The sequence below is a fragment of the Thunnus albacares genome, chromosome 6, assembly GCF_914725855.1.
Source record: "Thunnus albacares chromosome 6, fThuAlb1.1, whole genome shotgun sequence".
NCBI classification, from domain to species: domain Eukaryota; kingdom Metazoa; phylum Chordata; class Actinopteri; order Scombriformes; family Scombridae; genus Thunnus; species Thunnus albacares.
The window spans coordinates 558198-700000 of NC_058111.1; the positions used below are offsets into that span (position 1 = coordinate 558198).

At 38.4% G+C, this 141803-nt stretch overlaps 17 protein-coding genes across 17 annotated transcripts in view; 5 read left to right on the forward strand and 12 right to left on the reverse strand.

Annotated features, from left to right (window-relative positions):
- The window catches only part of or55e1 (odorant receptor, family 55, subfamily E, member 1), a 1117-nt gene extending 368 nt beyond the window's left edge, over positions 1 to 749 (reverse strand). Inside the window, exon 1 of the mRNA XM_044353878.1 lies at positions 1 to 749. This exon is cut by the window's left edge and continues 368 nt beyond it. Within this exon, the coding sequence (XP_044209813.1) occupies positions 1 to 707 (707 nt within the window). The 5' untranslated portion in view covers positions 708 to 749.
- Positions 750 to 10174: 9425 nt separating this feature from the next.
- Positions 10175 to 11134, reverse strand: LOC122984146 (olfactory receptor 52K1-like). Its single transcript, XM_044354474.1, has one exon. It carries the CDS (start codon positions 11132 to 11134, stop codon positions 10175 to 10177), a length of 960 nt encoding a protein of 319 aa, XP_044210409.1.
- Positions 11135 to 19700: 8566 nt separating this feature from the next.
- On the forward strand, positions 19701 to 24776 carry LOC122983797 (olfactory receptor 11A1-like; the record flags this gene model as incomplete). The annotated part of the gene is made up of 2 exons (XM_044353921.1): positions 19701 to 20616; positions 24760 to 24776. Coding segments are annotated over exons 1-2 (921 nt in total), but the record flags the coding sequence as incomplete, so codon positions are not given.
- A 965-nt stretch (positions 24777 to 25741) lies between these two features.
- LOC122984147 (olfactory receptor 142-like) lies at positions 25742 to 26668 on the reverse strand. The gene has a single exon (XM_044354475.1). It carries the CDS (start codon positions 26666 to 26668, stop codon positions 25742 to 25744), a length of 927 nt encoding a protein of 308 aa, XP_044210410.1.
- A 3172-nt stretch (positions 26669 to 29840) lies between these two features.
- Positions 29841 to 30770, reverse strand: LOC122984148 (olfactory receptor 11A1-like). Its single transcript, XM_044354476.1, has one exon. It carries the CDS (start codon positions 30768 to 30770, stop codon positions 29841 to 29843), a length of 930 nt encoding a protein of 309 aa, XP_044210411.1.
- A 3485-nt stretch (positions 30771 to 34255) lies between these two features.
- Positions 34256 to 35182, reverse strand: LOC122984150 (olfactory receptor 11A1-like). Its single transcript, XM_044354477.1, has one exon. The coding sequence runs from the start codon at positions 35180 to 35182 to the stop codon at positions 34256 to 34258; it is 927 nt and encodes a 308-aa protein (XP_044210412.1).
- Positions 35183 to 38428: 3246 nt separating this feature from the next.
- On the reverse strand, positions 38429 to 39358 carry LOC122984151 (olfactory receptor 142-like). The gene has a single exon (XM_044354478.1). It carries the CDS (start codon positions 39356 to 39358, stop codon positions 38429 to 38431), a length of 930 nt encoding a protein of 309 aa, XP_044210413.1.
- Positions 39359 to 42955: 3597 nt separating this feature from the next.
- On the reverse strand, positions 42956 to 43885 carry LOC122984152 (olfactory receptor 11A1-like). Its single transcript, XM_044354479.1, has one exon. The coding sequence runs from the start codon at positions 43883 to 43885 to the stop codon at positions 42956 to 42958; it is 930 nt and encodes a 309-aa protein (XP_044210414.1).
- Positions 43886 to 48340: 4455 nt separating this feature from the next.
- On the reverse strand, positions 48341 to 49270 carry LOC122984154 (olfactory receptor 142-like). Its single transcript, XM_044354480.1, has one exon. It carries the CDS (start codon positions 49268 to 49270, stop codon positions 48341 to 48343), a length of 930 nt encoding a protein of 309 aa, XP_044210415.1.
- Positions 49271 to 52190: 2920 nt separating this feature from the next.
- Positions 52191 to 53120, reverse strand: LOC122984155 (olfactory receptor 11A1-like). Its single transcript, XM_044354481.1, has one exon. The coding sequence runs from the start codon at positions 53118 to 53120 to the stop codon at positions 52191 to 52193; it is 930 nt and encodes a 309-aa protein (XP_044210416.1).
- A 5619-nt stretch (positions 53121 to 58739) lies between these two features.
- On the reverse strand, positions 58740 to 59669 carry LOC122984156 (olfactory receptor 1509-like). Its single transcript, XM_044354482.1, has one exon. It carries the CDS (start codon positions 59667 to 59669, stop codon positions 58740 to 58742), a length of 930 nt encoding a protein of 309 aa, XP_044210417.1.
- A 3195-nt stretch (positions 59670 to 62864) lies between these two features.
- LOC122983793 (olfactory receptor 52D1-like) lies at positions 62865 to 63815 on the forward strand. Its single transcript, XM_044353916.1, has one exon. The coding sequence runs from the start codon at positions 62895 to 62897 to the stop codon at positions 63813 to 63815; it is 921 nt and encodes a 306-aa protein (XP_044209851.1). The 5' UTR covers positions 62865 to 62894.
- Positions 63816 to 68331: 4516 nt separating this feature from the next.
- Positions 68332 to 69252, forward strand: LOC122984157 (olfactory receptor 142-like). Its single transcript, XM_044354484.1, has one exon. It carries the CDS (start codon positions 68332 to 68334, stop codon positions 69250 to 69252), a length of 921 nt encoding a protein of 306 aa, XP_044210419.1.
- Positions 69253 to 74060: 4808 nt separating this feature from the next.
- Positions 74061 to 74987, forward strand: LOC122983780 (olfactory receptor 11A1-like). The gene has a single exon (XM_044353891.1). It carries the CDS (start codon positions 74061 to 74063, stop codon positions 74985 to 74987), a length of 927 nt encoding a protein of 308 aa, XP_044209826.1.
- A 3999-nt stretch (positions 74988 to 78986) lies between these two features.
- On the reverse strand, positions 78987 to 79982 carry LOC122984158 (olfactory receptor 10A6-like). Its single transcript, XM_044354485.1, is given in 1 exon segment — positions 78987 to 79982. A coding segment is annotated over 1 exon segment (969 nt). The 5' UTR covers positions 79956 to 79982.
- A 4640-nt stretch (positions 79983 to 84622) lies between these two features.
- On the reverse strand, positions 84623 to 113552 carry abcg1 (ATP-binding cassette, sub-family G (WHITE), member 1). Its single transcript, XM_044353853.1, has 15 exons — positions 113460 to 113552; positions 110848 to 111094; positions 99562 to 99679; positions 97097 to 97229; positions 96714 to 96764; positions 96483 to 96628; positions 96256 to 96379; positions 94095 to 94209; positions 93602 to 93747; positions 91759 to 91857; positions 91507 to 91675; positions 88525 to 88625; positions 86988 to 87146; positions 86780 to 86898; positions 84623 to 86030 (listed from the first exon to the last, which is right to left on the reverse strand). The coding sequence occupies exons 1-15, from the start codon at positions 113520 to 113522 to the stop codon at positions 85802 to 85804; spliced, it is 2019 nt and encodes a 672-aa protein (XP_044209788.1). The 5' UTR covers positions 113523 to 113552; the 3' UTR covers positions 84623 to 85801.
- A 4336-nt stretch (positions 113553 to 117888) lies between these two features.
- On the forward strand, positions 117889 to 121651 carry spcs2 (signal peptidase complex subunit 2). Its single transcript, XM_044353907.1, has 5 exons — positions 117889 to 117996; positions 119513 to 119596; positions 119709 to 119869; positions 120858 to 120992; positions 121190 to 121651. Exons 1-5 carry the CDS (start codon positions 117955 to 117957, stop codon positions 121374 to 121376), a joined length of 609 nt encoding a protein of 202 aa, XP_044209842.1. The 5' UTR covers positions 117889 to 117954; the 3' UTR covers positions 121377 to 121651.
- The last annotated feature ends 20152 nt before the right edge of the window (positions 121652 to 141803 follow it).

A 141803-nucleotide genomic window follows, 5' to 3' on the forward strand; every position in this document is an offset into this window, starting at 1 on the left:
TCGCCAGCTGCGACGGATTGCAGGACAACACTCAGGATCTTCATGTAGGAGAAGAAGATGAGGGGTATGTCCACACCTACGAAGCAGACAATCACGGCAAGGCCGACTGCGCTATTTCTGTCGGTGTTGCCACAGGCCAGGCTGACCAGCGCCATGTGGTCACAGTAGCAGTGCTGGATGGTGTTCAAGTAACAGAACTGCAAAGAACCCACCAGACCCACCAGCGTTGCCATGATGGAGCCACTGCGCACCAGAGTGAAGAGTAGCAGCTTCACAAACATGGAGGAGTCAATGATTTCAGTGTAGCGTAGCGGCTGGCTGATGGCCACATAGCGGTCCAGTGCCATAGCCAGCAGCAAAGTCGACTCCACCGAGGACAGGAAGTGAGTGACAAACATCTGAGTCAAGCAGCCGGCCAATGAGATCTCGTCCCAGTCAAACAGGAGGCCGAGGAGCATGTTGGGGATGATTGCAGTCACCACGACGACGTCAACGATGCAGAGCATGCAGATGAGGAAGTACATGGGGCTGTGCAGACTCTTCATGCTGCAGATCACGTACACCAGTAGAGAGTTTCCCAGCAGCGCCGACAGGTAGGAGATGGAGAACGGCAGCGCCAGCAGCCGGCGGTGTTTCTGCAGCTTGGGGAAGCCTTGGAACACAAAGGTGCTGTGGGAGAAGTTCCTGCCTTGCAATACCTCCAACATGCTGCTGACTTCACCTGAACAGAGAAGGTTCAGACAGAAACAGCAATTTCTACTGGAAGTTAAACACTTCTGAATTAAATTTTAACATAAATTCTATCACAAAAACAAAAAGTCTTTTTTCACCTCAAGAATATTATGAGAGTTTGATAAATAAAATAAAAAACACGCAGAAAAACTCATTCACATCTTCATCTCTAGTTGAATTCACTACTGTAATGCACTTTTTACCAGATTCTCAAAAAAAAATCAGTTAAACAACTACAACTCATTCAAAACTCAGCTGCCCAGCTCTTAACCAGAACCAGGAGAAGTTGAGCACATTACATCGATACTTTATAAACTTTTAGAATTGATTTTAAATGAATTTAATGGTCTACGAAGCACTAAATGGCTGAGCAGAGCTATTAAACCACATGTCCCAGCCTTGAGGTCATCTGACACCCTGCTGCTGCTCTCACAGCAATGCACCCATCAGGACATCAAGGACGCAGCTTTATGTGCCTGAAATCTGGAGAAATTAAAGAGTCAACCTCAGTGAGCACTTTTAAAAGCCAAGTAAAAAACTTAACTCTACAACCTGGCCTTCTTTTAACTTCCTCCTCAACACGTATGTTGTTTATTCCACTTTGTGCACTTTAATGTCTTATTTTTAATGTACTCTCACATTCTATTCTCTAATTTTTAATGTATTTTAATACATTTTCTTATCTTTAATGTTTTTCTTGTTTTTTTTCTTACGGCACCTGAGTTACAAACATTGTAACAAATGAATGAACTTAAACTGAAACTGAAACTTCTGTGGTGCTACAAAAAGAGGAACCATTTATTTATGGCCTGCACATTTATTATTACATTATTATACTCCTCTACCTTTCTGTGTTCATCAGTAACTCCAAAACCATTTATGTTTCATATACTGTTCATTGGGACTTATCTCCTCTTACAGTTTTCTTGCTACTAACGCAATGTATTTGTCAAATCTTGTGTAATTCTTTATAAACAGGTGTTATAACTTTTTTATTTAGAAAGTTTATACTTTGTAAATTAATTAGTTACCAACTTCAACAGAACAATCACATAACATCCATTGTACATCTTAACCGTGTATACAGTAAAGTTTATAATACAATATACATACAAAATACTCAGTATTGCACACTGATGAACTATACGTGACATAAAGTTTATGATTTATATACTGCAGTGCTCTAAATTTAAATGCTCACACACATTTTCTTCACAAAATACTTCTCTATTTATTTTTACTTGATCAGAAACAAGAGCGATTTCCCCATTCATAATGATTTAAATAGTGTTTTTTTTATTGGTATTTAAGGTGACAGTTGATAGATTAGGTAATTGATTATAATAAAGGATAAGGATCGGTTCACCAAAATTGCAAAAAAACATGTTGTGACTTACCTCTACAGGTATTCAGCCATGCAGGGAGCTTTGCTTTGGTCACCATGTGTCACCAGGAAATACATGAAAAAAATACGTCATTGTGGTTTTGGGGAGTCAATTTTTAAGGGAAAACCCCCATTAGAACGATACCCTCTGAACAGCTGAACGGCAAATGACAAAACAGCTAATTAGAACAAATGCAATTAAGAAGTGAGTGAAAACGTATTAGTGTTGAAGAGAGAAAGTGAAATGATAATATATAATAGACAATACACTGAATTTATCAAGACAACAGTCATACTAAAACATGATGATGCCATTCATACAAGAAATCCAACTCAAAGTAAAATTCCTGCATAAAAGTACTTAAATTATCAAAAGTAAAATGTTATTTTTCTGGATTTTTATTGTTGATGCAATCATGTGTAGTCTGCATTTTAATGTGGTTGGTGGAGGTAAAGTGTAGTAATGTGTAATAGAATACACAGTGTATTACTTGAGTAAATGTACAATTAGTAAAATAAAGTAAATTACTTTTTGACAATTACTTTATTTACATTTAAGGCTTTAAAATACTGAATTATGATCTAATATACATTTTTAATTTAACAACATACATTATTTTTAATAGTAAACATATGAAACTGAATGAGTGCAGTTGAAAAACACAATTCATAATTTTAGCATTTAATTGATTGATCATTGAAGAGATTCCTACCTGCCGCTGTCTGCTGCGGTCATCAGGAGCGACTCTGTCCTCTCTCACTTCCTCTTATAGCCGAAGTCCAGACGTCCCTCGAGAAGTTGTTTGCAAATGCTGCTGCACTTAAACTGGTTCAAATCGACACGTTTATGCAAATGTAAACTCATTTAAACATCACCGAGCCTGTTAGAGGAGAAGAATAAACAATAGTTTATTATAATCATCCCGTGTTAGTTTTGTTATAAACAAGATATAATCTGATCTTGTTTTATCACTAAATGCTCTCATCATTACACAAAATCTACAAATGTCATAAAAAGAAGTATTTTTACATTCTTATTGTTGTAATCTAGACTATTACCATACAATAATATAAAAATAGAAAATAATCAGAAGTTAGGCAGATATTTGTTGTTTCAAACTTGTTTTATTAGCTTGGCAGTTTATTGTTAATTGCACCACTCTGGTATTTTTCTTCGTTCTGTGCTGATGTCGCCAGAGATTGTTGAGGTTTATCTGTGAGTTGAACTCTGATACATTGCAAGAGTAGAAAAGGGAAAACTCACACTAATATTTCCTCTTAAAACACGTAACAGCGATCAAACAAATATTGCAGCCTGATATTATTTCATATTGAAACAGTAAATCAGAGGAAGGAAGATGTCTCCTCGGCGGTTTAATCTGTAAAATCTAATTTGTCTGCAGTTCGTCCTCTCAGGAATCTCAGCTGGCGGTTTGTTGTTGGTGCTTTTCAGAGCTAATTGGCCCAAAGGTCAAAACAACAGAGTTCAGTTTCCTCTGAGAGGGACGCTGGGATTAATTATCTGCTCTGGTTAATTAGTCTTTTCAGTCAGACTGGTGGGACTCAGAGCTGCGGATGTAATGAGGTTTTTGCCCTGGTGACTCTGAGCTAAAACTCCAGTAAAAACTGCTGAGAGCTGAAACAACTGATCCGATCTGAAAACCTGATGTTTGTTTCAGTGCAGTACATCTGTTGACCTTCGGTAGAAACAGCTGATATAATTTAGTTTTGAGTATTGAGAAGTTGCTTAATTAATCCTCCTCATCCCTGGTAAGACGTTCCCTCCATCTTGGCAATTAAAATAAATTTAAAGGTATCTCACTGAGAACTTGTGTTGTCAGATTTGACTGACACAAAGAGGCACAATCAGCATAAACACAGGAGCCTTTTTATTTCTAATGTTCAATGAACAAAAAACCCATCCAACATCTGGTATTTTATAGATATATACTATATATTTACACCACTGGTCAAATGCTTTAGAACACCTATTTTTCCAGTTTCTATTGATATTTACATAGTTTCTGTCTCAATGTTCTCTGAAAATAAAGCACAGAACAAATAAACAAGAAATCATGGAATCTTTTTATATAACAAAATTTTATCTAAATTCATTAAAGTAGACACGTTATGCAGATTTAACAGCTCAACACATTCTTCCTACAATAGAAATCAAATTTTTTTAAAAATCGTAAAAAAATGGTAAAAAGTCTGGCAGCAAAAGTTGCCAAATACTTACCATCAAATAACAGTAAAAAACCTTTAGTTATTCTACAGAGATTTAGTTTAAAAATACGGATATTTACTTTGGACATTTTGGAGGCTGCTGCTCTTAAGGAGTGCAGTTTGCCGCTTGAACAGAAATTGAGCATGATCAAACTTTGCCTCTTTTAGTGCAGGGACATTAAGTTAAGAGGTTTAAGATTGTCTGAAATTAAGGTTGGGGCCAGAACAAGCTGTTCTTTAAATGTGATCAACAAAATCTTAAAACCATTTGTAAAACTGACTGGTATCCTGTGTTGGGATGCTTAATTTGGAGTGATGTAGTAGTCTCTACATTTGGCACCAGTTAAAACTCGGGTGCAGTATTTTGCACAAGCTTTAGGCAAGAGAGTGATTTTCAGTTTTTGACTTGCAATATAATGATTGAATTATGCAGAATATACAGTTTAAAATAAAAAACAAACAACAAATATACACATTAATCAATCAATACAGTGAAAATTCTCTAAATCATTGATCATCTAGCCTATCAATAGAAACTGAAATCCTGGTGCAGATGGCCAAAATTAGTTTAACATAATTATGTATGGATTTCTTTATTGTGAATATATAATTTATTTACAAAGCAGTCAAAGTATGTATATCCATGCTTCACTGACGCCCAGGGTTGGGAAAAAATAGACTTGAAGCTTAAACGAACAGAGCAGCTGAAAAGCAGGTCCATCTCCCGCGCAGCATACGCGCTACGGCTGTCACTTTGAATGAATTCACAGTGCTATGGAATTCATTCAAATTATATAGAACATTAGCATTTTGTAATTTATAGGCAAAAAATAGGCAGTTAGGCGAGGTTGTGTAGCTACTGGTGCTCTGATTCTTTAGCCTCGCTTGAGTGAGAAGCTAACAGGTGACTCCATTTGTTGTTGTGCTGACGTTACTGTAAAGTAGTTGCTTCATACAAAGTCGGCAAACAGCCTTATCTTTATCAATAATTTTGCCATTGATAGAGTAAAATCCAAAATGCTTACACACAGCGCTTCTTAGGTGCGTTAGTGTTGACATGATCCAAGTTTCCTCCAGTTTTCATCACGCTCTCTCTACCTAGCCCTACGTCATGCAATAATTCCAACATGACAGTGCGGTTTAGCCACTGATCTATACAGTGAGTGAGCTAGTGCACACACCTGGTAAACAGATAGTAGGCCTGGGTCATGCAGTGTAGCACCCAGAAGCAGTTCCTTAAGCTCCACTTGGCTTTCCCCTGGCTGAGAGCGCCCTCCTGCAGGGTGGTGAGGCTGGGTATGACCATGGGGATGTTGAGGCCCTGAACCTTCCAATAACCATGCAGGCCGTATGTGAAGGCTGTGCCTGGGAAAACCATGCCAGCAATGCAAAACAACTCAGGAAGAGGCTGGGGGATGCAAAGTTCAAATAATTATCATGATTAAAATACTTATTTTATCAATAAATTAGTGACACATATACTAACATTACATTAAAACATACATATTTTGAGGTGTTCTATTATTTTCCAAGTATATTACAACTGTATTTCTAACCACAACTACGGATTGTTTCACCTTCTGCCATCTGGTAAACGGTACTGCAGCCTCAAAACCAGAGCCAGCAGGCTCCGAGACGGGTTTTTCCACCAGACTACCAGCTTATGAAAAATGAACACAAATTACCTGTCTGCACATTACACACACAGCACTTTACACACACCACACTCATTTCACTACCACACTGTAAATCTTACTGCATTGTGTTTCATTGTGTGTTCTTCACACCAACACTAACTTAGTCGGTAGACAGCAGGTTACTGGTAACGTATTTACTAGCAGCAAATAGAAGCAGCTGGGCGGTCTGATGCTTCTTTAATAAATAATATTAGTAACTTATCAAGCTAACTGGCTAAACTTATTAACACTAGCATACTAGCTGTCACTTAAATGAAATTACTTATCTTTTTTAAAATAAGCATGTGTTGCACATGTCAGTATGTATGATAACAAAAAACACTGTCATGGCAGCATCTCACAAAAAAAACAAATTAAGTCGCCCTCACAAATAAGTGTAAATCACTTTTTTAATGATGCACAGCAGCAAAAAAGGGTTTCAGCCCTAGTCTTTCCTCAGCATTAGGATGGAACATGGGATACAACAAACATACATTTTTATCACCATTTGATTTGATATGTAGCCTCAACACCAATATGTTGTGCATCAAGACCTAAATACAATAACTCTCTTTAGCCTCAAGCACCCTATAAGTGGCAGGTTCTGAAGAATGAAGGCAGTGTACACACAATATATAAGAAATCTATTGGATAGTTGCTTGTAATTACTTTCAGATAATGTTTGTTTAAGGTAATGATTATTAAAATTATGTTTTTGTAAGCCATTTTCGCATGATCCTATTTTTTTGTGCAGTATCAAACCAATATTTTTACCAGGAATTTACTGTAAATAGATGAGATAATCACATACAATTAAAGCCTAAAGCTCTCAAGATACTATTAATGGGTGTTAAAGGAGGATAACTTGAATATAATTTTACATATTTTTTTTGTGTTTTACATCCAGAAATTTGTGTTTTGATGGGGCAGTCTTAAGGATAAATTAGATAATTCTATGAATTTACAGAAGAATACTGTATAGAACAAGACATTATTTAAATTAGGTACTTTTAAGGTATTTCTGCAGTGTTTTTCATTTTTTTGTGCACATTTATACATTTATTTAGCATTCTAGCAATATTTTATATTTTTTTTGTTTTTATTTAACAACAGTTGGACTGTAAAAATGCAGATAATGTCTACAGTAAAGATCTGTATTTAAAAAAAAAAATTCTTTGTAGAATAACTAAAGGTTTGTTTTTTTTTTTACCAAAAAAATCAAACCTATCTGACAGTGTTTTTTTTTTTACTTTTTAAACTTTTTTTTTAAAAACTTTTTTTTAACATTACATTTAAAGTAAAAAAACAGAAAGTTGCTTTAATTTTACATTCAGTAATAGGATGTGTATTATTTGTATTTTTACATAGAATTCAATGTAACGTAACATTCAAGACCATTAGGTAATTGAAAAATCCTGTTAAAAAAATATAATATTCCATTATATTAATTTACAGATTACAGCCTTTATTTTATGAATTTTATGTGAATATTTTTAATAAAAATAATTTACTGTGTTTTTTATGACATTTACACGTAATGTAGAAAAACAAAAAAAAAAACTGTAAAATAATACAGTAAATTTCTGAAAATTCTTTTCATTAGTGGAAACCACTCAAATGGTACAAAAAGTAGTTGTTGTTGGGACACTGTTCACTTTGTAAACACTGATGTTACATGGTTTGAATGTTTCATGTTCGTAGGTGGTTCTGGTTTTTGGCTCCAGTAGATTTTTGTTCACATCTCTGACTTCCAGAAGGATTTCACTACTGGGAGTCATCCGGTCATTCAAGACTTCTCTGCTGAAGGTTGAAGATTTCTTACACAATGTTCAACTCTCTAAACTGGAGGGTCAGTGTGTTGTCTTTCATCAGGCCTCTCAGCTGAGACGAGTCAGGCTTTGTTAAGCCTGCAGAGAGCTAAAACCTTCAGCTTCTCCACCATGATAAGCTAACAGCAGCGTGAGTGTTGTTCTTTCAGACTGAACATGAAGAAAACATTTGCCTGACTCAAAAATTCTGCAAAATTTTATAAATACTGCAAAAACGACCCATAGGTACGTTTATGCAGTAATTATGACCCAGAGAAGTGACGAAGTTCAGATGACGTCAATATAAGGTGACAATTTTCCATATTAGGAGGAGGTTCTGTTCCTCTGTTCACTTCCTGTTTCCAGCTGAGTTGTGACATTTTTTTAAAAAACTGTAATGATTGTTGTGGTGTTTACTGTTGCCATGACGACGAAGGTTCCATAGCTTTAAGGAAGTAAAAAACACATTTCAAGTGATCATTATAACCCAAGCAATGATCTTTCCCTAAACCCAACCAGACCTCGACTACTAATAGAAAACGCTGCTATGAGTCTGTCTGGTTGCAGGTACGATCGACCTGTCAGGTTGTTTAATTATGAGGGTGTGTTGGTTTGTGCTATGTCCTTCGATTTTCAACTTGAGCAGATGTGTCTTGACGCTTTATCAGAGACATACATGGACATAATGATCATAAAATTTTAAATCATTTACATTTTCAGTTTCTTTGTGATCCAAAATCCACAGATACATAAAGTCAGATTAGGTTGAGGCCCTGTAGAGTAGCAACATAATCATCTTTAACCAGAAATCACAGCTCTGTACAATGAGTGATGTGAACAGCAGGGTGATTACTGTGTTAAAGCAGCTGGGATGTAGAGTTTCTCTGTGTGGTGAGTGAACAGTAGCACAGAGAAGAACGAGACACACTGACATCTAGTGGCGGCTCTGATTATCACTTATTTACTGTTTATTCATGTTTACATTATGTAACTGCCAGCTGATAGTCTGTGGTACAAACCTCCTTTACTAGATTAACTTGTAATAAGTTAACAGGCGAAGCAGCTCAGATGTATCAGGAGATGTTTGAACAAAGTCTCTAGAGATGAATCCAGTCTGCTGCTTGTTGTAAGTGAGGAACGTTTAAAATCTACAATCATGAGAGTTTCAAATCAAAACAGATTTTTGTGGAAATTTCTTTTTATTATATAATATTATTCATGTAAGCATATGCAGTAAATATATTTCTATCATATAAATTGTTTGAATATACATGCACTATGTAAAATATGCCTTTATAAACATCATGAAAAACACGTTTAATATATGTGGTTATTAAACACCCATGCCTTGTTATGAAAATATAGCTGTGCATTATTAAATAACAGTATGTACAATATGAATTACAAATACAACATGTAGCTCACAAGGATATGGAAGTATCGAATGTAATTCTCAGTTTCAATAAATACATTTTATCCAGCTATGTTTTCTGTTAAATAGAAAATCTGTTTTTCAGGAAGTTTCAGAATTTAAATTATGGTTTAATACAATATTATATCTCTTGTGTATCAGCATTTAAAAACTAAAAATATATGTTTATATTATATTTGACTCACTATCTTAAATGTATGACTTAGTATTTGACTTAACATTTTGACTATCTCATAAATTTAAATTGTTTTATCATAATTGTGAATCACAAAGTGAGAATGTTAATAATTTTTATCTATTTTTTTTATTTGAAAATAAAAACTTGAGTCTAAAAAGTCAAAACAGTCTGAAGTTTGACTTTTTATTCACAATCTTATAAAAAGTCAAAACATTGACTTTGTAATTATTAACTTTTACTTAATAAATCTACATTTTGACTCACTGCTTCACAATTATGACTTAAAACACAAGATTTTTAAATTAAATTTTGATTGAAAAAAGTCAAAACCTTCACTAAGTATGATACATTTTACTTAAAATGATTATTATTTCTTATAATTTGACACAGTAAAATGTATCTAATAATTCTGACTTATAACCTTGGCTTGTTCTCATAATTATGACTTTAAGGCAAACTTTTGTCTCATCTCATAATTTTGCATTTAAAAAAGTCAAAACTTATTATTTTGACTTAAACTTTTAAAAACTTGACTCTTCTGATTTAGTTCATCAGTTCTGACAAAGTCTCATGTTTTGATTTGATCTCTTACTTTTGAATAAAAGTCAAAATCTTGACTTAATATATAATAATTTACTGTGTCGTTCTTTACTTTAATCTATTTTTTCTTTTTCTGGTGGAAATGACATTTAACTTCTATTAATAGTATTCAAGTATAATATAAATACAATTATTTTTTTAGGAATAGGGCTCCGTTTGGACAGAGTGACAGCAGCTCAGCGTCTTCAGGATGTGCTGTCGTATGTTCGTGGTTCTGATGCCGTAGATGATCGGGTTGAAACAGCTCGGGAACAGCAGGTACATGGTGCTGAAGAAAACCCGAACAGCTGCAGGAAGACCACTTCTGATTCGATACGACAGAAAAGCAACAAGTATGATGGTCAGGCTGACAGTCATGACCATGATGTGGGTGACGCAGGTGTGGAGCGCTTTGATGCCTGACTTGCCGGACCCAAGCACAGAGCTGAATATGACCACATAGGAGGCGGTGATGAAGAAGAAATCGACCACAGCGATGAAGAACACGGAGATCAACCCCACCAGGCTGTTGACAGCAGTGCTTCCACATGCCAGCTCCACCAAGGCCATGTGCTCACAGAAACAGTGGTTTATCACGTTTGTAGCACAGAACGACAGCGGTCCTACCAGACTCACAACCAGCGTGACCATGAGGACATTTCTGACCACAAGTGGGATCACAAACTTGAGGAATCTTGGTAACGCCATGCATTCATTGTAGTAGAGTGGCGTGCAGATGGCAAAGTAGCGGTCCAGAGCCATCCACAGCAGCAGCGTGGACTGAAAAGCTCCCAACAAGTGGACAATGTAAATCTGAACCAGGCAGCCAATCAGAGAGATTCCCCTCCAGTCAAACAAGAAGCTCAACAGCATGTTGGGGACAAAGAAGAGCGGCGGGCTTAGGTCCACGCATGCCATGCCGGCGATGAGGATGCACATCGGAGAGTGGAGGCTTCTCTGAGAAATGATGACGTACAGCAGCAGGGAGTTGGCCGACAGCGACACAACAAACATGATGAAGAACGGGATGAAGAGGACGGGCCTCAGAGCTCCGAGTTCACTGAAACCATCAAGGATGAAGTGTTCGTGTGAGGAGAAGTTCTCCCTCAGCGGCTCCATCCTCCCCCTCCTCCTAAAACCTCCTTGTCCAGAGTTTCTGTCTGATCACCCTGAACACACAAATAACATCTGAACAGTTCATTCACTTCTCCACAACTGCAAATTATGTTTCCGTTTGGTGCTTTCTAGTTGCACAAACCCACTTTGGAAATGATTGTTTGCTGTGGTAACACATTATCTCTGATGCTTAAAGGCTGTAATCCAAATGTTAACAGAAGAGCAGCCCCCCCCACCAATAATCAACAGTTAAACAGATGAGCACTATAGAGGTTTAATTTAAGCCTCGACTGTTGTCTTTACTGACCAGAGATTGTTTGTTAGAGACAGACGTGCCACTCTTTGGTGAAACGATTGGCTGATCGGAATCTCACAGTTCAACTCTAATTGATGTCAGATCAATAACAAGCTGATCAGCTTGAACATGAGCTCCAGTATTTGGTGAACAATAAGGTGTAACAGTCAGTTGGCAGCAGCTGTTTATCAGACTGACTTCTTATACAACAAAACAGAGACACAAACTTTTCAGATGTGGTCATTTATAACTATAGTTATGTGCAAATGTTGAAAGCTAAAAAAACAAAAAAAACAATTAGAAGTTAAGCAACATTGTTCAAAAAATTTATGAAATTACACAGTGACAATAATATTTACTTAATATTGTAATATTGTTGTGATTTTGTAATTCTTCTTGTTAAGTTTTCTATTTTGTGACACGTGTAACATGAAGACATCTCCTCTGTTGCTCTGACTGTTTTTCCCTCTTTGAATCCAGGATCTACAGACACTGTCAAAAGTTGCACATGCAGTAAAAATCTAACAAGTGATTTTCAGCTACATACATAAATAAATCTGATTTGTCTTGACTTTTAAAAAAGAAAGAAAGAATGTTCCACTTATCACCGTCCTTGTAGCTCCACTTATTTTGTCTCCAATGACAGAAGGCCAAACATTTTGCAAGCTTTTGATCAAAAACATATATTAGCAGGAAACATTTGGTGACTCCAGAGGAAGAAATCATGTCGACCAGAAATGCAGCAATTATATTTAGCAGTTAGTGTCTGCATGAATCTCTGAAAGGTTTCTGTCAGGAGAAAAACAACACATCAACACCATTTTAGTTAACAAACCTCGAAAAGAGCAGAGGTGGCTCATCTCTCCTCACGCTGTTGGTTTCACACTGAGGAAAGAGCTGAAAACAACAAGATTCATCCAGGAAATTTCTAGACATCAACATCAGTATAGAGAAAGAAATGATACAATAGATCACAACACTAGAGTCAAGCTATATGACAATGAAAAATTAGGTGAACTATTGTCACACAACTGTCAGTTCTTGACTCCAACATGAAGAGTTAAACCTGAAGAGCTGCTGACAGTTCAGCTCTGCAGAAAACTAATCAACAGTTGTTACTTGTTGTTAGTGTTTGTGAGTTTGTCCCTAAACTCGTCCTGTCTGCAGTGTGATGAGGTCAGAAGCTGACTCTCCTCCGTCCACCTGTCCCTACTGAACACTGGATCAGCACTTTAATATCCTCCTTCTGATGCTGCTATTGGCTGTAGAGACATACAGAAAATCCCGGACAGTAGCAGCATCATGCAGCCAAAATAATAGCATGTTTGGAAAACTTTGTTTTTCAAGCACCTTTAAATAAAGTGCTTCCCAATAAGGTAAGAAGAACAGAATTTTCCCCTTTGGTTTAATTATTTCCCTTTAATGTACAGTGTTAAATTATTGTAGCTGTGTCACCCGGAGTTACAGGTTATTGTTGCTACTGCGGTCAGTCAGCAGGTGTTAGCGGCAGGTGTTAGCAGCAGGCTAACACCTGTGTTTTAGTGTTTTACTGGATTCATTCTCTTAAATTTGTGCTTGTCACATTATTGTTTAAATCCATTTGTTCTCAGACAGTGTATGAGGGTGACAGTATGTCGGGTTTAATATGTTTATTGATAACAAACCTGTAGTGGATCCTGACATAGCAAATTCAGTGCCAGTGGAGCTGAGGTGGGTCAGGGGTCAGCAGTCAGATTGCAGGTTACTTGTGATGAACGCCAGGGAATGTAGGGTTGGCTGTTGTTCAGAGTTGTTCCCCCAGGTACAACTTACCTTGTCTTCCAGGTTTGGAAGTGCTTATCTGCTGCTGATGAGGCACATCCAGGAACCGACACCGGTACTTGCTGCACAAGTATTACCAGTGCTACCTGATTTGGGCACTGGTGCAGAACCTCAAGACCACCTACTCACTGGGACCACAACCCTTTGATTTTGTTTGTCAATCACTTGCTGTCCACTCTACCACCGCCAGCGTCTGTACTCCAGGGAGATCCTGTCTCATATCTCCACAAGGGCCTTTGCCTTATGAAGATACCTCACGCCATTGGAGTCCAATCGCCAAAAATCTATCTGGCGCTAACATCAATAAATATTGTCATACACTTCCAATTGATCTCTCCTTATTGATCTGCTACTGTTACACTTCACCTTTCAGAAGTATGACAGCTCACCTGGCAGATTTAAATAGACAGGTCTTCCTGTGACTGTTTCTAAAAGTTACACAAAAACACAGGCAAGCGACACCGAGCAGTGATGTCTCATATTATCAATAAAGAACCATTAACACACAAAGTGACCACAGGACATGTGCAGGGCAGGTAAAAATGATCTGTCGACATCCTCACACACAGGTACCCCTAACACACCGTATGCCTACAATGCAAAAAAAGAAAGCTTAACACTTGTTGTTGATGCAGGGCTCCTCTCAACAACGAGACCTCGAGGTCAGGTAAATATTCAGCAACCGCTCATCCTCATAAATACAGTTTTCATTGTGTTTTGACATATAGCCTACAGTCTCTGAACTCTTCATCATTGTTCATAAAGATCTTCCTCACGTGGTGTTGTGATGATGATGATGATGGAGAGCGCTGTCTAACACGTCAGCTGGGTTGAGATCTGGTGACTGTGAAGGTCATAACATATGATTCACATCATTTAATACTCATCAAACCATTCATTGTCATCCTGGAAGAGACCACTCCCATCAGGATAGACATGTTTCATCACAGGATAAAGCTGATCACTCACAACTACTTTGTATTGATTAGCAGTGACCCTTCCCTCTGAGGGGACAAGTGGACCCAAACCATGCCAGTATAACAGAGCCCCCAGACCCCCTCACTGTAGGGGTCCAGAAGAGTTGCTCTTCTGTTTTTCCTCACATATCGCACTAATGCACGAATATCACGGTCATCAAATGTGTGCTGTCAACCACAGTTTCCACCCCTGTTTACTGATACTATCTCCTCTCATAGATCTAAATGCAGATGTCACTTTAGTCGCTGTTCCTGCTGAAACATGAGCCAGCTGAGCGTTTTTGTGACTAAAGCTCCTGCCATCCGTTGCCCCAACAATCAACCCTCTTTCAAAGTCACTTAGATCTTTCCCTCTCGCCATCTTGATACAAAATCAGAATCAACTGGGCCTGCTCAGCATTTTTATACAAGCCACAGAGCATAATCGGATGTTAATTGCTAATTGTAGCATGCAGCTTTGTGGAAGCATCTGTATTTGTTATGTTCCTCCACTCATTTATTCAGGTTATATATATATATGTATATATTTGACGATCATAGTGACCATAAATAAGATTTTCTTGAACTCTCAAATATCAAAAATCCAGCATTAGTCAGACTTTGTTTATTGTGTGTTGGAGGTTTAAGCTTCATCCAACAGTCCTAAACTGGTTTAAATGGTTTACACAAACATTATTTTGATGCTCATACAATATAAATAAAAATATATGTGTTATGTATATATTCGGCTATATCACTAAACTTTATGTCATCTCTCTCTGAGTCCTCTTGTCTCTATACTTGATGTAAACACACTTGTGTTGTTATTTTCCTGTTTTAGGAGAAAATGGCTGCAGAGTTCATTCAACTGGACGCTGTGGAAGTATATGAACTCCCACTAGAACTTCAGGAGCTCAGAAATCACCTGTTCTCAGGTAAAAGTCTGAACTAAACCGGTAAAACTTTAATCTGGTTGTTTATTATGTTGCATTGTGCATGTGTGGTCTCCATGTGATGTCAGGCGGATGGTGAGTGTGATGTCATCATCATTACTGTATCTGTCACAGTAATGAGCCCCGGCGGAGCTCCGGCAGCGCTTTCCGTCTGTAACACAACACAAAGCCAAACCCCAGAGACGTCTGTGTGGACACTTGGACACTCTGGAGGCTCCAGCCGGCTTCACTAACAGGCCAATTAGCTCTCTCTGCATCACAGGGAATCATGGGAGGATGCTCTGCTGTCACCGTGGTTACAACTGAAAACAGCAGCTTCAGGCCTTCGCTCTGGGTGTTTAGGCTCTCGTGGAGTGACCAGAGGACAAATGTTTTTGTTTAGTTGTTTTTCCAGCAGGAGTTCGGCTGCAGCAAGCAAACAAACTTATTATTTGAAGATTAGAAAAAAGGCCAAGCAAAATCATCATAAAACCATAGTAAAGTACAGATATAGAAGTACAATAAAATATACATACTGAAATTCATTGACTGTGATGTACACTTGGAAAGAGAAAATAAAAAACCCACAACAGTACAATACAATTAACTAAAAATGGGTAAGGCTCTGGTTTGCTTTAAGCCAGCACTTAACCTTTGCTGTAAAAGATCTTATATCTGGAATTAATTTGATTTCAGTTGGTAATGTGTTCCAGAGTTGACAAACCTTCACGGAGAAGGGTGATTGTCGATGTGATATTTTACAGCTGCCATTCACCGCGCTCCTAGTTACTCTGCTACTGTCTTGTCTTTGGATATATCTGGAAAGAGGCTCGAAGGGTTAAACTGTTGATGCATTCGAAAACTAATTTAGAAAACAAAAATGAGTAAAGCTCTCAAAACTAAGTGGATTGTATTTTTTCAGTATGTGACAGTGATGCCACTGAACAGGCTTTTTGTCCATTATTTTCAGTGCCTGATTGTATAAGGACGTGAGGTGTCTGACTGTGGATGGTGATGCTTGAGTCCATACTGTTATACAGTATGAAAAATTAGAGAAAATCATAGCATGCATAAATAACTGAGCTGCCTGAGTTGGTATGTAGTGCCTGATTAATTTGAAACAATTTGGTCCTTATTGTTTCTGAAATCTTCTTTACATGTTTATCAAATCTGGATCTAAGATTATTCCTAAACACTTGAAATCATTGACCTTTTAAAATTTTCAAGTGTGCCCTGTTTTCTAATGGAGAAACACATAAAAACTTTTTCTTTTTTTCAAATTCAAGACATGATGATTATGTTGAAGCCATTGATAGACATCATCCAAGTATGCAGTCAGGATCTTCGCTGCTTGCTAGGTGACTTGGCTGGTACATATATGACCGCATCATCTGCATAAAGCTGGCAGCCGGCCTCTGGGCAGCTTGTAGGCAGGTCATTTATAAACAGACTGAAAAGCAGTGGACCCAGGATTGAACCCTGGGGGATACCCATTCTGTTGTTTAAAAGGGATGACTTTTCTTGGTCAACGTTCACACACTGCTCTCTAGTTTGAAGATATGACTCCAATCAACTGCTTGTTCTGAAAAATTGAATGTCAGGTCAAGAAACACTGCCCCCATGACATTACCAAGGAACACTTTACATTTTCAATGAAATAATAATTTGCAGTTTCTGTGGAACATTTTGGTCTAAGACCAAATTGTTGTGGACGAAGGAGCTGATTGGTCTTTAGGTGGTCAACTAGCTGTGCTGCCACAACCTTCTCAAGACGCTTTGACAGAACAGGAAAAATAGAAATAGGGCGATAGTTGCATATCAGGTCATGATCCCCTGCTTTGAAGACCGCTGTGATGCCTTTTTACAGTTATTTGGGAATTTGCTGGTCCTAGTTGATAAGTTGATGAGATGAGTCACAGGTCTTATTATTATAGAGCTGTTTCTCTTAATGAAACAAGTATCCAAATCATAAATGTCTTTTGCCCTAGAATCTGATAATTGATAATCTTGATAACTTTGGTAATTTTTGCTTCATTGACCTCTTGGATACGAAAGGAATCTGGTGATTCTATAGCTTCTGTGTTATTAGTTATAGTTGGAGTATCATTATTTTGTGTTAGCTCCTCTACTGATTATATAAAATAGGTGTTAATTAATGTGCCATGGTAGCTTTATCTGTGATGGCCGTACCATTTATTTTTAGTTCCTCAATTCCTTTTTGATTGGATGATTTGTTGGTTGAACTGTTTAAGTGTTTCCAAAGAGATAAGTTATGGCCTTTGATGTTTCCTATAAGTTGTGTGTAGTATGAGGCTTTTTTATTTTGTGTAATTCCAGGACTAGTTTATTTCTTAAACTTTTGTAGATCAGATAATCAATATTGCATGTACATGTAACTATTTTTACTATTGACAAAAGCGATTTCTGGTTGGATTACTCAAAATAATGTCTAAAGGGGAAATGTGGCAGCATATGTGATTGAAAGAAGGGGACCTGGGAGGGGAAGCCACTGGCCGCTCTTTACATAATCAGAGCTAAATGACTTACAACATGCATCCTCAAACCTGTCTATTGTAGGACATCACATATCCCCTGAAAAAATACAGAATCATTCCAATGTATTCCAGTTTTCAGGAATGCTTCCTCCTATCCTCACCAGCAAAAAAATCTGAGGACACATTTCAAAGTTTGAATGAAGCGTACATAGCAAAACGAATATGAAAGCACACAATATCTACCTGATAACTCTGATCAGTTTATCTGATAGCCAACCTCAATCATCCAATTGTCTCTTCTTCTTCCAACTAACCACAACTATTCCACCTACAGACAAGGACTACAAAGACAAGATGGAGCAGAAACTAATATGTGGAAATGCAAAGGAAGCATGGCAGGGGTTAAACATCATGCTGGGTAGAGTCCCCAAACCTGCAGTGATTGACTGCCCGGACCCCACCTCCTTGTAGAGCGTAACAACTTCTTCAGCTGGTTTACCGGCTGCAGCACGCCATCCAACTGGACTCTCCCCAGCCCCAGCCCATCCCACAAAGCTCTCACCATAAATGGACAGTTGGTGACCACCATCCTGAGCACAGTCAATCCACACAAAGCCTCTGGCCCTGACAGGCTCAGAGGCAAGGTGCTCAAAGACTGCTCCGCTCAGCTAAGTGGAGTCTGCACCAAGCTGTTTCAGTGCCTTCTGGATTCTGGCTGCGTTCCAAGTCAGTGGATGGAATTCACCATAATCCCAATCCCTAAAAAGTCACATGCTAAGTACCTGAATGACTACAGACTGGTTGCTCTGAGACCAGTGCTGTGAAAATGCACTGAGAGAGGAGTGTGTGACCAAATCCGCTTTAAATTAATCCAATCACTTGATAATTTATCACTCATTTTTACCCCTTTATTTTCAATCCACATCACCTCCATTTTATCAATTCATTTTTGTTGCTTCCACCCCTATTAGTTGTCTGCCACGATGTCTTTTTTGATACTTCCACTGGAGGGTACCAAAATCTGAACCTAATTCTACACATTATCTTATCATTATCTTTGTTTCTGAGGGCAACAGCAGATTCCATTTGCATCTTGGACTGTCAGCAAACAGTGAATAAGGCAACTGGCTTTCTCAAGAAGCCCCAGCAGCAGCCAACATCATCCAGTTAAACTGGGGAGGCAGCTCAAGTAACTAAGATTAAATTAGTCTGCACACCTGCTTTTTAGGGCTAAATTCAAACCTTCCATTCTTCACTGCCAAAGGACGGACATGTAACAAGGTATAATGATAAAAAATATACAACACATTGGGCACACTATTCATATTAACTCTACTACCATGAAAACAGTGAGTCAAATTTTGACATACTTACATTAAGTGTAAACTCTTGTGACTGTCCCGGATTGCTGTGGACTCAGTTATATGGCACTATGGCACTTATTGAAAATAGGGCCCAAAAACTTCTGAATATACATTAACTACGACTCCCAATGTGCTCCGCTAATGGCACCTTCAACAACAAAGTGTTTAGAATTTATTATGCTCTGATTCTGACTGGCTTCTACTTCATAGCAACAGCAGCTGAGGCTCATGGGTATTGTAGTATTTTTTTAGCTGTTTGCCAAAATGAACATAAACATATGTGTTCATGTCTAATTTCAAGCAGGCACTTTATGAAGTAGCTTTTTTGCTGACATTGACTAAGCATGAGTGTGTGGGTGTCCTCTCTGGAAGAGTTTAAAAGAAGTCGAAGCAGAGTTTCAGCTCAGTTAGGAGCGACGTAGAGGGGCAGCAGGTGAATGTTTGATTCACACATGGTTTTGTAATTTCTACTCTAAGTGATATACTGAGTTTGAAAAAGAAATGATCCATTTGGAGTTTTTTGTTCACATTGTTTCCATGATAATGAGTCTGTTTAGTATTATTATGTTGAATCCTGTTTATGTGTTCTTAATGTTTCAGCTGCACATTTTGCCAAACAAGCAGGAGTTAAAACCAGTGAAATTATAACTAGCAGTTGAAACTATAACAAAATGTAACTTAATTATCATTTTGTTTGCACAGTAGAATTGTTGGGATCATGATAAACTCCACACAGTTTTCATATTTCACACTTGCTGCCTACTTTGACACTGGGCTTCTTAAATACTTTTATTTCATGACTGTTATGTGTCTCTATATTTTTATTGTTAGTGCCAATGTTTTTCTCATTGTGGTTATCTGTATGAACAGAAGCTTACATGAACCTATGTACCTTTTTCTGTGCAGCCTGTTTGTAAATGAACTGTATGGTAGTACAGGGTTGTTTCCATTCCTTCTGGTTCAGATCCTCTCTGACATTCACACTGTTTCTGCTTCTTTCTGTTTCCTGCAGATTTTCTGTTTGTACTCTTATGGAGGTATAGAATTTCTAAACTTAGCCATCATGTCTTATGACAGATACCTTGCTATCTGTTATCCTCTGCAATATAACACACATATGACGTCTAACAGAGCTGCCATCTTCATTGCTGTAATATGGGTACCCCCACTTCTTGTGAATTTTTTGACACTGCCTTTGATTGTTCCTTTGCAGCTGTGTGGAAACATCATCAACAAAGTTTACTGTGACAACCACTCTGTTGTGAAACTGGCCTGCTCTGACACCACAGTCAATAACGTCTCTGGACTTATTGTTATTGCTTTCTCAGTCTTTGGTCCTCTAATTTTAATTCTTTACACATACATGAGGATTCTTAAAGTTTGTTTTTCTGGTTCTAAACAGACCAGACAGAAAGCTGTCAGTACCTGCACACCTCACCTTGCTTCCCTGCTCAACTTCTCTTTTGGAGCTTGCTTTGAAATATTACAGAGCAGATTTAATATGAGCAGTGTACCCAACACATTACGCATCTTTTTATCCTTATACTTTCTTACATGCCCACCAATTTCCAACCCTTTAATGTACGGCCTGAAACTGTCCAAAATCCGTGTTACATGTAAAAGTTTGATATCAAATGTAGGCTATTAGTATTAATACTCATTTAACAGATTTCCTTATTTTCTTTAATGTAATTGGACCTTGTATTATATATTATTTTTTACTTAGGTCTGTCATTCTTTGTACTATATTGTAATGTAGAACTGTCCTTTGTGTTATAATTTGAAATAAAAATTGCATTTAACCATACTTTAATAATTTGTCAACCTGTTTTGCTTCTGTAAATATAGTTTTCAGAAAGAGTTGTGTGCATCGTTTTGTGTCAGGAGAAATTAGCTGTATGTATTTACAAGAGAAAATCAAAAGCACTTTTTAAGAGCATGTGAGACATATTTTATTACTACTGTGATGAAGTACTCTTATACAAAGTAAATAATTTCTAACAGTTGTTTTGACTGTTATCATAACTTAATCATTCCAGAACATTTCGATGAAACTGCAATAGGTTGCAGGTTAGTTCTTCACTGTTCTCTAATGTGTGTCAGATACATAAACGATTATCATGACTAACTGTGGAGGCTAAATTAAAATCTAGTCTTCTCTTTTTCATGCAAAATGTGTGGAATAATACTCTTTTTTCTTTTGTAAAAACGGAGTGTACATACTGGTTTTTGACAGGTATAATACACGTCAAGTGAGCACAAACTGTATGATGAGAACCGTTCTCTGTCAAGTTTCACTGCACATCAAAAGTAGATCAAACAGCACTTCCAGTTTCGTCTAGTATGGAGTAGACGTGATTTCGGGGAGCTCCACCTCAACTTCGCCTTTTACCTCTATGTGTCTGAAGTGAGTTATAACGTTCTAAACAATATGATAAAACCAGGTAAATGAAAGAGACAAGAAAAGGGCTCCAGAGAAGAATATTCTGCTGAGAACTTGATAAAGCTAGTGGGCATGGAAAAAGCTAAAACTAACGTTGCTAAGACATGACTCCATCCACCAACAAGGATGTTCTGGCTGTGATAAATATGCTGAACAGCACAGTCGACAAGAGGTTTGCCAAGCTTAATGGGTCCCTCTCAAACCTTAAATTGGCTCTATCTGATGTCAGCGAATGACTGTCTTGAAATTAAGCTGCCACTGAATTGCACGAGAGGTCAATCGAGGAGCTGTAGGGGCGTCATGATAGCCTAACATCATAGAGCATGCACAACAAGCCAAACTCGATGACCTGGGTGCTCGCTCCCGCTGTCAAAACATTTGCATAATTGAGGTCAAGGAGAAGACAGAAGATGGTAGACCGACAGAATTTGTAGCCATGTTGCACCCAAAGTTACTGGAAGAGGAACACTCCCATCGACCAATTGAAGTGGACCGTGCCCACCAGAGCCTAGCGTCAGCTAAAGACAGTAAATCAAAGGCTAATATTGCCAGGCTGCATTACTTCTATGTGAAAGAGCTGGCACTGAGGCTCTCAAGGGAGAAGGCTCCACCATGGTATGATGGGTGCCCAGTGTTCATCTATTCCGATCTCTCTTTGGCTACCGTGAGGAAACATCTGACTTTTAAAAGATATCAAGAAGTGCAGAGCCAGGAAAATTTGATGTGGATTCCGTCACCCAGTGCCGTTACAGTTAACAACAACACCAGCATGTTCAACACCTCAGCTGAAACTGTGTTTTGTCAACATCTGGAGATATTTGGAGTTTGTTTTTTTAGCGCCGCTGACAAAGCTCCGCTAGTTCAGTGAGGAACATGTTTCACAAAACATCATCTTTTATTATATGCTGATGACATCCTTTTATCTCCAACCTGCAAGCATCAATACCCCCCATTCTGACTCTAATTAATAATTTTGGTTTTGGTTAATATGACTTATTTACAGTTAAAAAGCCCATAAGAACTCTTCATATCTTGGTGTGATTGTAACAAAAAATCCAGATGATCTCCTATGATTGAATTTGCAAAACTATTGAGCTAAACGTAATATTGACTATTGGAAAACCCTTCCAATCTCTCTGGTTGGGAAGATTAACGCAATTAAGATGATTGTACTGCTGTGCTTTCTCCATCTCTTTCAGTCTATCCCACATTTTATCACGCAGTTGGATTCAATTATTATACTCTTCATTTGGAACTATAAAGCCATCAGAATTTACAATTACATCTGGAGAGATTTAATGATGAAGATAGAGGAGGCATATTCAATAAGATATGGGGCCTTGTCCTGACATTTTTTCAGGGTAATGACCCTGAAAAAAGCCCATCACCTTGCTGTGTATATTCCTTTTTTATTTTTACGTTTTTTACTACGTGAATACTGTGTACTTTAAAGCTCTGTATTTAATTTAATTATGACTGTAGTTATCGTTATTACCAAGGATGTGCTGCGCTCGTTTGTGTTTCTTTTTCTTTGTTTGTTTGAATTCCTCCTATGCTTAAAAAAACAATAAACACATATTTCAAAAAAAGTCACTGAAACAAAAATTGATGAATCTCACAAAGATGCAACTTTTAGTTATTGTAATTTTGGAAGCATTTTGATTATTTTTACTTTCTTTTTCTCTTGATCATGAATCTTTTGTTTTTTTAAAAAAAGTTTATATTGTTTACCTTTTAATATGTCAAGTTTTTTCATTTATTTTTACATAAGTGAGTCTGCCTGCTTTGTTCACTGAGTATACAAACAAGTGTAGACTTAAAACTTAAATTTTTTTTGACAACAGTTATTTTGTCATTTTCTGTTGCAGCCTGTATGCGCCCAGTATCACGCCAAAGTGTGTAATACACCCTCCAGTCCACCGTGTCAGTGCCACGTTTGCCTCAATTAGGTGTGAAAATTACATGCATGTATACTCAATGCCAACAACTCCATCTTGCAGCTGTAGTATTTCTGGCCTGGAGAAGTGATGCAGAACAGATGACGTCTATATAACGTGACATATCAGGAGGTGGCAGTTTGGGTGGACGGCTAGATAGACATATGCAAAAAGTAGACTTAGCTGCAGGAGACCGCTGTTCGCCTCCCACTTTCAACTGCAAGTGTTATGTTTCAGGACAGTTTTTTATAAATTGATTGTTGTGGTGTTTACTGCTGCCATGACAACGAAGGTTGTGTAACTTTAAGGAAGCAGAAACCACGTTTCAAGTGATCATTTTAACCCAAACCATGATCTGTCCCTGAACCTAACCAAGTGGTTTTTGTTCCTAAACCTAACTAGACCTTAACCACAGCATTGTCACACCATAAAACATAATTACTTTTTAACAGTGATGTGTAATGGTTTTGGAAAGCACAACAAATTATGTTGTCCTGCCGATTACTGCCGATAGAGGCGCCATATTAGAAAACACTCTTAACATACCCAGGGTTATAAAGAGTGAACTACAGACTGTAAAGACCTCTTGGGCAAATTGTGGATTTTGAGCTGTCTGAATAAAATGGACTTGGCTTGAACTACATTTCAGGGCTGAAAAATGTTGAGAATTTGTATTACAGTTTGCTGATGATGATGTTGTTTCTGTCTTATCTGTCCTTACCTGCGACTGTTACATACCGTACCCATTATTTTTTGACAATGTGTATGCTACCTTGTAATAATTCACCAAAAAAATGAAGAATAAAAAATAAAATAAATACAATCCATCGAAATATCTTAAAAAAGCATTTCAAATACATATCAAATATAAATAGATGGAAAGTTAAGAATGACAAACTTAAAATACTCATGGTAAGTCAAAATGATAAGATACAAAGTCCAAATTATGAATTTTTAGATGTTAATGTTCTTAAAATGATTAAAGAGTCAAAATTTCAGATAATTCAAAACAATGAGATATGTAGAAAACTTGACTCAAAATTGTTACTGTAATTTTAAATTATTGTATTTTCACATAACAGGTATCTGAAATAATGATAGAATAATGATAGAGTCAAAGATAGAAAACACATGTAAATTCAAGATTTGTAGGTCAAAGTCTCGTGACTCATTTAAAGTTCAAATGAAGTTTGTATCTAAAATTATGTGGAAGCAGTAAATGTTCAAAAAGGTGTGGGTTCGCTCACACTCTCCATTCAAATATATGAGTATTTTTCTGTATTCAGCTGCAGTTACTTATTGTCTCTACACACCTGACAGTACACATGTCAATCAAACTTTGACCAGGTCATGTGGGTTAAAAGTCTTTCCTTTTCTAAAAATAGAGTTGATGAAAATTAGGAAAATAATTTGTTTTACACACAAACTCATCAAGAGTTTTCAATTTACTAATTGAAATTCAAGTGAATGGGCTCAAAACGTTCATAATTTTGATGTCACAGTGTGAGCAAGACAGATATGTCTCACCCTGCAGAAAACTCTCATCCTGTCAATCACACTTTCAAAATAAAAGCACACCACACTTGTAAGAAATATCCCTCATTTTTAAAAAGCAAAATGATCTGATCCTGACGGACCAGAGTGTGAGATTCCGACCAACGCTGCTTGCAGCTTTAATTGTTACTGTAATTTTAAATTATTGTATTTTCACATAACAGGTATCTGAAATAATGACTTAGTACAAATGTTTTTACTTAATAAGCCCTTACTCAATATAAACGGGCGTAATCGGTCACTGAAAACACCTGTGTGGTCTGTTCTGTTGGGCTTCATGTCAAGTTTGTGTGAATTAAACCATCAAATGAGCCACAGACAGTTTCTGCCCAGAAGGGAAAATCAAGTGTTACAAGCTAAATTCAGGAACAGACAGAGAACTACTTAAAATTAAATAAACAACATTCATAATCACAATCAACGCACACTATATACATTATAATACCTTAGGCCATATACATGATTTGTGCATTGTGCATTGTGTGGACCTATATTTGAAGAAATATGAGATGCTATAAAATACATTTGGTTTATTTCTCAATGTGACTCACATGGTGCTCACTACTAAAATACATCTCTGTCAGTAGTTTTGTGGAAGTTATGTCTCTGTATTTTGCATTGTGTGTGCAAGGCAAATTTCCCTCTGGGACAATAAAGTCTTATCTTATATTTACATGAGCAAAACAGACTGAAAATTAGATTAAGAGTTAATGTACTGTACTTTATTAGTAACATTAAAACAGAATACACAGTTCTACATTAGAATACTACAAAGGTTTGATTAAATTAAAGCCAATAAGGGTAAGAATATTACTAGCCAACATTTGATATAAGACTTTTACTCAAGGCCCGTATTTTAGACATTTTCAGGCCATACATTACAGGGTTGAACAGCGGTGGGCATGTAAGAAAGTATAATGATAAAAGTATTCGAATCATATTTGGTACTCTGCTCATATCAAACCTGCTCTGCAATAATTCAAAGCAAGCCCCGACAGAGAAGTTGAGCAGGGAAGCAAGGTGAGGTGTGCAGGTACTGACGGCTTTCTGTCTGGTCTGTTTAGAACCAGAAAAACAAACTCTAAGAATGTGCAAGTAAGTGTACAGAATTACATTTAAAGCAACAAACATTGTTCCAAAAGATGCAATAAGTCCATATATATTACTTCCACTGGTGTTAGAGCACGCCAGCTTGACAACAGAGTGGGCAGCACAGAAAACTTTATCAATGATATTCCCACACAGCTGCAGAGGAGTAGCCAAAGATAACCAAACGACCACCACAAAACAAGGGTATAACCATGTTATGGCAATAAGTGTGCCAATCTTTTTAGACGTCATACGTGTGTTATATTGTAGAGGACAACAGATAGCGAGGTATCTGTCATAAGACATGATGGCTAAGTTTAAATATTCAACAGCTCCATAAGAATGTGCACAGAAAATCTGCAGGAAGCAAAAAGAAGCAGAAACAGTGTGAATGTCAGAGAGGATCTGAACCAGAAGGAATGGAAACAACCCTGTACTACCAAACAGTTCATTTACAAACAGGCTGCACAGAAAAAGGTACATAGGTTCATGTAAGCTTCTGTTCATACAGATAACCACAATGAGCAAAACATTGGCACTAACAATAAAAAAATACAATGACATAATTACCATGAAATACAAATATTTGAAAACCCCAGTGTCAAAATAGGCCACAAGTGAAAAATATGAAATCTTTGTGGAGTTTATCATGATCGTCTTTGGTTCACAACAATTCTACTGTGCACGCAAAGCAATAATCATGTCACCTTTTTGTTACAGATTTGTAAAAATTTACATAGTTTAAACTTGGACTGGACTTCAACATCAAGCACACATGAACATAAGACAGTGTAGTAATAATAAATAGGTTCATTATCATGGAAAGAGTTTTAACAAACACCCTCAAATGTACCATTTCCTTTTCAAAGTCAAAGTAACGCAGAGGTTAGAAATTACTTTATTTGTGACATGTGAATCCCAACTTTCCCCTGCTGTCCTGCTGTAGTCATACTGTGACTCCCTCCTAACTGAGCCGACACTCTGCTGCAACGACTTTTAAACTTTTCAAGGAGGACACCCACAGCAGCAGACTGACCTCATTATGAAAATAACCACTGACCCATACTGAGAAAGAAGACTTTGTAGCACACCTACTGTTTAAAATGCAAAAGTATCTGAGCTCGAGGGGAATGCCATGAAATTTTGTACAGACATTCATGGTCCTAGAGGAGGAATCCTCATGACCTTTGACCTGGCACCACCAGCAGGTCAAACCTTTCAATTATCAAGGAAAATATCTACTTTATAGATTGGCGCAAAATGTAGTACAGACATTCATGGTTCCCAGATGATGAGTCCCAATGACTTCCCTGATCCCCTGATTTTTTAAAATTTTTTATCTATTGTCACCAACAGGTTGGCATGTTTGGTTCAGAAGGAAAAGTCTTGACAGCCATTAAAACATCCAAAATGAGAAAATGTCTCACTGAAGGTAAAGAATACAAGTGCTGTAAGTTGAGTAAGTTGTGATGATCTCAACCGTAGACTGCATATAAGGATGGACGTAGTGAGGTCTGATGTCACCCAAAATTTGTCATTGGAGCTGATTTGAGTCAGCATTAGCGACTTTAGCTAAACTGTGCTAACAGGCAGGTATTGTAATAAAGTAATATTAAACTTAGTGAAATAGTGTGACAATAGTCAGACGATTGCGAGTCCCGGAGCCGAGGAGAGCAGCAGGTGAGCTAACTGTCAATCACAGCTGTCAATCAACACCTACATGGCTTGATCCCAACATGTTTCATATTCACATCTGGAGGCGCAGTGACCGCTGGTAAAAACTAGGTGGTGACAAGGAAGTTTGGTGACATGAACAGCACTGGTATTAGACCTACAAATCATACGCTGACACCCCTGACCTAATCCAACAGGAAGTCTGCAATCAGCCTTTCAAAATAAGACTTTGCCACAAATTTGGACCCCGAAAAAACACTATCTCCTCTGAGGGCGTTAATGGTATCAGCTTCAAACTTTGATACATGACTTATAACACTGTGCTGAAAAAAAGTTCTTAAAAACTTTGTAATAACTCGAACGGTTTGGATTTAATAAGCCCTGAAAGTTACAGTGCCACATCACACCTTATAATGTAATCCAATGGGGAGGCAATCTATGGGCATGAACTTTGTGTCAAACAGAGGCTTCTGATGTTTAAACTATAAGTCTGACCACTTTCAAACCTGTATCAATGGATTCGCAACGAAATTTCCTACTAAAATATGATTTTTAATGCAAGATTTGGCCAAAGTCATGGGATTTGTGAGGAGATTTCACAAAAAGTGTACTCTAAAATCCTCCTCTCCAACTGCTCCTGGTGATGTCACTCCCTCAGTGCTGTGAAACATTCTGCAATACACACTCATTATAAAATCACAGGAGGAGCAAGAAAAGACTTTAAAACTCACACTCTAATATCTCAAAAACAGTAAAAGATAGAAAACACATGTAAATTCAAGATTTGTAGGTCAAAGTCTCGTGACTCATTTAAAGTTCAAGTGAAGTCTGTATCTAAAACTTTGTGGAAGCAGTAAATGTTCAAAAAGGTGTGGGTTCACTCACACTCTCCATTCAAATATATATGAGTATTTTTCTGTATTCAGCTGCAGTTACTTATTGTCTCTACACACCTCATAGTACACATGTCAATCAAACTTTGACCAGGTCATGTGGGTTAAAAGTCTTTTCTTTTCTAAAAATAGAGTTGATGAAAATTAGGAAAATAATTTGTTTTACACACAAACTCATCAAGAGTTTTCAATTTACTAATTGAAATTCAAGTGAATGGGCCCAAAACTTGCATAATTTTGATGTCACAGGTGTGAGCAAGACAGACATGTCTCACCCTGCAGAAAATTCTCATCCTGTCAATCACACTTTCAAAATAAAAGCACACCACACTTGTAAGAAATATCCCTCATTTTTAAAAAGCAAAATGATCTGATCCCGACAGACCAGAGTGCGAGGTTCCGACCAACGCTGCTTGCAGCTTTAATTGTTACTGTAATTTTAAATTATTGTATTTTCACATAACAGGTATCTGAAATAATGACTTAGTACAAATGTTTTTACTTAATAAGCCCTTACTCAATATAAATGGGAGTAATTGGTCACTGAAAACACCTGTGTGGTCTGTTCTGTTGGGCTTCATGTCAAGTTTGTGTGAATTAAACCATCAAATGAGCCACAGACAGTTTCTGCCCAGAAGGGAAAATCAAGTGTTACAGGCTAAATTCAGGAACAGACAGAGAACTACTTAAAATTAAATAAACAACATTCATAATCACAATCAACGCACACTATATACATTATAATACCTTAGGCCATATACATGATTTGTGCATTGTGCATTGTGTGGACCTATATGTGAAGAAATAATGAGTCTAACAGTGCAGATCAGAAGGCCTTGTTGAAGTAGTATAAAGTAGTAACTTATTAAGAGTCATATTCAGGTAAAGATGAGTATCTATCATTGAATGAAATATACATAGCTTAATAAAATATAAATAGGTATAATAGTAAATGAGATGCTATAAAATATATTTGGCTCATTTCTCAATCTGACTCACATGGTGCTCACTACTAAAATACATCTCTGTCAGTAGTTTTGTGGAAGTTATGTCTGTATTTTGCATTGTGTGAGCAAGGCAAATTTCCCTCTGGGACAATAAAGTCTTATCTTATATTTACATGAGCAAAACAGACTGAAAAGTAGATTATGAGTTAATGTACTGTATTTTATTAGTAACATTAAAACAGAATACACAGTTCTACATTAGAATACTACAAAGGTTTGATTAAATTAAAGCCAATAAGGGTAAGAATATTAATAGCCAACATTTGATATAAGACTTTTACTCAAGGCCCATATTTTGGACATTTTCAGGCCATACATTACAGGGTTGAACAGCGGTGGGCATGTAAGAAAGTATAATGATAAAAGTATTCGAATCATATTTGGTACTCTGCTCATATCAAACCTGCTCTGCAATATTTCAAAGTAAGCCCCGAGAGAGAAGTTGAGCAGGGAAGCAAGGTGAGGTGTGCAGGTACTGACGGCTTTCTGTCTGGTCTGTTTAGAACCAGAAAAACAAACTCTAAGAATGTGCAAGTAAGTGTACAGAATTACATTTAAAGCAACAAAGATTATGCCAAAAGATACAATAAGTCCATATATATTACTTCCACTGGTGTTAGAGCATGCCAGCTTGACAACAGAGTGGGCAGCACAGAAAACTTTATCAATGATATTCCCACACAGCTGCAGAGGAGTAGCCAAAGATAACCAAACGACCATCACAAAACAAGGGTATAACCATGTTATGGCAATAAGTGTGCCAATCCTTTTAGACGTCATACGTGTGTTATATTGTAGAGGATAACAGATAGCGAGGTATCTGTCATAAGACATGATGGCTAAGTTGAAAAATTCAACACTTGCATACGTATACAAACAGAAAATCTGCAGGAAGCAAAAAGAAGCAGAAACAGTGTGAATGTCAGAGAGGATCTGAACCAGAAGGAATGGAAACAACCCTGTACTACCAAACAGTTCATTTACAAACAGGCTGCACAGAAAAAGGTACATAGGTTCATGTAAGCTTCTGTTCATACAGATAACCACAATGAGCAAAACATTGGCACTAATAATAAAAAAATACAATAACATGATTACCATGAAATACAAATATTTGAAAACCCCAGTGTCAAAATAGGCCACAAGTGAAAAATATGAAATCTTTGTGGAGTTTATCATGATCGTCTTTGGTTCACAACAATTCTACTGTGCACGCAAAGCAATAATCATGTCACCTTTTTGTTACAGATTTGTAAAAATTTACATAGTTTAAACTTGGACTGGACTTCAACATCAAGCACACATGAACATAAGACAGTGTAGTAATAATAAATAGGTTCATTATCATGGAAAGAGTTTTAACAAACACCCTCAAATGTACCGTTTCCTTTTCAAAGTCAAAGTAACGCAGAGGTTAGAAATTACTTTATTTGTGACATGTGAATCCCAACTTTCCCCTGCTGTCCTGCTGTAGTCATACTGTGACTCCCTCCTAACTGAGCCGACACTCTGCTGCAACGACTTTTAAACTTTTCAAGGAGGACACCCACAGCAGCAGACTGACCTCATTATGAAAATAACCACTGACCCATACTGAGAAAGAAGACTTTGTAGCACACCTACTGTTTAAAATGCAGTATCTGAGCTCGAGGGGAATGCCATGAAATTTTGTACAGACATTCATGGTCCTAGAGGAGGAATCCTCATGACCTTTGACCTGGCACCACCAGCAGGTCAAACCTTTCAATTATCTATTGTCACCAACAGGTTGGCATGTTTGGTTCAGAAGGAAATGTCTTGACAGCCATTAAAACATCCAAAATGAGAAAATGTCTCACTGAAGGTAAAGAATACAAGTTCTGTAAGTTGAGTAAGTTGTGATGATCTCAACCGTAGACTGCATATAAGGGTGGACGTAGTGAGGTCTGATGTCACCCAAAATTTGTCATTGGAGCTGGTTTGAGTCAGCATTAGCTACTTTAGCTAAACTGTGCTAACAGGCAGGTATTGTAATAAAGTAATATTAAACTTAGTGAAATAGTGTGACAATAGTCAGACGATTGCGAGTCCCGGAGCCGGGGAGAGCAGCAGGTGAGCTAACTGTCAATCACAGCTGTCAATCAACACCTACATGGCTTGATCCCAACATGTTTCATATTCACATCTGGAGGCGCAGTGACCGCTGGTAAAAACTAGGTGGTGACAAGGAAGTTTGGTGACAGAAAGAGCACTGGTATCAGACCAGCAGAAACAGGGGAAAACTGATTTCAAAGGGGTTTTTCTAGGTTGGGTAGAGAGTGACACTGAAGCAACCAGGGAGCTGAAGACTCAAAGATAAGTCAAATGAAAATTTATTACAAAGAGTAAAAAGACTCATTGTAAACTGACCCTATTGTTGTTTGTTTCTTTGTTTGTTTGTTTGTTTCTTTCTTTCTTTTATTATTATTATGAGACTTAAGCCCTAAATTTGACCCCCTAAATATGCTCAAAAACTCACCAAATTTGGCACGCACATCAGGTCTGGTGAAAAATTTGATAAAATGTAGAAATGAACCCCCAAAGTGCCAAAATGTGCTCGAGAGCGCCACCTATCAAACAAAATGGCTGCCACGGCCCGTAGGAATGTCGTAGAGATCAAACCAAAACTCAATTATTCGTCTCATCAAGACCTACAATTCATACACTGACACCCGTGACCTGAATCCAACAGGAAGTCCGCAATCAGCCTTTCAAAACAAGACTTTGCCCCAATTTCGGACCCCGAACAAACACTATCTCCTCCGAGGGCATTAATGGTATCGGCTTCAAACTTTGATACATGACTTATGACACTGTGCTGAAATAAAGTTGTTAATAACTTTGTAATAACTCCAATGGTTTGGATTTAATAAGCCCTAAAACTTGTAGTGCCACATCACACCTTACAATGTAAAACAATGGGGAGGCAATCTATGGGCATGAACTTTGTGTCAAACAGAGGCTTCTGATGTCTAAACTATAAGTCTGACCACTTTCAAACCTGTATCAATGGATTCGCCACAGAATTTCCTACTAAAATATGATTTTTAATGTAAGATTTGGCCAAAGTCATGGGATTTATGAGGAGATTTCAACAGAAGCGTACTCTAAAATCCTCCTTTCCAACTGCTCCTGGTGATGTCACTCCCTCAGTGCTGTGAAACATTCTGCAATACACACTCATTATAAAATCACAGGAGGAGCAAGAAAAGACTTTAAAACTCACACTCTAATATCTCAAAAACAGTAAAAGATAGAATACACATGTAAATTCAAGATTTGTAGGTTAAAGTCTGGTGACTCATTTAAAGTTCAAATGAAGTTTGTATCTAAAACTATGTGGAAGCAGTAAATGTTCAAAAAGGTGTGGGTTCACTCACACTCTCCATTCAAATATATGAGTATTTTTCTGTATTCAGCTGCAGTTACTTATTGTCTCTACACACCTGACAGTACATATGTCAATCAAACTTTGACCAGGTCATGTGGGTTAAAAGTCTTTCCTTTTCTAAAAATAGAGTTGATGCAAATTAGGAAAATAATTTGTTTTACACACAAACTCATCAAGAGTTTTCAATTTACTAATTGAAATTCAAGTGAATGGGCCCAAAATTTGCATACTTTTGATGACACAGGTGTGAGCAAGACAGACATGTCTCACCCTGCAGAAAACTCTCATCCTGTCAATCACACTTTCAAAATAAAAGCACACCACACTTGTAAGAAATATCCCTCATTTTTAAAAAGCAAAATGATCTGATCCTGACGGACCAGAGTGCGAGGTCCCGACCAACGCTGCTTGCAGCTTTAATTGTTACTGTAATTTTAAATTATTGTATTTTCACATAACAGGTATCTGAAATAATGACTTAGTACAAATGCTTTTACTTAATAAGCCCTTACTCAATAAAAACGGGAGTAATCGGTCACTGAAAACACCTGTGTGGTCTGTTCTGTTGGGCTTCATGTCAAGTTTGTGTGAATTAAACCATCAAATGAGCCACAGACAGTTTCTGCCCAGAAGGGAAAATCAAGTGTTACAGGCTAAATTCAGGAACAGACAGAGAACTACTTAAAATTAAATAAAAAACATTCAGAATCACAATCAAAGCAAACTATATACATTATAATACCTTAGGCCATATACATGATTTGTGCATTGTGCATTGTGTGGACCTATATGTGAAGAAATAATGAGTCTAACAGTGCAGATCAGAAGGCCTTGTTGAAGTAGTATAAAGTAGTAACTTATTAAGAGTCATATTCAGGTAAAGATGAGTATCTATCATTGAATGAAATATACATAGCTTAATAAAATATAAATAGATATAAAAGTAAATGTGATGCTATAAAATACATTTGGTTTATTTCTCAATCTGACTCACATGGTGCTCACTACTAAAATACATCTCTGTCAGTAGTTTTGTGGAAGTTATGTCTCTGTATTTTGCATTGTGTGTGCAAGGCAAATTTCCCTCTGGGACAATAAAGTCTTATCTTATATTTACATGAGCAAAACAGACTGAAAAGTAGATTAAGATTAATGTACTGTATTTTATTAGTAACATTAAAACAGAATACACAGTTCTACATTAGAATACTACAAAGGTTTGATTAAATTAAAGCCAATAAGGGTAAGAATATTACTAGCCAACATTTGATATAAGACTTTTACTCAAGGCCCGTATTTTAGACATTTTCAGGCCATACATTACAGGGTTGAACAGCGGTGGGCATGTAAGAAAGTATAATGATAAAAATATTCGAAGCATATTTGGTACTCTGCTCATATCAAACCTGCTCTGCGATATTTCAAAGGAAGCCCCAACGGAGAAGTTGAGCAGGGAAGCAAGGTGAGGTGTGCAGGTACTGACGGCTTTCTGTCTGGTCTGTTTAGAACCAGAAAAACAAACTCTAAGAATGTGCAAGTAAGTGTACAGAATTACATTTAAAGCAACAAAGATTGTTCCAAAACATACAATAAGTCCATATATATTACTTCCACTGGTGTTAGAGCATGCCAGCTTGACAACAGAGTGGGCAGCACAGAAAACTTTATCAATGATATTCCCACACAGCTGCAGAGGAGTAGCCAAAGATAACCAAACGACCATCACAAAACAAGAATATAACCATGTTATGGCAATAAGTGTGCCAATCCTTTTAGACGTCATACGTGTGTTATATTGTAGAGGACAACAGATAGCGAGGTATCTGTCATAAGACATGATGGCTAAGTTTAAATATTCCACACTTGCATACGTATGCAAACAGAAAATCTGCAGGAAGCAAAAGGAAGCAGAAACGGTGTGAATGTCTGAGAGGATCTGAACCAGAAGGAATGGAAACAACCCTGTACTACCAAACACCTCATTTACAAACAGGCTGCACAGAAAAAGGTACATAGGTTCATGTAAGCTTCTGTTCATACAGATAACCACAATGAGCAAAACATTGGCACTAACAATAAAAAAATACAGTGACATAATTACCATGAAATACAAATATTTGAAAACCCCAGTGTCAAAATAGGCCACAAGTGAAAAATATGAAATCTTTGTGGAGTTTATCATGATCGTCTTTGGTTCACAACAATTCTACTGTGTACGCAAAGCAATAATCATGTCACCTTTTTGTTACAGATTTGTAAAAATTAACATAGTTTAAACTTGGACTGGACTTCAACATCAAGCACACATGAACATAAGACAGTGTAGTAATAATAAATAGGTTCATTATCATGGAAAGAGTTTTAACAAACACCCTCAAATGTACCGTTTCCTTTTCAAAGTCAAAGTAACGCAAAGAATGGAAATTACTTTCTTTGTGACATGTGAATCCCAACTTTCCCCTGCTGTCCTGCTGTAGTCATACTGTGACTCCCTCCTAACTGAGCCGACACTCTGCTGCAACGACTTTTAAACTTTTCAAGGAGGACACCCACAGCAGCAGACTGACCTCATTATGAAAATAACCACTGACCCATACTGAGAAAGAAGACTTTGTAGTCCACCTACTGTTTAAAATGCAAAAGTATCTGAGCTCGAGGGGAATGCCATGAAATTTTGTACAGACATTCATGGTCCTAGAGGAGGAATCCTCATGACCTTTGACCTGACACCACCAGCAGGTCAAACCTTTCATTTATCTTTTGTCACCAACAGGTTGGCATGTTTGGTTCAGAAGGAAATGTCTTGACAGCCATTAAAACATCCAAAATGAGAAAATGTCTCACTGAAGGTAAAGAATACAAGTTCTGTAAGTTGAGTAAGTTGTGATGATCTCAACCATAAAATAAGTGGTGACAAGGAAGTTTGGTGACAGTAAGAGCACTGGTATCAGACCAGCAGAGACAGGGGAAAAATGATTTCAAAGGGGTTTTTCTAGGTTGGGTAGAGAGTGACATTGAAGCAGCCAGGGAGCTGAACACGCAAAGATAAGTCAAATGAAAATTTATTACAAAGAGTAATAAAGTGCTTGCTCATGGGGGAATTGTTGGGTCTCTGTAAATTAAAGAGTACGGTCTTGACCTGCTCTATGTGAAAAGTGCCTTGAGATGACTTTTTGTGATATGGTGCTATATAAATAAAAATTGAATTGATTGAATTGAGTAAAAATACTCATTGTAAAAAGACCCTATTGTATGCTCAAAAACTCACCGAATTTGGCACGCACATTAGGTCTGGTGAAGCATTTGATAAAATGTAAAAATCAACCCCTAAAGTGCCAAAATGTGCTCTCTAGCGCCACCTATGTAACAAAATGGCCGCCACGGCCCGTAGGAATGTCGTAGAAAGATCAAACCAAAACTCAATTATTCGTCTCTTCAAGACCTGCAAATCATATGCTGACACCCCTGACCTAAATCCAACAGGAAGTCTGCAATTAGCCTTTCAAAACAAGACTTTGCCCCAATTTTGGACCCCGAACAAACGCTATCTCCTCCGAGGGCTTTAATGGTATCAGCTTCAAACTTTAAAACATGACTTATGACACTGTGCTGAAATAAAGTTGTTTAAAACTTTGTAATAACTCGAACGGTTTGGATTTAATAAGCCCTAAAAGTTGTAGTGCCACATCACACCTTATAATGTAAACCAGTGGGGAGGCAATCTATGGGCATGAACTTTGTGTCAAACAGAGGCTTCTGATGTCTAAACTATAAGTCTGACCACTTTCAAACCTGTATCAATGGATTCGCCACAGAAATTCCTACTAAAAATGATTTTTAATGTTAGATTTGGCCAAAGTCATGGGATTTATGAGGAGATTTCACAAGAAGTGTACTCTAAAATCCTCCTCTCCAACTGCTCCTGGTGATGTCACTCCCTCAGTGCTGTGAAACATTCTGCAATACACACTCATTATAAAATCACAGGAGGAGCAAGAAAAGACTTTAAAACTCACACTCTAATATCTCAAAAACAGTAAAAGATAGAAAACACATGTAAATTCAAGATTTGTAGGTCAAAGTCTCGTGACTCATTTAAAGTTCAAATGAAGTTTGTATCTAAAATTATGTGGAAGCAGTAAATGTTCAAAAAGGTGTGGGTTCGCTCACACTCTCCATTCAAATATATGAGTATTTTTCTGTATTCAGCTGCAGTTACTTATTGTCTCTACACACCTGACAGTACACATGTCAATCAAACTTTGACCAGGTCATGTGGGTTAAAAGTCTTTCCTTTTCTAAAAATAGAGTTGATGAAAATTAGGAAAATAATTTGTTTTACACACAAACTCATCAAGAGTTTTCAATTTACTAATTGAAATTCAAGTGAATGGGCTCAAAACGTTCATAATTTTGATGTCACAGTGTGAGCAAGACAGATATGTCTCACCCTGCAGAAAACTCTCATCCTGTCAATCACACTTTCAAAATAAAAGCACACCACACTTGTAAGAAATATCCCTCATTTTTAAAAAGCAAAATGATCTGATCCTGACGGACCAGAGTGTGAGGTTCCGACCAACGCTGCTTGCAGCTTTAATTGTTACTGTAATTTTAAATTATTGTATTTTCACATAACAGGTATCTGAAATAATGACTTAGTACAAATGCTTTTACTTAATAAGCCCTTACTCAATATAAACGGGAGTAATCGGTCACTGAAAACACCTGTGTGGTCTGTTCTGTTGGGCTTCATGTCAAGTTTGTGTGAATTAAACCATCAAATGAGCCACAGACAGTTTCTGCCCAGAAGGGAAAATCAAGTGTTACAGGCTAAATTCAGGAACAGACAGAGAACTACTTAAAATTAAATAAAAAACATTCATAATCACAATCAACGCACACTATATACATTATAATACCTTAGGCCATATACATGATTTGTGCATTGTGCATTGTGTGGACCTATATGTGAAGAAATAATGAGTCTCACAGTGCAGATCAGAAGGCCTTGTTGAAGTAGTATAAAGTAGTAACTTATTAAGAGTCATATTCAGGTAAAGATGAGTATCTATCATTGAATGAAATATACATAGCTTAATAAAATATAAATAGATATAAAAGTAAATGTGATGCTATAAAATACATTTGGCTCATTTCTCAATCTGACTCACATGGTGCTCACTACTAAAATACATCTCTGTCAGTAGTTTTGTGGAAGTTATGTCTCTGTATTTTGCATTGTGTGTGCAAGGCAAATTTCCCTCTGGGACAATAAAGTCTTATCTTATATTTACATGAGCAAAACAGACTGAAAATTAGATTATGAGTTAATGTACTGTATTTTATTAGTAACATTAAAACAGAATACACAGTTCTACATTAGAATACTACAAAGGTTTGATTAAATTAAAGCCAATAATGAATATTAATAGCCAACATTTGATATAAGACTTTTACTCAAGGCTCGTATTTTGGACATTTTCAGGCCATACATTACAGGGTTGAACAGCGGTGGGCATGTAAGAAAGTATAATGATAAAAATATTCGAAGCATATTTGGTACTCTGCTCATATCAAACCTGCTCTGTAATAATTCAAAGCAGGCCCCGAGAGAGAAGTTGAGCAGGGAAGCAAGGTGAGGTGTGCAGGTACTGACAGCTTTCTGTCTGGTCTGTTTAGAACCAGAAAAACAAACTCTAAGAATGTGCAAGTAAGTGTACAGAATTACATTTAAAGCAACAAAGATTGTTCCAAAAGATGCGATAAATCCATATATATTACTTCCACTGGTGTTAGAGCACGCCAGCTTGACAACAGAGTGGGCAGCACAGAAAACTTTATCAATGATATTCCCACACAGCTGCAGAGGAGTAGTCAAAGATAACCAAACAACCATCGCAAAACAAGGGTATAACCATGTTATGGCAATAAGTGTGCCAATCTTTTTAGACGTCATACGTGTGTTATATTGTAGAGGACAACAGATAGCGAGGTATCTGTCATAAGACATGATGGCTAAGTTTAAATATTCAACAGCTCCATAAGAATGTGCACAGAAAATCTGCAGGAAGCAAAAAGAAGCAGAAACAGTGTGAATGTCAGAGAGGATCTGAACCAGAAGGAATGGAAACAACCCTGTACTACCAAACAGTTCATTTACAAACAGGCTGCACAGAAAAAGGTACATAGGTTCATGTAAGCTTCTGTTCATACAGATAACCACAATGAGCAAAACATTGGCACTAACAATAAAAAAATACAATGACATAATTACCATGAAATACAAATATTTGAAAACCCCAGTGTCAAAATAGGCCACAAGTGAAAAATATGAAATCTTTGTGGAGTTTATCATGATCGTCTTTGGTTCACAACAATTCTACTGTGCACGCAAAGCAATAATCATGTCACCTTTTTGTTACAGATTTGTAAAAATTTACATAGTTTAAACTTGGACTGCACTTCAACATCAAACACACATGAACATAAGACAGTGTAGTAATAATAAATAGGTTCATTATCATGGAAAGAATTTTAACAAACATCCTCAAATTTACCATTTCCTTTTCAAAGTCAAAGTAACGCAGAGGTTAGAAATTACTTTATTTGTGACATGTGAATCCCAACTTTCCCCTGCTGTCCTGCTGTAGTCATACTGTGACTCCCTCCTAACTGAGCCGACACTCTGCTGCAACGACTTTTAAACTTTTCAAGGAGGACACCCACAGCAGCAGACTGACCTCATTATGAAAATAACCACTGACCCATACTGAGAAAGAAGACTTTGTAGCACACCTACTGTTTAAAATGCAAAAGTATCTGAGCTCGAGGGGAATGCCATGAAATTTTGTACAGACATTCATGGTCCTAGAAGAGGAATCCTCATGACCTTTGACCTGGCACCACCAGCAGGTCAAACCTTTCAATTATCAAGGAAAATATCTACTTTATAGATTGGCACAAAATGTAGTACAGACATTCATGGTTCCCAGATGATGAGTCCCAATGACTTCCCTGATCCCCTGATTTTTAAAATTTTTTTATCTATTGTCACCAACAGGTTGGCATGTTTGGTTCAGAAGGAAATGTCTTAACAGCCATTAAAACATCCAAAATGAGAAAATGTCTCACTGAAGGTAAAGAATACAAGTTCTGTAAGTTGAGTAAGTTGTGATGATCTCAACCGTAGACTGCATATAAGGATGGACGTAGTGAGGTCTGATGTCACCCAAAATTTGTCATTGGAGCTGATTTGAGTCAGCATTAGCTACTTTAGCTAAACTGTGCTAACAGGCAGGTATTGTAATAAAGTAATATTAAACTTAGTGAAATAGTGTGACAATAGTCAGACAATTGCGAGTCCCGGAGCCGGGGAGAGCAGCAGGTGAGCTAACTGTCAATCACAGCTGTCAATCAACACCTACATGGCTTGATCCCAACATGTTTCATATTCACATCTGGAGGCGCAGTGACCGCTGGTAAAAACTAGGTGGTGACAAGGAAGTTTGGTGACAGAAAGAGCACTGGTATCAGACCAGCAGAAATAGAGGAAAACGGATTTCAAAGGGGTTTTTCTAGGTTGAGTAGAGAGTGACACTGAAGCAACCAGGGAGCTGAAGACTCAAAGATAAGTCAAATGAAAATTTATTACAAAGAGTAAAAAGACTCATTGTAAACTGACCCTATTGTTGTTTGTTTCTTTGTTTGTTTGTTTGTTTCTTTCTTTCTTTTATTATTATTATGAGACTTAAGCCCTAAATTTGACCCCCTAAATATGCTCAAAAACTCACCAAATTTGGCATGCACATCAGGTCTGGTGAAAAATTTGATAAAATGTAGAAATGAACCCCCAAAGTGCCAAAATGTGCTCGAGAGCGCCACCTATCAAACAAAATGGCTGCCACGGCCCGTAGGAATGTCGTAGAGATCAAACCAAAACTCAATTATTTGTCTCAAGACCTACAAATCATATGCTGACACCCCTGACCTGAATCCAACAGGAAGTCCGCAATCAGCCTTTCAAAACAAGACTTTGCCCCAATTTCGGACCCCGAACAAACGCTATCTCCTCCAAGGGCTTTAATGGTATCGGCTTCAAACTTTAAAACATGACTTATGACACTGTGCTGAAATAAAGTTGTTAATAACTTTGTAATAACTCCAACGGTTTGGATTTAATAAGCCCTAAAAGTTGTAGTGCCACATCACACCTTACAATGTAAAACAATGGGGAGGCAATCTATGGGCATGAACTTTGTGTCAAACAGAGGCTTCTGATGTCTAAACTATAAGTCTGACCACTTTCAAACCTGTATCAATGGATTCGCCACAGAATTTCCTACTAAAATATGATTTTTAATGTAAGATTTGGCCAAAGTCATGGGATTTATGAGGAGATTTCAACAGAAGCGTACTCTAAAATCCTCCTCTCCAACTGCTCCTGGTGATGTCACTCCCTCAGTGCTGTGAAACATTCCGCAATACACACTCATTATAAAATCACAGGAGGAGCAAGAAAAGACTTTAAAACTCACACTCTAATATCTCAAAAACAATAAAAGATAGAAAACACATGTAAATTCACGATTTATAGGTCAAAGTCTCGTGACTCATTTAAAGTTCAAATGAAGTTTGTATCTAAAATAATGTGGAAGCAGTAAATGTTCAAAAAGGTGTGGGTTCACTCACACTCTCCATTCAAATATATGAGTATTTTTCTGTATTCAGCTGCAGTTACTTATTGTCTCTACACATCTGACAGTACACGTGTCAATCAAACTTTGACCAGGTCATGTGGGTTAAAAGTCTTTCCTTTACTAAAAATAGAGTTGATGAAAAATAGGAAAATAATTTGTTTTACACACAAACTCATCAAGAGTTTTCAATTTACTAATTGAAATTCAAGTGAATGGGCCCAAAACTTGCATACTTTTGATGACACAGGTGTGAGCAAGACAGACATGTCTCACCCTGCAGAAAACTCTCATCCTGTCAATCACACTTTCAAAATAAAAGCACACCACACTTGTAAGAAATATCCCTCATTTTTAAAAAGCAAAATGATCTGATCCTGACGGACCAGAGTGCGAGGTCCCGACCAACGCTGCTTGCAGCTTTAATTGTTACTGTAATTTTAAATTATTGTATTTTCACATAACAGGTATCTGAAATAATGACTTAGTACAAATGTTTTTACTTAATAAGCCCTTACTCAATATAAATGGGAGTAATTGGTCACTGAAAACACCTGTGTGGTCTGTTCTGTTGGGCTTCATGTCAAGTTTGTGTGAATTAAACCATCAAATGAGCCACAGACAGTTTCTGCCCAGAAGGGAAAATCAAGTGTTACAGGCTAAATTCAGGAACAGACAGAGAACTACTTAAAATTAAATAAACAACATTCATAATCACAATCAACGCACACTATATACATTATAATACCTTAGGCCATATACATGATTTGTGCATTGTGCATTGTGTGGACCTATATGTGAAGAAATAATGAGTCTAACAGTGCAGATCAGAAGGCCTTGTTGAAGTAGTATAAAGTAGTAACTTATTAAGAGTCATATTCAGGTAAAGATGAGTATCTATCATTGAATGAAATATACATAGCTTAATAAAATACAAATAGATATAATAGTAAATGTGATGCTATAAAATACATTTGGTTCATTTCTCAATCTGACTCACATGGTGCTCACTACTAAAATACATCTCTGTCAGTAGTTTTGTGGAAGTTATGTCTCTGTATTTTGCATTGTGTGTGCAAGGCAAATTTCCCTCTGGGACAATAAAGTCTTATCTTATATTTACATGAGCAAAACAGACTGAAAATTAGATTAAGAGTTAATGTACTGTACTTTATTAGTAACATTAAAACAGAATGCACAGTTCTACATTAGAATACTACAAAGGTTTGATTAAATTAAAGCCAATAAGGGTAAGAATATTAATAGCCAACATTTGATATAAGACTTTTACTCAAGGCTCGTATTTTGGACATTTTCAGGCCATACATTACAGGGTTGAACAGCGGTGGGCATGTAAGAAAGTATAATGATAAAAGTATTCGAATCATATTTGGTACTCTGCTCATATCAAACCTGCTCTGCGATATTTCAAAGGAAGCCCCAACGGAGAAGTTGAGCAGGGAAGCAAGGTGAGGTGTGCAGGTACTGACGGCTTTCTGTCTGGTCTGTTTAGAACCAGAAAAACAAACTCTAAGAATGTGCAAGTAAGTGTACAGAATTACATTTAAAGCAACAAAGACTGTTCCAAAAGATACAATAAGTCCATATATATTACTTCCACTGGTGTTAGAGCATGCCAGCTTGACAACAGAGTGAGCAGCACAGAAAACTTTATCAATGATATTCCCACACAGCTGCAGAGGAGTAGCCAAAGATAACCAAACGACCATCAGAAAACAAGAATATAACCATGTTATGGCAATAAGTGTGCCAATCTTTTTAGACGTCATACGTGTGTTATATTGTAGAGGACAACAGATAGCAAGGTATCTGTCATAAGACATGATGGCTAAGTTTAAATATTCCACACTTGCATACGTATGCAAACAGAAAATCTGCAGGAAGCAAAAGGAAGCAGAAACGGTGTGAATGTCTGAGAGGATCTGAACCAGAAGGAATGGAAACAACCCTGTACTACCAAACACCTCATTTACAAACAGGCTGCACAGAAAAAGGTACATAGGTTCATGTAAGCTTCTGTTCATACAGATAACCACAATGAGCAAAACATTGGCACTAACAATAAAAAAATACAATGACATGATTACCATGAAATACAAATATTTGAAAACCCCAGTGTCAAAATAGGCCACAAGTGAAAAATATGAAATCTTTGTGGAGTTTATCATGATCGTCTTTGGTTCACAACAATTCTACTGTGCACGCAAAGCAATAATCATGTCACCTTTTGTTACAGATTTGTAAAAATTTACATAGTTTAAACTTGGACTGGACTTCAACATCAAGCACACATGAACATAAGACAGTGTAGTAATAATAAATAGGTTCATTATCATGGAAAGAATTTTAACAAACACCCTCAAATGTACCGTTTCCTTTTCAAAGTCAAAGTAACGCAGAGAATGGAAATTACTTTCTTTGTGACATGTGAATCCCAACTTTCCCCTGCTGTCCTGCTGTAGTCATACTGTGACTCCCTCCTAACTGAGCCGACACTCTGCTGCAACGACTTTTAAACTTTTCAAGGAGGACACCCACAGCAGCAGACTGACCTCATTATGAAAATAACCACTGACCCATACTGAGAAAGAAGACTTTGTAGTCCACCTACTGTTTAAAATGCAAAAGTATCTGAACTCGAGGGGTATGACATGAAATTTTGTACAAACATTCATGGTCCTAGAGGAGGAATCCTCATGACCTTTGACCTGACACCACCAGCAGGTCAAACCTTTCATTTATCTTTTGTCACCAACAGGTTGGCATGTTTGGTTCAGAAGGAAATGTCTTGACAGCCATTAAAACATCCAAAATGAGAAAATGTCTCACTGAAGGTAAAGAATACAAGTTCTGTAAGTTGAGTAAGTTGTGATGATCTCAACCATAAAATAAGTGGTGACAAGGAAGTTTGGTGACAGTAAGAGCACTGGTATCAGACCAGCAGAAACAGAGGAAAAATGATTTCAAAGGGGTTTTTCTAGGTTGGGTAGAGAGTGACATTGAAGCAGCCAGGGAGCTGAACACGCAAAGATAAGTCAAATGAAAATTTATTACAAAGAGTCATAAAGTGCTTGCTCATGGGGGAATTATTGGGTCTCTGTAAATTAAAGAGTACGGTCTTGACCTACTCTATGTGAAAAGTGCCTTGAGATGACTTTTTGTGATATGGTGCTATATAAATAAAAATTGATTGAATTGACTGAATAGAGTAAAAATACTCATTGTAAACAGACCCTATTGTATGCTCAAAAACTCACCGAATTTGGCACGCACATTAGGTCTGGTGAAGCATTTGATAAAATGTAAAAATCAACCCCTAAAGTGCCAAAATGTGCTCTCTAGCGCCACCTATGTAACAAAATGGCCGCCACGGCCCGTAGGAATGTCATAGAGAGATCAAACCAAAACTCAATTATTCGTCTCTTCAAGACCTGCAAATCATATGCTGACACCCCTGACCTAAATCCAACAGGAAGTCTGCAATTAGCCTTTCAAAACAAGACTTTGCCCCAATTTTGGACCCCGAACAAACGCTATCTCCTCCAAGGGCTTTAATGGTATCGGCTTCAAACTTTAAAACATGACTTATGACACTGTGCTGAAAAAAAGTTGTTAAAAACTTTGTAATAACTCCAACGGTTTGGATTTAATAAGCCCTAAACGTTGTAGTGCCACATCACACCTTATAATGTAAACCAGTGGGGAGGCAATCTATGGGCATGAACTTTGTGTCAAACAGAGGCTTCTGACGTCTAAACTATAAGTCTGACCACTTTCAAACCTTTATCAATGGATTCGCCACAGAAATTCCTACTAAAAATGATTTTTAATGTAAGATTTGGCCAAAGTCATGGGATTTATGAGGAGATTTCACAAGAAGTGTATTCTAAAATCCTCCTCTCCAACTGCTCCTGGTGATGTCACTCCCTCAGTGCTGTGAAACATTCTGCAATACACACTCATTATAAAATCACAGGAGGAGCAAGAAAAGACTTTAAAACTCACACTCTAATATCTCAAAAACAGTAAAAGATAGAAAACACATGTAAATTCAAGATTTGTAGGTTAAAGTCTCGTGACTCATATAAAGATCAAATGAAGTTTGTATCTAAAACTATGTGGAAGCAGTAAATGTTCAAAAAGGTGTGGGTTCACTCACACTCTCCATTCAAATCAAAGTTTGACCAGGTCATGTGGGTTAAAAGTCTTTGCTTTTCTAAAAATAGAGTTGATGAAAATTAGGAAAATAATTTGTTTTACACACAAACTCTTCAAGAGTTTTCAATTTACTAATTGAAATTCAAGTGAATGGGCCCAAAACTTACATAATTTTGATGTCACAGGTGTGAGCAAGACAGACATGTCTCACCCTGTGGAAAATTCTCATCCTGTCAATCAAACTTTCAAAATAAAAGCACACCACGCTTGTAAGAAATATCCCTCATTTTTAAAAAGCAAAATGATCTGATCCTGACGGGCCAGAGTGCGAGTTCCGGTCCAACGCTGCTTGCAGCTTTAAGTTTGCGTGTGTTTGTTTATTTTTTTGTTTCTTTCTTTATTATTACGCCATTTAAACCCTAAATTTGACCCCCTAAACATGCTCAAAAACTCAATTATTCATCTAATCAAGACCTACAAATCATATGCTGACACCCTTGACCTAAATCCAACAGGAAGTTCGCAATTAGCCTTTCAAAACAAGACTTTCCCCCAATTTTGGCCCCCGAACAAATGCTATCTCCTCTGAGGGTGTTAATGGTATCTGCTTCAAACTTAATAAATGACTTATGACACTGTGCTGAAAAAAAGTTCTTAAAAACTTGGTAATCTCTTGAACAGTTTGGATTTAATAAGTCCTGAAAGTTGCCGTGCCACATCAGCCTTACAATGTAAAACAATGGGGAGGCAATCTATGGGCATGAACTTCGTGTCAAACAGAGGCTTCTGACATCTAAACTATAAGTCTGACCACTTTCAAACCTGTATCAATGGATTCGCCACAGAATTTCCTACGAAAATATGATTTTTAATGTAAGATTTGGCCAAAGTCATGGGATTTATGAGGAGATTTCAACAGAAGCGTACTCTAAAATCCTCCTCTCCAACTGCTCCTGGTGATGTCACTCCCTCAGTGCTGTGAAACATTCCGCAATACACACTCATTATAAAATCACAGGAGGAGCAAGAAAAGACTTTAAAACTCACACTCTAATATCTCAAAAACAATAAAAGATAGAAAACACATGTAAATTCGAGATTTGTAGGTCAAAGTCTCGTGACTCATTTAAAGTTCAAATGAAGTTTGTATCTAAAACTATGTGGAAGCAGTAAATGTTCAAAAAGGTGTGGGTTCACTCATACTCTCCATTCAAATATATGAGTATTTTTCTGTATTCAGCTGCAGTTACTTATTGTCTCTACACACCTGACAGTACATATGTCAATCAAACTTTGACCAGGTCATGTGGGTTAAAAGTCTTTCCTTTTCTAAAAATAGAGTCGATGAAAATTAGGAAAATAATTTGTTTTACACACAAACTCATCAAGAGTTTTCAATTTACTAATTGAAATTCAAGTGAATGGGCCCAAAACTTGCATAATTTTGATGACACAGGTGTGAGCAAGACAGACATGTCTCACCCTGCAGAAAATTCTCATCCTGTCAATGAAACTTTCAAAATAAAAGCACACCACACTTGTAAGAAATATCCCTCATTTTTAAAAAGCAAAATGATCTGATCCTGCCGGACCAGAGTGTGAGGTTCCGACCAACGCTGCTTGCAGCTTTAATTGTTACTGTAATTTTAAATTTTTGTATTTTCACATAACAGGTATCTGAAATAATGACTTAGTACAAATGTTTTTACTTAATAAGGCCTTACTCAATATAAACGGGAGTAATCGGTCACTGAAAACACCTGTGTGGTCTGTTCTGTTGGGCTTCATGTCAAGTTTGTGTGAATTAAACCATCAAATGAGCCACAGACAGTTTCTGCCCAGAAGGGAAAATCAAGTGTTACAGGCTAAATTGAGGAACAGACAGAAAACTACTTAAAATTAAATAAAAAACATTCATAATCACAATCAACGCACACTATATACATTATAATACCTTAGGCCATATACATGATTTGTGCATTGTGCATTGTGTGGACTTATATGTGAAGAAATAATGAGTCTAACAGTGCAGATCAGAAGGCCTTGTTGAAGTAGTATAAAGTAGTAACTTATTAAGAGTCATATTCAGGTAAAGATGAGTATCTATCATTGAATGAAATATACATAGCTTAATAAAATATAAATAGATATAAAAGTAAATGTGATGCTATAAAATACATTTGGCTCATTTCTCAATCTGACTCACATGGTGCTCACTACTAAAATACATCTCTGTCAGTAGTTTTGTGGAAGTTATGTCTCTGTATTTTGCATTGTGTGTGCAAGGCAAATTTCCCTCTGGGACAATAAAGTCTTATCTTATATTTACATGAGCAAAACAGACTGAAAATTAGATTATGAGTTAATGTACTGTACTTTATTAGTAACATTAAAACAGAATACACAGTTCTACATTAGAATACTACAAAGGTTTGATTAAATTAAAGCCAATAAAGGTAAGAATATTAATAGCCAACATTTGATATAAGACTTTTACTCAAGGCTCGTATTTTGGACATTTTCAGGCCATACATTACAGGGTTGAACAGCGGTGGGCATGTAAGAAAGTATAATGATAAAAATATTCGAAGCATATTTGGTACTCTGCTCATATCAAACCTGCTCTGTAATAATTCAAAGCAGGCCCCGAGAGAGAAGTTGAGCAGGGAAGCAAGGTGAGGTGTGCAGGTACTGACGGCTTTCTGTCTGGTCTGTTTAGAACCAGAAAAACAAACTCTAAGAATGTGCAAGTAAGTGTACAGAATTACATTTAAAGCAACAAAGATTGTTCCAAAAGATGCGATAAATCCATATATATTACTTCCACTGGTGTTAGAGCACGCCAGCTTGACAACAGAGTGGGCAGCACAGAAAACTTTATCAATGATATTCCCACACAGCTGCAGAGGAGTAGTCAAAGATAACCAAACAACCATCGCAAAACAAGGGTATAACCATGTTATGGCAATAAGTGTGCCAATCTTTTTAGACGTCATACGTGTGTTATATTGTAGAGGACAACAGATAGCAAGGTATCTGTCATAAGACATGATGGCTAAGTTTAAATATTCAACAGCTCCATAAGAATGTGCACAGAAAATCTGCAGGAAGCAAAAAGAAGCAGAAACAGTGTGAATGTCAGAGAGGATCTGAACCAGAAGGAATGGAAACAACCCTGTACTACCAAACAGTTCATTTACAAACAGGCTGCACAGAAAAAGGTACATAGGTTCATGTAAGCTTCTGTTCATACAGATAACCACAATGAGCAAAACATTGGCACTAACAATAAAAAAATACAATGACATAATTACCATGAAATACAAATATTTGAAAACCCCAGTGTCAAAATAGGCCACAAGTGAAAAATATGAAATCTTTGTGGAGTTTATCATGATCGTCTTTGGTTCACAACAATTCTACTGTGCACGCAAAGCAATAATCATGTCACCTTTTTGTTACAGATTTGTAAAAATTTACATAGTTTAAACTTGGACTGCACTTCATCATCAAACACACATGAACATAAGACAGTGTAGTAATAATAAATAGGTTCATTATCATGGAAAGAGTTTTAACAAACACCCTCAAATGTACGGTTTCCTTTTCAAAGTCAAAGTAACGCAGAGGTTAGAAATTACTTTATTTGTGACATGTGAATCCCAACTTTCCCCTGCTGTCCTGCTGTAGTCATACTGTGACTCCCTCCTAACTGAGCCGACACTTTGCTGCAACGACTTTTAAAGTTTTCAAGGAGGACACCCACAGCAGCAGACTGACCTCATTATGAAAATAACCACTGACCCATACTGAGAAAGAAGACTTTGTAGTCCACCTACTGTTTAAAATGCAAAAGTATCTGAGCTCGAGGGGAATGCCATGAAATTTTGTACAGACATTCATGGTCCAAGAAGAGGAATCCTCATGACTTTTGACCTGGCACCACCAGCAGGTCAAACCTTTCAATTATCAAGGAAAATATCTACTTTATAGATTGGCACAAAATGTAGTACAGACATTCATGGTTCCCAGATGATGAGTCCCAATGACTTCCCTGATCCCCTGATTTTTTAAAATTTTTTATCTATTGTCACCAACAGGTTGGCATGTTTGGTTCAGAAGGAAATGTCTTAACAGCCATTAAAACATCCAAAATGAGAAAATGTCTCACTGAAGGTAAAGAATACAAGTTCTGTAAGTTGAGTAAGTTGTGATGATCTCAACCGTAGACTGCATATAAGGATGGACGTAGTGAGGTCTGATGTCACCCAAAATTTGTCATTGGAGCTGATTTGAGTCAGCATTAGCTACTTTAGCTAAACTGTGCTAACAGGCAGGTATTGTAATAAAGTAATATTAAACTTAGTGAAATAGTGTGACAATAGTCAGACGATTGCGAGTCCCGGAGCCGGGGAGAGCAGCAGGTGAGCTAACTGTCAATCACAGCTGTCAATCAACACCTACATGGCTTGATCCCAACATGTTTCATATTCACATCTGGAGGCGCAGTGACCGCTGGTAAAAACTAGGTGGTGACAAGGAAGTTTGGTGACAGAAAGAGCACTGGTATCAGACCAGCAGAAATAGAGGAAAAATGATTTCAAAGGGGTTTTTCTAGGTTGGGTAGAGAGTGACACTGAAGCAACCAGGGAGCTGAAGACTCAAAGATAAGTCAAATGAAAATTTATTACAAAGAGTAAAAAAACTCATTGTAAACAGACCCTATTGTTTTTTGTTTGTTTGTTTGTTTGTTTGTTTGTTTGTTTCTTTCTTTCTTTCTTTCTTTCTTTCTTTCTTTCTTTCTTTCTTATTATTATGAGAATTAAGCCCTAAATTTGACCCCCTAAATATGCTCAAAAACTCACCAAATTTGGCATGCACATCAGGTCTAGTGAAAAATTGTGCTCGAGAGCGCCACCTATGAAACAAAATGGCTGCCACGGCCCGTAGGAATGTCGTAGAGAGATCAAACCAAAACTCAATTATTCGTCTCATCAAGACCTACAAATCATACGCTGACACCCCTGACCTAAATCCAACAGGAAGTCCGCAATCAGCCTTTCAAAATAACACTGCCCCAATTTCGGACCCTGAACAAACACTATCTCCTCTGAGGGCGTTAATGATATCGACGTCAAACTTTGATACATGACTTATGACACTGTGCTGAAATAAAGTTGTTAAAAACTTTGTAATAACTCCAACGGTTTGGATTTAATAAGCCCTGAAAGTTGTAGTGCCACATCACACCTTACAATGTAAAACAATGGGGAGGCAATCTATGGGCATGAACTTTGTGTCAAACAGAGGCTTCTGATGTCTAAACTATAAGTCTGACCACTTTCAAACCTGTATCAATGGATTCGCCACAGAATTTCCTACTAAAATATGATTTTTAATGTAAGATTTGGCCAAAGTCATGGGATTTATGAGGAGATTTCACAAGAAGCGTACTCTAAAATCCTCCTCTCCAACTGCTCCTGGTGATGTCACTCCGTCAGTGCTGTGAAACATTCCGCAATACACACTCATTATAAAATCACAGGAGGAGCAAGAAAAGACTTTAAAACTCACACTCTAATATCTCAAAAAGAGTAAAAGATAGAAAACACATGTAAATTCAAGATTTGTAGGTCAAAGTCTCATGACTCATTTAAAGTTCAAGTGAAGTCTGCATCTAAAACTATGTGGAAGCAGTAAATGTTCAAAAAGGTGTGGGTTCGCTCACACTCTCCATTCAACTATATGAGTATTTTTCTGTATTCAGCTGCAGTTACTTATTGTCTCTACACACCTGACAGTACACATGTCAATCAAACTTTGACCAGGTCATGTGGGTTAAAAGTCTTTTCTTTTCTAAAAGTAGAGTTGATGAAAATTAGGAAAATAATTTGTTTTAAATAAGTATAAAGTAGTAACTTATTAAGAGTCATATTCAGGTAAAGATGAGTATCTATCATTGAATGAAATATACATAGCTTAATAAAATATAAATAGATATAATAGTAAATGTGATGCTATAAAATACATTTGGTTCATTTCTCAATGTGACTCACATGGTGCTCACTACTAAAATACATCTCTGTCAGTAGTTTTGTGGAAGTTATGTCTCTGTATTTTGCATTGTGTGTGCAAGGCAAATTTCCCTCTGGGACAATAAAGTCTTATCTTATATTTACATGAGCAAAACAGACTGAAAATTAGATTATGAGTTAATGTACTGTACTTTATTAGTAACATTAAAACAGAATACACAGTTCTACATTAGAATACTACAAAGGTTTGATTAAATTAAAGCCAATAAAGGTAAGAATATTAATAGCCAACATTTGATATGAGACTTTTACTCAAGGCCCGTATTTTAGACATTTTCAGGCCATACATTACAGGGTTGAACAGCGGTGGGCATGTAAGAAAGTATAATGATAAAAGTATTCGAATCATATTTGGTACTCTGCTCATATCAAACCTGCTCTGCAATATTTCAAAGGAAGCCCCGAGAGAGAAGTTGAGCAGGGAAGCAAGGTGAGGTGTGCAGGTACTGACGGCTTTCTGTCTGGTCTGTTTAGAACCAGAAAAACAAACTCTAAGAATGTGCAAGTAAGTGTACAGAATTACATTTAAAGCAATAAAGATTATGCCAAAAGATACAATAAGTCCATACATATTACTTCCACTGGTGTTAGAGCATGCCAGCTTGACAACAGAGTGAGCAGCACAGAAAACTTTATCAATGATATTCCCACACAGCTGCAGAGGAGTAGCCAAAGATAACCAAACGACCATCACAAAACAAGAATATAACCATGTTATGGCAATAAGTGTGCCAATCTTTTTAGATGTCATACGTGTATTATAATGTAGAGGACAACAGATAGCGAGGTATCTGTCATAAGACATGATGGCCAAGTTTAAATATTCCACACTTGCATACGTATACAAACAGAAAATCTGCAGGAAGCAAAAAGAGGCAGAAACAGTGTGAATGTCAGAGAGGATCTGAACCAGAAGGAATGGAAACAATCCTGTACTACCAAACAGTTCATTTACAAACAGGCTGCACAGAAAAAGGTACATAGGTTCATGTAAGCTTCTGTTCATACAGATAACCACAATGAGCAAAACATTGGCACTAACAATAAAAAAATACAATGACATGATTACCATGAAATACAAATATTTGAAAACCCCAGTGTCAAAATAGGCCACAAGTGAAAAATATGAAATCTTTGTGGAGTTTATCATGATCGTCTTTGGTTCACAACAATTCTACTGTGCACGCAAAGCAATAATCATGTCACCTTTTTGTTACAGATTTGTAAAAATTTACATAGTTTAAACTTGGACTGGACTTCAACATCAAACACACATGAACATAAGACAGTGTAGTAATAATAAATAGGTTCATTATCATGGAAAGAGTTTTAACAAACACCCTCAAATGTACGGTTTCCTTTTCAAAGTCAAAGTAACGCCAAGGTTAGAAATTACTTTATTTGTGACATGTGAATCCCAACTTTCCCCTGCTGTCCTGCTGTAGTCATACTGTGACTCCCTCCTAACTGAGCCGACACTCTGCTGCAACGACTTTTAAACTTTTCAAGGAGGACACCCACAGCAGCAGACTGACCTCATTATGAAAATAACCACTGACCCATACTGAGAAAGAAGACTTTGTAGCACACCTACTGTTTAAAATGCAAAAGTATCTGAGCTCGAGGGGAATGCCATGAAATTTTGTACAGACATTCATGGTCCTAGAGGAGGAATCCTCATGACCTTTGACCTGACACCACCAGCAGGTCAAACCTTTCATTTATCTTTTGTCACCAACAGGTTGGCATGTTTGGTTCAAAAGGAAATGTCTTGACAGCCATTAAAACATCCAAAATGAGAAAATGTCTCACTGAAGGTAAAGAATACAAGTTCTGTAAGTTGAGTAAGTTGTGATGATCTCAACCATAAAATAAGTGGTGACAAGGAAGTTTGGTGACAAAAAGAACACTGGTATCAGACCAGGAGAAACAGAGGAAAACTGATTTCAAAGGGGTTTTTCTAGGTTGGGTAGAGAGTGACATTGAAGCAACCAGGGAGCTGAACACACAAAGATAAGTCAAATGAAAATTTATTACAAAGAGCAATAAAGTGCTTGCTCATGGGGGAATTGTTGGGTCTCTGTAAATTAAAGAGTACGGTCTTGACCTGCTCTATGTGAAAAGTGCCTTGAGATGACTTTTTGTGATATGGTGCTATATAAATAAAAATTGATTGAATTGAGTAAAAATACTCATTGTAAACAGACCCTATTGTATGCTCAAAAACTCACCGAATTTGGCACGCACATTAGGTCTGGTGAAGCATTTGATAAAATGTAAAAATCAACCCTTAAAGTGCCAAAATGTGCTCTCTAGCGCCACCTATGTAACAAAATGGCCGCCACGGCCCGTAGGAATGTCGTAGAGAGATCAAACGAAGACTCAATTATTCGTCTCTTCAAGACCTGCAAATCATATGCTGACACCCCTGACCTAAATCCAACAGGAAGTCTGCAATTAGCCTTTCAAAACAAGACTTTGCCCCAATTTTGGACCCTGAACAAACGCTATCTCCTCCGAGGGCTTTAATGGTATCAGCTTCAAACTTTAAAACATGACTTATGACACTGTGCTGAAATAAAGTTGTTTAAAACTTTGTAATAACTCGAATGGTTTGGATTTAATAAGCCCTAAAAGTTGTAGTGCCACATCACACCTTATAATGTAAACCAGTGGGGAGGCAATCTATGGGCATGAACTTTGTGTCAAACAGAGGCTTCTGATGTCTAAACTATAAGTCTGACCACTTTCAAACCTGTATCAATGGATTCGCCAGAGAAATTCCTACTAAAAATTATTTTTAATGTTAGATTTGGCCAAAGTCATGGGATTTATGAGGAGATTTCAAAAGAAGCATACTCTAAAATCCTCCTCTCCAACTGCTCCTGGTGATGTCACTCCGTCAGTGCTGTGAAACATTCCGCAATACACACTCATTATAAAATCACAGGAGGAGCAAGAAAAGACTTTAAAACTTACACTCTAATATCTCAAAAAGAGTAAAAGATAGAAAACACATGTAAATTCAAGATTTGTAGGTTAAAGTCTCATGACTCATTTAAAGATTAAATGAAGTTTGTATCTAAAACTATGTGGAAGTAGTAAATGTTCAAAAAGGTGTGGGTTCGCTCACACTCTCCATTCAAATATATGAGTATTTTTCTGTATTCAGCTGCAGTTACTTATTGTCTCTACACACCTGACAGTACATATGTCAATCAAACTTTGAGCAGGTCATGTGGGTTAAAAGTCTTTCCTTTTCTAAAAAAGACAGATATGTCTCACCCTGCAGAAAATTCTCATCTTGTCAATCACACTTTCAAAATAAAAGCACACCACACTTATAAGAAATATCCCTCATTTTTAAAAAGCAAAATGATCTGATCCCGCCGGACCAGAGTGTGAGGTCCCGACCAACACTGCTTGCAGCTTTAATTTTTCATGTGTTTGTTTCTTTCTTGTTTCTTTCTTTATTATTACGCCACTTAAACCCTAAATTTGACCCCCTAAACATGCTGAAAAACTCAATTATTCATCTAATCAAGACCTACAAATCATACACAGACACCCCTGACCTAAATCCAAGCCTTTCAAAACAAGACTTTGCCCCAATTTTGGCCCCCGAACAAACACTATCTCCTCTGAGGGCGTTAATGGTATCTGCTTCAAACTTAATACATGACTTATGACACTGTGCTGAAAAAAAGTTCTTAAAAACTTGGTAATCTCTCGAACAGTTTGGATTTAATAAGCCCTGAAAGTTGCCGTGCCACATCAGCCTTACAATGTAAAACAATGGGAGGCAATCTATGGGCATGAACTTTGTGTCAAACAGAGGCTTCTGACATCTAAACTATAAGTCTGACCACTTTCAAACTTGTATCAATGGATTCACCAAAGAATTTCCTATTAAAACTGATTTTTAATGTAAGATTTGGCCAAAGTCATGGGATTTATGAGGAGATTTCACAAGAAGCGTACTCTAAAATCCTCCTCTCCAACTGCTCCTGGTGATGTCACTCCCTCGGTGCTGTGAAACAATCCGCAATACACACTCATTATAAAATCACAGGAGGAGCAAGAAAAGACTTTAAAACTCACACTCTAATATCTCAAAAACAATAAAAGATAGAAAACACATGTAAATTCAAGATTTGTAGGTCAAAGTCTGGTGACTCATTTAAAGTTCAAATGAAGTTTGTATCTAAAATTATGTGGAAGCACTAAATGTTCAAAAAGGTGTGGGTTTGCTCACACTCTCCATTCAAATATCTCTCAAATATAATATTTCTAAAAGTAGAGTTGATAAGAATTAGGAAAATAATTTGTTTTACACACAAACTCATCAAGAGTCTTCAATTTACTAATTGAAATTCAAGTGAATGGGCCCAAAACGTTCATAATTTTGATGACAGTGGTGTGAGCAAGACAGACATGTCTCACCCTGTGGAAAATTCTCATCCTGTCAATCACACTTTCAAAATAAAAGCACACCACACTTGTAAGAAATATCCCTCATTTTTAAAAAGCAAAATGATCTGATCCCGACAGACCAGAGTGCGAGGTTCCGACCAACGCTGCTTGCAGCTTTAATTTTTCGTGTGTTTGTTTCTTTGTTTGTTTATTTCTTTATTATTATGCCACTTAAACCCTAAACTTGATCCCCTAAACATGCTCAAAAACTCTCCAAATTTGGCACGCATATCAGGTCTAGTGAAAAATTTGATAAAATGTAAAAATTAACCCTTAAAGAGCCAAAATGTGCTCTCTAGGACCACCTATGTAACAAAAATGGCCGCCACAGCCCGTAGGAATGTCATAGAGGGATCAAACCAAAACTCAATTATTCGTCTCATCAAGACCTACAAATCATATGCTGACACCCCTGACCTAAATCCAACAGGAAGTCCGCAATTAGCCTTTCATAATAAGACTTTGCCCCAAGTTTGGACCCCGAACAAATGCTATCCCCTCTGAGGGTGTTAATGGTATCGGCTTGAAACCTTAATACATGACTTATGACACTATGCTGAAATAAAGTTGTTAAAAACTTTGTAATCACTTGAACGGTTTGGATTTAATAAGCCCTGAGGGTTGCAGTGCCACATCACACCTTACAATTTAAACCAATAGGGAGGCAATCTATGGGCATGAACTTTGTGTCAAACAGAGGCTTCTGACATCTAAACTATAAGTCTGACCACTTTCAAACCTGTATCAATGGATTCGCCACAGAATTTCCTACTAAAATATGATTTTTAATGTAAGATTTGCCCAAAGTCATGGGATTTATGAGGAGATTTCACAAGAAGCGTACTCTAAAATCCTCCTCTCCAACTGCTCCTGGTGATGTCACTCCCTCAGTGCTGTGAAACATTCTGCAATACACACTCATTATAAAATCACAGGAGGAGCAAGAAAAGACTTTAAAACTCACACTCTAATATCTCAAAAACAGTAAAAGATAGAGAACACATGTAATTTCAAGATTTGTAGGTCAAAGTCTCGTGACTCATTTAAAGTTCAAATGAAGTTTGTATCTAAAACTATGTGGAAGCAGTAAATGTTCAAAAAGGTGTGGGTTCGCTCACACTCTCCTGACAGTACATATGTCAATCAAACTTTGACCAGGTCATGTGGGTTAAAAGTCTTTTCTTTTCTAAAAGTAGAGTTGATGAAAATTAGGGAAATAATTTGTTTTACACACAAACTCATCAAGAGTTTTCAATGAATGTGCCCAAAAACTTGTATAGTTTTGATGTCACAGGTGTGAGCAAGACAGATATGTCTCACCATGTGGAAAATTCGTCAATCACACTTTCAAAATAAAAGCACACCACACTTGTAAGAAATATCCCTCATTTTTAAAAAGCAAAATGATCTGATCCCGATGGACTAGAGTGCGAGGTTCCGACCAACGCTGCTTGCAGCTTTAATTGTTATTGTAATTTTTAATCATTGTATTTTCACATAACAGGTATCTGAAATAATGACTTAGTACAAATGTTTTTACTTAATAAGCCCTTACTCAATATAAACGGGAGTAATCGGTCACTGAAAACACCTGTGTGGTCTGTTCTGTTGGGCTTCATGTCAAGTTTGTGTGAATTAAACCATCAAATGAGCCACAGACAGTTTCTGCCCAGAAGGGAAAATCAAATGTTACAGGCTAAATTCAGGAACAGACAGAGAACTACTTAAAATTAAATAAACAACATTCATAATCACAATCAACGCACACTATATACATTATAATACCTTAGGCCATATACATGATTTGTGCATTGTGCATTGTGTGGACCTATATTTGAAGAAATAATGAGTCTAACAGTGCAGATCAGAAGGCCTTGTTGAAGTAGTATAAAGTAGTAACTTATTAAGAGTCATATTCAGGTAAAGATGAGTATCTATCATTGAATGAAATATACATAGCTTAATAAAATATAAATAGATATAATAGTAAATGTGATGCTATAAAATACATTTGGTTCATTTCTCAATCTGACTCACATGGTGCTCACTACTAAAATACATCTCTGTCAGTAGTTTTGTGGAAGTTATATCTTTGTATTTTGCATTGTGTGTGCAAGGCAAATTTCCCTCTGCGACAATAAAGTCTTATCTTATAATTACATGAGCAAAACAGACTGAAAAGTAGATTATGAGTTAATGTACTGTATTTTATTAGTAACAATAAAATAGAATACACAGTTCTACATTAGAATACTACAAAGGTTTGATTAAATTAAAGCCAATAAGGGTAAGAATATTAATAGCCAACATTTGATATAAGACTTTTACTCAAGGCCCGTATTTTAGACATTTTCAGGCCATACATTACAGGGTTGAACAGCGGTGGGCATGTAAGAAAGTATAATGATAAAAATATTCGAAGCATATTTGGTACTCTGCTCATATCAAACCTGCTCTGCGATAATTCAAAGCAAGCCCCGACAGAGAAGTTGAGCAGGGAAGCAAGGTGAGGTGTGCAGGTACTGACGGCTTTCTGTCTGGTCTGTTTAGAACCAGAAAAACAAACTCTAAGAATGTGCAAGTAAGTGTACAGAATTACATTTAAAGCAACAAAGATTGTTCCAAAACATACAATAAGTCCATATATATTACTTCCACTGGTGTTAGAGCATGCCAGCTTTACAACAGAGTGGGCAGCACAGAAAACTTTATCAATGATATTCCCACACAGCTGCAGAGGAGTAGTCAAAGATAACCAAACGACAATCGCAAAACAAGGGTATAACCATGTTATGGCAATAAGTGTGCCAATCTTTTTAGACGTCATATGTGTGTTATAATGTAGAGGACAACAGATAGCGAGGTATCTGTCATAAGACATGATGGCTAAGTTGAAAAATTCCACACTTGCATAAGAGTACAAACAGAAAATCTGCAGGAAGCAAAGGGGAGCAGAAACAGTGTGAATGTCAGAGAGGATCTGAACCAGAAGGAATGGAAACAACCCTGTACTACCAAACAGTTCATTTACAAACAGGCTGCACAGAAAAAGGTACATAGGTTCATGTAAGCTTCTGTTCATACAGATAACCACAATGAGCAAAACATTGGCACAAACAATAAAAAAATACAATGACATAATTACCATGAAATACAAATATTTGAAAACCCCAGTGTCAAAATAGGCCACAAGTGAAAAATATGAAATCTTTGTGGAGTTTATCATGATCGTCTTTGGTTCACAACAATTCTACTGTGCACGCAAAGCAATAATCATGTCACCTTTTTGTTACAGATTTGTAAAAATTTACATAGTTTAAACTTGGACTGGACTTCAACATCAAACACACATGAACATAAGACAGTGTAGTAATAATAAATAGGTTCATTATCATGGAAAGAGTTTTAACAAACACCCTCAAATGTACGGTTTCCTTTTCAAAGTCAAAGTAACGCAGAGGTTAGAAATTACTTTATTTGTGACATGTGAATCCCAACTTTCCCCTGCTGTCCTGCTGTAGTCATACTGTGACTCCCTCCTAACTGAGCCGACACTCTGCTGCAACGACTTTTAAACTTTTCAAGGAGGACACCCACAGCAGCAGACTGACCTCATTATGAAAATAACCACTGACCCATACTGAGAAAGAAGACTTTGTAGTCCACCTACTGTTTAAAATGCAAAAGTATCTGAGCTCGAGGGGAATGCCATGAAATTTTGTACAGACATTCATGGTCCTAGAGGAGGAATCCTCATGACCTTTGACCTGACACCACCAGCAGGTCAAACCTTTCAATTATCAAGGAAAATATCTACTTTATAGATTGGCGCAAAATGTAGTACAGACATTCATGGTTCCCAGATGATGAGTCCCAATGACTTCCCTGATCCCCTGATTTTTTTTAATTTTTATCTATTGTCACCAACAGGTTGGCATGTTTGGTTCAGAAGGAAATGTCTTAACAGCCATTAAAACGTACAAAATGAGAAAATGTCTCACTGAAGGTAAAGAATACAAGTTCTGTAAGTTGAGTAAGTTGTGATGATCTCAACCGTAGACTGCATATAAGGATGGACGTAGTGAGGTCTGATGTCACCCAAAATTTGTCATTGGAGCTTTGAGTCAGCATTAGCTACTTTAGCTAAACTGTGCTAACAGGCAGGTATTGTAATAAAGTAATATTAAACTTAGTGAAATAGTGTGACAATAGTCAGACGATTGCGAGTCCCGAGCCGGGGAGAGCAGCAGGTGAGCTAACTGTCAATCACAGCTGTCAATCAACACCTACATGGCTTGATCCCAACATGTTTCATATTCACATCTGGAGGCGCAGTGACCGCTGGTAAAAACTAGGTGGTGACAAGGAAGTTTGGTGACATGAACAGCACTGGTATTAGACCTACAAATCATACGCTGACACCCCTGACCTAATCCAACAGGAAGTCCACAATCAGCCTTTCAAAATAAGACTTTGCCACAACTTTGGAGCCCGAACAAACACTATTTCCTCCGAGGGCGTTAATGGTATCGGCTTCAAACTTTGATACATGACTTATAACACTGTGCTGAAAAAAAGTTGTTAAAAACTTTGTAATAACGCGAACGGTTTGGATTTTATAAGCCCTGAAAGTTGCAGTGCCACATCACATCTTATAATGTAAACTAATGGGGAGGCAATCTATGGGCACGAACTTTGTGTCAAACAGAGGCTTCTGATGTTTAAACTATAAGTCTGACCACTTTCAAACCTGTATCAATGGATTCGCAATGAAATTTCCTACTAAAAAATGATTTTTAATGTAAGATTTGGCCAAAGTCATGGGATTTATGAGGAGATTTCACAAGAAGCGTACTCTAAAATCCTCCTCTCCAACTGCTCCTGGTGATGTCACTCCCTCAGTGTTGTGGAACATTCCACAATACACACTCATTATAAAATCTCAGGAGGAGCAAGAAAAGACTTTAAAACTCACACTCTAATATCTCAAAAACAGTAAAAGATAGAAAACACATGTAAATTCAAGATTTGTAGGCCAAAGTCTCGTGACTCATTTAAAGTTCAAATGAAGTTTGTATCTAAAATTATGTTGAAGCAGTAAATGTTCAAAAAAGTGTGGGTTTGCTCACACTCTCCATTCAAATATATCTCAAATATAATATTTCTGAAAAATAGAGTTGATGAAAATTAGGAAAATAATTTGTTTTACACACAAACTCATCAAGAGTTTTCAATTTACTAATTGAAATTCAAGTGAATGGGCCCAAAACTTGCATAATTTTGATGACACAGGTGTGAGCAAGACAGATATGTCTCACCCTGCAGAAAATTCTCATCCTGTCAATCACACTTTTCAAAATAAAAGCACACCACACTTGTAAGAAATATCCCTCGTTTTTAAAAAGCAAAATGATCTGATCCCGACGGACTAGAGTGTGAGGTCCCGACCAACGCTGCTTGCAGGTTTAATTTCTCCATGTGTCTCATATTGACCCCGTTTTTCTTTGCTTCCCTTTTTAATTAATGTCACATAACCATAAAATTTGGTAGAAATTTGTAGATTTAGATTTCATATCCCCTAATTGATAGTTATTAGAAAGAAGCTACCATCAATGTTTCCAGGTAATGAATCTGGTCCTTAGTGTTTAGCTTATGTCAGTGTTTCATAGTTGTAATGCACAAGCTAGCATCTGTTTCCAGATATAAATTTAAATTAAAATAACTAAAACAATGGAGTGACGTTTGTCCACAACTGTGTTTACTTACTATAAATGCCCACATTGTAATAAACAGGAATTCTACTGTAAGTGGATTTGTCAGGAAGATTCAATTGCTTAGTAACATTTATTTTTCCTTATCCATTCCAAATTGTAACAATAGGTGATCTGCAAATTTAAAGTTTTCTTTCTCATGTTATTTAAAAAACAATATCTGTCATTGTGGTTTCTGATAATGAGGTCAGTCTGCTGCTGTGGGCGTCTTCTTTTTGAAAAGTTTAAAAGAAGCAGAAGCAGATTTTCAGCTCAATTAGAAGCAACTCACAGTCTTATTCACATAATGTTATAAACTGTGTTGTTTTCAGACCTTTGTGTTATACTGAGTAAGGGAATGGTAAGTTTAGGGAATTTGCCACATTAATTTCTTTACTGTATGTGGACAGAATACTGTTATGTGCTAATACTTTTCATATGAAGCTGTACTGGCTTTATATATCTAATATAACAATCATCTTATTCCACACTCTTTTCATTGAGTAAAAACTTCAAACCCACCATTTCACTAAATTGAAATATATTAGAGGTCTTGTGGATCACTTAATACGCATTTTCCTAAAGTCTAAGAAATACTTCTGTATTGAGGAAAATAAAGGAAAATGAAAAAATAAATACTAATAAGTAAAATAATGATCACATGTTTATTTGTTTTGCTGTAAACTAAAAAGAGGATCATCATGAACTCTACACAGTTTTCTTCTTTCACACTTGCTGCCTACTTTGACAATGGGCTGTTCAAATACTTATATTTCATGATTGTCATGTCTTTATATATGTTAATAGTTTGTGCCAATGTTTTGCTCATTGTGGTTATCTGTATGAACAGAAGCTTACATGAACCTATGTACCTTTTTCTGTGCAGCCTGTTTGTAAATGAACTGTTTGGTAGTACAGGTTTGTTCCCATTCCTTCTGGTTCAGATCCTCTCTGACATTCACACTGTTTCTGCTTCTTTTTGCTTCCTGCAGATTTTCTGTGTGTATACATATGCAAGTATACAGTTTAGTAATCTAGCCACCATGTCTTATGACAGATACCTTGCTATTTGTTGTCCTTTACAATATAATACACATGTGACATATAACAAAACTGCCTTTCTCATTGCTGTAACATGGTTGTACCCGTTTCTTGCTATTTTTATTTTGATATCTTTGAGTTCCTCTTTACAGCTGTGTGGAAACATCATTAACAAAGTTTACTGTGACAACTACTCTATTGTTAAACTGGCATGCTCCGACACCAGAGTCAATAACATCTATGGAATCATTTACACGTTTACAACAATTGTTCTTGTACTTTTAATCATTTGCTCTTATGTAAAGATTCTTAAAGTTTGTTTTTCTGGTTCTAAACAGACCAGACAGAAAGCCGTCAGTACCTGCACACCTCACCTTGCTTCCCTGCTCAACTTCTCTTGTGGTTGTTTCTTTGAAATAGTGCAAAACAGATTTGATATGAGCAGTGTACCTAATATGTTGCGCATTTTTGTATCATTGTACTTCCTCACATGCCCACCGCTCTTCAATCCTGTACTATATGGACTGAATATAACCAAAATCCGCATCACATGTAAAAGTGTTGTCTTTGGTCGAATGTAAGCTTTTACACTGTACTTGTACTTAAACACATCAATATCTCCCATCAGTTTTTCCATATTGTTATTGTCTAACTGGTCCAGCTGTATAATCTCTTTAGACTCTGTTACTCTTCCTGAAGTTTTTACCTTTTTTCCTGTTTTTTGTGGAGTTTTTCATTATTTCAATGGAGTTGGGGAAGGGTAGAAGGTGTTGTATGTTGTAAAAACTGTAAAGACCTCTTGGCAAATTAGTGGTTTGGATTTACATCTCAGTTCAGTGCTGCAACATTAGTAGTGTAAACAGTAATGATGTCTGCATGTGTTTATTAAATGTCAATATTACAATGAATCCCTAAATAAACAGACTGAAACTTTGACTGGCACATTGTCCCTCATTCTACTATTCCTTAAAGATACTTCCACTCCCCGAGAACGCCGGCTTTCAGAGGCTGTAGTGGGTTCAGTTTTAAAGCTACAGTGAACATACTGGTATCATATGAAACTAGGCAACATAAGGAATGTCATGTCATGCTAGCTTGTCAAGAAGGGGGCTAAATAACGCTCCAAAATTATAGTCGATAACAGTGATGTCTGTATTTACTAAAATATTTACTTACTTTACTTTATAAAAATAAATATCTAAAATGATCATTTGAATTTTTCAGTGACAACATGTTTTTTGTCATTAAAGACGTGACTACTGACATGGTCTAATATATAATATGGAGTACTGTGAAACATACATCTATTACATCTACATACATACATCTGTTTTTACAGAAAGAATAATTTCTATTCACATTTGTTAAGGCCACTATGAAAATTTTGCTACTTTGGTGACACCTGCTGCCATGTTTCTTTTAATTTTATTTGTCACCCATGAAAGATTATTAATTTTTACTGGCTATTAACTGTTAAATCTACATATTTGTTCATAGAATTATACAAAAACAAAAAAACAGACATCAGTATATTAAATAATAGATTAATATCAGATTTTTTCATCAGAGATAAGTGCCAATATTTCTGTTAGATGTTCATCACTGAGTAGAGGGCGAAACAAATTCAGCTCACTGAATAAGTAACTAGTATCAGCTTCGACTTGACACTGAGAAAATGATTCGCCACTGATTCCAAAGCCAGCTAAATTACAGGTTAGCTCAACATACATGACCCTGATTAGTAGGAACCTGCAAGACCAGAAAACACAAAAACTTGCATTGATGTTACATGAATGCATACAGATGGAGAGGAGGAGGAGAAGAGAGGAGCTCAGTGCATCATGGGAAGTCCCCCAGCAGTCTAGGCCTATAGCAGCATAACTAAGGGCTGATCCAAGGCGAGCCTGGTCGGCCCTAACTATAAGCTTTATCAAAAAGGAAAGTTTTAAGCCTACTCTTAAACATAGAGAGGGTGTCTGCACCCCGGACCCAATCTGGAAGATGGTTCCACAAGAGAGGAGCCTGATAGCTGAAGGCTCTGCCTCCCATCCTACTTTTAAAGACTGTAGGAACCACCAGTAAGCTGCATACTGGGAGCGCAGTGTTCTAGTGGGATAATACGGTATTATGAGCTCTTTAGGATATGATGGTGCCTGACCATTAAGGGCTTTGTAGGTGAGGAGAAGGATTTTAAATTCTATTCTGGATTTTACAGGAAGCCAATGCAGCGAAGCTAAAATGGGAGAAATATGATCTTTCTCTAGTTTTTGTCAGTACACGTGCAGCTGCATTCTTACCCTTAGTTAGCACTTCTTTACTAGATATAATCAATTTGTCTTTAGTAACAGGCTATGTACCACAGTCCTTTAAAGTAGCTGTAATTAAACCTCTTCTTAAGAAGCCTACTCTTGATTCAGGCGTTTTAGCCAATTATAGACCTATATCTAACCTTCCATTTCTCTCTAAGATCCTTGAGAAAGCAGTCTCTAATCAGTTGTGTGACTTTCTACATAACAATAGTCTATTTGAGGATTTTCAGTCAGGATTTAGAGGCATCATAGCACAGAGACAGCACTGGTGAAAGTTACAGATGATCTCTTTACTGCATCAGACAAAGGACTTATTTCTGTACTTGTCCTGTTAGATCTTAGTGCCTTATTTGACACCAATGACCATCACATCCTATTACAGAGATGTCCTTAATTATGCATAAGGCTTAATAAAATTTAAACGGGAGAGTTACATTAAAATTCACCCCCCATACAGTTGTCATGAACAGGGAAATTAGTTACAGAGACCAAAACCGTTGTTTGTACCAGGCTGTAAACATGTTTATTTCTGGTGTAAAGTTGGGCATTTTAACATGGGGGTCTACGGGGATTCACTTGCTTTTGGAGCCTCAAGTGGCCATTCAAGGAACTGTAAAACTGTTTTTGGCACTTCTTCGTTGGCTTCATTTTTCAGGTCTGGGGGTTGCCGCTTGATAATGAAGTGTTTTTGTATAGTATAGTCTCAGTTTTCTTTAAGATGCATAGAATAGTGTAATGTTATTATAACCCGGCGTCCTGGCTTCACCTAACTATATAAACTTAATAAGAGAATAATAAACAGGACAATGAGTCCAATCTTCTCAACTGAAACATTATTGTGTCAGCCTTGATGACTCTGTGTCCTCCACTGCTCCCCTCTCATATGGGGTACCACAGGGCTCTGTACTTGGCCTTCTTTTATTTTCCCTCCATCTACTCAGATCTATGTCCCTCCTACAGTGTTAAGCCATTGCATGAGTGTTTACATGAGATTAAAGCCTGGATGTCTCTAAACTTCCTAAATTTTAATGAAAAAAAGACAGAAGTCATGGTCTTTGGTGGCACTTCTGTGACCCCCCTGGTTGATCTGGGTTCTTTGGCACAGTATCACAAGCCAACTGTGCACAATCTGGGGGTAAAAGTGGACACAGACCTTAAATTTGACAGCCAGATTAAAGCTGTGGTGAGGTCAAGCTTTTTCCAGTTGAGGCAGCTGGCAGAAATTAAACCAGTCCTTCAGAGACAACACTTTGAGACAGTAATCCACGCCTTTGTGACCACTCGGCTGGATTACTGCAATGCACTTTATATGGGGGTTAGTGCGTCCTCCATTGCTCGTCTTCAACTGGTGCAAAATGCTGCTGCACGTCTTTTAACTGGCACAAGCAAGTATGAGCACATTTCACCTATTTTAGCTTCACTCCATTGGCTGCCCGTCCATTTTAGGATTCATTTTAAAATTATTTTATTTGCTTTTAAAGCCTTGAATGGCCTAGCCCTACCTTACCTCTCTGCGCTGCTGCACCCCTACACTCCAGGCCGCTCTCTCAGGTCAGCTGACCAGCTGCTCCTGACAGTACCTAAAGCGAGGCTTAAGCTCAGAGGTGAACAAGCTGTTGCTGTTGCAGCTCCAAAACTGTGGAATGGATTACCACTGCACATTAGACATTAGGCCTCCTCACTGTCTCATTTTAAATCTCTTCTTAAAACCCACCTCTCCTCTCTGGCTTTCACACCATGTAGCGTGTTGCATCTTGTGTGAGCAGTGCACTTTATTTATTTTATTTTATTTATTTTATTTGATTTGATCTTATTTGATTTTATTTGTTTTTATCTTATTTTATTTGATTTTATCTTATTTTATTACCTTTATCCTATTGTGTCCTTCAGCGTTTTATTGTGTTCTGTTGTGCTATTTATTGTGTTTTTTTTATCTTGCTGTGCAGCACTTTGGAAACCTTGTGTTTGTTAAAATCATGCTATATAAATAAAGTGGATTGGATTGGATTTATTTAGAACATTTTGTTTTAATAGACTGCACAAAATAAAACCTCCACCTACCTCCACCTCGCCTCCCAAACAAAGAATAGTTGAATCTCACTCATTTTTCCCTCCTGACTCCTTTACAGTCAAGATGGGGGCAAAGATAACAAAAACAGGGATTTATTCATCTCGTATCCTGCCTAACTTTAGTGGATCATAATATATTGAGAATGGTATGGTATGGAATTTGGTTCAAGATGAGACCAAACTTTTCTATGGATGTCAGCTTGCCTGCAGCAGGCTGCACAAAAAATATTAGGCTGATGGGTCTAGTAGTATATGAGATTAGTTGCAGGAAAATACACAAACAGACACACACTCGACCAAACACATGATCTAAAAATGCTACATGTTCCTTTAAAGCAAGGAAGGAAAACAGGTTTTTTTCAGAGTTATCTTTTCAAAATGGTAAATAGTAGGAGGTCTGTTTGTTTTAGAAATGAGACTCAGTGAGTGTGTCATCTGATAATGAGGTCATTCTGCTGCTGTGGGCGTCTCCTGACTAGAAAAGGTTAAAAGCAGCAGAAGCAGATATTCATCTCAGTTAGAAGGGACTCACAGTCTGAATGCAGAAGGTTCATGTTAGGATTCAAATAATGTCATGACCTAACTGTGGTTTTGTTATTTCTTACTTAAGAATTATATTTAATTAAGGGAATGCCAAGTTCGAGACATCAGTTACAATTCTTTTCTTTGTTATCTGTTTTGTGTCATCGCACTGAATTGTGTTTATGTGTGAAGGATCATGTTAAACTCCACACAGGTTTCATATTTCACACTTGCTGCCTACTTCGACACTGGGGTTTTTAAATATTTATATTTCATGATTGTCATGTCTTTATATATGTTAATCATTTGTGCCAATGTTTTGCTCATTGTGGTTATCTGTATGAACAGAAGCTTACATGAACCTATGTACCTTTTTCTGTGCAGCCTGTTTGTAAATGAACTGTATGGTAGTACAGGGTTGTTTCCATTCCTTCTGGTTCAGATCCTCTCTGACATTCACACTGTTTCTGCTCCCCTTTGTTTCCTGCAGATTTTCTGTTTGTACTCTTATGCAAGTGTGGAATTTTTCAACTTAGCCATCATGTCTTATGACAGATATCTTGCTATTTGTTGTCCTCTACATTATAACACACGGATGACGTCTCATAAGATAACACTACTTATTGCTGTAACGTGGTTATATGCTTATGTTATATGTTTTGTTCCAATAACTTTGAGTGTCCCTTTACAGCTGTGTAGTAACATCATTAACAAAGTTTACTGTGATAACTACTCTATTGTCAAACTGGCATGTTACAACACAACAGTCATTAATATTTATGGACTCACTGCCACAGCTCTTATAGTTTCATGTCCCGTAACTCTAATCTTTTACACGTACATAAAAATTCTTCAAGTTTGTTTTTCTGGTTCTAAACAGACAAGACAGAAAGCCGTCAGTACCTGCACACCTCACCTTGCTTCCCTGCTCAACTTCACTGTTGGGGCTGGCTTTGAATTAGTGCAGCACAGGTTTGATATGAGCAGAGTACCAAATATGCTTCGAATATTTTTATCATTATACTGGCTCACATGTCAGCCACTCTTCAACTCTGTAATGTATGGCCTGAAAATGTCTAATATCCGTATCATATGTAAAAATATGTTTTTTGCTTAAACGTAAGCTATTGTCAGTCCAGAGGTTTGCTGGTCTGATTTAAATGTGTTGCGCTTTATAAACAATAACTGTGCATATTGTCATTGATGATGATGGAGAATAACGTAAAATTCCTTGTTGTGTAAACAGTTTTGCCTCTGTAAATACAGGGAGCACTTAAGATGAACATAACAGAAGTCCGTTTTGGCAAAGGTCAAGTTAAATAACAGTTTTTGAAAGCAGTTTGAATCATGTGTTAGACTGAGGAATGACATTATCTTTGTAATAGAAGAAGATTTACAGTTTTTTAAGTAGCAGGAAACAGCAGTTAAGTGCAGGCACAGCTGTATCTTTTATTTGCTTTGAAAGAAAAAAAAACTATTGAATAAACAATTAAACAAGGTATATAGTTTTCATTTCTTCATTTCATCTGGGACAAACCAGGTAAACCTGAACAGAGAGTATGAACCTTCTTTATGTGTTTCTGAAGACGGATCCTCTCCTCTAACAACACCTTACCTGTCCTTTGATACTGTTGTTACTGTGCTCCAGCTGATGGCTTTTGTTATCTTGTTCAAAAGCTGCAGAGGGAGATCATTTTTTTGTTGTTTCTTTTCAGCCTTGTGGTTTTATGATGAGATTAATTTATAGACTTTATATTTTTGGGCTCTGTGACTTAGAGTTCAGGTGGAAGAGATGATCAGGTTGAATGTTCATGTGAATTGTTCCCTGTGCTGCAAGGGTAAGCCTAGTAAATGTGATATAACACATTAAACAGGTAATTGTGGAAACAACACCTATATGCTCAACAGTGTGTAGCAATCATTGAAAATCTCAGTGAAACCTGACAGCAAACTTCTTACTGGATGTGACTTTAGGCTGACAGACATTACGTTCAGTCTGGTCAAACCAGCAGCTGAAGAGTCAGTTAACAGAAAATGTCAAAGACTCTAAGAACAGCTCAGGAGGCTCAGTTTGAAATAAACAAGAACTAGTCTGTAGTCTTTCTAAATGACTCAGCTCAGTGTTCAAATATATTATGACACTACTGGAAAACAAGACTTAGAGACTAAAAGTTTTTTTGTTTTTTTGTTTTTTTTTAAACCCTGCTAGAGGCCCCTTGAGACTGCAGTATTAGTTATATTACATGTTGGATAGAAAAAATACCATAATGAGAATGTTGATATTTTTAGAGACATGGTAAAAAGTCATTTTTTTATATAGGACTTCTCTGCATCAAGCGTCGCAAAGTGTTCCAAGTACGAGCTAAAGGTGCTGATGCTTGTCAGAAAGCAGCTGAACCTCTCTTCCCCCACACCTTTCCAACGGCAGAATTGAGATGGCTAAGCCAAAAATACAACGGCCACACTCACTTTACACAGCGATCTGCCAGGTGTGTGCAGGTGAGAAAGTAGGTAGGGTTTGAACTTCTCTCTTTAAAAAATGTTTCATTCTTCACACAACTACTTCTGTCACGCATGTAAAAAGCTGAGTGCAACACCATGAATGTCTTCTAGGAGAAAATGCTTGAAAATGTGTGTATTGTTATTCAAATTTGCACAGTTCATTGTTTTTGGCTCCTTTTTTGTTGTAATGATACATCTTCTGATGCTAAGCTAGGGCACATTGCCAGTGATGTGTCCTGAGGTCATTAGGTGTTTTGGGTCTTTTGAACATTAGACACCCTCACTCAGGTGACCCAGCTGAGGTTGATCAAGCCTCAGCGTCTGCCTTAGCTGCACTATCCCACAGATCCACTCTCATCCAGAGCCACCTGGAGGCTTTCTCAGCAGCCTCTTTACTGTTGTAGATGGCCCTCCTCTTCCTCTCGCCTGTGATGCCGAACACAGTGTAAGTCCTACAGAGGGACTGTCCTGAAAAGCCTCTGCACCCTACATCCATAGGCAAGCGCCTTGCCTGCCAGCCTTGTCTGTGGTAGTCACTGACTAGACCCTCGTATTTTGGTGGTCTTGTCAACATGCTGAGGGAACCTGAGTTGCCTACCCAAGTGCACTGTCAGCTGCCAATCCTGTGCAGTGTTGAGAAGCCCTGATGTTGCCTCAGGTGTTGCTCTTGACTTCTCTCCAGCTCTGATGACGCTGATGGTTTGCTTTGAGGGTTTTGACCTCTGGCACCTGGTGATGGCACTGCAGATGATCTCTGTGATGGTCTTGCTTGAGCAGCTGGTCGTGACACCAGCAATATTGGCCTTCCCCTAGAGCCTTTGGACAGCAGCTCAAGATGTGCTCAAGGGTCCCCTTTCTCTGGAAAAGGGAGCACACTGGTGTATTGACCAAGCCCCAGCAGTGCAGGTTGGATGGGCTGGGGAGGAACCTGCATCAGGTTCTTGGATGTGTACACATCCTGGACCAAGAACCAAGAACCTGATGCAGTGTGGCTCTGACCTCCAGAGGGCAGTCTATGAGATCTTCCTCTCCACAACTTGTTCCCATCTAGTCCATGTAGCTTACTGTCTCTTTCCCACTGCTCTCACTTCATTCTGGACCAGTTGTAGCTATTCCTTTCCTCAAGCCTTGTCATAATGGGGAGTTGCAGCGGTTCCTAGCCCAGTCCTTCCTCTGACCACTGTTCCTATCAGGACTCCATAGCATAGCCGTGACTCTGCCAGCCTCAGTTCTCTACTTTCGTCTGGTCCTGACTGCTACTCCTGCCCCTGAGACTTTAAGGTTGTTTGACTCTTGGAACTGCAGCACCTCCTTTGCTCACAAAACCTTGAACTCCTCCTCATTGAAGTGATGGTAATGCTGCTCAAGCTTTTCGGTAGACCTAGCCATCTCCTCAGGTTGCAGCTGACTCTCTTTTCCAGGTCTGAGATGGTGGAGATCGGGAACATATAGAGGAGCAGTGGCCACAAGATCCTTGGCAGAATACCGTGTTGGTTAACCCATGCCTTCAATTTTCCTGGAAGGCCCATCCTCTCAACATCTCTCAGCCACCCCTCCAACTCCTTGCAGGTGTTCTTAATGGATATTGTATCTTTGAGGCTGCTGTCCAAGGTATTTCCCAGGCTTTTCACAGACTACTCTGCGATGGTAGGGATTGGTGTTTCTGAGATAGAGAAACAGAACTTGTTCACTACTCTGCCTTTCTCCAAAACCAAAAACTTTGATTTCTCTGTTTTGAAGGACATCCTGGCCCATCCCATCAGCTTCTCCAGCCCCTTCAGGATGCATCTGCATCCAGGTACTGACTCCATGGCCACTGTTCAGTTGTCCATGAAGGTGCACATTGGTGGTTTACAGATACCGGACTTGGACTTGGAGCCTCTGCACTCTGGTTCATCAGATTTCAGAGTGCAGCTGTAGGTCAAGGCAGGGTACAGAAGAGGCAGACCATCGGGGTGCAGAGCAGGAGGCAGGCAGCTGAAGATCTGACTTGGCATCAGCGAAGATGGCTGACAGATGATCTGGGAGGTCCAGCTGTGGGTCAATGGAGACTGGTGACTTGAGGTCTAAAAGGACTGGAATCATGAAAACTTGGCAGCCAAAAGGAAACAACTAAACAGGAACCCAAAGACCACGGCTCCATGACTTCGGGCAGGCAGGGACAGGATCATTGCAGCTCAGAAACAGGCCCAAGCAGGAACAGAAGATTGCTGCAGCCCAGCAGGAACAGATGATTGCTGCAGCCCAGCAAGAACAGGTGATTGATGTGGCTGGGGTGGCTGTGTGGGCTGGTGCTTGAGCTGAAAGCTGGAAACCGGTGGCTGAGTCTTAGTGGAGCTGGGGAGCGGAGACTCTGTGGTGCTAGCGAGCAGAGTCTCTGTGGCACTGGGGCTGGTGACCAGTATCCTGCAAGCTAGCTGGCTGGAAAGCAGGCTGAAAGCTAGCAGACTGTGCAACTTTATGGTGTATGGTCTTTACAGTAACATTATCATGGTAACAAATCTGTGTTTTGATGTATTAAAAACATTCTAGTCTAACAACAATTTGAACCACAGTGACGTGACCATCAACCTGTTCAGCTAATGAAGTGCCTGAGTCTGCAGTATGTGCAGGTCCAACTTTTAATAAATGTGTAAACATGGCATAGTTTTAGTTTTAGGAAATGTTTATACATGTGGCTCTAAGCATAACACCAAAGCAGGGTGACAACAGCATACTTTCAACATTACCACTCAGTCAGTGAGACCAAATGAGGCATTTTGCAACAATGGGCAGTTCAAAGTGCTTTACATAAGACAGAAATAGGCATACAGATATTTAAAAACAGGAAAAAGCAAATTCTCACATTTGAGAAGGTGGAACCAGCAGTTTAGCATGTCTGCTTGGAAAATTGCTTAGGCTACTTGACTATTTGGTTTTCAAAATACTTGCCGGCTCAGTCAGTTCAGTTCTAATGTGTATATGGAAAAGGAAGAATCAATTTCTTTTTCCTTACATTTGTTTTACTCTGCTATGTTTTCAAATTTCCTAACAGCAGGTGGTGTGCTAACCTTTCTGTTAGATGTGACCTGTGATAATGAGGTCAGTCTGCTGCTGTGGGCGTCTTCTGTTTGAAAAGTTTAAAAGAAGCAGAAGTAGAGTTTCAGCTCAGTTGGGAAGGACTCACAGTCTGAGTGTTTGGACTCACACAATGCCATAAACTGTGTATGGATGTGTATTTTTTAAGCTAATCATTATATTTATTGCAAATAAGGGAATGTTAAGTTTAGAGGATCTATGATGTGTGTTTTTGTGAGAATTAATATCTTTACTGTGAGCAGACTGAATGATGCAGTGAGTCCAAAATAAGCATAAATCTGACATTTCAACTTTTACAAATTTGCAATGTTGAAACTAATTAATTCTGTGTAAACTTGAATTGTCATGATGAACTCTTCACAGGTTTCATATTTCACACTTGCTGCCTATTTTGACATTGGGCTTTTAAAATACTTATTTTTCATTATAACTGTGTGTTTTTATATGTTAATAGTTTGTGCCAATGTTTTGCTCATTGTGGTTATCTGTATGAACAGAAGCTTACATGAACCTATGTACCTTTTTCTGTGCAGCCTGTTTGTAAATGAACTGTATGGTAGTACAGGGTTGTTTCCATTCCTTCTGGTTCAGATCCTCTCTGACATTCACACTGTTTCTGTTTTCTTTTGTTTAATGCAGATTTTCTGTTTGTACACTTATGTAAATGTTCAGTTTTATAATTTAGCTGTCATGTCTTATGACAGATACCTTGCTATCTGTTTTCCTCTGCAATATAACACGCGTATGACGTCTAAAAAGGTTGCCATTCTAATTGCTATAACATGGTTATTCCCTCTTCTTGCAATTGTTGTAATGATTTCATTGAATGCCTCTTTAAAGCTGTGTGGAAATATCATTTACAGACTGTACTGTGACAACTACTCTGTGGTGAAACTGGCATGCTATGATACATCAGCCAACAACATCTATGGACTCATTTACACTTTCACTGTATTAACTGGTCTTACGATACTAAACGTTTACAGTTACATGAGAATTCTTAAAGTTTGTTTTTCTGGTTCTAAACAGACCAGACAGAAAGCTGTCAGTACCTGCACACCTCACCTTGTTTCCCTGCTCAACTTCTCTTGTGGTTGTTTCTTGGAAGTATTACAGAGTAGATTTGATATGAGCAGTGTACCCAATATGTTGCGCATTTTTTTATCATTATACTTCCTCACTTGCCAACCTCTCTTCAACCCTGTACTGTATGGATTGAAACTGTCTAAAATACATAGATTATGTAAAAGTCTTGTCTTCGGTAAAATGTGAGCTACTCTTCTTTTATCAGCTGTAGAAAGACTGTTGTTACATCATCAATAGTGGTAGTGCTAATAGTTGTAACCCCTGCTGAAACGCATCAAATAAAGTGCTGACTCCTCTTGTAAGTCAGTTAACATTGTCCACTGTGTTTGTTTGTCTGTATTCATTTACCAGTACTAATCATGTGTTGAATTTTTTTTATCATTATACTTTCTCACATGCCAGTCAACCCTCTTCTATATGGACTGAATTTAACCAAAATCAACATCATATGTAGAAGTCTTTTCTCTGATAAAATGTAAGATACTAATGTTGAGGCAACAACAATAATTCTTATGTTCAGTTCATAAGAAGCAAATAAAATCACCTCATTCATGTAGCAGATTCTTGACATAAAGTTAATCAAAGAATTACAATCAGTTCATAAGAAACAAGTAAATGAAATCTCCTTATTCAACCCATCAGGAATGAGGGTATTCAGGGAGTGTATCCAATACGTCTCCCTCTGCAGAAGAATTCTGTCTCTGTTGCCACCTCTCCGTGGCATATTCACAGTAGCAATGCCCATATATACAATGTAGTTCACACAAACTGTGGTTATGGCTGTTAAAATGCATCGCCACTGATGATTTATCATCACGATTGCAGATGGAACACTTATGTTCACAGATCCTGGTTTTTAACTCTTGTTTTGTTTTACCAACATAATAATGATCGCATGGGCATTTTAACAAATAAACAACATATTTCGTATTGCATGTGATTAAGCCCCTAACCTTAATCTCCACATCAGATTTTGGATGGGTGAAATGATGATGCCCTTAATCATAGCATAACAATGTACACAATTATGACAAGGAAAAATACCGCTGGGAATCTGAGACAGGAAGTGAGTGTGACTCTTAAGCAAATCAGACTTTACTAAAAGATCACATTGTTGGAGTTGTTGGAGGACCTCTTATAAAAATATATAGGTCGATTTTGAAATGCATTTGCAATATGAGGGTCGCTCTCCAAAATATGCTAATGTTGACTCACTGCTTTTTGGACTGACTTAGAGATGGAACTATATGTAGAGACTAATGCCAGGAACAGGTCTCTCAGGAACTCGGTGTAAGTAACTCTGATCGCTGAAATAGGTGTACCCTCTTAAGATGATTATCCAATAATGTCTCTCCATACCGCCTACATGTAAAATAATCATGTGACTCAAAAGAATCGTCCATATTACAGATTCGTCTGATCCTCAGTAATTGACTGTAAGGTAGACTTTTTTAATGCTGGTGAGTGAAAACTACTAAAAGTATTTCTGTCAGTTTTCTTTTTATATATCTCAGTTTGTATAGAGGTTCCCACTTTTTTCACCAGAACATCCAAAAAAGAAATACGTTCACGATCAGAACACCATGTGAAATTAATGGATTCCTTCCTTGAGTTCATGAAATCATATGACCTGCCTTAACACCACTGACATGGATTTGATAGTCTTTTCTCTCACCCCAGTGCGGCTGTAGAACAGCCACACTGTCTCACTAATATCTCCATTCCTGCTATCAGTTGTTGTGATCTCATACTATGCGTGTGTCACATGATGAGCTACCTCAGATGGTTTTCTGTGTTTTGGACCACTTTTAAATTTTCCATTTTTTATCTTTTTTGTGTCGTCCCCCCTCGATTCTTTTAATATTGTTCAATTGTTTTAACATTGTTTTACTGTTGTAAAGTGTATTGAGACACCCTGGTGTGACTTTGCACTTTAAATAAATAAACTTTAACTTAAACTTTATTTTAGTTTATTCTGAAATGGTCTCTGCCTAGATAACCAATACCCCCCACCAGTGTGGATGTTGCACTGGCGGGTGGCTGTTCTGCAACCTCTGATCCAGGTTTCAAATGGGTCCAGTCACCCCTGGTTTTCAATCTCAATCTTGAATCTCTAGAAGGGACCCACCAGAGGATCTCAGGCTACACTTAGGCTCATATGGGATTAAACATTCATTAATGTACTCAGGGGCCAGTCCCATCGGTGCCTTAAAAGTGATAATTAAAATCTTAAAAATCGATTCTAAAGTGCTCAGGTAGCAAGTGTAATTAAGCTAAAATTGGGGTTATATGTACTCTTTTGTTAGAATTAGTAAGGAGTCTGGCAGCAGCATTTTCAATTAACTGAAGCCTGGAAAGGTTGTGTATGAGTAGAGTGAGTTGCAGTAGTCTAAATGGGATTTGATGAGTGCATGGATGACAATGTCCAGGTACTTAGGAGACAGAAAGAGATTCTGTGTAACTGGGTAATTATTTTAACATGCTGATTAAAGTTAAGATTATTATCAAAAGTGGTGTCTGGGCCTATGATAATGACCTCAGATTTGTTTGTATTCAGTTGAAGGGAATTATTTGACAGCCAGGTTTGAACTTCATTTAGGCTTGACTGGAGAGTGATTAATTGATTGTGACTGATGGGTTTGAAGGAGAAATAAAGCTGTGTGTCATCTGCGTAAAAGTGGAAACTAATATTGTATCTGGATTATCTGTCCTGGATGTAAATGTATAAAAGCAGGGGGCCAAGGACTGACCCCTGAGGTACTCCACAAAACAGAGGTTTTAGTGATCTGCAATCACCAATAGCAATACTAAAAGTCTCATTTTGGCGATAGAAGCAAAACCAGTCTAACACAGTGCCAGAGATACCAACCCACTTTTTTAGACACTCAATTAAATTGAATGATCTACGGTATCAAAGGTTGCAGTGAGATCTAAAAGGATTAAAATAGATGAGTGGCCAGAGTCAGCTGCTAAAAGAAGATCATTGAGCACTTTGAGGAGTGCAGTTTTTGTGCCTTAGCCCACTGAAAACCTGACCGAAATGTTTCAGAGACTATTTCTGGTCATAAATGAAATTACCTGCTCTGCAACTATCTTTTCTAGGACCTTGGCCAGGGATGGAAGTTTGGAGATGGGACGAAAGTTGTTCAGGATATTTGGCTCTAGTGAGGGTCTTTTAAGCAGTGATTGAACTGCGGACCTAAAATGATTGGAGACGGTGCCAGATGTGAGAGAAGAATTGATTATGACAGACATAAAATGATAAAGTAGCTGCAGGACTTCTTTAAGGAAACAGGTGGGAAGGAGTTCAAGAGGACAGGATGTGGGCTTCATATTGGTAACGGTCTTGTCTACATGATCATCTGAGAATCAAATAAATTTCAGAGCATGACAAATGACTAGGAGGCTCAGGTATTAAAAGAGACAGTGGGGTAATTTGACTTCGTATTGTGATAACTTGGTTGGAAAAAAGATAAAAACTACTCACATTAGGAGGGGCATCTGTAATGTGGCTAATAATATCAAAAGGCAGCCTGGTGTTATGCTGGTTTTTCTCAGTGATTGCAGTGAAATAATTTGCTTGAGCATTTTTAATTGCTGAATTGAGTTTTTCATTAAGATTTTTACACTGTCAAGGTGGACAGTTAATTGTGTGGCCTTGAATTTCCATTCTGCTTTACAACAGAATCTCTTCAATGAACAAATTTCCTTGTGTAAGCAGGGCTGAAAAGTATTTTTTGGATGTCTTGTTTTAAAAAAGGTGCAATATTTTTGGCCATTTTCATTTGTTTTATTGTATTAATTAATATGTTAAGTTGTGAATCAAAAGCAAAGTTTCAGTTATATTCAATGTGAATTAAAGAATGATGGATCCCACATACTTCTGTCAGTTTCAACTTAATACAGAGAAAATTTAGTTTTTTTAAAAGAAGATGGAAGGGAACCAATATTTTTGGCCACGTCTGTACTTTTACCACTCAATCCTTAGATCAGTGTCTGCCGGGACTTTTGGGATGCATGTGTATGTATATCTTATATTAAATCATGACTATATTTTAAATGCTTTGTTTGAACATTATTTCAGTTCAAAATTAATCAGTGACATACAGAGTCAGATTTAATTGGTCAGTTGCATCTTTTTAATCAGCAATTCACAGCAAGATATAAATAATAATAAACAGTTTCTCATTGAACCTGCACAGGATCTGCCTGACCTGACAACATTTTATAACAGAACAGATGTTGATACATTTTTCGTATTTTTGACATTTGCAGTCCATACATGATAGGATTCAGAAGTGGTTGTATGATCAGAAAATACAGCGACAGAATGATTTTAAACACACTGGGCACACTGCTCATATCAAACCTACTCTGCAGGATTTCAAAGCTGCAGCCAAAAGAAAAATTCAACAGAGACACAAGGTGAGGTGTGCAGGTTCTGACGGCTTTCTGTCTCATCTGTTTAGAACCAGAAAAACACACATTGAGGATTTTCATGTAAGAGTAAATGATTGGAAGCAGAGGGACTAAGATGGAGAGAACAACACCAAAGAGCCCATAAATGTTATTCACTTTGGTGTCAGAACATGCCAGTTTAACAACTAGGTAGTTGTGACAATACAAACTGTTTATGATGTTTCCACAAAGTGGCAAATTGATGTTTAAGGATAAAGTGATTAGAAATTTCACAAAAGAATACAACCATATTAGAATAATAAAGATAGGAACATGGTTACATGTCATCCGTGTGTTATATTGCAGAGGAAAACAGATAGCGAGGTATCTGTCATAAGACATGATGGCTAAGTTACAAAATTCTGTGTTTGCATATGTGTAAATACAGAAAATCTGCAGGAAGCAAAAAGAAGCAGAAACAGTGTGAATGTCAGAGAGGATCTGAACCAGAAGGAATGGAAACAACCCTGTACTACCATACAGTTCATTTACAAACAAGCTGCACAGAAAAAGGTACATAGGTTCATGTAAGCTTCTGTTCATACAGATAATCACAATGAGGGACATATTCATACCAATAATAACAAGGTATTACATCGCAGTTATCATGAAATAAAAAGATTTCAAATTTCCAATGTTTAAATAAGCTCCGAGGATAAAATAAGATAAAGTTGATGAAGTTGAATTTAACATCATTCTTGTTTAAAGTGACAAAACAAGTGCAAATACTTAAAAACCTTGTATCATCTACTACCCCAAAAATAAATCATTAGTTTTATTTAAAAAAGGCATCATTTTGAAAAAGAGTATTTTTCGAGCCATTTTTGCTTACCTGGACTTTCATTTCAAAATGTATTTCAAAAAGATTTAGTTTTAAGTCTGACAAAACCATCTGCTCCTTCAAACTAACAGAAATCTGCTCACATCATCCAGACTGCTGCAGTCACCTGTCGGCTGCTTTATACATTTTTCAGGTGAATCCCAACAGACAACAACCACCCGTCGCCTTCATCATCATCATCATCATCATCAGTCTCAACAGTCAAAAATTATTTCATTTATTGCTTTCATGCAGATCTGACTGAAAGTAGTGTGATGGCATTTTCTCTTTCTCGCTATTTTCCTTCCTGTAGTTCTCTCCAGTTACAATCCTGTTGTCTCTCTTCCAGGAGAGCTGGAGTTCAGTCAGGAAGCAGCCTAAAGATAGAAAAAGGCTGCTGTTCATGGAGTTATGTTCCTTACTTTCACGTATCCACACACACTTTACACCACTGATGCCTAACATTCCCATATTTTATTAGGGACTGAGCCCAAAAGGCAGAGATGAGGACTACTGTATTACCCTAACCCTTTGATTTACAATTACAGTTGTCCTCACTCTAACCCTTACTCTATTGTTTTTCGTGTGTTTGTTTGTTTGTTTCTTTCTTTCATTCTTTCATTATTATTACGGGACTTAAACCCTAAATTTGACCCCCTAAACATGTTCAAAAACTGACCGAATTTGGCACGCACATCAGGTCTGGTGAAAAATTTGATAAAATGTCAAAATGAACCCCTAAAGTGCCAAAATGTGCTCTCTAGCGCCGCCTATGTAACTAAAATGGCCGCCATGGCCTGTAGGAATGTTGTAGAGAGATCAAACCAAAACTCAATTATTCGTCTTATCAAGACCTACAAATCATATGCTGACACCCCTGACCTAAATCCCTCTAGGAGTGTACACATGGCTGTAATCTCCTTATCTCTCCACCTTGTGAATGTGAAGTCAGTTTGTCCGGGACTAAACTGGGATGTTTGAGAAGGTCAAACTAAAAGTTTACTGTCTCCTTCTAATTTATATTTTCTAACTATCTCATACCAATTGTTTAATGCATTCTCCAGGATTAAATTTTCTCCCTTGTGGTATGTGGTCTGTAAACTCTCTTCTGTTATAAAATACCTGAGAGTTTAACCTCTTCAGGACTTGAAAAACTATTCAAATAAACAATTTGACAGTTTGCATCTTCTGGCTGTAAAGCCTCATAAACATTGTGAATGAGAGAAGATTCTGAGATATAAAGTCTTTTTCATCAGTTTTTGATAGCGATAGGTTAAGGAAGAGTGTTGTATTGTGGGTAACTTGGAGCATTTGACCGCTGTTTTGGCCCGTTTGCCGTCAGTCCATCTGCCGCAACCTGAATCCAAACGCCACCATCTCTGTGAAGAAAAGGCGTTTTATAGCCGTCACTGTAAATGTGAAGTTGCTCATTTAATTTCATATTTTCAAGAATATGTAAGTATATGAGATCATATTTCTTAAAACACAGTCTTTCTCAATTAATATTGAGCCTTTGGCATCTAATAAAGCGCTCCAATGTGTGTGTGTGTGTGTGTGTGTGTGTGTGTGTGGACCAGTGAAACCAGTGCTGAGGTCTTCCCAGGCTGATTGGTCTCACTGGTTCACAGCTCCGACTGTGTAATTTGCTTCAAAGGGAATTAGTGGAAACTGTGGCTACTGTGAAGCTGCCTCTGGGACAAACATGTTGACATGATGAAATGACCTTTGACCTGAGGGACTTCATTAACGAGCTGCAGTGATGTAACTTCCTCCAGCAGCCTCTGAGCGGTTTACATCAGCTCCATCTGAGAATAGTTTGAGACAAAGTTTTTATTGATGAGTTTTCATATTAATAATGATCAAATCATTCTTTTTAGCCTCCTTTAGCTCCTGGTTTTGTTTTTTTCTGTACATTTACTGCACAGTTCAATGGTTTAATGGATATAATGTAATTTCATCAGCTCAGTAATTTAAACCTTCACAAGTCTTTAACAGGCCACTCCAAACAGAAACACTGAATAAATAATGAGCTTTTATAAATGACTGTCTTCATCCAAACATATGGAGTGAAAAACACAACATACATGTGCAGAGTTTAACCCTTTCATGCAAAGCGGTCACTACAGCGGACAGCTGTTCAAAAGCTGTTTTCTTATATATGCATGGGGTTTTAATGGTATAGTTGCACATCAGCCAACACAGTGGACTCTAGTGTGTCACATCACATACGCTGCCATCCATTGGCTGGCCTTTGTAAGCGCAACACAAATTTCTCAAAACCATAGACCTTTAAAAGCTCAAAACCAAGATGGCCGCCTGTGGGCCGGAAATGCTCAACAGCTCAGGAATATCTCGCCAGTCCTTCTATAGTAACAGACCCTTGCAGGTAAATAAAATTTTGTAACATCAAGTAACAACTAACTGTTAAAATTTCCAAGTATTGATTTTATGTTGGGAGAAAATGACGATTAATCATCTGTCCACTAAGTTAGACAAACTCCTTGAAAAATGCGTGTTTAAACAAAAATGAGGTTCAAATATTTTTTTTCATGTCTAAAGAGGAATAAAAACACTGACTGAGGTTATCATAATTCATGCATGAAAGGGTTAAAGGAAGCTGTCGGCCTCTGAACAGAACGACAGAGTTTCAGTCACTCTGTAAGTTTGTTGAAACTACATGAAACCAAAACAGAGCAGGTGAGTAAACAGTCAAGTTTTACCCAATTGTTGCTCAAATTTAAACAAATTTCCAGAAAATTATTGAAAGAAAACATGAATTAAAGCTTCTTTGTTGTGTGAATATCAGCAGATAAACTAATTCTCTGGTCGGTGCCGTTAAACCGTCGCAGAAGAAGAAGACACAGCGAGACGACGTCATTAACAAAGAGACAGTCAAAGCTTCAACGATGGAAAACATGATGGAAATATGACGTTTCTGTTAGTTTCATGTATTGATATGAGGAAGGTTACAGTCTCCTCATCATCGCCCCACACAGATCTGATGTTCGTCATCATTTCTGTGTCTGTATTAATGCAGAGACTAACAGCAGAAATTATGTTCTTAATGTTTTCTGATGCTGTTAAAAGTTTAAATTTTTGCAGCATCAAAACATAACATTGAATATGATTCTCCGCACACCTGAATGTATGACACACATCATCATCATCATCATCATCATCATCATCATCATCATCATCATCATCATCAGCCACATGATACCAAAGTGTTTCATGTTTCCTGATGATTTTCAGGTTGTTCAGACCAAAATAGTCATAAATGGAGGCTCTGAGGACAGAGGCTGTAAAGACTTTAAGAGGAATCTGTGAGATAATATTTAATGTCAGTGAAACAAACTTGATGTGTGGAAACACAGTCATTTAAAAGACCTGTGTGTGTTGTGGTGCTGTCACGGCAAGGCTGCGTTTCAATACGAGACATCTGTAAAGCAAATGTGTTAAACCTGCCGTGTTCTTAAAACTCTTCAAAGCTTCTTTTTAAACACAGTAAGTTACTGCAGATACACAAAACCTAAAAATAAAATGAATATATGTTTGTCTATTTACTGTTTGTACCTGTCCTGTCAGGTCACATCCGTAGACTGTAAAAAATATGGACTGTCACACCCTGCCTGGACTTTGTGTGTTTTTTGGTCTTTTTGTGGTTTTTGTGTTCTTTGGGGTTTCCTGGTTTCTGTTTAGTCCTTCTGGTCATGTGGGTTTTCTTGATGTATTTGGGTGGTGGGTTTGAACCGCCGTTTGTTGTTTGGCCTGGCGTGTTGTGTTCTTGGGTTTGGGTTCATGGTGGTTCTTGGACGGGTTGGTGTGGGTTGTATTTAGAGTTTTGTGTTTTTTGTGTTTTGGTTTTGTTGCTGTTTCCTCAGCCAATCACTCCCAGCCTGCCCTTGTGTCTCATCACCTGTTCCCCATTCCCTGATTAGTTTAGTCTGTATTTAAGGTCTGGTTTGAGTTGAGTCTTTGTTGGATCATTTGTTTTCTTTAGCTTGTTCTGTGCGGTTCTGTTTTGCGCTGTCCTGTCTTAACCACCTCAAGATTAAAGGTTTTCGTCTACCCTGCAATCTCTGCATGCTGGTCTCTGCAATTGCGTCGATTCCTGCTACTCAACCTGACATGGACGTCGTCACCATGACGTCACCTGTTGGTTTGAACCGCCGTTTTGAAGCCTCAAGTTCAGCAGTTTGACTGTCACCATCTTAGATTTTTGGAGCCAGAAGTGACCGTATTTGAACGAAAGGGTTGAGCTGATGCTAGCTATTAGCGTGGTTAGCATGGTACTGCTAATGCTAATTTCCGCCAGTGAAAAACAGAAAAACCATTAAAACAAAATGTACCAAAAAAAACTGAAATGACACAGTTTTGTAGCAAATCCAGTTTGTTTTAATTGAATTGCTGCAAGTTTAACTTTGGTGAATTTTGACCCATTAATCGTTGCTGTTGTCCAACAACAAGTCGTCCTGACAGAGCCAACCTTTGATGGAGAAGCTATCATAGCTTATTAGCTGTATTGCTAACATCCAGTTTTATTAAAGCTCCTCTGTGGGAGTAAAACCTGTTTAGTTTACACAGTTAGGAGACAGAAGGCCATGATAATAAACTAGTAATGACTTTTAATAAACTGAACTTATTTTCCTGTTAGTAACCAAACCAATGTCAGAGGGAAGTAAACAGAACAGCAGAGAGAAAATAGATAGAGAGGGACTAGCGAGCTAGCGGTTAGCAGCTTTTCACCAACCAGCCCTGCGAGTCACTACATCACCAAACCTCTGCCAGGTTCTTTATTTCTGCGTGAGACCAGCAAGAGTTTCTGCAGCGACACACAAAGAGAGGAGACACTTTATACTTTTAATTTTAAATTCAGGGAACAAAAACAACCAAGAAACTTGGCGAAACTTTGGAGTTTTTACCTGACAGAAGTTCATGTTCTGATTTATCCTCAGTGCTGTTAATGAAATCTCTCAGTTTTTTGGGGAGTTAAAGTCTTTATTGAGGAAAGAATTCATTTTGACTTTATTCATAAACAGTCAGAGATACACCGTGTTTGATTTCACCTTTGACCTCAACAACGAGCTAAAGCAACTTAAAGGTACAGTGTGTAAAATTTAGCGGCATGTAGCAGAACAGACTCGGCAGACATGGAATAACATATTCATAAGTATGCTTTAATTAGCGTATAATCACCTGAAAATAAGAACTGTTGTGTTTTCGTTACCTTAGAATGAGCCTTTATATCTACAGAGGGAGCGGGTCCTCCTCCACGGAGCCGCCATGTTTCTACGGTAGCCCAGAACGGACAAACCAAACACTGGTTCTAGAGAGGGCCTCTTACCTCACTGCCGGATGAAACTGAATCCTACACACTAGTCCTTTTAATCTGGTCTCAGGCTCTTTAAAACCTGATCCAGATTTGAATAAACGGAGTCCGCCCACTCGTCCTGACTGGATTCTCATGTATGTTCAGTCGGTGTGAATCACGTGTTCTGCAGCTGCTGTCAGACAGTTATTAAACCGGCAGGAACCAGGAGACCAGCTCCTGTCCCCGCAGGACCGGACGAGTCCTCGCCGCCTCAAATCTAAACTGAACTGCTGATCTCCTCAAACAGCGAGCCAAAGTAGATTCATGCGTTCACATGTAGACAAACTACACGGCTACACGCTAACTTTGGCCTAAAAGCCTCTCAGATCTCCTCCTGGTCCTGGTCCTGGTCTACCTCTCAGCACTGATCTTGTACCGGAGGACAAAGTACGCGATGAGCCGCAGAGAGAAGAAGAATATGGCGAGGACGATGAAGTCCAGGTAGAGTTTGGCGTCCAGCATGTCCAGTTCCTTCAGGATGGCGTCTGACTTCTGGAAGTGGCAGGTGTCGTGTTGGTCGCAGTGAAGATCCTCTCGGTCCAGACCGTAGATGGACAGGATGACGCCCTCGAAGCCATATCTGAAACACGGGAAGTACTTTTAGAATACAATAGAAAGCCTTTACTGTCATCGCACATTTCCTGCACAACTAAATTTGCTTGGCAGCCCTGAACCAGTGACAAACTTCACATCAAAGTCTAAATATAAATATAAAAAAGAACAGAAGTAGTAATAACTTTGTGTTAGAAAAGATATAAAAACAGTCAAATTAAATTAAAGTATAAAAAGTAGCGGCACGGTTTTTTCGGCTTATAATATTATGCCTGTAATTCGTAAACGCGGACACTGCATGTACTGCACATGGACATTTATGGCGTGACTTTTCCACTAGGTGGGGCTGCAGCCCTACAGTAGCTCTTTCTTCAGGATACCAAATACTACACCACACTAGTCTAATCCTAATTTCATCAGCAGATGTCCATATAAAGAAATCCGTCACAAACTGACGTCAGATCGGGCTGAAAGTAGAAAAAAACGCTGCAAACCGAGCGTTCAGAGCAGCATGAGGATGACTGCTACATACGTTTACCTTGTTATTTGACACGTCAGCCACTTTTAACATGAACATCTGACATTGTGACATTATATATATGTCTGAAAATAAGGAAAAGCATAATACGTCCCCTTTAATTATCTTTTGAACTGACATCATTATCACTGGGTAAACGGTCGATATTTTAAGGTAAAAAGTGAGAGATTCAGTTTCACGCTAACAAACAAAAACAACGTCTTCCGTGACGTCATTATTTCATCAAACAGCGCCCCCACCTGACGTAGGAGATGTAGGACATCCACTGCAGGTACCAGGGGATGGTGTCGAAGCTGACGAAGAACCCGGAGAACAGCAGAACCGGGATCGCTGTGACCGGACCCACAAACGTCGCCACCTGCAGGAAATAAACACACTTGAGTGAGCGAAGAATCCGGCAGCGACAGGAAGTGAGGTCACTCAGCCTGAAGGAGCTTCCTGCCTGACCTGCAGAGAGGTGGAGGCGGCGCCGATCAGCAGACCCAGACTCTGAGCCACCAGAGACGTCAGGACACCCAGAGACAGGAAGAGGAAGAAGCGAGCGGCGTCCGGCGGCTGAGCCGTCATCCAGTACACGATACTGCAGTACACCAGCGGGAATACTACCTGTACACAGCACATGCAGTACGTTTACTGGTAACGCTTTATTTTACAGCTCCTTTCACTTTATACTATTTTCCTGGAAATTCTAGGAGTAGTTTGCAGGTATTTAACGGTTGATTTCTAGGACAGTTTGGTACGAATTACAAAAAAAAACTGAAAAAGTGTTAAATTGGTTTAGTTGTTAAGTGCTGATTCATTATATTTGGGTTCATATTTGTTCATTTGCAAAAAATCTTAGTGAATTAGACTCTTAACAATTCTATAACTGACAGAAAATACTTCAAATAATCAGTATGTAGTTTTGTATGTCAAACTACATTTTAGCATATTCGGTTGTTTCTTAAAGATTTCATATGTACACAAAGACACATGTTCACATAAATACAGTTTTACCTTCATACACTCAGATATACATGAATTCAAAGTAAACAAACACATGTAGAGGAAAAAGTTTCAACACTGAAGTCATGAAGTTACAGATGTTTGTTTCAGATGTTTTTAACCCTTCGTGTTCCTTTAATCTGAACAAACACTGTAAACATATCAGACTCCTGAATATCTTCAGATGTTTGTTCAGAATCATCTCTGAAAGTTTTTACACTACGTCCAAAAAAACTCTGTGACATCACAACTCGATAATAATCAGAATGACGTCACTAAACATATTGATCCTTGCTAGCTGATACAGAACAATCAGAGTGATCAAATCAATGGAAATCAGTACATGCTTTGACATCATTAAGACTCAGAATGTCCCATAAACATGGGTCTTATATCCTTGCAGCCCGGACAGTCTCCTCTATACATTCACATATTATTATATATGATTCATTCAGATATGCAGATTTCATCCTCAGGATGTTTCTATGACAGGATGTGATTTTCTCATTATAGAGTGTTTAAATCTTTTATAAATAAAATACATTTTTATTGTGCAGATAAATAAATAAACATAGTTTCTTTACAGCATGATGATACAGCAAAATGGTATATTAGTAAATGTCATTAGAAGATTTAAGTTGTGTATTAATTTGCTTTTTATTTACCTCTAAACACAAATACTTTACTTTAAAAATATAGCTGTTTCCTGCATTTCTGTTTTCTATATTTTAAATAAAAGTGCAGAAAAAAAAATATATAAATATATATATATATATATATATATATATATATATATATATATATATATATAATTAAATGTTTAATATTTCAAACAGCAGCTGTCAGAGAACACGTCGTAATTTCCTCATCATGTTTGACAAACACAACCTCTGACCTCTGAATATCTAATTAACACTAAACAGTTTCTACAGCAACATGTTATCATGTGATCATGTGATCCGTCTGATCATGTGATCCGTCTGCAGCACTCTGATGTTACCTGGAAGGGGACATCGGCCATGGTCTTGGCCAGGTAATAAGCCTTCAGACTGTACCAGTAGTTCAGGTGTTCCCTCAGAAAAACTCCCATCTCCAGAGGAACTGCAGCACAAACACAGTCAACATATGGATCAATAAACAATATATTATTATTATTATTATTATTAATAATAATAATAATAATATATGGTTTTAACTGTTTTTCAACATGTTTCTTAAAGTTCAAATTTGGATCCAGTGTCACACCAAGATATTTAAAATCAGTAACTGTGTCAGTCTTTTCACCTTTGATGAGAATATCAGCGTTATGAGGTTGTACCATAGTCTTAGAGAAAAACATACCTTTTGTCTTGTTTACATTTAGACTCAGACATGATTGATCAAGCCAATGTGTGATCCTTTCCAATGCAATTGTTAGCTTAGCAGCAGCTAACTCAGCTGTTTTTGCATGTGTGTACAAACCGGTGTCATCTGCATACATTTGTAGTTCTGCATCATGACACTGTTGAGGGAGATCATTAATATATCGGCTGAATAATAGGGGACCTAACACTGACCCTTGTGGAACACCATTGTGCACTTCATGTTACTGGACAGTGTGTCACCAACTTTAACACTTTGTCTCCTATTAGATAAATATGAAGACATCCATACCAGTGCTCCAGATGAGAAGTTACATTTAGAGAGTTTTGATATTAAAACATCATGATTGACTGTGTTGAATGCTTTACGCAGATCTAAAAATACAGCACCGACTACTCCTCCTTTGTCAAGTCTTGATTTAATTTGCTCTATTAAGTGCAAGGTAGCAGTTCAGTGGAATGATTTGCTCTAAAGCCAAATTGTATACAATGTAGACCAGAATATTAATAAAGCTGCAGGTGTATAGATAAATATATTAATAAAGCTACAGACATATAGATAAATATATTAATAAAGCTGCAGGTGTATAGATAAATATATTAATAAAGCTGCAGGTGTATAGATAAATATATTAATAAAGCTACAGACATATAGATAAATATATTAATAAAGCTACAGGTGTATAGATAAATATATTAATAAAGCTGCAGGTGTATAGATAAATATATTAATAAAGCTGCAGGTGTATAGACAAATATATTAATAAAGCTACAGGTGTATAGATAAATATATTAATAAAGCTACAGGTGTATAGATAAATATATTAATAAAGCTATAGATGTATAGATAAATATATTAATAAAGCTACAGGTGTATAGATAAATATATTAATAAAGCTACAGACATATAGATAAATATATTAATAAAGCTACAGGTGTATAGATAAATATATTAATAAAGCTACAGGTGTATAGATAAATATATTAATAAAGCTATAGATTTATAGATAAATATATTAATAAAGCTACAGGTGTATAAATAAATATATTAATAAAGCTACAGGTGTATAGATAAAAATATTAATAAAGCTACAGGTGTATAGATAAATATATTAATAAAGCTGCAGGTGTATAGATAAATATATTAATAAAGCTACAGACATATAGATAAATATATTAATAAAGCTACAGGTGTATAGATAAATATATTAATAAAGCTACAGGTGTATAGATAAATATATTAATAAAGCTATAGATTTATAGATAAATATATTAATAAAGCTACAGGTGTATAAATAAATATATTAATAAAGCTACAGGTGTATAGATAAATATATTAATAAAGCTACAGGTGTATAGATAAATATATTAATAAAGCTGCAGGTGTATAGATAAATATATTAATAAAGCTACCGGTGTATAGATAAATATATTAATAAAGCTACAGGTGTATAGATAAATATATTAATAAAGCTGCAGGTGTATAGATAAATATATTAATAAAGCTACAGGTGTATAGATAAATATATTAATAAAGCTACAGGTGTATAGATAAATATATTAATAAAGCTATAGATTTATAGATAAATATATTAATAAAGCTACAGGTGTATAAATAAATATATTAATAAAGCTACAGGTGTATAGATAAATATATTAATAAAGCTACAGGTGTATAGATAAATATATTAATAAAGCTATAGATTTATAGATAAATATATTAATAAAGCTACAGGTGTATAAATAAATATATTAATAAAGCTACAGGTGTATAGATAAATATATTAATAAAGCTACAGGTGTATAGATAAATATATTAATAAAGCTACAGGTGTATAGATAAATATATTAATAAAAATACAGGTGTATAGATAAATATATTAATAAAGCTACAGATGTATAGATAAATATATTAATAAAGCTATAGATGTATAGATAAATATATTAATAAAGCTACAGATGTATAGATAAATATATTAATAAAGCTATAGATGTATAGATAAATATATTAATAAAGCTACAGGTGTATAGATAAATATATTAATAAAGCTACAGGTGTATAGATAAATATATTAATAAAAATACAGGTGTATAGATAAATATATTAATAAAGCTACAGATGTATAGATAAATATATTAATAAAGCTATAGATGTATAGATAAATATATTAATAAAGCTATAGATTTATAGATAAATATATTAATAAAGCTACAGGTGTATAGATAAATATATTAATAAAGCTACAGGTGTATAGATAAATATATTAATAAAAATACAGGTGTATAGATAAATATATTAATAAAGCTACAGATGTATAGATAAATATATTAATAAAGCTATAGATGTATAGATAAATATATTAATAAAGCTACAGATGTATAGATAAATATATTAATAAAGCTATAGATGTATAGATAAATATATTAATAAAGCTATAGATTTATAGATAAATATATTAATAAAGCTACAGGCATATAGATAAATATATTAATAAAGCTGCAGGTGTATAGATAAATATATTAATAAAGCTGCAGGTGTATAGATAAATATATTAATAAAGCTACAGGTGTATAGATAAATATATTAATAAAGCTGCAGGTGTGACGAGCAGCAGACTCACAGGTGAGCACGGTGGGCATCAGAGCGGCGAACATGAGGAACAACATGGAGAAGAAGAGGAACCCAGAGTTACTGAGAACCTTCTTGGCCTCGTTCCCGATACCCAGGTACAGCAGACCAATCAGAACGCCGATCCCGATGTGAGAGGAGATTCTCAGATGAGTCAGCACCTGGTGGACCAATCAGAACAGGGGACAGTGAGCGAACGGCCTGCAGTGACTGAAGGAGTCCACCAGGTGTCGCTGCGTCTCACCGAGTCTCTGAGGATGCTGAGGAACGTTCTTCTGAACAGGATGCAGAACTGAGTCATACAGCTGGCTGAGAAACTGTGGCAACCCTCAGAGGACGACTCCTGACAGGCAGACAGACAGGTGGAGAGACAGACAGACAGGTGGAGAGACAGACAGACAGGTGGAGAGAGAGACAGACAGGTGGAGAGAGAGACAGGTGGAGAGAGACGGACAGGTGGAGAGAGAGACAGACAGGTGGAGAGACAGACAGACAGGTGGAGAGAGAGACAGACAGGTGGAGAGAGAGACAGACAGGTGGAGAGACAGACAGACAGACAGGTAGAGAGACAGACAGGTAGAGAGACAGACAGACAGGTGGAGAGAGAGACAGGTGGAGAGACAGACAGACAGACAGGTAGAGAGACAGACAGACAGGTGGAGAGAGAGACAGGTGGAGAGACAGACAGACAGGTGGAGAGAGAGACAGACAGGTGGAGAGAGAGACAGACAGGTGGAGAGAGACAGACAGGTGGAGAGAGAGACAGACAGGTGGAGAGAGACAGACAGGTGGAGAGACAGACAGGTGGAGAGAGAGACAGACAGGTGGAGAGACAGACAGGTGGAGAGAGAGGCAGACAGGTGGAGAGACAGACAGACAGGTGGAGAGAGAGACAGGTGGAGAGAGACAGACAGGTGGAGAGAGAGACAGGTGGAGAGAGAGACAGACAGGTGGAGAGACAGACAGACAGGTGGAGAGAGAGACAGGTGGAGAGAGACAGACAGGTGGAGAGAGAGACAGGTGGAGAGAGAGACAGGTGGAGAGACAGACAGACAGGTGGAGAGACAGACAGACAGGTGGAGAGAGACAGACAGGTGGAGGGAGAGACAGGTAGAGAGAGACAGACAGGTGGAGAGAGAGACAGACAGGTGGAGAGAGAGACAGGTGGAGAGAGACAGACAGGTGGAGAGAGAGACAGACAGGTGGAGAGAGACAGGTAGAGAAAGACAGACAGGTGGAGAGAGAGACAGACAGGTGGAGAGAGAGACAGGTAGAGAGAGAGACAGGTGAACGAATGAAGTCACACAGCTTTGTACCAAGTTAAGTGATAAATAATAATAATACACGTATTATTATTATTATTATATAGTTTTTGTGATTTTTTTTCTGCAATACTCCCTCTATTGTTATTGTTATTGTTATTGTATTTGTATATTACTGCGTTGTTAATAAAGTTCTTTTTATAAAAAGCTCATTTTGATGTGTTGATCATATGTATATATATCATGTGTGACAGTCTCATCAGTTTCTGCCTCGTTAATCAATGAAATGTTAAAGATTGATATTCAGTTTCTTAGAGCTCTCTTCAGTTTGCTCATTTTATCGATCCAAAACTTAAAGATTTACAAAATATGACTAAAATATGTTGAAGAAAAACAGCAAAACTTCACTTTTAAGAAGCTGGAAGCAGAGAAAGTTTTAGCATTTAAGGTTGAAATATTATTCCAGGAAAAGGAAAGAGAGTGTGAACATGTGACCGGTTTGTTTCAGTGTGTAAACTTCTTAAACTGATAAATATTTCAGCAGTTTTTCTCTCTTATTCAGCTGGAAAATGACTGAAATGATTGATTGATGATCAAAATATTTGCAGAGTGATCGACTAACGTTGCAGCTCCAGTACAATCTGAAGCTGATCAATAAAAGGAGTAAAAAGTCAAATATTTCCTCTAAAATGTTGTGAAGTAGAAGTTTAAAGTAGGACAAATACTCGAGTAAAGTCCAAGAACTTCAAATCTGTATTTAAGTACTTGATTAAAGTTGTGTAGTTCGATTAATCAAACAGACGTGTGTGTGTTTGTTTTTTTCACCTCCTCAGCTCGCTGCCACAGGAGTGGGTGGAGGTTAGTGTCTCCGTTCAGCTCTGTCTGATAATCCTTCTCACACTTCCTGTCCTGCACGGCTCTCACCAGACGCACCATCTGATCCCCGTACTCCCCCGATGCCACCTCCATCACTGACACGCAAACCAGAAGTCATGTGACCATTTTACAGAAACACAATAAAACATGGAGCTGCAGCTCCTCTGATGTCCACCAGATGCTGCTGTGATCAAAACTCACCGATCTTCTTCTACTGACACAATAAATGTCCTGTTAAAGTTTAACTGTCAATACAACACGCACACACATGCACTAGTTGTGATGTCACACATCCTGCCCGTAGACCCGCCCCTTTAAATCTGGTTTTCACTGAGCTCAGAGAAACTTTCCTCCTTCAGCAGATGAATGAAAAACTGCAGAGACGAGAACAAACATCCAGCTGAAGGAAGAAGAACAAACGTGTTTTTGAGCGTTTACTTACCGAAGTCGGCGGGGTTGTGGTAGGTGGGGCAGTTGAGACCGAGGTCTCGCAGGTAGGGAACCAGGCTGGAGACTTTTCCTCTGTAGATACACTGACCCTGACTCAGCACGTACAGCTGAAACACACAAACACATTCAGGCTCTGTGATTGGCTCACCTGCAGCTTCTTTTCACTCTGCTGCTAAACATGCAGATGAGCTGCATGCTGATTGGTTTAAAGTGTAGCATCATGTGACTGTCAGAGACAGATAAAGCTGATTAGCTGTGCTGTTGTGATCACTGATGATTGATTGTGATCATGATTGGTCGGATACACTCAGTGGTGGGAAGTATCTCAGGTACTGTAATGAAGTACAACTTTGAGGTACTTGTACTTTACTTGAGTATTTCCATGTGATGCTACTTTATACTTTCTACTCCACTACATTTATTTGACAGCTTTAGTTACTTTTCAGATGATTCAGAAGATTTTACATAAAATAACATACGTTTATAAATATACTTGAAAATTAAACCAGCGGTTCAAACTTCTTGGCTTTTTACAGTAAATCAGTGTTTGTGTCTCTTTGTTTCAGATGTTTCTGAGTTGTTCACAGTTCCACCAAAGAGACGTTTTCCTTCACATGGTTTCAAATAAATAACTGTTTGAGGCCCAAAGATGTAAAACTCACCAATATTTGACAAAAAATGTATGTAGCAGAACTTTGTTTTTCTTCTTTCCTTCCCAATCTATCATCTCAACACCCCTCAGACCCTAACCCCCTAACCCCCTAACCCTGACCCTAACCCTAACCCCCTAACCCTAACCCTGACCCTAACCCTGACCCTAACCCTAACCCTAACCCTGACCCTAACCCTGACCCTAACCCTAACCCTAACCCCAACCCTAACCCCCTAACCCTAACCCTGACCCTAACCCTAACCCTGACCCTAACCCTAACCCTGACCCTAACCCCCTAACCCTAACCCTAACCCTAACCCTAACCCCAACCCTAACCCCCTAACCCTAACCCTAACCCTGACCCTAACCCTGACCCTAACCCTAACCCTAACCCCAACCCTAACCCTAACCCTAACCCTGACCCTAACCCTAACCCTGACCCTAACCCCCTAACCCTAACCCTAACCCCAACCCTAACCCTGACCCTAACCCCCTAACCCTAACCCCGACCCTAACCCTGACCCTAACCCCCTAACCCTAACCCTAACCCTAACCATAACCCTAACCCTAACCCTAACCCCAACCCTAACCCTGATCCTAACCCTAACTCTGACCCTAACCCTAACCCTGATCCTAACCCTAACCCTGACCCTGACCCTAACCCTGATCCTAACCCTAACCCTGACCCTAACCCTGATCCTAACCCTAACCCTGACCCTAACCCTAACCCCTAACCCTGACCCTAACCCTGACCCTAACCCCCTGACCCTAACCCCCTAACCCTGATCCTAACCCTAACCCTGACCCTAACCCTAACCTTACCCCTGATCCTAACCCTAACTCTGACCCTAACCCTGATCCTGATCCTAACCCTAACCCTAACCCTGACCCTAACCCCCTAACCCTGACCCTAACCCTGACCCTAACCCCCTAACCCTGATCCTAACCCTAACCCTGACCCTAACTCTGACTCTCAGAGTTCAAACCGGCTCCACCTCCAGCAGCTGCAACAATGACAGGCTGTTTTTGCACTGACTCATCAGTATTCAGTATCAGTCACAGCCCGATTCTCTGCAAAACCAGTACTTATACTTAAATACTAAAGTAAGTTTGGCTGCTAATACTTCTGTACTTTTACTTAAGTAGAAGATTTTTATACTACCACTTTTACCTCAGTAAAGGATCTGAGTATTTCTTCCACCACTGGCTGCAGGTAGCTGCTGCTCTTCTCTTTCAGACACGTTTTAACATCACATTTGTTCACATTTAAATCCATTTAAAGTCGTATGAATCAGTTGTTAGCAGCTGCAGTGTAACATGATGTTCAGACAACCATCACTGATCACTGTGATACTGAAGGAAACTCAAACATGATGGGCAGGTTCTGCAGCCTCGTTTTTCTCTGTTTCTAAGCAGATTTATGGAGGTTTATCGGTGATGATGTCAGAGATAAGGATCCTCAGGAAGTGTGAGTCACACTGAATAATATCAAATTGATCACCTTGTCGAAGAGCTCGAACAGTTTGGCGCTGGGCTGGTGGATGGTGCAGATGACGGTGCGTCCTCCCTGAGCCAGAGCCTTCAGCAGAGACACCACCTGGAAACAGGACGAGCTGTCCAAACCACTGAGACACAGACACAGTTAACTGGTTTTTGATTGATTGAACACTAATAACACTTATAGGCTATGATCTGTCTCCAGACGACCTCTGTGACGAGTTTTCTGACCTGGTGGGTTCGTCGAAGAACATGACCGGTGGGTTGTTGACGAGCTCCAGAGCGATGGCGAGTCTCTTCCTCTGACCCCCCGACAGGTGAGACGTTCTGGTTTTCGCACAGTCTAGTAAACCCAGAGCCATCAGGATCTCCTGGACCTGAACACACACAGACACACCAGACCTGCTGCTTCAGCCTCCAACAGCAGTGACACCAGGAGTTAGTCAGGGGTCGTCCACTCACCATCTCCCTGCGAGCCTCCACCTTCTCCTGCAGCTTCAGGTTGGCCGAAACCTGCAGAAACAACAACAACAACAACAACAACAGATCAATAATGTTTCCTGTTCGCTGTCCAATAAATAATATGAAAATAATGCTACATAAAGTGCAGGTGAGCCTGTTGCAGAAGCGAACACTGATGTTGGCGCGATAAACCATAAAACTGATGCTGATATACCAAAATATACACATCACATAGAGAAACTAAAATACATTTCATCCTGTATTTTATTAAGGTTTAGTTTGTTGTTTAATAATTTTTCATAAATCATCAAATACAAGAATTCTACAGGTTGAGTTGTACTGAATGAATGAATGAGTGAGTGAGTGAATGAGTGAATGAGTACCATCATGGCTTCCTGCACGGTCAGGTGAGGCAGCAGCATGTCATCCTGCATGATGTAACAGGAAACCTTCCTGAAGGAGCGCAGGTCTCTGGGCTGACTGTTGATCAGGATCTCCCCCTTCATTCCCGTCTCCCTGTAACACAGAACCAGAACCATCCAGAACCAGAACCATCCAGAACAAGAGCCAAACAGAACCAGAACCATCCAGAACCAGAACCATCCAGAACAAGAGCCAAACAGAACCAGAACCATCCAGAACAAGAGCCAAACAGAACCAGAACCATCCAGAACCACATCCATACAGAACTAAATTCTCTCTCCATGCAAAATACCTTTTTCAACTCTTTACCTCAACAAGAGAACATTTTTCATTGCCAGAATTGTCCGTATCTACATTTAACTATTGTAATTATGTTACTTTGTACTCGTATATAATATAATAAACTGTATATAAAGCAATGACTGTACGCACGTACATACATACGTACATACACATGTACGTATGTATGTACGTATGTGTGTGTGTATGTACGTATGTATGTACGTATGTATGTATGTACGTATATATGTGTTGGGGCCTGGGATCTGTGTTTGTTACACAAGCAACCGACACATTCTGGCATCCTCAGTTGTCTGTATATGCAGGCTTACACAAGGAACCGGGTGAAAAGCAAAAAAGGATTAAACAAGCATTATAGTTCACCTAAGTTTAGAAGAATGTGGCAGTCATTTAAAATGACTACTGTGGGTATTTAGCAGCCTGACAGCAGAAGGAATGAAGGACTTAGAGCCGCGGTTTGTTCTCCTGCATTAAACGCTGGCCTGACAGCATTACAGTGATGGGCTGATAATTCCTTTTGCTCTCTGGGCCTCATGTTTCTTCCAGAAGGAGCACAAGTCTCTTGCTGGACTCCAACTATCTTAGAACAGACCTTAACAGACAACCCAGTAAACCAGCAAATAACTGAAAAAAAAGACTTTCAATGAATGATTGATAAAAATTCCATAAAATAAGTGTAACAGACATTAAAAGAGTTATGCTTCCGCATTAAGTGAGTTTGTTGACTTAACAACTGACTCTGTGTTCACATCAAGCTTGAGTTGGATGTCGACTATTGTTCCTACATACTTGTGTCTACAATTTGAACGTCCTCACCATGTCACTATTTTTTCTAATATCAATGATTAGTTCATTAGCTTTTGACACATTAAGGAATATAAAATATTAAAAAATATAAATTGTTTTAATTTATCAATTAACTTGTTACAAAGTTGAGTAAACAGCAGAAACTTAAATGAAATCAATATATTGATCAATATTTGCTGTGAGCAGCTTTGCCTTTAAAACAACAGCAGCAGTTCTCCTCAGTTCACTTTAACAGTTTTTCATGTAACTTGCAGGCAGGTTGTTGTAACCATCCTGGAGAAAGAATCTTCTTCTGTGGATTTATTATTTAGAACATCTCAGGTGCTTCTTCATGTTAATCCCAGATTGACTCCATGATGTTGAGATCAGGGCTCTGTGGGGGCCAAACCATCTGTTGCAGGACTCATCATTCTTCTTGTTGCTGAAAATAGTTCTTTATGACTCTAGCTGTATGCTCAGGATCATTGTCATGTCATGAATAAATTTGGGACTGATCAGACACCTCCCTGATGGTATTGCATAATAGATAAAAATCTAAACATCTAGGGTGCCTAAAACTTTTACACAGTACTGCATGTCCATTTACTAAAACCTGCTGGACTCTGTCCGCTAAAAAATCCAAAAGCAGCATTAAAAGCTGATCAACTAATTTAAAATAAGAAGCAAGTTGCTCAATAAAAATATGCTGCATCTTGTTAAAAACCAAAGACAAATCAGCAAATAAACAGACTTGCTTCTATGTGATGTTGTCTTTTTATCGTCCTTTAATCTGTTTTTCATCTCTTTATTGTTTTTCATTGTCTTCTACTGTTGTCTTCTTAATGTTGGACTTGTTATTGCTCTCTGACATGTGTCTTTGCTTTTATATTGTTCTGTATTTTCTTTGTCAAAGCACTTTGTAAACTCTGTTTTTAAAAGTGCTATATATTAGAAAAGTCTCACATGAGATAAGGGTTTCTGAAGGTGTTTATACCCTCTGTCGAGGATGAAGAGTTTTGCATCCTGCACACCTTTACCAGCTTGATAAGCAAACTGCAAGGGGTCTAGTCTGCCAACAATTAGGGAAACAACCTTATATTTAAAATCTTCTCAATTTTTCATCACAAAGGACACAACAGGTCTGAACTTATTTACTTCCTTGGGATGTTTTGATTTTGGGATGGGTATTATAGTGGATGTTTTCCAGATTGTATGTATTTGGCCACATTCATGCATTCATTTATGCATTTTATTCACACAGTAACAGTGATTCAGGTGTTTTATTCAGACAGTAACAGTGATTCAAGTGTGAGCAGGCAGGTTTTTCAGTCACACTTACCTGTACCCGGCCAGGATATTCATGAGGGTGGACTTTCCGGCTCCTGAGGGCCCCATGATGGCCACGAGGTCCCCGCTTGTGAATTTCCCAGAGATCCCTTTGAGCAGAGTCTTGTAACCTGAGATACAAAAGAAACAATCAGTCTGCAGGTTCCCAGACACACCGAGAGCAGCGCTTTGTCCTCAGCTTTCAGCCCAGTTTGGAGGCTTTCCTCTCAGATTTCTGCAGATTAATCTGCTCAGATTCACACAGAAACACCCGCCTGCTGTCTGACTGTTAGCCTCAGATTATTAAACAACATCATGAAACCTGAAGCCACAAAACTCACTTTTAGTACATCTGTATTCCAAATGTAATTTAGCCGCATTGAGAGACCCAAAAAATAACTCAACATTCAGTTTGTTTCACCATATAAATATAATACATTTTATTTATACAGTGCTTTTCAGGGTACTCAAAGACGCTTTACATAAGTAAAAATGATCATAGAAAAACAACACAGGAAAAGCAGTGCTGAGGTGAGTTTTGATCAGTGATTTGAACATGGACAGATCGGTTCAGTCTCAGATGTTTTTGGGGTGAGAATTCCAGAGGGAGGGGGCAGCTATGGAGAAGGCTCTGTCACCCCAGGTGTGGTGCTCGGTCCTGAGTGGTGAAGACAGGAGGTTGGCATCAAAGGAGTGGAGACTGTGGGAAGGAGTGTGGTGGTGGAGCAGGGGGGTGAGGTGGGAGGGGGTCTGGTTATGGAGCAGGGGGGTGAGGTGGGAGGGGGTCTGGTTATGGAGCAGGGGGGTGAGGTAGGAGGGGGTCTGGTTATGGAGCAGGGGGGTGAGGTAGGAGGGGGTCTGGTTATGGAGCAGGGGGGTGAGGTAGAGGGGGTCTGGTTATGGAGCAGGTGAGGTAGGAGGGGGTCTGGTTATGGAGCAGGGGGGTGAGGTAGAGGGGGTCTGGTTATGGAGCAGATGAGGTAGGAGGGGGTCTGGTTATGGAGCAGGTGAGGTAGAGGGGGTCTGGTTATGGAGCAGATGAGGTAGGAGGGGGTCTGGTTATGGAGCAGGTGAGGTAGAGGGGGTCTGGTTATGGAGCAGGGGGGTGAGGTAGGAGGGGTCTGGTTATGGAGCAGGTGAGGTAGAGGGGGTCTGGTTATGGAGCAGGTGAGGTAGAGGGGGTCTGGTTATGAAGGGCTTTGTGAGTGAGGAGAAGGACTTTGAACTGGATCCATTGTGGGAGCAGGTGAGCAGCAGAGTTCTGGGTGTACTGGACTTTATTTAGGCCATAATGAATACAGTTGCAGGAGTCAGTTCTGGATGTGATGGAAACATGGATCAGAGTTTCAGCAGCAGAGTGATCGGCAGAGACGAGCTTTGTTTTTTAGGTGGAAAAAGGAAGTTGTGGTGGTTTGTTTGACGTGGTGTTTAAATATGAACACAATAAAACAGAATAACAAACATGTCAAACAGCTGGAAAACAAACAGTCTGTCTGTCATTTTAGATTAACTGTGACACTTAACAATCAAGCACTGCTGAAAATGTCAGTAGGTCATTAATGACATTAATTAGAGAAATGGGGTTACCATGACAACCAAAGAGGAGGAGGATGAAGATTCTTGGCAGTAACCGCTGCAGCGTTTATCTGCTGATGGAGGCCGAACGCTCCTCAACAAGATTATCAGATTACATCAGATCGAACCTGATTTAATCCTCTCTGACCAGCAGTAACCTCTACTGCAGTAATACACACTGTACTGCAGTAATACACAGTGTACTGCAGTAATACACAGTGTACTGCAGTAATACACACTGTACTGCAGTAATACACAGTGTACTGCAGTAATACACACTGTACTGCAATATTACATACTGTACTGCAGTAATACACACTGTACTGCAGTAATACACACTGTACTGCAGTAATACACACTGTACTGCAGTAATACACACTCTACTGCAGTAATACACACTGTACTGCAATATTACATACTGTACTGCAGTAATACACACTGTACTGCAGAACTACACACTGTACTGCAGTAATACACACCGTACTGCAGTAACACACACTACACTGCAATAATACATACTGTACTGCAGTAATACACACTGTACTGCAGTACTACACACTGCACTGCAGTAATACACACTGTACTGCAGTACTACACACTGTACTGCAATATTACATACTGTACTGCAGTAATAAACACTGTACTGCAGTAATACACACTGTACTGCAATATTACATACTGTACTGCAGTAATACACACTGTACTGCAGTATTACACACTGTACTGCAGTAATACACACTGTACTGCAGTAATACACACTGCACTGCAGTAATACACACTGTACTGCAGTAATACACACTGTACTGCAGTAATAAACACTGTACTGCAGTAATACACACTGTACTGCAGTAATACACACTGTACTGCAATATTACATACTGTACTGCAGTACACACTATACTGCAGTAATACACACTGTACTGCAGTATTACACACTGTACTGCAGTAATACACAGTGTACTGCAGTAATACACACTGTACTGCAGTAATACACACTGTACTGCAATATTACATACTGTACTGCAGTAATACACACTGTACTGCAGTAATAAACACTGTACTGCAGTAATACACACTGTACTGCAATATTACATACTGTACTGCAGTAATACACACTGTACTGCAGTACTACACACTGTACTGCAGTATTACACACTATACTGCAGTAATACACACTGTACTGCAGTATTACACACTGTACTGCAGTAATACACAGTGTACTGCAGTAATACACACTGTACTGCAGTAATACACACTGTACTGCAGTAATACACAGTGTACTGCAGTATTACACACTGTACTGCAGTATAACACACTGTACTGCAGTACTACACACTGTACTGCAGTATTACACACTGTACTGCAGTACTACACACTGTACTGCGGTAATACACACTGTACTGTGGTAATACACAATGTACTGCAGTAGTACACACTGTCCTGCTCTACTACACACTGTACTGCAGTAATACACACTGTACTGCAGTAATACACAATGTACTGCAGTAGTACACACTGTACTGCAGTAATACGCACTGCACTGCGATAGTACATACTGTACTGCAGTAATAAACACTGTACTACAGTAATAAACACTGTACTGCAGTATTACACACTGTACTGCAGTACTACACACTGTACTGCAGTACTACACACTGTACTGCAGTATTACACACTGTACTGCAGTAATACACAATGTACTGCAGTAATACACACTGTACTGCAGTAATACACATTGTACTGCAGTAACCCACACCGTACTGCAGTAATACACACTGTACTGCATTAATACACACTGTACTGCAGTAATACACAATGTACTGCAGTAATACACACTGTACTGCAGTAATACACAATGTACTGCAGTAATACACACGGTGTACTGCAGTAATACACAATGTACTGCAGTACTACACACGGTGTACTGCAGTAATACACAGTGTACTGCAGTACTACACACAGTGTACTGCAGTAATACACAGTGTACTGCAGTAATACACAATGTACTGCATTAGTACACACTGTACTGCAGTAATACACACTGTACTGCAGTAATACACAATGTACTGCAGTACTACATACTGTACTGCAGTATTACACACTGTACTGCAGTAATACACACTGTACTGCAGTACTACACACAGTGTACTGCAGTAATACACAGTGTACTGCAGTAATACACAATGTACTGCATTAGTACACACTGTACTGCAGTAACCCACACTGTACTGCAGTACTACACACAGTGTACTGCAGTAATACACAGTGTACTGCATTAATACACACTGTACTGCATTAATACACACTGTACTGCAGTAACCCACAATGTACTGCAGTAATACACACTGTACTGCAGTAATACACAATGTACTGCAGTACTACACAGTGTACTGCAGTAATACACACAGTGTACTGCAGTAATACACAGTGTACTGCAGTAATACACAATGTACTGCATTAGTACACAGTGTACTGCAGTAATACACACTGTACTGCAGTAATACACAATGTACTGCAGTACTACACACTGTACTGCAGTATTACACACTGTACTGCAGTAATACACACTGTACTGCAGTAACCCACAATGTACTGCAGTAATACACACTGTACTGCATTAATACACAATGTACTGCAGTACTACACACAGTGTACTGCAGTAAGTTCATCTGAAGTGACTCTAGAACTGCAGTTTGCTGTTTAAGCTGAAAGGTTTTGAGGAGGTTTGTTGTCGTGTTGAAGAACGAGCTCTCTCGCTTCATCACGACGTTAAACAAGAAACAGTTTACAGAGATGCAGTAATACACACTGTACTGCAGTAATACACAGTGTACTGCAGTAGTACACACTGTAATGCAGTAATACACACTGTACTGCAGTAATACACAGTGTACTGCAGTACTACACACTGTAATGCAGTGCTCTCTCGCTTCATCACGACGTTAGAGAAGAAACAGTTTACAGAGATTCGTCGAAACGTGTTTTTGTGAAGTTGAGAGCAGGTTGCCGGCGGCGTCCTGACTGGCGTCCTGACTGGCGTCCTGACTGGCGTCCTGACTGGCGTCCTGACTGGCGTCCTGACTGGCGTCCTGACTGTATCTGGAAACAAATCCTTCAGCTGAACAGTCCGTTAATCTACTTATTAAATAAATCACACAGGCTGTTGTGGGTCTCTGCTCCCTCGGTGCTGTCTGTCAGGCAAAACCCAAAACATTTCTGCCACCGAAGTTCAAATGATGAGCAGCGGCTGTTTTATAACGAGTCAGATTAGTGACGATGACCTGCGGTAACCCCGTCACTCCAGGAATACCCACAATGCATCTGGGCCAACTGCCTGTCCACCACCTTTCATCGCCTCACACTTCACAGAGAAAACCGTTCTTCATCATCCTTAGGAGGAGTGTTCCTCACACCTGAGCTGCTTCTGGGTGAAACTGAGTCATTATGCAGCCGGATGAGGACAGAAACTCACCCTGCTGAGAATCAGACTGACGGGAAACATGTTGGATACAGAAGGCAGCCGCGGTTCTGTTCCCAAATGTCTTTAATCACACTGAAAAAGGACAAAATGGAATAAAGAACCAAACTAATAGACAAGATCTAATAACAATAAATCTAATTATAATAGACAAAACGAGCTTTTAGGCCCATTTGTGTTGTTGCAAGATTTTCTTTTTTCTGTTGCTTGTGAGCAGAAATAAATCCAGTGTGTAAAGATCAGAGGAGTCCTGCACCAACAGGTAAAAATAATATCTATATTAACATTAATGGACATGTATTTTATATGTGGTAAATATGAGTTTCACGCTCAGATTAATACCATATATATATGTTTGTTTGTTTATTGTTTCAGACTCTAATACAGAAGTTTTACTGTGTTGTGTTTTAAGTTTTAATATTTTAATTCATCACATCTGACAACAGACAGAAAAAGCTTTAACTGCATCTGCTACAATGAATATATAGTGTAATAAATAATACATTTATTGTGTGTTTTCCCTGTTAAATAAACAGTAACATAAGTCAGTATATTTAGGGACAAAGTGCTGCTTTGAGAACAAATGTGTGCATGTTTTATCATTTTGATTTTCCTGAGCTTTCTGACATTTTTGTGGAGTTTTCTTCGTGCAGGTGGTTCAGGTTATGTGTGTTTGTAACTCGGAGTATCAGGTTAAATGTTTGTGAACTCTTTGTTCCTGCAGCTTCTCGTCTTCACTTTTTCTTTCTTTGTTTCGTCCTGAAAAGCTGAAACATGACACAAGCTTTTCTCTCCAGATTCAGTAAATCTGTTTTTTTTATTGTACACAAACCAGTTTTACAAGCACTTAGTAGGCAAGTTTTCATTCATGTTCTTTAAGTTTTTTCTTGTCTCTGAAACTTGTGGCGATGATTTTAAAAATGTCCTCATAAATTCACATATAAAGCTTCTGTGCGACTGTTCTGAACAATAAAAACCAAACATGTCATTTTAACAAAGATAATTGTTGTTTTTTTTAAACAACTACAGCTCCCATGAGTCTTAGGAGGTAACATGACATGGTTCAAATATGTGAGCAGAACTGCACAGCCAGTATTTTAATTCAGTTGCTGGTCGGTTGCAGGAACTTTATTAACTATCACACACTGAAATGACTTTACTGTCACTCATTAGGAGCGAACAACGCGTTTCCCTCAGCAGAATTGCACGAGTACTCACAGGTGTGATAAATACATCTGAGTCACATGACTAATATGATTAAATATGACTAACACACTGAAAACAGAATAACTTTAGTGTCTGAATATTGTACGACATCTATGCAAGTCAAACAGATTATAAACAAACACTGGTAAATCCCAGAGTGTGACTCAAATTTGAATCATTTGTCAACCTCTAGACCTCCAGATACTGTTGTCAGTTCTGTGTATAAGGAACCTGCACAAATTAATTGGCTTTCTCAACGAGAAAGCGCCAAGAAACCCATCTATATCTATAATAATGAATAATTTATATTCATGTATCTATATAAATGGGTCATATATGAGAACAGCTATTTGCATTGTATTTCTTAAATATATTTCGTGTATATATACTAGGAGTGTGCCCGAATACAAATACGTTATTCGGCAAAAGCACAAATAGTGGATTTTATACGGATATTTGTTTCATACAAATATTTTAAGAATTATTTGTTTTTGGGAAGAAACAAACAACCATGTTAAATACCAGCATGCAGGTCAGTTACACCACTATCTCAGTGTCTCTCCTCTGCTCCGCTGTGACGTCTATCAGCAGGTCTCAGTGAGGGGAGTCACATCCACCTGCTACATGACGCACATTTCCTTATTTGGACATCAGTCCTGGAGTTGGGGGTGTCAGCCAGAGATAAGGCTGAACTACTGACACACACAAAGTGCTCCCAAGAGACTCTCCCTAACCTGTTGTTCCCCTTCTCCTTTCCACAAAGTTAGGTTGTAAAAAAACAGGCAATAAATGAAAAGTGCAAAGCAAGAATCACCTCTGAAGTTCTTCTACATGTTACAGGCTGTGCTGTCTGTGTGTTATGGGTGTATAAATAGGTAGAGGTCTGTCTGCAGGGAGCCGATGAGTAAAGTTTTATCTCAGTAATCAGCGCAGTCGTCTCTGATCTGGGAGACTCCAGTTAGAGACCCGGTGTGGGGACGTCGTCCTTCATAAGGTAGTTTATTCATGAACACTTACTGTAACAATTTGATTTTCTAAAAATTAAAAGTGTAATAAAAACAAAAACAGGATTTTTAAGCCTCTTTCCACTTTTATTCAAATACAAATACAAATAATTTTGCTGCCTCAACAAATACAGATACAAATACAAATACTGGGCTCTCTGCACATCCCTAATATATACACTCTGTATATATATATATATATATATATATATATATATACAGATGCGGCTGAAAATATTGGAACCCTTCCACCTTTCAAAATTCTGAAACTGGCAGAAGTATCTGAGATCCATCGTTCTTTATTTCAATATAACTGAAACTTTGCTTTTGATTTACAACTTAACATATTATTTAATACAATAAAACAAACGAAAATGACCAAAAATAACTTAATATTTAGTAGCTCAGCCTTTGAGACAATAACTGCAGTCAAGCTCTTCCTGTAACTCTGAATCAGGTTTCTACTCTTCTTCACCGGTGGTTCAGACTCTTCTTCACCGGTAGTTCAGACTCTTCTTCACCGGTGGTTCAGACTCTTCTTCACCGGTAGTTCAGACTCTTCTTCACTGGTAGCTCAGACTCTTCTTCACCGGTGGTTCAGACTCTTCTTCACCGGTAGCTCAGACTCTTCTTCACCGGTGGTTCAGACTCTTCTTCACCAGTAGTTCAGACTCTTCTTCACCGGTGGTTCAGACTCTTCTTCACCGGTGGTTCAGACTCTTCTTCACCGGTGGTTCAGACTCTTCTTCACCGGTAGTTCAGACTCTTCTTCACCGGTGGTTCAGACTCTTCTTCACCGGTAGTTCAGACTCTTCTTCACCGGTAGTTCAGACTCTTCTTCACCGGTGGTTCAGACTCTTCTTCACCGGTAGTTCAGACTCTTCTTCACCGGTGGTTCCGACTCTTCTTCACCGGTTGTTCGGACTCTTCTTCACCGGTAGTTCAGACTCTTCTTCACCGGTGGTTCAGACTCTTCTTCACCGGTGGTTCAGACTCTTCTTCACCGGTGGTTCAAACTCTTCTTCACCGATGGTTCAAACTCTTCTTCACCGGTAGTTCGGACTCTTCTTCACCGGTAGGTCGGACTCTTCTTCACCGGTAGGTCGGACTCTTCTTCACCGGTAGTTCTGACTCTTCTTCACTGGTGGTTCAGACTCTTCTTCACCGGTGGTTCAGACTCTTCTTCACCGGTAGTTCTGACTCTTCTTCACCGGTAGGTCGGACTCTTCTTCACCGGTAGTTCAGACTCTTCTTCACTGGTAGTTCAGACTCTTCTTGATCAAACTGCTCCAGTTCTCTCAGGTTTGATGGCTGCCGTCTCCCAGCTGCAGGTTTCAGCTCTTTCCACAGATGTTCAGCAGGATTCAGATCAGGACTCATAGCAGCCGCTTCAGAACGCTCCAACGTTTTCTTCTCATCCTCTCTTGGCTGCTTTCTGATGTATGTTTGGGGTCATTATCCTGCTGGAAGACTCATGACCTGCGACTAAGACTCAGCTTTCTGACACTGAGCTGCATGTTTCTCTCCAGAATGCCTTGATAGTCTTGTGATTTCATTGTGCTGCACAGATTCACGAAGCAGCAAAGCAACATCCCCCATGTTTCACAGTAGACATGATGTTCTTTTCTTTGAAGGCTTCGTCTTTTCTTCTGTAAACATCTGGGTCGGTGTGATTTACCAAAAAGCTCTAATTTACTTTCATCTGTCCAAAGCACATTCTCCCAGAAGGACTGTGACTTGTCAACATGCATTTTGGCAAAGTCCAGTCTGGCTTTGTTGTGTCTCCCTCTTAGAAGTGGGGTCTTCCTGGGTCTTCTACTATGGAGGATGGTGCCACTTGAAACTACTGAACCTTGAACTTGAAGATCAGCTTGGATCTGTATTGAAGTTTTCTTTGGTTCTTTCTCCACCATTCAAACCGTTTTCCTCTCCAGAGATGTTGGCTGCAGCTCCATCAGCCTTAAACTTCTTAATAATATTGGCAGCAGTGGTCACAGGAACATCGAGCTCTTTGGAGATGATCTTGTAACCTTTACATTGACTATGTTTGGCTGTTACCTTGTTTCTAATGTCTTCAGACTGTCTCTAGTTTTCCCTCTGTTTTCCATGTTCAATGTGATGCACAAACAGCAGAATGAGTCACTTTCTCAGTTTAAACTGGCTGCTGAGTGATTATAAGATTGAAAACACCTGTGATACTAATTAAAACACAATAGTCTGCTTAAAGTATCACTACAGATCAATTATTTCTTACAACTTCTAAAGACTAGAACTGAATTGGAGAAGGAGGTCGCGCTTCAACGATGGGATTCCCAGTCGAGCACTGAACCCAAATCCAGTAGGCATGTTCCAAAAATGTGAAGAAAGGCCGAAACGCGTAAATGTTTTTCCAATGTGATGTGAGCCAAATAAGCAAGTGAAATGTTAATATATTGTCCTACCAATAATTTCAGCCACGTCTGTATATGCAAATATTGTGTAATATATCAGTTAAATGGGTTCTTTGAAGTTTACTAACATAAAGGTTTTGATGCAACCATGTTTGTTTTCAGATTAATGATGTTTCTGTTTGTTGAGCAGATTGGACTCAACACATGTAGTGTAAATAATAATAATAATAATAATAATAACACGTAGTTTGAGAGAAGATGACTGACATGTCTGCAGTCACAGACAGAGCGTGTGCAGCCTCGGTGACATCATCACGCCGTTTCCTGCTTTCTGTTTGTTTTGTCGCGGCAGCGTGGCGCTGAGTGACAGAGCTGCTTCTGATTTGACCTGCAGCTATTTACAGCAGGAGACCTGACTGAGATTAACAGATTACAGCTGGGTAATCCCCCCCCCCCCCCCACCCCACCCCACCCCACCCCACCCACACACACACACACACACACACACACACACACACAAACACACACAAACACAGATGATAATAAAGTGTTTGATTGAAGCTGTAAAACACACCTGAACACCCAGAACGACAACTACGAAACTTGAAGAGCAAACATTATATTATCCCTACAGCTGGTGTCAGCGTCTGGTGTTGCTGCTCAGCCTAGAAAAGAGATTTTAAAATCTGTGATGTTGTCCCAGTGGAAAGTCTGTGGGCCGAGCGGGAGAAACATACTGTATGTTCATATTCAGGTTATAAAGTTTTCTGGAAGCTATAAAACCAGGTGAGCAATTTTCATTTGACTGAAAAGACACCGTGTTTGAGTCCAGTATCCAGTTGTTATAATATATCCATGGTGATGCTACTTCCTGTTCACATAGTTGGTTGCTTCTTATTGGACACTGCTACAGATGTGTTGTAGCACATTTTAATGGTGCAACCTGATTTAATAAATCACTAGTTTGTTACTGAGAGTTTTGGATTAATGATCATCACAGTCAAGAGGACGAGACCTTTAGGTTTTAAAGACTCCACAGGACAAACTTTACATGTTTATCTCCACTGTTGGTCAGACTTTATTGTTTTCTCGTGTGATCAGTTGTGGGTTTTATGTCTCTGTTTGTTTCTGGTTTTTTCTCATCTGAGGTGCAACAAACTCAACCACGTTGGAATGAAACTGTGTTGATAACAAATCAAGCAGCAGCTGTTTCACAGTAAAACAGCCGGTCAGTAACTGTTGAGGAAATCTTCTTAATGGAAAAACTGACATGTATTCTAAAACTACTGGGGAAAATGGGCATCATACGGGACAAAAAAGTGATGGATGGAGCTGCAAATAAATTCATCAACAGGATGCATGAATGATGGAAAAATGTGAATGAACTTCCCATTTTTTTTGTTTTTGTGAAGTTTATTTTGGTTAATAAAGATTTGGGAGGAAAAAAATCTTCACCATGTGAAGAACTGACTGAGGCTTTTACTCTGCAGCTTCTACGGGAGCTGAATACTTTTAACATCACATATAATCATTTATTTTCTGATCAGCACAAAGAACAAGAGGATTTTAAATATGCTGGGAAAGCTCTCCTACGTGTCCTCATGCTGTCAGATCACTGAGATCAGAGGGATTTGGACTCTGGGTACCTTTCTTCCTCCACCACGGTCCCTCTCTGACGGAGTACGACACATCTTTGAACTCAATGTTGACCGCTGGTCTCCGTGGTAACGAGGAGAACCTCTGGGCTTCTGTCAGGTTGTTGTCCACTTTCTTCAGGTGTCCCTGCAGCAGCGGCGTCTGCTGGCTGCCGATTGGCCGCTTGTTCACCACCTCGTCCAGACAGACACACACCGTCCGGGGATCCAACATGAGGTCCGGGGGCCCGTTGGTGTTCTGAGGGTTAAACCAGAAACCTTTGATGAAGATGTTTATTATTCAGGTGAGGAAACATCAGTCCGATTGTTCTGCAGTCACATGTTCATAAATCTGTATCTGTTAACAGGTTTTATGTCAAATATCCCTCTGGAAAAACAGCTGAAGCTGATTTAAAAGAGAAGATTTAAACATACTGTGAGTCAGAGTTTAATACATTAAAAGTTAACTTTGCGGCCAGGTCTGTTTTGGACCTACCACCAATTCCTTCAGAGATAATCCATTTCCAGGTGTTTACATTATTTTGTCCACCCCAGTCATGTCTTAATGTTCAAGGAAACTAGAGGAAGAGCACTGAACATAGTATGAGTTATACCCAAGCGGAAACGTCCGGGGCTATAAAATGAAGCCAAAAACTGCAGTTCCTTGAACGGCCACTTGAGGCTCCAAAAGCGAGTCAATCCCCATAGACCCCCATGTTAAAATGTCCAACTTTACAGCAGAAATAAACACATTTACAGCCTGGTACAAACAACGGTTTAGGTCTCTGTAGCTAATTTCCTCTTTCATGACAACTGTACGGGGGGTGAATTTTTTTATAACTCACCCATTTAAGTTTTATTAAGCCATAAAGTTCTGCATAATGAAGGACATGGCTGCTTTGAGTGACAGGTCCGCCAGCCGCTAGGTGGCTTGTTTCAGCCATTCGGCCCGCCTCTTTGCCCATTTTTGATTGGCTGGGAGTTAGGCAGCGTCACGCACTGCCAAGATGGCGACGGCCGGAGTGGCTCACTTTGAGCTTCAAAACCGCTCTTCAGAAACCAACGAGTGACGTCACGGTAACTACGTCCATATTTATATACAATCTGTGGTTATACCTAAATTGGTATAACTATAACAGCATCACAGAGTTTCAACATGGCAGTGAATGCAATAAAAGAAAACAAGCTCTAAATGCAATTAAGAGAAAATGACAGTGTCATCCTGCCCATTGCACTGTGTGGTAGTGAAGTCTGGGTCCACTCAGTCATCAAAGCTAAACCTGGCAGAATATCTCTCCGCTGTCAGAGATAAAAAGCAGAGACAAGAACAGGCTCAGTGACCACAAACTGATAACTGAACAAGGACGACACAAAACATCACAGCAACCAGAAGAAAACAGAATCTGTAGTGACTGTTGGACAGAGATGCACTTCCTCCTACAATGTCAAACATTCAATGAATTAACTTTAACAAGTTCAATCAGATTTCAATCAGAGACAGGACACACACACAGATACATGCGTAGGATATACTGTATATATATAATTAATATCAATCTTAATGTTGTGTTAATGTTCATATTACTGTTATTGTGCACTGTCCAAATATTGGGACAAACTGTGTTTTTATGCTTCGGCAACATTTATGCCAATAAAGCCTTAAAGTCTTATTCAGCAGAGTGAGGAGGACCGATGCTGTCCTGTTGGATGGGAGCGTCACTAGATGTGAGATTATGTGTCAGCTGGTGGAGTTTGTTGTGTATGTGGGACACTAATCTGTCCCTGAACAGACACTGCAGCAGGTAACTGTCGGACAACACTGAGACAACCTGAGTTGCACCAACAACAACACACACAGACAGACAGAACATCTTCATCACCACCGGTGACAGGACGATAACCTGGATGTTCACTACTTCATGATGCCTTATGCCTGCATGTCATACATCACATGTATATATCTGAAAACACCAGAAACACAGAAATATATCAAATTAAATAAAATGTTGTCCTCTGAGTCTCCACTATGTGTCCAATCGAGGGCTCCGACTAATTATTTTCTCCATTAATTAATTAGTTGTTTGGTCCATAACATTTTAGAAAATGGTAAAAAATGTGGATCAGTGTTTCTCAAGGATGACGTCCTCAAATATCTTGTTTTGTCCACAGACCAAAGATATTCAGTTTACTGTCACAGAGACTAAAGAAACCAGAAAATATCAGTTTGTATTGTATTATATTTATTTAAGAAACTTGAACCAGAAAAATGTGACTTTTTGTTTCTTGAATAAATGACTATAAACGGTTAATCGATTATCAAAATAGTTGTAGATTAAATTTCTGTTGATCAGCTAATCATCAGCAACTAATCATTGCAGCTCTACAGTATTTGGAAAATGTCCCAACTATAATGTCCAACATGTCTTCACTATGTCTTCATTATATCTTCACTATAATATCCAGGGTGTGTCCACTATGTGTCCAGTATTTGACCAGTATGTCTCTTCTACCTGTCCACTATGTGTCCACTGTATGACCAGTGTCTCCAGTCTATCTCCAGTATATGTCCAGTATTTGTCTCTTGTATGTTCCCAGTCCCTCCTCACTGTGTCCCCAGTACTCACCATTATGATGGAGTTGGTGATGGAGGGGTTGTGGACAGACCAGGCGGCCATCAGACAGGCCATGGCCGAGAGAAGAAACACTGTGACGCTCTGCCTCCCTCACACATCTGATCACTGTCTCCCAACACAGCAACTCTGACTCCTGACTCCGCCCCTCTGACGACAGACCCCGCCCATCTCTGTACTGACCCCGCCCCCCTGTGTTTGATAATGTGACTCACTGCTGTTTGATTGGTGAAAGTTTCAGATGATGAATCTCCACAGAACATTTTTTTAGTCATTAGTTTTGTGAAGTGGTTGTTAATATTTAGGACACATTCTCCTGTCCACCATTCATCTCTCTGTTTTATTCTGAAGAGTAGAACAGCATCTATATATGATATACAGTATATGACAAAACTGAGTACACCCCTGTGTACTATCACAGAAATGTTAAATGTTTCAAATTAGTATTATCTTACAAAAATTGTAGTATTTTTTGTGTGGAGTGTCGGGTATTTGGTCTTATTTAATAACAAATTATTAGGGATGCACGATATTGGATTTTTTGCCGATATCTGATATGCAGATATTCCCAACTCATTGTGGCCGATGCCGATATATGCACATATTTCTTCCAGCTGGCTGAGGAGACTATTATGCATGCAAGCATAGATTGTACTAAGTATGATCAAGAAAGACAATATATGAAGGAAGACCTGAGGAAGACTGGAGTTCAGGAGCTCAGCAGTAAACCTTTAATGAACCTGCCAAGTGGGAGCAGCAGCAGAGTTTTCATTGAGTTTATTAGACAGACAGGATTAATGTGCAGGATTTAATCTCTGGTCCACACTCCGGAGCAGAAGGTGGTGGTAATGCACCTAATACGTTGGTTGACAACCGCCGTTATAAACCAAGAAGAAGTTTTTTTTTCCAGAGCGGTACATCCTGTCAGCCGAGGGGTTTCCTATCTGTGCAGCCGAACATGGCAGCTCCTCCGCGGACTATTACACCCCGACGGTCCCGGTGTTTCCTCCACAGGCTGCACTTCACTCAGCTGCTTCTTCCCACTTTAACCTGAATAACAAACCGGGGCTCGGTGCTCCGGTTGGATCCACATGGAGAGCCGAGGCTAACGTTAGCCGAGAGGCTAGCGGAACGTTAGCCGCAGCACGACCGGAGGGAAGCACAGCCAGCTAGCCTCTCAGCTAGCCTCTCAGCTAGCCTCCGCTAGCAGCAGCGGGTCTGATGGGCAGCTGAGTGAAGTGCAGCCTGCGGAGGAAACACCGGGACCGTCAGGGTGAAACAGTCCATGGAGGGAAGCAGTCAGGCGGAGGAGAAGGCGACATATCAGCTGCTCATAATCGGCAGAAAATGTTCACTGCAGGCCGATACCGATTACGTGCCGATAATATCGTGCATCCCTACAAATTATATTAAATTAATTAAAAACAAACAGGCAACATAGACTACACTGAAAATAGAAACAAAAGTGAGCACATCTGTGACTTCCAGTTCAGACTAATTGCCTGAACAAGGTTATAAAAGAATCTGTGAACATCACAACTTATTCAGTTTTAGGTTGAGTCTAATGCAACAAGGCTCCACATGGTGAGGAACTACCTGATAAAGTAAGGAACCAGATTGTGAGACCTCATAAAGACGGGAGAAGGTTCAAGATCATCAGAAGGCTGCTGAACAGAAGCCCAAACAGCTGCAGCAGTGGTTAGAAGGTACAGCAGGATCCATACTACCACGCACAGTTCACTATTTATGCAGCCTTACATTGAAAAACAGACTTGACACAAGGATTATCTGTGGAAGCTGGTGTTTCAGTGACTGCTGAAACCTCTACAGACGACGTCCCAAGAAGAAAACCACTGCTCACAAAACTGCAAGATTAAACTTTGCCAAAGAACATGAAAAGAAGCCTGATGAATACTGGCGGCACATTCTTTGTTCAGATGAAACCAAAGTAAATTAGTTTGGATCAGATGGGGTCCAGCATGTTTGGCGTGGACCAGGTCAGGATCACCACGGTGACTGACCGTGAAACATGGAGGTGGGAGTGTGCAAAAGCTGTAGAGGAAGTGACATTTATATCTGACACTATGAATGCAAGTTTGTAAATCCAAATACTGAATGAAAAGATGAGTCTCAGTCTCAAGACGCTTGGCAAGAGAGGAACAACATGACAATGACCCCTGACCTGAATCCAACAGAACACCTTTACAGTATTTTAAAGAGGAAGAGCAACAAAACGCCTCCAGCAAAGAGCAGCTGAAAACAATCATCTGAGAAGAACGACAGAACATCTCCGCAGAGACCGGTATCGTCCCCGTCCAGGAGGATCCATCTGTCATCAGAAGTAAATTAAGGCCGGCAATAAAAAGTATTTTAAAAAAAATCAAAGAGTGGAGTCTCTCTGATGAAGGCAGTGCTGACTTTTGTTGTGTGCAGTTGCTCGATTCTTCTTGGATTTCGCCTGAAAACAGATAACAGATTTGTAATTATTTAACATTTTATTGATATTGATTAAGGGTGTGTACGTGTGTATATATCATTGACCCTCATGTTCCAAACAGAAACAAATCATTGCTGCAAACCACAGACTGTATGTAGTCTTGGAAAAACAAACAAAAACAATATAAATGCTACCGATAATATAAAGTTTCCCTAATGACCAAAATACTCAACTCAACACTTCACAAAGTGTTTTCTGCTTTTAGTTTTGCTGTTTGTGAAGTTTTCTGAATCGTCTGTTTAGATATTAATGACTATCAGTGTGTTGGTGCATGTTTGAGTTTGTTGTACATGAGCATCAGAGCACAGCGGCTCCACCTGCTGGATAAACTGCGATAAACTTAATTTATGTTTTGGTCCCTGATTCAGCAAAATGTGTGAAATGTTTTGTAAAGATTGACTGAACATGACGGGTATCCCTATTTCACCCAAAATTATTATGTTTATTACAATTTATCAAAGGAAAAACAGTCCATTTGTGCTCCGACTAGAGCTGCTGTACTGATTATTGGAACAGGTTTGTAGATGAATATCATTCAGTTTTTTACTACCTGTTGGTTTGTAAGTTTCATGATTTTTATATCTATCTATATAGTCAGAGACTCAACTTAGTAACATATGAGGTGAAAGCAGCAGAGTTCAGGGAGGAAATGTCAGAGGTGGAAGTACTCAGATCCTTTACTGCAGTAAAAGTACCAATACAGCAAAGTAAAAATACTCCATTACAAGTAAAAGTCCTGCATGAAAAATCCTCCTACAGTAAAAGTACATAAGTATTATGAGCTTGATGTAGTTAAAGTATTGCAGTAAAAGTACATAAGTATTATGAGCTTGATGTAGTTAAAGTATTGCAGTAAAAGTACATAAGTATTATGAGCTTGATGTAGTTAAAGTATTGCAGTAAAAGTACATAAGTATTATGAGCTTGATGTAGTTAAAGTATTGCAGTAAAAGTACATAAGTATTATGAGCTTGATGTAGTTAAAGTATTGCAGTAAAAGTAGTGGTTTGGTCCCTCTGACTGATATATTATTATATATGACATCATTAGATTATTAATAGTGAAGCATCAGTGTTAGAGCAGCATGTTACTGTTGTAGCTGCTGGAGGTGGAGCTAGTTTACACTACTTTATATACAGTTAGCTAGTTTAGTCCAGTGGTTCCCAACCTAGGGGTCGGGCCCCTCCAAAGGGTCAGCAGATAAATCTGAGGGGTGGTGAGATGATTAATGGGAGAGGAAAGAAGAAAAAACAAAGTTCTGATACACAAATCTGTTTTCAGTTTTTGGACTTTTTCTCTAATCTTTGATTTTTGCTGAAATATTGGATCATTTGAACATTTATTGAAATGAAAGCATGTGAGAAGTTTAGAGGGAAAAATCACTATTTGGTGGAGCTGTTAACAACTCATAGACATGTGAAATGTGACCCCGACTACACACTGCTATACACACACTATTTTTTATTGAATGTTTAATTTATTTTTTGTAATTTTCTTGTCTTTTATGTTTCCTCTTCTCGTCATCTTTTTGTTACATTATGAATTATATTAAATATTTTTTACATTTTGTCCCTTATTTTAATAAAATGAAATTATTTTTATTATATTTTTGGATTTTTCTGTATTTTTTTGTATTTCTTTTCATATGTGTTATTTAATGAAATATTTATTAGATTTTTTGATTTTTCATGTCATTAAATGTTTCCTGTTGTCATCTTTTTGTTATGAATGATATAAAATCATTTTTAAATTTTTATAAAATGTTAATTATTTCTATTCTTTCTTGTATAGTTTTTGTCATTTCTTATTTAATGTCGAATTTAATTTAATTCTAATTTTAATTATAATATTTTTTATTTTTCGTTTCTTGTGCTCATGAGCGCGCACGCTGCCGCCTCGGCCACGCGGACGCGGTACGTCCCACGTGTCCTATTGTTCAAAACTTGTCTGAGAGCCAATCAGAAGCGTCCAGGTCACAGGTGCCGTGAGAAGATGGCTGCCGCGAGGAACGGGAAGAATGGACTTCTGGAGAAAGTAAGAATTAAAGTTTAACAGTTTCATCCGCTCCGAGCTCAAGTTCAGCTTCTTTATTCTCTGCTGTTAGCCGCTAAGCTAACGTTAGCAGGTCTGCGTGAAACTCTGCTGTTAGCTGCTAAGCTAACGTTAGCAGGTCTGTGTGAAACTCTGCTGTTAGCCGCTAAGCTAACGTTAGCAGGCTGGAGTAAATTTATTATCAATTAAAATTAGAGTTAAAAACACGAAGTAAAGAGCTGAATGTGTTTCGTGAATCAACGTGTTTAATTTCCTGTTTCCAGCTGTTACACACAAACAGCCGCTTAATAACAATAACAACAACAACAACAATAATAATAATGATAATAAACAGAGCTGCTGCACCAGACTCCATTCAGAAAACACACAATATAACATGATCTGTGTGCTATAATAATAACAACAACAACAATAATAATAATAATAATAATAATAATAATAATAACAACACAGAGTGACTGTTGTTAATTTCAGCTTTGGCTCGTTTAATCAGTAGTTTAGAAGTAACATTAACTTTCTGTTTAAACTCAGTTTCATCCGTTTTAATTCATTTAAAGAAAAGTCAGAACTCCAGTTTAGTGTTTTTAACTTTAATATGTGAAGATTGAAGGAAGGAAGTCAGACGGTTTCCGGCTGTTGATCGTCTGACAGGAAACAACAACGTGAGGAAACGATGAGCTGAAACCGATAATCATCTTTATTCAGATTATTTTCAGTCAGAACGTTTGTTTCTGTGTGTGGAAGAAAATCAGCAGAACTCACATGTAAGCAGCTGAAATCAGACTGAAATATTAATTAAATGATGAATTGATTATCAGAATAGTTGCAGATTATTTTTCTTTCAATCAACTCATTGATGAATGAAATAATAGTTGCAGGTGTAAATCGATTAATTTGATGGTTTCAGCTTCTTTTCTTTGTCTTCACATTATAATAAACATTGAATATCTGTGACGATCAGATGATCAATCGCCAAATATTTTGATAATCAATCGTTTTGAATCAATATTTAGTAAATTCTCTGATTGCAGCTTGTTAAATGTTAAATGTTCAATATTTTCTGGAGTCTTTAGTCTTTGATCTTTGTGGATAAAACGAGATGTTTGATGACGTCGTCTTTGGAAACACTGATCGCATTAATCGACAGATTAATCAATATATATATATATGTGAAGAAAAACTGTAAAAACTCAGATGTAAGAAGCTGGAATCATCATCAGATGATTATTTGATTATCAAAGAGATAATGCAGATTAATTTTCTGTCGATCAACTTAATTGATTAATGAACTAATTATTGCAGCTTTTCAAACAAAAATAAACATTTGATGGTTTCAGTTTGCTGCTTCTCTCTGTCTCCACTTTACATCATATATATAATATATAATATATAATATATAATATAATATATAGAAGAATCTAAACCTCTGACACAGTTAATAATGATGTGAAATAATAATTAACACACGTTAATAATGTTTGAATGTGTTTGTGTTCAGTGGAGGATCGATGAGAAGCCGGTGAAGATCGATAAATGGGACGGAGCTGCGGTGAAGAACTCTCTGGACGACGCTGCCAAGAAGGTCAACGCCGATGTTTCCTCTGATGTTTGTGTGTGTTTTTTGCTCTGTGAGTGAAATCAGGAGGTTTTTAACGCTGATGACGCTCTGTGACGTGCTGCTGCGCCCCCTGCAGGTGGTGTTGGAGAAGTACGGTTATGTGGAGAACTTCCAGCTGGTGGACGGCCGTCTGCTGATCTGCACCGTCTCCTGTCTGTTCGCCATGTTGGCTCTGGTCTGGGACTACCTGCACCCCTTCCCCGAGTCCAGACCGGTCCTGGCCTGCTGCGTCATCTCATATCCTTCAAACGACAGGAAGTCCGCCTGAGTCTTACCTGTCTGTCATCATTTAGGTGGTAGAAGAAGAGTTTACAGGTCTACAATACACTAGAAGTCTGGAGGTCTGGCAGGGTCCATGTTTAAACTAAACCAGATCCCTTTTATTTCTCGTCCTGCTGCTGAACATCAGAGCAGAAACAGAAGTTGTAAGACGATCACATTTAACGTTTCTACAACTTTAAAACAGCCTTCGATCAGTATTCTGATCAATAAACCAGTAATCAAAGCTGTTAGCTGAAGCTAATAAACATATTAACAGTTGAATCAAACTGAAGCTCCTTCAGGAAAACATCACAACAAACTTCCTCTAAGAAACATGATGTAATTAATAAAAGATAAAAGTCCAACAGTCTTCTCTCCGTTTCAGCATCAATATCAATAAACTTTACATTCTGTCGCTTCAACTCGCTGCAGCTGCTCTGTTTTAATATGAGAAGAACACTTTCAAACTAAAATACCTTCATAACTCTGTTAATTCACCGTCGTCATCGGTAACGACCGTCTACTGATGACTGATGTTCTAAAACATCTGGAAAACTGTGAACTCGCCCTTTAAGTCTCATAGTTACTGAACCTGAAGTAACAAAGAGAATTAAAATGTAAATAAAGTAACAGCTGGTCCAGAGATGTGTGTGTGTGTGTGTGTGTGTGTGCGCGTGTGTGTGTGTGTGAAGGAGCAGCTGATCCAGATGTGTGCGTGTGTGTGTGTGTGCGTGCGTGTGTGCGTGCGTGTGTGTGTGCGTGTGTGTGTATGTGTGTGTGCGTGTGGGTGTGTGTGTGCGTGCGTGCGTGTGTGTGTGTGTGCGTGCGTGTGTGTGTATGTGTGTGCGCGTGTGGGTGTGTGTGTGCGTGCGTGCGTGTGTGTGTGTGCGCGTGCGTGCGTGTGTGCGTGTGCGTGCGTGCGCGTGTGTGTGTGTGTTGTTGCTCCTTGACTCTCCTCCATCACGTACTTCATCATGATGGGCATCCTGACTCTCTACACCTCCTACAAAGAGAAGAACATCTTCCTGGTGGCCCTGCAGAGGGACCCGGTCGGGATGGATCCGGATCAGGTCTGGCAGCTCTCGTCCTCCCTCAAACGGTCAGTCACAGTCTCCGGGAATCGTACCCGCAACCTCCGCAAACCCCCGACATACAGAACACAGAGCTGCAGCTACTAATCAATACGTCGATTGATCTGGTTCCAGGTCGTCAGATGAATGATGAGAGTGGATATTGATGATGATGATGATGAAGCTCTAGTTGTTGTTTGTGGTAACTGACGGTTTCTGTTCGCAGGTTCGATGATCAATACACGCTCAGAGTTTCCTTCACCGACGGGAAGTCGAAGACGTGGAGAGACTCGGAGTTCACGAAATCCGTGTCGGCGTTCTTCGACGAGAACGGGACGCTGGTGATGGATCAGTTTGAAAAGTGTGTTTCCGAACTGCACGACACGCTGGCCACAGAGAAGAAAACCAAATAATCCATCAGCTGTTTCCTGCTCGCCGGGCGGCCGCCAGCGCCAGTTTCATTTCTATCAAACTCATCCTGCACAGAAACGGTCCGACAGTCAGCTGAGACTCTTTATCTCACTGTTTGTTTGTTAGTTTATCTTTAGAAAAGCATCTGCAGAAATATAAACAATAAACAGAAAAAAAACGGTTCAAAAAAAAGAGAAAAGCTGCAAAAAAAAAAGGAAAAACAAAAACAAACTGATAAATAGTGGATGGATTTATAATAAAGCTGCGTTAACTCTTATTTCCTGTTTCATTATTTTCATGTTTTGAGTTTTGATTAAATATCAACGAGCAGCTGCAGCAGTAAAACGACTTTTCTCTGATTCTCAAAAACTCTTTTTTTAATTTTAATTTTGTGTTTTTACAAAAATTTATAACAAGTCTACTTTACCAGAGCTTTCAGCCACATCTCTTGAGCTTCATCAGTCGTCATGGTTTAGTTGTCAGAACTATTTTCACCTGAACGCCTCCCCAAAAACTCATCAGATCTAATAATAATAATAATAATAATAATAATAATAATATGATTAAAACGTGTCTATAAAACAGTTTGATTCACTTTTAAAGCTTTTTATTGTCAAACACGATGTTTCATTACTAGAAAAATAAAACCTGCTGAAAGTTACTGTTGGATTATAAGAAGTGATCTAAAGAGGGTTGAGATGAGTAAGTTTAAAATGCTTAAATCGTCATGGATACGTCGTTGATTCTGTGCAGAGAATCAGCTGATTATTTCCTCTCTGCAGGTCGAATTTTATAGAAATGAAGTGAAACTAATAAACTGCCAGAAAACCGATGAAATCAACCATTCCAGTCAGAATAAAACATCTTCAAACTCTGAATCATCTTTCAGAGTTTAGAGGAAACAAACATTCGGGCACAAGTAGATAAATAATAAAAACATCCGGTTTTCTGATGTTTGATTTGTTTGGCAGCGTCGGACCGTTGTGATGTTTTATAAAAAGTCAGTTTCAACATCTGTAAAGACATTTAGAAGAGTTTTAGGAAAACGTAGCAGCTCATTGGATCATTTTTATCAACTGTTTGACAGTTTCAGGAGGATTCGCAGCAGATTCAAACATTTCAGCTCAACGTCCACAAGTTTCATTGATTTACATCCTGCGAACCGACGCCGTCAGATTCAAAACATCTTACAGGAAGGTTTTATATTTAATAAGAGCAACGACGGCACGACTTACCTTCAGACGCCACGTTTATCACCAATCACGACGGCGCGACACGTCACAGTCGGGTGCAGCTGTGGGGCGGAGCGACCGTTAGAGAAGGCGGACGGTCGCCGAGAGCGTAAAATATAAAAGTCATTATGTTTTTGTCATTTCCTGTCCGTGACGCTGAAATTATTCTTTTGACTGTTTAGAGTTTTTAGTTTTGTCTCCATCAGGATGTTTTTACATTCAGTGACGCTGGAATCAGGAGTTTGATATTAGCATTAGCTAAGATTAGCATCGTTAGCATTATCAGTGAATGGGTAAAGCTAACGATGCTAATCGATGACATTCAGACGTCGGTGTTTCCTGACATGTTGATGCCTTACAACAGGAAGTGGACTGAATGTCGACCAAACTGTTATTTTGAATGTTTGTTGTTTTTCTGAGAGCCTTATTCTCTGTATGATCTGTGTTTGTGAGGATATTAAAGATGGATTATTGTTACTGAAAGACGTAAATCCTGAGTTGAATTAATTAATTTGTTGAAGTGTCGTCTCAGCCCGTCATGGGATTATAAGATGATTTATCAAAGTTCACAGATCCAAACCCACAACACCAACAAAGAAGAAAAACCCCAAAATGATGCAGCTCTTATTGATTCGAGGTTTCCAGCAGTGGAAAGTAACTAAATACATTTACTCAAGTACTGAAGTACAGTTTGAGGTACTTGTACTTTACTTGAGTATTTCCATGTGATGCTACTTTCTACATTTCAGAGGGAAATATTGTACTTTCTACTCCACTACATTTATTTGACAGCTTTAGTTACTTTTCAGATGAAGATTTGACACAATGGATAATATAACAAGCTTTTAAAATACAACACATTGTTAAAGATGAAACCAGTGGTTTCCAACCTTTTTGTCTTTTGACGTCTTACAAAAAGCAGTGTGTAGTCGGGGTCACATTTCACATGTCTATGAGTTGTTAACAGCTCCACCAAATAGTGATTTTTCCCTCTAAACTTCTCACATGCTTTCATTTCAATAAATGTTCAAATGATCCAATATTTCAGCAAAAATCAAAGATTAGAGAAAAAGTCCAAAAACTGAAAACAGATTTGTGTATCAGAACTTTGTTTTTTCTTCTTTCCTCTCCCATTAATCATCTCACCACCCCTCAGATTTATCTGGAAGATGGTTCCACAGGAGAGGAGCCTGATAGCTGAAGGCTCTGCCTCCCATTCTACTTATAAAGACTGTAGGAACCACCAGTAAGCTGCATACTGGGAGCGCAGTGTTCTAGTGGGATAGTACGGTACTATGAGCTCTTTAAGATATGATGGTGTCTGACCATTAAGGGCTTTGTAAGTTAGGAGAAGGATTTTAAATTCTATTCTAGATTTTACAAGAAGCCAATGCAGCGAAGCTGAAATGGGAGAAATGTGATCTCTTTTTCTAGTTTTAGTCATTCGCATCAACAACATGATCAGTTTGGGAAGAACTAAAATCAGAAAGTGCAAACATGAGCAAAGTGTCTGCAGATAAATTAATGAACAATAAAAAGATGATATGAAAAAAATTGGGCTGGAGAACGTTTCCTACCCGCAGTTGGATGGCCTGCAGGTCCTCCATGTCCCCGTCCAGGACCGACCTCACGCCCCGCTGGGACGGTACTTCGACCTCGTGGCGGAGCGGATCCACCAGAACCGGACGGGGACGACTCTGGTTCACTGCAGCGCCGGCAGGAGCCGGTCCCCGTCTCTGATCATGGCCTACCTGATGAGGTCAGCAGACACTCACCTGTCACTGTTACTAACCCTGGAGGTCAGAGTTCAGGTCTCTGATGTGGTTCAGCAAGTAACTAAATACATTTTAAAAAACATCCTTTTAACTCTATTTTCTAAATCCTCCATCAGTTTGTCTGAATGATGTATTTGTGCAACTGTTACACAAATATTTAAGTTTAAAATGTTAAATTCTGTAAATGAGATTAAACAGATGCTGCTGTTCAGTCCAAACTGGTCTCATATCTGTTACTGATCAGATCAGCTGATCAATTGATCAGGTTTCTTTTTAGTAAAACTACTGAACTAAGAGCAGAGTTGGAATAAACAGATCTGCAGTTTGTGAGTGAAACACTGAAATGAGCTCGGCTGTGATTGGACAGAAACGATGTAAAAAAACAAATCAATTTATTGTGACAGAAGAAGAAACGATCAGTATTACAGTCAGTACTACAGTCAGTACGTCAGTCAGTACTACAGTCAGTACGTCAGTCAGTACTACAGTCAGTGCTACAGTCAGTATTACAGTCAGTACTACAGTCAGTACTACAGTCAGTGCTACAGTCAGTACTACAGTAAGTACTACAGTCAGTACTACAGTCAGTATTACAGTCAGTACTACAGTAAGTACTACAGTCAGTACTACAGTAAGTACTACAGTCAGTACTACAGTCAGTACGTCAGTCAGTACTACAGTCAGTACTACAGTCAGTACTACAGTAAGTACTACAGTCAGTACTGCAGTCAGTGCTACAGTCAGTACTGCAGTCAGTACTGCAGTCAGTCTTTGTACATCATTAACACTGCTGGATGGTGTGTAGTAGGTTTGTGTATTTTGGATTGCTTCTCTTTCTTGTTTTGTGAACACACTGCAAACTAATTTCCCTCGGAGATCATAGAGTTAATCTAATAAATCATGCAAAGGTATTCCAGTAGAGCTGCAGAACATGAATATAGATCTGCAGAACATGAATATAGATCTGCAGGATATGAATATAGAGCTGCAGAACATGAATATAGAGCTGCAGAATATAAATATAGATCTGCAGAATATGAATATAGAGCTGCAGAATATGAATATATAGCTGCAGAATATGAATGTAGTTCTGCAGAATATAAATATGGATCTGCAGGATATGAATATATAGCTGCAGAATATGAATATAGAGCACAGAATATGAACACAGAGCTGCAGAATATGAATATATAACCGCAGAATATGAATATAGAGCTGCAGAATATGAATATAGAGCACAGAATCTGAACACAGAGCTGCAGAACATGAATATAGAGCTGCAGGATATGAATATATAGCTGTAGAACATGAATACAGAGCTGCAGGATATGAATATATAGCTGCAGAATATGAATTCAGAGCTACAGAATATGAATATAAATCTGCAGAACATGAATATAGAGCTGCAGGATATGAATATATAGAGCTGCAGAATATGAATATAAATCTGCAGAACATGAATATAGAGCTGCAGAATATGAATATATAGCTGCAGGATATGATTATAGAGCTGCAGGATATGATTATAGAGCTGCAGGATATGAATATATAGCTGCAGAATATGAATATAGAGCTGCAGAGTATGAATACGGAGCTGCAGGATATGAATATATAGCTGCAGAACATGAATATAGAGCTGCAGGATATGAATATATAGCTGCAGAATATGAATATAGAGCTGCAGGATATGAATATATAGCTGCAGAATATGAATATAGAGCTGCAGGATATGAATATAGAGCTGCAGAATATGAATATAGAGCTGCAGGATATGAATATAGAGCTGCAGGATATGAATACAGAGCAGCAGAGTATGAATACAGAGCTGCAGGATATGAATATATAGCTGCAGGATATGAATATAGATCTGCAGAATATGAATATAGATCTGCAGGATATGAATATAGAGCTGCAGAACATGAATATAGATCTGCAGAATATGAATATAGATCTGCAGAATATGAATATAGAGCTGCAGAATATGAATATAGAGCTGCAGGATATGAATACAGAGCTGCAGAGTATGAATATAGAGCTGCAGGATATGAATACAGAGCTGCAGAATATGAATATAATTCTGCAGAATATAAATATAGTCCTGCAGAATATGAATATAGAGCACAGAATATGAAAATAGAGCTGCAGAATATGAATATAGAGCTGCAGGATATGAATACAGAGCTGCAGAATATGAATATAATTCTGCAGAATATAAATATAGAGCTGCAGAATATGAATATAGAGCTGCAGAATATGAATATAGTTCTGCAGAATATGAACATAGAGCTGCAGAATATGAAGATGAGCAGCAGAGACGCCTGAGAGGACGCCTGACAGGACGCCTGACAGGACGGGACAGTGGTGTTGAGTTGTCCTCAGAGGACAGACTGAAGGACTTCTAGAGTTTTGTACTAAAACATATTTATTTCTTCTATAAATTGATATTTAGACGTCCTCTCTTACCAATCAACAATCAGAATGCAATATTGACATCGAGTTGGTCCAATGATAGTTTCCAGAATTCATCTTCAATTCTCTCCACTGTAAGGCAGAGTAGCAGCAGTAGATAGCTTCTTGCTTAGTCAGTGCAACAGCTGGCTTGTTGTAGCAGCCTGAAGGACTCTTTATACATCCATGGAAGGACTGTTAAGACTGTTGTTAAGCTAACGGGAGAAATTATCTGGACTGTGCAGTGCAGCAACAGCAGGACACTGCCAGGGAGGCTGGAGAGAGAAGCAACCGGAGAAACAACCAGGAGAGTTAGCTTGTTTGTCATTGTTGCTAATGATATCAGACTGGTTAACCAGCAGCCATAAAGTTCTGTTAACTAACATACAAAATGACCAACAGCCACAAATGGATGTTATGACATGAATACTTCATCTCCATGAAAGAAAGAAGAAGACGTCAGATAACGTGAGTCAGATACTGCTTTTCTCTCTCTGTCTCTTTGGTTGCTAATTATATCTCTGATGGTTAAATGTCTCTCTGTGTGGCTTTTTTATGTTTTTAATCCCCTTAACAAGAATGCAGCAGAGATCATATAATGTGTTGTGGGTAAGATTAGTTTGCTTGTTGAAGTTACAGTGAGCTGTCTGGACTCACTCATTCATTCGTTTTTAATTGAGTGGTTGTTCAGTCACCTGTTGATGTTGTGTGATTAGTGAATGAGTGTGCAGGAGGTCTGGCTGCTGCTTCTGACAGTTTCTTTAGTTCGTTTTTAAGCTGAGTTGTATATTGAGTAATAAGCTTAAAGTAACTAGAATAACAAGTGTTAACTATTGGTGTAACGGATTGTAGTTCATCCTTGATCCATATGGATCGCCCCCCACGGTTCGGCAGGCATATGAACTGCGGATTAATTGCTAAATTTAATGTCTCATTTAAGACAAAGTAAACAAACTGCTCTAAGTACAAGTCATGGGCAGACAGCGTGTCGCTAACAGGGATTTTAAAGAGCAACGATCAAACCAGCATCTAACGGGTCAGAAGTGAAATTTGAGTTATGTTTACCTGCTGTCTAATTTGCTGCAGCTGAGCAGCTAATTAGCATCTTGCTGCTAACTGATGTTAGCGGTGAATGTTTGTTATCATCAAGTTTTGATGATGTGGACAGGCTGTTTCATTCACTGTTTAAAAGAGGAAGGTATCATGTCTCATATTGCAATAATTGAGCATTGAATATTTTATATATTTTATTTTATTTTATTCAAACATTAGACATCTTAAGTGTTGTTTTCATTTAAGACCATGGGCCAAAGTTCCTTGTTCCTGGCTGTAAGTGTGTTACAAAATTAATGGAAAACAAAGTTTTATTTGTCTCCCCCTTTTTTTTCGCTGATCCTAATAATGATCTGATCCATGATTCAAATCCGTGATACGATCCGAATTGTGAGTTTTGTGTTCATGTTAACACCCCTAGTGTTAACATGTCAGCTTTGTAGACTATATTTTGTATGTCGCGCACATAGATAAGAGTGTGTAAGTCATGTATTTGATACATGCATTAATACTTTCTGATGTGAACCTACACTTTTAGATCTGTGAATGTTTTTAGTGTTCAGTCTTTCTAGTATTCAGCACTGATCTGTTCCTGTATCACATTATAAGCTCTGTGCTACGTTATATATTTCTGTGTACCAAGAAAATACATAGGAAACACAAGTAAATCATGTGATATGTTGTCTGTTTTTGATGAGAACATAAATTTGTTGTCACAAAAGAACAGTACTATAAATTTGAATTTCACTTTGTTGGTAAAATCACACATCTGAACCAGTCCATGGCTAAAATGAGCACTTCTTTGTTTAGAGACAATATGTATATGCTAAATGTCTTTAAAGAAGCAGCTTTTTCACCACTCAAGCAAATTGTTTTATTGGCATATAAAATTGCCCCCCACCCCTCCGATTTCATCAGGTGGGGGACAATGATATAATTTGATGCGATTAGTTGTAAGATTCCATGTTGGTTTTCCTCCCCAATTTTTTGAGTCACTAGCCGCCACTGACGTATATAGACCTTTCTGCTGTATCCTACAAAAATGAGCTGCATTCAACTCCCACACCCATCCCCCCCCTTTCTTCCCTCCTATTCTCTCTATTCTTGCGAGGACCCGTTCTGTGTCCAGCTGCAGTTACTTATTGTCTCTACACACCTGACAGTACACATTTGAATCAAACTTTCAAAATAAAAGCACACCACACTTGTAAGAAATATCCCTCATTTTTAAAAAGCAAAATGATCTGATCCCGATGGGCCAGAGTGCGAGGTCCCAACACTTTAATTATTTATAATAATTTCTATTGATTTAATAGTCCTTAGTTATTGCTGATAGCCAAACCTGTAACCAAGGCCAACAATATAATCAATAAAAAGCCGTTCTGTGTGAGGAGTGTGTGTAGTTGCTTTAACCTCACATATCAATGTTTATTTTCACAACGGAGCACACACTTCTTAACCTTTTTCTGTCTGAACTAAATATAAATGGAATTTATAATGAAATGATATGAAACATTCTACAGTATTATTGATTTGCTGTTATCAAAGTCAAATGAATTGACGCTGCTCAGGTAGGCAGGCTGTGAGTCCCAGACGAGGCTGGTATCAGTAATATTTACTCCTCTATGAACAGTCAGACTGTTAAACCAGCAGGCAAATCATGTTCATGTTTTTACCGTCTGATTTCAAGGAAGAGATGGATTCCTCTTCAGTCCAATTCAAAATGTACAACTTTATTTCTTTTTAACAAACAAACAACACATGGTACAACCTCCTAACACTGATATTTTCATCAAAGCTGAAAAAATTGACATAATCACTGATTTTAAATATCTTGGTGTGACACTGGATCCAAATTTGAACTTTAAGAAATGCAGCCAAGATATTTATGCAGCTATGATTCTTTCCCAGATGTCTTATTGCATCACATGTTGGAGGCAGGCTGGAGAAACAGCCATCAAGCCTCTTGAGTCCTTATACAAACAAACTCTAAAGACAAAAAGCCAATGCATTTCCATCACTGTAGGGTTCTGGAGAAAAACAATTTACTGAGCTTTGACAATTTTAGATTATTCTCAAATTTGTGCCTAGTTTATAAAATGTTAAATGGTTTGTCCTCCTCCACTATGTGACTATGTGTTCACTTGCTCAGTAAGTTCTATTAGATCCTCCAGAATATCCTCTATACATGATTGGACCATTTCATCACATTGCATTTGGACAGTCAGCTTTCTCTGTGAAAGCCACAACTCAGTGGGACATCCTACCTGATGATATGAAGAACTGCAGTTTTATCAATACATTCAAAGCCAAATTAAAACATCTGCTAAAAACTAGAATGGAGAATGAAGGAACACTTCCTGTCTTATCTCATGTTGATCAGAAATGACGTCCAGACTGTTTTATTAGCTGACATGTAAACATATACTGTAGCCTGTTTATTTTTATGATGACAGCATGTTGTGCTGTTGCATGTTGGGATTATTTTCTATTCACTATTGAAGTTTGCTGCACATAGAGCTGAATTAAACAGTGACTTGCAAGAATGACAATCAGTTTATTGGCACATCTGGCTGAGTGATGCATCCACAGTACTGAAAGGAGCTTTAATTCTGACATGTTAAATTAACATTTAACCTTTTGTTTTGTTGTATATGATCACATCTCCTATAGGACAAAACATGAACATGATGTCACATCACTGAGAGTGAAAATATCGCACCACTTGATGAATTAAATATTAGAAAAAGGATGAAAATATTCCTGCAAATGCAGTGGTCAAGTTCAAGTTTCATAATTGTTTCATAATAATTTTATAAATGTTACTGTAACAGCTGAGAGAATAAAAAACAGTGATTTATATCACTCATCATTTCATAGACTAGACCATCCATCTGATTAATTTACATTACTGATGGTTTATGGAGTTTAGTGAAACTGTGGGATCAGAAATATTCTTAACCATATTTTGATGTATTTTCTTCAAAATGTGTTAAATCTAAAGGAGAACTCCTGATGAACTGTGCTGCACCACTGAGCCGTTCAGCTCTGAGGACTACACTTACACCCAAACATACAGCCTGTTTCAAAGCAAAAACAACCGTATCTCATCTTTGGGGTTTAACATTTCTCTGCCAGATTAACTTGTGTAATTGTTACTGCAATGACAGCAACACACAAGCCCAGTTTGTTGCACCTGTGGAGTTAAACATCTTTCAAAGATCAGAGGTTATAATGTCTGCTTAAATTATTTGGAGGGAACATAAACTGTGGGATTCAATGACAACATGATGAAGTGTTCACATCACAACATGCACACCGCTGTCACTGAAGTTTACATCACAGAGATGTCAGGAGAAATACCTGAGCTGCTTAAGTTAGTCACAGTTAAAGACTAATGAGTAGAAGTGTGTGTTAAGATGACTCTTGAAAATCTCAGTCGGTCTCTGTCAGTTATGTGTGTTTATTATCTGTGGAAGCTACAGAGAGCGGTTCAGTAAACAACACCAGATTTAAAGTAAGTTCCCCATTAAATCGTCAAACTGGAGAAACAGAAGCAAACTGAGAGAAAACCACACAGACACAAACTCAGCAAGGATGCCAGGGACTGTTATCTGGCTAAATTAGCATCTATAAACAACATTGCTCCATATGATCCATACCCTGCATATCATAGCAACCGCCTCACATGCAGCCACATCCACAACACAATACCCAAATGTGAGCTGGGGGGGATTCCATAGTTTTGGGGCAGCAATTAAACCAGTCAATGACGACATCCCAGCATATATTCATACATCTCGAGTTTTAATAATGCAACTTTCTTTGTGACTTCACCAAAAGTATGTCATCAGAAAGAGGACATGGTTCAAACGTTAAAAGATTATAGTTATTTTTCCCCAAATAATTAAAGCAGACACTCGTGCCGGCGTGGTGTCCAGTTCTCTTCATGGATGTATAAAGACAACTGGATACAGGAACGGTCACATGATGCTATTGGGCCCAAAAAGACTTTTTCCCACAGACTTACACTGTGAAAGAGACATCTGTAAATCACCAGAGCATCACATCTCCCGTGAAACAACTCGTTTCACTATCAGAGTTTGATCCATTCAGTTCGATCATGTTTCAAAAGTCTTGAAGAACGTACGATTGAATTGTTTTATCCCAGTTCAAGTTAGCTGGAGGGCTAAACCGGAAGTAGCCGTCTCAGCCGGTGGAAGTCTCTAGTGAGCATGCTCCATGAATGCATGTGCAGTATATTTTCATCAAAGTACATAAGTCAACTGTTTTAGCAGCTTTCTTATTTTTAGAGTTAAATATGGTTTTAATGTATTGTTTGGTTTCATTTTCAAAAACACATAAACTCACCCGACTCAATCACAATTCCTGAGAAAACATGAAATAAGAACTTTTGACTGCTTTCCTGCTACTATGACTGAAGGCTTGTTAAAATAAGGTCAATCCAACAACAAACCATGTAGTCATATTTAAAAAGTCACACATCTTAACACACTATATCTCCAAAAATACAAGTAATGTAATTTTCATTATTGTTGAAATTAAACATAACTATCACCAAATCATCTATCTTTAGCTCATACAGTCTATGCTTTAGCTTGGTTAGCACATGCATTCAATATGTTAGTCATTGTTTATTTTTGTTATCTTCATTTTAGACAAAGAAATATGCCATCACTGACCAGCTCGACATCCTCCACAGAGGCCAAGAGTGAATATAAATATCATAGAAATATCTGGAAATCAGATCTTGCCTATTGTGATTTCAGCATAAGAGGAATTTTTTCATTTGAGAACGATATAAACTAACTGAAGTTTTTAACATTAAATTACATCCATTATACACTCATAGAGCACACTGCAGACTGGTAAAATATAGAAAAATAAGATAGAAATATAAAATATGTTAAATTTAATAACACACCAGCACAAGGTTTCATATAAAGGTGATATTTCTTTTCATTTTAAAATCAACAGGGGCCTAAATCTACATTATTAGTGGCAGCTGCATTCCACATGGAGAAAAACGACTATCAGGACCAACCTTGGTCTGGATGTCCGGGTCCAGTGGTTCGGCTAGGGGGACGTGGTTTGGAGAAACCTCCTCCCCTTCTTTCGTCGGTGCCTTGGAGGAGGAGCTGTGCCAGATGTCCTGGTGATCCACTGTGGAGGAAATGACCTCAGGAGCATCAAGAGCATCAAGCATGTCGCAGGGAACAAGCAGGACCTGCAAGATCTCCACCGACAGTTTCCTCAGATGAAGATCATCTTCTCTGCCATCATCCAGCAGGGCCAGTGGAGGTCTGCCCACAATAAGAAGATGGACAAAGCCCAGCGCTTCATTAACAGTGTGATGCCTACCTTTGTTTTGTCTGTAGGTGGAAGCATTGTACATCATCCTCAGGTAAAGCATCGAAGTCCTGGCCATTTTTTGGATGATGGAGTTCATTTCACTACTCTGGGAAATGATATATTTTTAACAAATAACACCAAGTGTCTGAAAGACCAAATCCAGACGGGTGATGCTGGATTTGGATTTCCTGCTAATGTTTTGGCAGCAAAAAAGAGGCCAGGATTTTATACTTCATGATGTTTGATGTGCAATTTTTTTTTTAGATGCAAGGGTAGCCATCACACTTGTCAATTCTGTCACAGCTCTTCCTCTTCCTCTCCCTTCCTCTTCTATCTTCTCCAAACCCTTTGCTTTACCTCAGCCATTTCACCTGATGGACTTCCTCAGGTGTTTTCCCCCCATGGTTAATGTAGTCAGGGGTTTGTAGAGTCAGACAAAAGTTCTGCCTGTTTTTGTGCAAATAAATATTTTTTTATTTAACTCTGGTATGCATGCCTCTGATTTACTGTAGCATCACACACTATTAGAAGAACAAGCAGTTTATGTAAAAGACTTCCAGAGTAAAGTTTTTTGCCTAACAAGTAAAGAACTTTACCTCACATCAGGGGTGTCACTGGGCCTATAAATTTTCTTTAGCCCCCCCAAAATAAATGCACATTAGTAGTTTAAATCATAAATAGTTTTTTCTCATTCATTTTTCATTAAAATCAGTTGAACTGTGCCATTGCATCTCCAAATTCACATTGTACCTAAAGTTAGACCTCAAGTTGTTACTCCTTTGTTCATGGTTCTCCTGGCTCCTTGCTTCATGTTAGCTAACTTTGGGTTTGAGTGAGGAAAAGACAAGAGGATAGGCTATATAACACTAATGTTATACAGTGGAAACTGCTTATATAATCCATATAAGCAGTTGATCACTGCTTGTATGGATCAAAAAGCTCAGGACAGAATCAGTCCTATACAAATGTTGTTTAAATAATTTGCTTATAGTAATCAAGTAGTCTGCTTACAGTTTTCATTTTGGGTCATTTCATACATGAAAACATGGGGGAAAAAATTAAATTACGGTAACTCTATTTTTATTTTTTACCTTACTCCCATGATACACATATGATATTGTGGCAATGCAGCACCATTATCAAGCGTGTGGAGGTGCGGGGTGTGGGTGTGTTTATTTGTAACCGCTGTGAAACAGTCAGAAAATAATGTGATCACTTTAAGCTGTTTCCACTGCTGACGAGCCATCCAGCCAAAGTGTGAACAAGCAAAAGAGATAGAAATAATGTTACTGACAGCTCTTTACATACTTTGCTTTTATATGCCTCTTAAGTATTTCAAAACAATCATATCAGTAGGCATAGATTGTTGTTTATAATCAGTTAATGTCAGTGAAAAGGTCACATTGTGTGTGATCATAACACAATTTTATGTCCCTCAATTCCTCAACATGTAGATGGAAATACAACATTTCTTCAAAAAAGGCAGCAACTCCGCTGAAGGCCAGTCAGGTGAGAAGATTTTGCCAGTTCAGACAAATACAAACTTAAACTGGTTGATCAGTCATTAAGCTTTGAGTTCTTCTAAATGTGAGTTTAATAAAAAATGTTACTGAAAACAGGCGAGGAGAGGAAGAGGAGGAAGATGAAGGAGACTGACAGGGCTGAAGGAGCAGGTCTGATGAAGGTTAGTGATCAAGAAGAAAGCGAGTGGGAGTTGTTTAAGCTTTCGGTTAAAATTAATACTGAATTTTATGACATACGCCTATTACTCACACAAAATATAAACTTTTAGTTTTAGAGGTTCACACGTCAAACATCAGTCTGTGTATCAATAACATACTGAGGACCTGCAACTTATCTAAGAGAGAGGAGATAACATTCCTTGACTTCAGTACCTTTGCTTGATCTGTGCCTGTTGTAAGTGGATGGAAAGCATTTAAGTCATATTAGATCTGTGCTGAATACAAACTATGCAGAGACAGATCTATTGAGTTGATTTTACACATATTGCTTCTCTAAAAAATCATGACAAACAGACATTTTGGGTCCATTAAAAAAAAATTCCTCCCCCCAGACCCTCTGGTAAAGGCTTAGCCCCCCTAACCATAAATCCCTAGCGACACCCCTGCCTTACATCCCATTAGGTTTTATTTAATGCTGTCAAAGAAAACATACATGACATAACAAATGTATTTCTCATATACTGCTGGGGCAGCTGACAACAGTTAATGTTGAACACAGAATCTGTGCTTCTCTAAGATCAGCTGCTACTGAACTTATTCTTAAACACCAAACTGAGTGACAGTTTATGTCAATAAGTGTAAAGTAAGTAAGTAATGAGTCAGGTGAGAGGACTGGCAGCATGAGGACACATAGGAAAGAGGGAGACACAGAGATGATTCAAACGTAAGAGTACTTGTTTACTTTGCATTTTCTTTGAATGAAAAGGGATGTTGGGACGGGCAGTAGTGCGTTTGGTTATTAGCAATAATTCATAATTATCTATGATAATTATGAATTATGAAAATAAGATATTGTTTACATTAATCAATAATTCAGGCACCAACTGTTGGATCTGTGAGGAACACAGTTGATTATTTGCAATTATGACAATTAATAGAATTATTGATATGAATTAACAAATTCGGGGCACCACCCGGAAACCGGGACCAATAACCAAACAAGGTAGTCTCATAAATGGGAGTTCACCTTGAATGTTGATATCTGAGAGATATCAACATTCAAGGATGAACAAAGAAGGGTGAATTCGAGCTCTGACTCCTTCAATCAGCCACTTTTCACAATATTACACACAATAATGACAAAAGAACTTCTCTTTAAAGATATAACAGTGTTTATTAAACTTAGCAAAATTAACAAAGTTAACAAATGCTTCAGTCAATAAACAACTATTCTAAGATCTAATCCTACCTAACAAAACACAAACAGCTATGTACAGGGTTGGACACATGCAGGGGAATGCATGTGTGTGTGTGTGTGTGTGCGCGTGTGTGTGACAAGATGGCGACGGGGCCTGACGTGATGACATTGTCGGTCTACGACGCGAACGTGACTATGGGAGGAAGTCACGTCACGCGAGAACCGGATGGCAGAAGTATGGCGGTGTCTTGGTTAGACAGAAGCAAGACGGCACCGCCTGGTGGACGGCGTCTCGCACTCACCCACTTCTGTGAAAAACACACGTCTGATGGTGGATAAGGAAAGACAAAGCGATGCTTTGTCCGACGTTATCTGACCATCAGATGCGCAAAAGATGCTGGTGCGTGTATGTGTGTGTGTGCGCGTGTGTGTGTGTGTTAGTCAGAAGAGAGAAGGAAGAAGGAGAGAAAGCGATTGTGAGAGGAAGAGAAGCTTTGTCCACAGACAATACGCGTACGGACGGCAGTCTGTAACGCACGTTGTCTGGTTTCTAATCGACAAAGCAACTTACTTTCTCTCTCACGATGGCACAAACACAGCGGTAGTCCCGAGCGGGACAAACACAAAACAGTCTAGCGTGGTGAACACAACTAAACAGGCAGCAAACTTAAAAAACTCCTCACAGTAAAGCAGGAAAAATGGACTCGGCAGTCCGTCAACAGCACAACAAACAATAGCAAAAGCTAAGAGCTAAATGCTAAACAACAGCAACTGATGCTGATAAGAACACACAATTAACACTGCCTCTGCCCAGACTTATGCCTCTTACTTGGTCGCTTCAGAAAGCGGGCAGGGTTTGTGTGTAGTCCGTCGTTATGTCCGGCTTTGTCCTGGGCTTGGATGCAGATGGTGGCCGTTCTCGCACAGTCAGCGAAAAGCACGGCAGCTGGCTCTCAGCGGCGTGGCGGAGAGAACAGCAGAGTCGACTTGGTGAAGAAGCGTTTCTTCAGTCTCGAGGGAATTTGAGGACGCTGGTTGCAGCAGCGGTCTCTCTCGGATCCGGGAATGTGTTCGGGTTAACACGGGCGAAGTCTCGTCTCGTCTGGCGAGGGGAGTCTTCAATGAGGGGAAAACACGTGCGTGGGGTACCCCCTTTAGTCAGCTGATTCACACAGGAACAGGAGTTACCCCGAGCTCAGTGACATGGGAAAGGCGTGTGCTTCAGGGCACGTTCAGTTTTTAAAGGGGCGGTGATGTCACGGCTGCGTCATCAGGACGCTCCGCTGTGCAGTAGCGTCTCCGCCAATGAGGCTGTATGTTGACTGTTACCTGCTGAGGTGTGAAAATTGCAAAACATCCTTGGAAATGGAGTTTGCAATGGACTCCCATTGTCTGTAAGCAGCATTTTTGGCGCTATTCCTTTGTCTTGGGGGAAACAAAGGAATAAAGCACCTCGTGGTCAGGCCTCACAGGTTACATGTAGGCCCTCTCTGTGTGACCTCATGGTTTGAGGCCCAACAGTGAAAACATATTTTAAGTATTAAAAATATTAAAATTCATACAGTAACAAATATACCAAGCTCAAAGTCCAACCACAAAGTAGGTAGCATTCAATACCTTTATGCACAAGTGTTCTTAATTAAGGCTGATACAAAATATCTTTGTCCCTGACTTCCACATGTTGGATTGTTGGAGAAATGTGTAGTCGCTCAAGTAAATAAACACCAAGATGGAATACTTGCACGGTTCACACATGGTTATTATTAGGTGACAGTGCAAACCACCGAGAATCACTCTGGTGCACACAGGTATGCAGACGCTTCTGGCAGAAGGATGTTTGAGAATAGTGCAGTGTAGTGATCATCTTCCTCTTTTTCTGAAAGGACACAAAAGTAAAGACATCAGTACAAGAGACAATATTATAGTAAACAACTCAAAACTATATGGCACTGTCTTGTATACATATCCACACACTCATAATAGATACAACAGTCAATATTATTGATTAAAAGATTAATTTGAAATCATATTGGTCAAATTTACCTCAGTGTCTTGTGTCTGCTGCATCTTCAGAGTCTCTCAAGAGCTGCTGTTGTCACTGATGATGCTCTGGTCCTTCACTGGAGCTGCTCCTGTCCTCATTGGTGTCATCACTGTAGTCTGGCTTCTTCACCTGGGTTTTGATGTGTGAAAGAAATGTCAAAAAAAAGTTCTTAAATACAACAAGATGGTTTGTGGTAATCAAAATGAAAACCTGGAATGTTATATGATAAAATACATTTATTTCAAAGATATAATCTAGAAACACTGTGCCATGCATGAAATAACAGGGAATATATACAGGTCATTTTGGACCCATGTTGTGCTTTAGAAGGGTAGTGATACCAAAATGATTTTTATTCAAAAACTAAGAAAGGAAAAATGAAAATAAAGATCTGTGATGATGAATTGAGGAATACCTGGAATACTGAATGATGAAATTAATTAATTGCAAAGATATAGAAAATAACAACTCAGTCGGGTCACGTTTGACCCATGTTGTGCACAAGCATGATGTGATGTGAAATTCATGGCCACGTTACCTTTCAAGATGAAATTACTCACCAACCAAGTAATGTTCCATTTTTCAGCTTTTCCCCAACTGGGGTGAAACTTTCCAGCTTCCAAATAAGCTCGGAGTTGATGGAAAAACTGAAATTTGCTCATTTTGATCTCTTATCGGTCTCTTTCTTCGTCATAGACTACAAAACATTAACTAAATCGGTGCCTAAATTAGCTTTTCATGCACGACTCACATCCACGGTTGAAACTTAGATTCTGACATGTGTTTTGTCCAAGTGGTGTTGCTGTATGTAGCTTTCCAAGACGGTGGACCTGCTCGTGCAGGTTGACTCAGATCGTGTAGTGACAGTGACCATATTTGGACGAGAGGGTGGAGCTGACCCTAACTCTAGCTGCTAGCTCGGTTAGCACAGTGCATGTACAGTCTATGGTTAACTGTTATAATGCTAATGCTAATTTTTGCTAGTGATAAACAGACTTAAAACCATTAAAACAAAATATTCTTACTTGAAAAACTGAACATTTGACTCCTTAGAGGATCTTTTAGTGCAACCAAACGCTGAACAAGACTTTTTTAATTTTGATGAACTGAATATCATGAAAATCTTAATTCCTTTTGTGGGTCTAACCTTCAAAATGAAACCAGCAAAGTGTAAGTGTTATTGATATATTAGAAACTGATTTATTTGCATGAAACTGTCACATCCAATAAATGCAGGCTGAGTGAACATTCAGCAGAAACACATGTGCTTTAAATTCTGTCAAACAAAAGAATTTTTTTTCTTGAAAACAGCAAAACAAAGATAAAACATTTGATTTCACTCAATAACTTTTTCTTTTATTCTGTTTCTTTAACTCAAAAAGCAAATATTCTGAAAAAAGCAATAACACATTTCAGCTGAATAAGTAGTATATAGTATATAAAAGACAGTGAAGAAAAAAGATATAAACCATCAAACAACTGGATGGATTTTTAAATGATTTGTTGACTCAACATTTATCCAGATGAGACCATAAAACTCTGGATTCATAAAAATATTGTTTGTGACTGTAACTGTAAAAAACAGTTACAGCTGTTCACATGAGAGAAGTTAATGATGATAAAATATAACTATATACAGATAATCATGTTACAAATGGTCCAATCAGATCTCCTCTCTGCTCTTCTTCTACTGGTCTTAATAAAGGTCTCACTACTTCCTGTTGTGGCACTGAGCGTTGGTGCTGGATGTAAATCAGAAGCTGTGGAATCGACCAGTATGGACGTCATTCCTCGCCGTACTGGGCTGCAAAAACCTGGCTGAGACTGAGAGGAGAGATGAACCCAAAGATGATTTTCTTCTTCGGTGGTTTGTGGCTCCTTGGAGGTCCTACTCTGCTCCCTGGGCTCCTTCCTCTTCAGTTGGCTCTCCTTCAGCTCTGGAAACACCGAGGTTATAAGAATCCAGCTCAATGTTCTCCTGTGGGTCTGACTTCTGCCCCCTGCTGGCCTGGAGAGACATGACAACACAGATCTAAGTTACTGCATCATTCCTCTCTTCAGTTCAATATAAACAGGCCGAGTACTTCATTTCAACCAGTCCTCTAAACAACAAACATGTGTTCAGTACCTTCAGGATGAAAACGATGACAGTGACGACCAACAGCAGAGTCACCGGCAGGACGACCAGTCTGATGATATGAACTGTTGGATCTGACGAGACACATTCAGTCATCACATTAGATCACATGACATCATGAGAACAACAGCTCCCATCAAACAGAAACTTTAGTGACGTTAAATCTCCTAAAATCACTGAAGTGTGAAGCAGCTTGCTGATTATAAGTTCATCTGATCTCCTCTGTATGCTGATGATGTTGGACAAAAACAACTCATGTGTTTACAGCTGGTTTGAAAGAATGAATGAAAGTCTGCTGATTGTCTCCTTAAAGCTCCTGTCTGGTTGAAATGATTCAACTGATTGTTAACAATCAACATCTTTACATGCAGTTAAATCAAATGTGATCCTGGTGAAGCTCTGAGTTCTCCTGATGACATTCAGCTCATCATGTAAAGTCCTGTTTATTATCATTATAGTGCTTATCTGGCTTCACTGACTCGTTTGCTGTCTTTTACTTTTCACTACAACACAGTTGTTATGGTTCAATAACATTAAAGAAGCCGGGAAGGAAACAGTTTACAGTTCCTTCATCAGATTCTGCCTCAGCTCTCTGTAGGTCGCTGGGTCGGTCCTGCTGCCTGATGACTTTTTATCATTTTTACAAACATGGAAACAAAGTCAGTGTGACGTCTCAGTTCCACTGAGCTTCACACTCTGCTTCAGCTTACCTGTGACAGTGAGAGACAGCAGACGGCTCTCAGAGGAGAAGTTATGAGCAAAAACATAGACACCATAAACACAGCTGTAGTTTCCTTGGTGGGCGGAGTCTGCAGCAGGAAACAGGAAGTCAGCAGAGTGATTGACAGCTGGCTGGGTGTAGTTGTGTGTTGTGTTGGAGGAGGTGAAGGTGAGCTGGAAGGAGCCTCCTGGGTACTGAGGCTGGATGGAGCAGCTGATGGTGAAGTTGGAGCCCCGACGCACCAGAAACCCCTGCTGCTGGGCCTTGGAGACCCCGTCCACGGTAGAAGACACAGAGATGATTGGCTGAAGCAGCAGGTCTGTAAACACAGAGAGATGATGAATCCTTCTTCCTCTGTGAGAAGCTGAATGTTGTTTTCTTCTCATTTGTTTGTTCAAATAAATGAACGTTGATCAGTGAGGTGATCACACAACACAGAGAACTCCTACATTCATGTGTAATACAGAGGAGTCAGAGAGCAGAGGAGGAAACAGATTAACATCCTCAGCTGCCCTCAGATCAGACAGAAAACAGCTGATCAACATGTTAATAAGACATTCATACAACACTGCAGGCACAATAGTTTCCAACAGGAACAAGTAGTGAACACGACACTGACATATCATCAGCTTTAAGTTGATATATTGAACTTGTTAGCAAACAGTTGCTTATTTGTTCAGGCAGCAAGCAACAACTATATTAATTTGTAATGTATTTGTTGCTTGTAAGGTGGATGTGACTGAGCTGCTCAGGAGAACTGCAGGGT

What these genes read in the sequence shown, in the direction of transcription:
- LOC122984146 (XM_044354474.1), bottom strand. Translation starts at nt 11,134, where the DNA reads ATGGAGCCGCTGAGGGAGAACTTCTCCTCACACGAACACTTCATCCTT.
- LOC122984147 (XM_044354475.1), bottom strand. Translation starts at nt 26,668, where the DNA reads ATGATAAACTCCACAAAGATTTCATATTTTTCACTTGTGGCCTATTTT.
- LOC122984148 (XM_044354476.1), bottom strand. Translation starts at nt 30,770, where the DNA reads ATGATAAACTCCACAAAGATTTCATATTTTTCACTTGTGGCCTATTTT.
- LOC122984150 (XM_044354477.1), bottom strand. Translation starts at nt 35,182, where the DNA reads ATGATAAACTCCACAAAGATTTCATATTTTTCACTTGTGGCCTATTTT.
- LOC122984151 (XM_044354478.1), bottom strand. Translation starts at nt 39,358, where the DNA reads ATGATAAACTCCACAAAGATTTCATATTTTTCACTTGTGGCCTATTTT.
- LOC122984152 (XM_044354479.1), bottom strand. Translation starts at nt 43,885, where the DNA reads ATGATAAACTCCACAAAGATTTCATATTTTTCACTTGTGGCCTATTTT.
- LOC122984154 (XM_044354480.1), bottom strand. Translation starts at nt 49,270, where the DNA reads ATGATAAACTCCACAAAGATTTCATATTTTTCACTTGTGGCCTATTTT.
- LOC122984155 (XM_044354481.1), bottom strand. Translation starts at nt 53,120, where the DNA reads ATGATAAACTCCACAAAGATTTCATATTTTTCACTTGTGGCCTATTTT.
- LOC122984156 (XM_044354482.1), bottom strand. Translation starts at nt 59,669, where the DNA reads ATGATAAACTCCACAAAGATTTCATATTTTTCACTTGTGGCCTATTTT.
- LOC122983793 (XM_044353916.1), top strand. Translation starts at nt 62,895, where the DNA reads ATGAACTCTACACAGTTTTCTTCTTTCACACTTGCTGCCTACTTTGAC.
- LOC122984157 (XM_044354484.1), top strand. Translation starts at nt 68,332, where the DNA reads ATGTTAAACTCCACACAGGTTTCATATTTCACACTTGCTGCCTACTTC.
- LOC122983780 (XM_044353891.1), top strand. Translation starts at nt 74,061, where the DNA reads ATGATGAACTCTTCACAGGTTTCATATTTCACACTTGCTGCCTATTTT.
- abcg1 (XM_044353853.1), bottom strand. Translation starts at nt 113,522, where the DNA reads ATGGCCTGTCTGATGGCCGCCTGGTCTGTCCACAACCCCTCCATCACC. An exon ending in TGTTCGAGCTCTTCGACAAG is followed by an intron (nt 94,210 to 96,255) that starts GTGATCAATTTG and finishes TGTGTGTTTCAG; the next exon opens with CTGTACGTGCTGAGTCAGGG. An exon ending in TGGCCGATGTCCCCTTCCAG is followed by an intron (nt 87,147 to 88,524) that starts GTAACATCAGAG and finishes TGCTGTGTACAG; the next exon opens with GTAGTATTCCCGCTGGTGTA.
- spcs2 (XM_044353907.1), top strand. Translation starts at nt 117,955, where the DNA reads ATGGCTGCCGCGAGGAACGGGAAGAATGGACTTCTGGAGAAA. An exon ending in TGGACGACGCTGCCAAGAAG is followed by an intron (nt 119,597 to 119,708) that starts GTCAACGCCGAT and finishes CGCCCCCTGCAG; the next exon opens with GTGGTGTTGGAGAAGTACGG. An exon ending in CTCTCGTCCTCCCTCAAACG is followed by an intron (nt 120,993 to 121,189) that starts GTCAGTCACAGT and finishes TTCTGTTCGCAG; the next exon opens with GTTCGATGATCAATACACGC.